At 38.4% G+C, this 143,156-nt stretch overlaps 8 protein-coding genes across 13 annotated transcripts; 6 read left to right on the top strand and 2 right to left on the bottom strand.

The window, feature by feature from the left end:
- Window positions 1-648: 648 nt before the first annotated feature.
- On the top strand, window positions 649-11,209 carry LOC106945033 (germ cell-specific gene 1-like protein). The gene is made up of 7 exons (XM_015028432.1): window positions 649-1,613; window positions 4,196-5,238; window positions 6,967-7,152; window positions 7,829-7,888; window positions 7,975-8,133; window positions 8,325-8,436; window positions 8,739-11,209. Exons 2-7 carry the CDS (start codon window positions 5,043-5,045, stop codon window positions 9,325-9,327), a joined length of 1,302 nt encoding a protein of 433 aa, XP_014883918.1. The 5' UTR covers window positions 649-1,613; window positions 4,196-5,042; the 3' UTR covers window positions 9,328-11,209.
- Window positions 11,210-11,902: 693 nt separating this feature from the next.
- Window positions 11,903-16,992, bottom strand: LOC106945034 (recoverin-like). The gene is made up of 4 exons (XM_015028433.1): window positions 16,888-16,992; window positions 14,325-14,903; window positions 12,505-12,616; window positions 11,903-12,113 (listed from the first exon to the last, which is right to left on the bottom strand). Exons 2-4 carry the CDS (start codon window positions 14,703-14,705, stop codon window positions 12,028-12,030), a joined length of 579 nt encoding a protein of 192 aa, XP_014883919.1. The 5' UTR covers window positions 14,706-14,903; window positions 16,888-16,992; the 3' UTR covers window positions 11,903-12,027.
- A 5,472-nt stretch (window positions 16,993-22,464) lies between these two features.
- On the bottom strand, window positions 22,465-25,276 carry tmem238a (transmembrane protein 238a). The gene is made up of 3 exons (XM_015028431.1): window positions 25,024-25,276; window positions 24,160-24,317; window positions 22,465-23,217 (listed from the first exon to the last, which is right to left on the bottom strand). Exons 2-3 carry the CDS (start codon window positions 24,308-24,310, stop codon window positions 23,030-23,032), a joined length of 339 nt encoding a protein of 112 aa, XP_014883917.1. The 5' UTR covers window positions 24,311-24,317; window positions 25,024-25,276; the 3' UTR covers window positions 22,465-23,029.
- Window positions 25,277-25,524: 248 nt separating this feature from the next.
- On the top strand, window positions 25,525-29,674 carry LOC106945031 (coiled-coil domain-containing protein 106-like). The gene is made up of 7 exons (XM_015028430.1): window positions 25,525-26,020; window positions 26,872-27,033; window positions 27,429-27,620; window positions 27,702-27,854; window positions 27,946-28,152; window positions 28,429-28,589; window positions 29,039-29,674. Exons 1-7 carry the CDS (start codon window positions 25,981-25,983, stop codon window positions 29,192-29,194), a joined length of 1,071 nt encoding a protein of 356 aa, XP_014883916.1. The 5' UTR covers window positions 25,525-25,980; the 3' UTR covers window positions 29,195-29,674.
- Window positions 29,675-31,719: 2,045 nt separating this feature from the next.
- LOC106945030 (CCR4-NOT transcription complex subunit 3-like) lies at window positions 31,720-60,564 on the top strand. The gene is made up of 19 exons (XM_015028429.1): window positions 31,720-32,292; window positions 35,366-35,428; window positions 39,983-40,050; window positions 40,931-41,005; window positions 43,061-43,150; window positions 44,990-45,118; window positions 45,920-46,015; window positions 48,154-48,282; window positions 48,366-48,456; window positions 48,804-48,937; window positions 50,338-50,394; window positions 50,649-51,567; window positions 52,416-52,521; window positions 52,718-52,865; window positions 54,666-54,756; window positions 55,010-55,211; window positions 57,383-57,515; window positions 57,656-57,781; window positions 58,146-60,564. The coding sequence occupies exons 2-19, from the start codon at window positions 35,404-35,406 to the stop codon at window positions 58,242-58,244; spliced, it is 2,718 nt and encodes a 905-aa protein (XP_014883915.1). The 5' UTR covers window positions 31,720-32,292; window positions 35,366-35,403; the 3' UTR covers window positions 58,245-60,564.
- Window positions 60,565-73,799: 13,235 nt separating this feature from the next.
- LOC106945029 (protein shisa-7-like) lies at window positions 73,800-111,913 on the top strand. Of its 2 annotated transcripts, XM_015028426.1 has the most exons (9): window positions 73,800-74,173; window positions 89,197-92,139; window positions 93,721-93,963; window positions 94,792-94,908; window positions 95,695-95,840; window positions 96,889-96,957; window positions 100,503-100,730; window positions 106,096-106,477; window positions 107,246-111,913. In XM_015028426.1, exons 2-9 carry the CDS (start codon window positions 91,742-91,744, stop codon window positions 107,700-107,702), a joined length of 2,040 nt encoding a protein of 679 aa, XP_014883912.1. In that variant the 5' UTR covers window positions 73,800-74,173; window positions 89,197-91,741; the 3' UTR covers window positions 107,703-111,913. The 2 variants fall into 2 exon arrangements, with proteins under 2 accessions (XP_014883912.1, XP_014883914.1); XM_015028428.1 differs by lacking the exon at window positions 96,889-96,957 and having other exon boundaries at window positions 73,801-74,173.
- Window positions 111,914-113,045: 1,132 nt separating this feature from the next.
- On the top strand, window positions 113,046-122,887 carry LOC106945027 (uncharacterized). 5 transcript variants are annotated; one of them, XM_015028424.1, is made up of 6 exons: window positions 113,046-113,655; window positions 114,000-114,102; window positions 114,294-114,408; window positions 114,500-114,600; window positions 115,833-115,926; window positions 117,162-122,887. In XM_015028424.1, exon 6 carries the CDS (start codon window positions 117,590-117,592, stop codon window positions 121,751-121,753), a length of 4,164 nt encoding a protein of 1,387 aa, XP_014883910.1. In that variant the 5' UTR covers window positions 113,046-113,655; window positions 114,000-114,102; window positions 114,294-114,408; window positions 114,500-114,600; window positions 115,833-115,926; window positions 117,162-117,589; the 3' UTR covers window positions 121,754-122,887. The 5 variants fall into 5 exon arrangements, with proteins under 5 accessions (XP_014883910.1, XP_014883908.1, XP_014883909.1 ...); XM_015028422.1 differs by having other exon boundaries at window positions 114,294-114,600; XM_015028423.1 differs by lacking the exons at window positions 114,294-114,408; window positions 114,500-114,600.
- Window positions 122,888-126,418: 3,531 nt separating this feature from the next.
- On the top strand, window positions 126,419-136,649 carry LOC106945026 (hepatic leukemia factor-like). Its single transcript, XM_015028420.1, has 3 exons — window positions 126,419-127,477; window positions 133,793-134,061; window positions 136,422-136,649. The coding sequence occupies exons 1-3, from the start codon at window positions 127,282-127,284 to the stop codon at window positions 136,626-136,628; spliced, it is 672 nt and encodes a 223-aa protein (XP_014883906.1). The 5' UTR covers window positions 126,419-127,281; the 3' UTR covers window positions 136,629-136,649.
- Window positions 136,650-143,156: the final 6,507 nt, after the last annotated feature.

The following is a 143,156-nucleotide window of genomic DNA, read 5'->3' as shown; positions in this document are numbered from 1 at the left end:
TAGAGTCTAAAAGCACAGAGATGTGTCACATCAGGATAAAATGGGTCGGTCAAGTCGATGTGTTACCTATTTTTACTCAAGCAACTTAAATAACATAATCCACAGGAAAAGCTCCCCTTTTTTTAGCAACCCAGATCCATAATAATTATAATTATGGAAACATAATGAGTATTTTCCATCCTGATGACAAACCATTTAATTAATTAAGCATCAGTAAGATTAAACTGAAAATGTGTTATAAGGCGTTAACAGTCTTGTTTCGAAATCAAATCTGTGTGATAAACCTTCATTGTTCTCAATTTTGTCATTTAAAATTTATCATCTTTGGATGGCCTATTACAACTTGAATCTGAAATCCTATTTGCTTACATGGACTCTTTGGCAAGTAATAGAGGAGATAAAATGAGTGTAACTTTACCAACCTGTGGAGTTTAAGCTGTGCTACGTCAAAATGTTTCTTTCCTCTAGATTTCATGGTTAATGTTTTGGTGTGACTGGTTTTCTGTAGTGGCTCTGAACTCTGTTTGTGGGTCAAAATTATTTAAATTTTCATGCATTTCTGCTATAGCAAAACCACAACCTTTAGGTTTATGTGAGTGAAATTTTGAATTCCTTGTTTCTATCATAACTCAGAAACAGCTTCGATTTAAGGTGCATTTTGAAAACGCTTTCATCTGTAAATTAAGAAATATCAGCAACTTCTGAGTTGGATAAATGACATAAAGTTAGATGTGTGTAATGTTTCACACCTGAAACATGATAATGCTTGGACAGTTTGTGGTTTAGCAGTAGCATGGCTCCCCCATTTCTGGAGGCTACTGGTCCTTGAGGTAGCTGTTCGTGGATCCTCTACCCTTTTACTGTCTGAATACTGTAAATATCACACAAAAGCTTTTTAACATAATACAATATAGAATGTGTTTTAATTTCCCCCACTAGCCTGCAAAATGGGACATTGTCTTTTCGATACCTTCTCAAAATTTGACTTAAAGCTTCATTTTGTTGACAGAGGAAACTTTGTCTTGTGGTTTGAACTTTTTTTATTGTTTGAATTCATAATCTTCCCTTATTCTGCTAATGAATTGCCCAAAGACCCGCATCTTTCCTCACTGAAACAAATGCGCAAAGTGTATTATAACCTAACAACGTGGAAAAAAAAGTTCAATAATACCGTGACAATCAGATCCCTGACTAGTGTGTGTAAACATCTGGCCACAACTGTGCAGCTGCACTGAATTGTGTTGAAGGGTCAAAGCTTAAGAAGCAGCACGGACCATCAGAGTTTATCACTAACGCCCTCATCCAGCTCCCAGCTGTTCCATACCACGCCGTTAAATGAGTCATATTGGGTCAGGTTGGATGAGAGAGACAAGAAATGAAGTCAACAAGAGAAAGGAAAAAGCTGTGATGATGGAGGGATGGATGCAGTACGAAGAGCGAAGGGGTGGGAAAGTAACAGATGGACTTGGGCGGATTAGAGCGAATCTGGGTGGGTTTCTACTGGAAACCAGGAGCGATGCAGGAATCAAGAGAACAATTCAGGAAACCTGAATCTATTATTCAAGAAGGTAGAGGCAAACACAAAGTGAACGTTGTCTAGCCTACAGGCATTGGTAAGTGACACTTCATTCCTAATTTGTTGCGATGATTTCTTGCTGTGTGAGATTTTTTGTTGATCAAAAAAGTTGAGCTCTTCCAGCTGCAGCTGGATTTTCTAATCCCACCCCTAAGGGAAAAGATTTCAGCTCATTCTGATGAGATGCTTACAGAAGAGATCAACCAACACATTACTGCATGTTATTTCATGTGAACATTGGTGTTATTTATTCAAAAATGCATCGCAAAGTCACATCAAATGTGTGAAAAAGCCCAAAGGAAAACCTGAATGATGAGCCAGCAAACTGTTGGGCTTCTGGGAAAAAATGTTTTGCTCATATCAACTTGGAACAATTGATCGTTTAATTTAAAACAAATGAAATTACCAGGTGTCTTGTTGCACATGTAGATTTTTAGTAGCCAAGATTGTTAATTAAAAAATTTAGCAGAACCTCCTTAAGTAAAAGTATAAATTAGATTTGTTTGAACAAGAGAGTGGTTAGAGAGTGGAGTTCACTTATTGCCTAAATTAAACAACATAATTGTTTAATTGATAATTGTTTGCATGTTCTCTACAAAGTCTATTGTTTTGCTCAATATGTCTCAAAAACATATTTGTTCAGATTACAGTTTCTGTGCAACAGAAATGAATGCCTCTGCACCAACTTCTGCAAAGTTATTAAACAATCTTACGGTTGATAGAAGCTACACAATAATTACCGTAGTTAGGTTGAGGAATGAATCTTATTGGTTTGCGATTCTAATTCATTGTAAAAACAGGAAAAATAAATGATGTTAGCATCCAAAATTTGTTATCTTTTCATTGTGGATTTAAACAGTTTGGTTTAAAATCATTCCTCTTGATAGCTGTTTGCATGTCCTCTACAAAGTTTAATGTTATTATTTTTGTTGACTGATTTAGGCTCATTTAGGATTATTAGCAGAGCTGTACATAAATGTATTTTTAATTTGTTTAAAGGAGCAAGGTTGTCTTGAAGAAGTCTTGACTAATAAGTCATGGTTTCTGATGTCCATATTAACTTTGTTTTAAACTTTGGCTGATCTTTCAATCAATTCCTGTCCATATGAATGCCTTACTTTAGCAACGTGAGATGTGGTCCACTTCAGATGAGCAGAGTTAGGAATTGGGGAATAAAAACCAAAGTGTGAAACCTAACAGAACCTTAACACCTACAAAAAAAAAAAAAAAACCCACAGTGTCAGGCACAGGACCTGAGAGATGCATCATCCAGTGATCAGAGCTGTCAACATTTTTATTGATTATCTTTAACCATTGACCATCAGATCACTTTTTGCTTTCTTTTTACTGTTTCTATTCTTTAAAAAAAAAGTTAACTTCATGGTAACAACATAAATCTTTTTTGAAATATTTTATCGTCGAGTAAGAGAACCAGATAAAGGTTAGGATTTGATGCATAAAGGGGTAAAATTGTGGGATTTTCAGTTGGATTCAAAGTTCGAATAAAATCTGAAATTAAGAAAATCCAATCAGTGCATCTCTAAAATTTAGACATTTTTATAGATTGAGCAAGAGAAATTATAAAATTTTTTGATAAGCTGCTTTGTTGAGATAACACTGCTTCATCTTTTGAGTTGAGGAGCTTTTACTGTAACTCACAATTCATAAGATTGTTCAAACTAAATCATCTAAAACTAGTCTTCTCTTCTAGGTGGTCAGCTGAAACTAGACTTATGAAGCGGTCGAAGTCCAGAGAAAAACTTTTAAAGGCCTTTGGAAATATTGGACAGCTATTGATCAAGGATACTTTAGAGAAGAAAAAGATGAATGATCAGTTTTCACTGATAATTCAGTGAAAAGTTTGGTAACACTTTATTTGAATGGACTGACATGACACTGTCATAAACATGAAATAACATTTGTCATGAACATGAAGGAGTCTTTATGAATGTTGTCATGAAGTGTCATTCGGTAAATAATGACACTTTTAATGCAAAGTTGCTTTAAAAGTTGCCTCGAAAGTCCATTAAAAGTGCCAACTTTGCATTAAAGTGTCATTATTTTCCGAATGACACTTCATGACAACATTCATAAAGACTTCTTCAGGTGTTATTTCATGTTTATGTCAGTGTCATGTCAGTCTTATACACACCCATCAAATAAAGTGTTACCAAAAGTTTTTTTCACTGAATTAACTTTTCAGTAAAAAAAAAAAAAACAAGTCATTGCAACAATGAGTTGTTTCTCTATGAGTCATCATGTGAAGGCTGATGAAGCTTTGCATTAAGGAGCAAAGCTTCGTTTTATCGCACCAAAATCTGTTTTCACAAGACTACATTTTCAATCTAGTCGTTCCACCATAGACAGATGGATAAATAGGTCAACAGCACAACAGCTCCTAAGGTACCGATGAGCCAACATGAACTTTGCTTCCCTTAGAGCTTTGCAGATAAGAGGTGAAATATCTTCAAGAACCAAAGATTAATCCCAGTAGACTTCGGGTTAATCTGCCATGCCTACATTGACGTTACAGACTTATAATCTTTCAGGATATGCTTCAAGTTTTCTTGATGATTTTGGCCAGATGTCAACCTTCTTCTTCTCTTGTTCTCATGATAGGTACAGCATGAGAGTCACCGGGCATTAATCTCCTCCACCTTACCCAAGATTAAAACAGATTTACCGGACCCAGAGGCAGGCCTGAGATCCTGGACTAATCACTCCTTCTTTAACCAAATCCCTCTCGGAGAGGTGAGGGAACAGGTTGAGAAGAGGGATGTACCATGAGGCTGGACCTGATTAGATGTAAAATCCGGATTCTAAGATTTAAATCTGCCTTGGAGCGGGAAGAAGAACTCATCAGGAAGACGGATATGTGAGGAGCCTCGAGGCAACATGAAACACAGCTAGACAGGCGGCTGGTGCTGTAATACTCTCAAGAAACAAAGATCTTAAATTTAAATCTGATAACCTGCTTTGTTCGCCTGCTAAATCCCAAGTTTCTGTAACAGACACTACAGCTGGGATCCTCCAGCTTCGATAAGGACGCAACAGCTGGAGCTCCTCATGCAACCTCCAGTCGTCGGCACATCTGCCGCAACTTGATTAAAACTCAACACTTTCTTTCCCTCTCTGTCCTCTGACCTCTCATCAGATATCTTTCCTCAGATCCCGCCCTCCTTCCAACTCTTCACCACTGCTCATCTTCCTCACTTTTGTTTCTCTTCTGAAACATCCTTAATCTCCTTATTTTCTCCTCTTCTGCCCTCCATGAGTCACTCTCAAACTTCTAATCAACCTTCCATGCTTCTTACTTTTCACAAATAGTCCTAATCTTGATCTTGAGGATGCTTCAGCCTGCTGACCTTCATCCCAATAGGTCACCAAAACCGGTTGCCATCGAGGTAAAACCGACCCGCCGCCTGCCACGTTTCTCCTCTGGCTTCAGTCCGGTTGAGCAGTAACAATGCTGGAGAAAATGTCCAGACGTAACCGGACCCTGCTGTCCCTGGGTCTCACCTCTCTGGCCCTGACGATGTCCGTGTCAGCCTTCTGCAGTTCCTACTGGTGTGTAGGGACACACAAAGTGGTGAAGCCGATCTGCCTGTCACCGGTCAAGATGAAGAACTGTGGAAAGAACAACAGCCAGCCGTACACAACAGGTGAGGCTGCGAGGGCTGGGGATGATCAAAAGACCAGCTGCAAGTAATCTTTCAAAGATTTTCTTTGACATTTAAAGATGTTTTATTGCTCATTTTGAGTTGGGAGTCAATTTTCAGAGTCAGCTTTCTAACTCTGACATTTGAATATTTCCATCATAAAAAACCCTCCTAAATTTCAAACACCTAACCAGCAAACCAGCGCTGTCTCAACACAAAACCCACCTTTTAACTATGATGATCACCCAGTGTTGTCGTGGCCCTGTTGACTGTTAGCATTTTGAGAATCATAGTTCATGGAAACTTTGTTACAAGAAACCAAAATAGAAAAAACAATCATTGGAAAAACAGAAAATTACAGAAACATTCAACTTTCATATCTGGGAAATAAACACATGGACAGCATTTCATTAAAACAGGAAAGGGTTAAGTATCATTAAAGCACTCCAAAACCTCTAAACACTGAATAAATTTTATAAAAGTTTTATTATTAATGATATTTAATTAATGTATCATGTTCTCAAATACCAAGTCAAATATTTTCTACCCTCAAAGTCTAATGCGTCTTAGAATATTTTTACTAAATAATATACAGTGAATCTCAAACATTTTTCCTTCCTCGTTAAATTGACAGGTTCTTGTGATGTAATCTAGAAATCATGATTAATACTTTTGTAATTATTCATAAACTCACACATCTTGACAAAAACTTAAATTAAACCTAATGAAATGTAACACCAGACCATGATAGGGCCACCGCCATGCTTTATATTTCTTTGTTGATGCTCAGATTGCTTTCAACGTCCAGGCTTTAGGATATCTTAGCCTTGATTGGATGTTTTATTTGTCAGAAACCGTTTTTGTTTAGATTTGTTCACTAAATTACAAAAATGAGCAAATGGCAGGATATCCCTACTAGAATTTTATTTCTGAATAATCATATTCATTTTAATTGATGGTCGATTAAAACCCAGGTTAATCAAATTGTGAAAATGAATCAAAAGATATTTCTAAAAAGTATTATCCTATGGTTGTGCACATATGCAGCCAGTTTGCATATATTTTTTTTTAACTCAGATTAATTTGTTGGTTGTTGTTTTGTAAAAAGAAAAATATTACATTCAATGTGGGCAATGTTTTGAATTTATTTTTCATGGTTTAATCAATTTCTTACAAGAACCTATTTTAACTGGTGCACAAATTTACACCTTTCTCAGCCATTTGGCTCAAAATATTTGGATATTCTGTGCATAATTAAGACCCGTCTTTAACATGTTAACTTATGTAAACATGTAGCATTCTGTGACAAATATCACACAGGCTCTGTGGTATCTCTTAGCTGTGCACAACACATTATATGCAGCAGCATAATGTGAAACTGCAGGGCGTTCTCTGTGGAAAAATAATCCCCAAGCCAGTCATTTAATAAACAGGTTAAATTGGTAACCTGAGAGCTCAGTGGCAAAGCTTTGAATGTAGACATTTTCATACATAATTCACATAATCCCATGTATGCTCTAATCTCAGTATGTTGCAAAGTAATAAAAAACACCACAGCTGACTTTAAGAACAGGGTTTGAGAGCTTTACATGATGTCATTCAATGGATCATCACTTCATACAATTTTCTCAAACTCCTGTAGTTACTGTACAGGAATACTTAAAACAACCAAAAGCCACGTTTCTAGATCATTTTAGATCATATAATCTGGATTTGTTCCTTCTCAAACAGAGGCTCCCACCCCGAACCCGGAGTCCAACGTGACGCTGTCTCCCCAGCAGAAGGAGGAACTGGCCCTGATAAGGAAAAAGCAGTTGGCCAATGCCGTGCAGTATCTGTGGGAAACGGGCGAGGACAAGTACATGCTGAGATATTTTCACACGGGTTTCTGGCTTTCCTGTGAAAAACACAATGAAGGTTGGTGAGGCAGACAGCCAAGAGGCTGAAAACAGGTTTAGATGATTACTTAATGTGTAAACTCATCTGTATTTAAACTGAAAAAGACAAGCAGTAATAACCTGAAATCTTGTGGGAATTTGTTCTAAGAATCTGGGTTCTAAAAACAGTTTCTAAGAACCAACTGAATAATTTCTTTCCAATGCAGCTTTGTATGTTATTTATGGGACTGCAAAGCACATAACTGATCAGAAGAAATGTGTTTTCGAAGGATGCATATTATAATGATTTTTTAAAAAGTAACGTTTGTTTATCATAAACATGAAAATAAAGTTGATGACAAACTTGGAACCCGTATACTTTTCTTCGTCTGTAAGTTTCATTTATATAAACTGAAATGTATGCAGCTATGTAGTCAAAATGAAGACGAAGGTGTCTGATGTTCAGAAACAACTGTGTGGTTAGTGCAACTGATAGCATGTACAGACCTGCAGAACCCAAGTAGAAATCACTCAACTTAGATCAGAATAAAATATTACAGGTTTCCAGAATTAATGTGTAAAACTGACAGAAGGTGAAGTGATTGCACTGCATGTGCTCTGTCTATTTTAAAACTGTTTACAGTATCTAAATCTGTTCATTAAATTAGTTTTTGGAATCAGATGACTTAAGGTTGTAATTAACATCTTGTTTTTAGGAGATGATCAGGAAGAAAAGTGCCGCAGCTTCATTGAACTCACCCCAGGAGAGACACAAGGTTTTTACAAAAACAGTTTTTGGCTATATCAAATATTATAGAAAATAAACAATAATAGACATATTATTTCTTGTTGACACTTGCAGGTGTGCTGTGGCTGTCTGTGATCAGTGAGTTCATGTACATCAGTCTTCTGGCGATGGGTTTCCTCCTGATGTGTGTCGAAGCGATGTGCCTCTGTGCCAAGAAGGAGATGAGCTCCCTGAAGATCAACGCCTTCGCTGCAATGTGCACCGTCCTTTCAGGTCAGCGGTGAAAAAGATTGTAAACATTTTTTGATTGTATTTTTCTGGTCAGTTGTGGTTCAGTAGACGCACTGGAGTCCAAACCAAAAGATTTAAATAAGTTCAAAAGTTTCTCTCTGTTTTTATACACTATGCTAGGTCATTTTTTTCTTTCCTCATCTCTTTTTTAAAATGATTCCCATGTTTGTCAGGTATGATGGGGATGGTAGCCCATATGATGTACACCACAGTGTTTCAGATGACAGTGAGCATCGGACCAAAAGACTGGAGGCCACAGTCTTGGGACTATGGATGGTCTTTTGCGTGAGTTAGTTTTTCTGATCTCCTTGCATTGGATATTGTCCAAGGCTTTTAGAAGAACTACTCTGACTCTCACTGGTTTTTGAGAGCTATTAAAAAAACATCCTGTGTCTCTTTCTGTAAAATGAAGGCAGTAACCAATCAGTGTCCTAACTCATAAGAAACCAACTTTAAATAATTTCCAGAGGAGTCCCTTAAAGTCCAGGTCTATCTCTGGGCATTGCTGTTTTTATAACACCGTATCACGTTGTATTGGGAAATTAAATAAAAGCAATGCTCAGTGTTGTTTTCTTTTCATGTCTCAGGTTAGCATGGCTTTCCTTCAGCTGTTGCATGGCAGCGGCTGTGGCAACACTCAACTCGTACACCAAGACCATCATTGAGATGAAGCACAGAGCCAGGTTGAGGCTGGAGGAAGCCCGAGCTGCTACCATCGCCCCGTCCTATGAGGAGGTTGTTCGAGCCGGAGGCGGAGGGCTTTACTCAGTCAGCCAGCTGCTTCATCTCGGCCAGCAGGGGGCCCTCATGGATCCACTGTGGCCAAGAGGAGTGGGACCGGCGGTTGGACCTTTGGCATGCGGTGCTGGTGGGGCCCTGCTGGTTGGAGGTGGAGTCGGGGGCATCGGCATGGGAACAGGAGGAGTTGTAGCTGGAGGAAGCACAGCCATAGGAGGAGCAGGTGTTGGAGGAAGTGGAGTTGGGATGGGAATGGGAAGCACTGGTGGGACAATGGGGGCGATGGGAGGAGGTGGAATGGGAACAGGAAGAATGGTGGACGCTCACGGGGTCGTAGTTGTGGAGGGATGCGCCACAGAAGGATGTGAGGAGTGTGAGCGAGAGATGGATGAGATAGATTACACTCTGCAGGAGGAAAGAGAGGACTCCATCTGCTAGGACTTACAGGGCTAAAGACTGGAAAACAACACAAGACTTGAAGAATCACCTGTACTAGGTTTTTTGTACATAAACTGTCTTCGAGTTTTTAGATGTTAGCTGTGTCAGTTTCATGATCACTAGACTAAGATTTCCAAACATAAATGGCTTGACTAAAGTTTTTTTTTTTATCATGTTTTGTCATGCCTCTGAAGTTTGAAGTTTGGATTTATTCGTATTGCAGTCACATAATAAATATCTCTCAAGTCTTCTTGAAGAGCTGGTGAGTATTGTCACAGTAAACCTACAGCAAAGATAATAAAATATCTTCAAAGTGGTACAGAAAAAAAGACAAAAAGAAAAAGTCACGTGGGGCGAACTATCGGTGACATCAACACAAGCACAGCTCTGAAGTCAAACTCATCTATTACTTAGAGTCATGGTGAAATGGAAGTGCCCTCTTTCTGGTTTCAGTCAATAAATGATCTGGCTTTATACCATAATTTATTTAACTATAGCCTCAAGTATACAAAACCAAACACCAAAGATTTCATATATTTTAAGAGAATTGTCTGTAATGCTTTAGATTTAGCCTAATCTTGCTCATACTCATATAAGGACATTTGCTGGTAATTAATCTAAGACTGGTAAATCCAAGAGATTTTGTGAATACATGTGACAAGCTGGTCATAGTGGACATTTCACAGCAGCGTCTTTAAGTTTACTCATCATTATCAACTGAACCAGGTTACTTGTGTAAAACTAGCCTTACACTGACTTTTTATGTGAATGAATGTGTTTTATCAGTGATTTAGATAATCAGAATTCAAAATTACATCTTCTCAGGGCAATTGATTTTAGTCATGTACTTTTTAGCCACAACTGTTCAGAAACACTTATGGAGATGACAGCAGTTGCAAATATACACATTTAGTTATGACAAAGTGACAAGAGACGTTTTGAATTTAGCGTGGCATGGATGCCCTGCTGCCTCCTGTTGCAACAAGTGCAGGTCTGAAAAATAAAAAAAACTAAATTGTTCTGATTTAATTTTTATTAGAGTTCTGCAAAAAATGTGGGTAAAATGGTATTATTTCTTTTATTTAGAGGGGTGGGGGTTGGGTTGGGTGTTGGAGCCTGGGAGTACAGTGACTCAGTTGAGGCGCTTTGGACATCTGGTCAGGCTGACCCCTGGGTGCCCCCCTCTCAGGGCATTTTAGGGCAGACCCAGAGTCAGATAGATGGACTCTATAAAAGCTTGGGAAAAGCTTTGTGTCCCACAGAATAAGAGTTTCATTGTTTTTTCTCCTAGACCGGAGACCCTGACGATCCAATCTCAAATAAACTGACGACACAGGATGCATGTTTTGGTCAAATATTCTCAATCAACACAGATTTTTCAAAAAACACAAACTGCTAAGCAGTGTCAAGAACTTTCTGGGAAAATTATAGAGTGTGATTGCTGCTGTATGGTTTGGTTTCTGCTTCTGAGAACGTGAAAAAGTCTGTCTAGGAATACTGAAAAAAGTGAGATGTCTGTGGCAGAGAGGTCTGGATTTTGAGACAGATGTTTTTAGATGTTGGACAGAAGATTATGTCAGTAATCTCTACCAGTGATGGAAATAAGACAGCAAGAGAGAGAGGGATTGATTTAATTCAGGCAGTGAGGCGGAGATAAAGTCAACTCTAAAGTTATCGAATGGCACTGTATGAGGACAGTAATTAAAAATGTAATTTAGGAGGTTAGATAATGCAGCAGTTATGCAACCTCAACCATATGGGCAGTAACCAGCTCCTGTAACAATAATTAGCAGCAGAATAATGTTGACCACAGCATTTTGCTTTTCTAATAAATATTTATGATTTTTCATAAACTGAAACACAAATCAGTTCCTCTGACTGAGGAATTGAGTCAGAGGAACTGATTTGGAACAAACATTTGTTTGTTGTCTTCTAACAATGACAACAAACAGAATACTTGTGAACCTTTTTTCAAATATGTCTTTGCATTTTATTTGACATTAAAGCAAACAAATTCTAAAACCTCGTTTTATCAGAATTTTATTGTTTCCATTTATTGAATATATTACAAAGGAACATGCAGGACCAACGCTAATTTTCATATTCACCACATAAACAGCAAACATGTAAAATTGTGCCCCGGGGTTAAGATAAAAATGGTAAAAGACTAATTAAGCTAAAGTAATGAAGCAATATTGTATGTCGGTCAGGGTTCATAAACGATAATAATTATTATAATTAACTACTGAATTGAATACATCTTCATAGCAAAACAAACCTTCATTATATCCCTTTTTATTTGCACTAAACACTGGCTGCATCAGAAATTCATCATATATAAATGTATGTGTTTAAGTGTCAGATGGGTCCAGAAAGGTTTCTGTCCACTAAGCAGCAGAACCGACAGACAGCAGTTTACAGATACTTGTAAAGCATATTACATACTGATTTTTACAGCTATCTGTTTGCACTACTTCACTTTTTCCCAGGTTTTATTGTATCCTTCATATTTCAAACTACAAACAACGTGGACAGCACACGGAGACAGGCAACAAAACCAAGCAGGGGGTTACACTTCAGCATTTTTCAAGGGGCATTATGTACAGTCATGTGTTCACATTGTGTGAGGATACCGTCAGGTGTCACTGCATTTACAGAAAGACTAGGACCAGAGGGAAATGGATCAGTCAGATAAAAAAGTTATTTTAAAGGCTCATACTGAATCAAACGGAGGGCGTCTTCATTTTCCAACAATCCTTTGATGAACTCTCCCTCTGCAACTCGGTCTAGAGAAAACAAAATAAATAGCAAAACATAAAGTTACACCATGATAAATGCATACTTATACATTTAATAATACAGAGTCTAAATGTATTTCCTAAGAAATAAAAGATTTAAAATGACAGTGAGTAAAATTGTTCTGGTCAAACTGGAACAGAGATTTCACAGATATTGAAAACAATTTGAAATGTCAGCAGTTTTAAAAATCATTTTGCATTCGTGACCTTAATTAAAAGCAAAGAAATTCCTGGCTCCACTTATAGACAATTGAAAAAGAACAAAAAAAATAAAAAATAAAAAATAAAAGATTTGAAGCAAAAACTTATTCACTACTTTTGCTCTTGAGACATTTTACTACATTTTCTATTTACTGCTATCAATACCACTTCCTCTTACCATTGTCACCCTTATCGAAGACTTTCCAGAGTTTGTCTGCCCTCTTTTCAGGTGTGTTTTCATCGTCAGGTAGATCGCCCACTTCATCTGACGGTATCAGCTTGAAAATTGACTGTAAGAGAGGAAGGAGAGTAAATAAATTGTTCAAGTCAAAATAACGAGTTCTTCTGTGGAGTTTCATACAACGTTGTCTCCAGTCTCAACTCATTTCTCTGTAATTGAATGTACCCAATGCAACAAAGAATGAAGTAAGCATCTACATTTATTTACAACAAAAGTAACATCCTTCCATAAAGCCATGTTTTTGCTGAGCACCTCTGGTTTTATCTAATTATATTTTCTCTTATCTTTCACATTTATATTTGGCAACAAAACATGCTTACATGAAAAGTGGACAATCTTATGTAGTTGGCTGAGAGTATATTCATATGAAACTACATTCATAGATTTCAAGAAAATATAGAAGTATTTGTTTTAATGAAATTGTTTTATCCTCAAAAGGACATATTACATGAACTTTTATTTCAATTCTTGCATGTCTTGTTTTTGTCACCATTTTGGATAAATTAAATAGGACATAACTTCCCTACATAGAGTTTTTTTCTAATGTTTGAATGTTCAGAATGATTGAAGTCACAAAGTCTCAAGAGCTGCTTTATAGCATCCATTCATTCGCACTGTCGCACATTGATAATGGAAGGTACATGGTCAGTCTGACAGAAGTGAGGCTACCATGTACCGGTACCACCGGGCCCCCTGACCACCACCAGGCCCCTGCACCACAAATAGCAAACAAGGTGAGTGAAGTACTTTGTCCAAAGACACAACGACTAAGACAGACAGAGCATGGGTTTGAATCAGAAACCCACTACAGGACAAACTCTTCCCTCCATCTTTTTACATTATCTAATTGCAATATCACTTTATCAAAATTTAAAATAAAAGAAAAATTGTGCCTTCTCAGCAATTACTTTCAATATTTTGGCGTTTTTTATATTAGCTGCTTTATTGCTGTTGTAAATTTATCCTGAAAAGTGCATCCATGCAGTCAGTGTCACTAAGCTGTCTTCTGACTCCAGCATAAGCTTAAACTGTTTATCACCGTGAATGAAAGTCTAATCCTGAAAATATGTTACCTAACCACTGGAAGGGCCTGACCTTTTGGCTAAAAATAAATTAGGGAACTGACTTCAGACCAGACATGGACAAGAAACAAGTTCACAATGTGGTCACAAAACAATAATTACTTTAACAAAAGCAGGTTGGGAAATTTAACAAAATATACATTTTTGACAAGTTACATTGCAGATTGATGTCCAAAAATGTCGGTCCATCCAATGATTAAAATCTGCCATTAAGAATCAAATTGCTGAGCTTAGAAAGTCAAAATCATTGGAAACCGGTCAGTACTTGCTTGTGTGTATAAATCTACATCAACGCAGTGGCTCTATTCTAAGAAAAGAAATGTCATGGTGAGAAACCTGGGAAGAATTGCAGGCTTTGTGAACTAACTCCTTCAATACAGATCACAGTCAGGAATGGACTCTGCCATGGAATACCAATAAAGATCTGCAACTTTCCAATCATGTCAAAAACTGACATGTAAAATGTAAGGCAGATGTTTCTGATAGTCATTATCCAGTTATCAATTGATCTACTCCAGTTGTTTATACTATGCTATGCTCTGAAAATATTGGAAAATAATATAATAATAGTAAAAATATTTACAGTTTCACAGCCTGAAAATATGTATAGGCGATTCTATTGTCAAACTCTATGCTGATGACACAGTTTTCTCCAGCTACGTATCCAAAACTCACTGTGCAGATTTCTGTGACCTCTGCCTTGGTGATGTATCCGTTCTTGTCCACATCAAACAGCGAAAACGCCCATTCAAGTTTGCTCGTGGTCTTCCCCGTTGCGGTCATGTGGAGGGCGATGATGTACTCCTTGAAGTCCAGAGTGCCGTCGTCATTGGTGTCGAAGGAGCGGAAGACGTGCTGGGCGTAAGTGTTTGCATCGCTGTCCGGGAAGAACTTGCGGTAGATATTCTGAAATTCGTCTTTCGAGATGCGGCCCGATGGACACTGCTTTTTGAAGTTCTCATACCACTGGACAATCTCAGTCTCTGAGAACTTGGTGTTGAGTTTAAGGTCCTCAAGGATCTCCTTGGACACAGCTCCGCTCTTGCTGTTACCCATTACTGCTGGTGTTGGAAATCTGTTTATAGGTTTAACTTGCCGGCCCTTGGTTTTTCAATGGCACTTGTAGCACAACTTCAGCCTCTGAACTTTCCTACTCTATTTTGTGAATTAGTAAAAGTTAGACTATTTATGAGACACAGCTAAAATGTTCTTGATGCTGGTGTTTGCCTGGTGTACAACTCGTAGACGCAAATGCTGTGAAAAGAGCAGAAGGCACTTGGTAAGCTCATTAGGCCTACGAGTAGATCCGGTAAGAGGTGTCAAGGACATGTTTTATCTTAGGTCAAATCTCAAATGCTTGTTTTTCATTCAGTATGAAGAGGGTTCTCTGACAGGGTTTAGAATCAAATCAAGTTAAAAAGTATTAAAATGCTGTGAGATGAGACAGGAGTGGGTGTGAATGCTGAACATGTTTCATGTTATCCCAATAGCGTCCCATGTGGACAGCTATAAAATGCATCTGATAGCTTTTAATATCTACACAACATAAATATATAAGAAAAATGAACAGCTGAAATAATTATTTAGTAATTTTCATCTTTTGTACACACATTTCATCACTTACTGCTAATTAGCCCGGATGATTGTAAAGTATAATCACTTTCCTGCTGACATATTTCTGCAATTATAAAGTTGTGTTGAACTACATTTGTAAACTACTATTATTCTAAAGTGTGTGGAGGTTTTAGAAATCACTCTTCTAAATGGTCATTAAATGGGCTGAGGAAGAAATTTAATGAAACAAATAAAAAAAGAAAACAACCAGAAAGAGACTTGAAATCTCTAGATACTGGTAATCCTCTATTGCTGCTGTAATCCAGAGTGACAAACAACTTGAAGTGACCTCAGATATAAACTGTAAAGCTGTGAGAGACACGGCAGAGGTAAGGGAGGCTGAAACTATAAGCTGTACAGGCAAAAACACCAGGGCAGAGATGATAAATGGGAGAAAACTGATTTCTATGGTACTTTGGTGGTAGGGGTGACCTAGCTTAGCATATGCTGGTTTGAGAGCAAATCTAAAACTTGATTGTTTTTTTTTTAGTTCTTCAAATACTTGCATCATAATGTTTTGCAGTATTCAAGAATGTAATATGTAATAGTTATATTTGCATAGGATGCTCAGTCACAGTAAACTAAGTGGGAGGGAAACATCTGTCTGGCGATGTGTCCAGGGTGAACCTGCCTCTCACCCACTGCTGGAGAAAAGCAAGGATGGAGACGTTTGACAGGTAACAGAATAATGACCCTCCAGACTTCCTTCCAGATGTTTAAATTTTTGATTTTGTGATCTGGAAGGTCGTGCCATTTTTCTACTAGTCAATGGAGAGCTCCGAATTTCCACCGGGTTTAGGAAAATTTTACTAATTTGATTCTGAACACTGTGAGGAGCTCTCAAGTTATCAAATGGTTCAAACTGTTAGTGGTTTGATAAAAGTCCTTACACTAACACCTCTTAGAGTGGTATTTTGGACTGACTGATTACAAATATAATATGCCTTCTTAACAATGGTTTTTGTTGGGGGTTTTCAGTTATGTATTGACTTGAATTAGTTGAACAAAATTAATTCACATTGACAAGTATTTTGTATATTTTAAGCAAAATCTGAAACTGGCTGTTTCTGAATTGTGGCACAGTCTATAATAACATTAACATAAACATTCGTTTGAATAAATAGAAGTATACTAAATAGGTTTTTCTTCAAAATTCTTCAAAATTTCAAACATCTATAGTTCTATACCTGAAAACAATGTCACAGTGTCATAATGTAGCGTCCATGTCCAACTCAGCTTACTGGGATTTCAAAGTCACACTAAACATTTTAGAAATTCCTCAGTCAAACAAAAGTGATTATTGTCTCATTATTCTGTGTCATCAAAGGAAACAATACTATTCCAAGATTTTCTCTCCATCATTTTTTTTTCATTAAGTAAATGTCAATATTTCTTCAAATTAATCTTCTCAATCAGGACATTTCAAACCCAGTTATCATCCCAGAATCTCACAGTAAGCACATGCTAAAGAATCTACTTCCACACCAGCTCAGTTTCAGGTACCTCAGATAAACACACAGAAGGTCCAGAACAAAATGAATAAAGCAGAAATCACACTTATTCAATGGCAGCATAAAGCGACAGCAATGTGAACAAACAGCTTCCAGTTCGGTTTGTGTCCTACCTGTGTGATCAGTGGAGCGGTTTGGCGCTAACAGTGATGCTCTGACTGTGATCAGCAGAGGAAACCAGGTTCCACCTGCTGAGATAAGTCAATTGGACCGGCTTCCCCCTTAGAGGCGGAGCCACACTAACATCCATCAGAACTCTGACAGCTTCAGGAAAATTAATTTTCCTTTCTTTGTTGTAAAATTTGACAATGACTACCTCACAAGTAGCTGCTTTGGATTTCTAGACCACCAGTTAGTTAATGTCTTTTTTTCTTTTTAAATTTACGCTTTTTCCCCAAATCATATAACAATAGTGAGGAACATTTTTATAAACCTGAGATAAAACACATGAAGTTGAAATGCTGCATAGTCAAAACTGAAGACATAGATGCAAATCAAGTACAATAAGAAATTTACTTGATTTATTTTTATTTAACTTTTGGTGGGCTCAGGAAAAATGCCTCACTCAGGGTTTTGTTGGTGGCAAAACCACAACTGATGAAGTTGACAGACTTTCTTGAGTCAGTGGTGTCCAGGATCTTTGCCACGCTGGTGGAAATTGTAGGGCAGAAAGCCATAATCAGCCACAAAAACTTGATTTTTGAATAAAAAAACATTCTGTGAATACTTCTACATGCTCAACTACAAACAAAACAAGGAATATTTTATTGAAAGAAGGGAGCTGTATGAAGTCATCCCGTGGCACACCAACAGCCCCTGGGCCGCACTTTGGACATCCCTGCCACAAAGGGCTCAAACTTTGAACAACGACTAAAGTCTAACACCAATCACTAAGTATGGAAACAATTACTATGACCTAAACTTAGTTGAGTTTTAAAACTTATGTTTTAAAACTTATGTTTTAAAACTCAACTAACTTATTTATTTCAAACAAAAGATTCATGGCCACCTCTGGATCAGCGATGTGCGGTCAGGGGAGAACTCTCCTGTAATCCTGAAAAGTAAAATAGATGCTAATAATGATGAGAGAACATCAAATTTTTTGTATAAATTAGTTTTTTTTTTATTTGTAATGTCAAGAACATCGATTTTTTTTATGGCTCATGTACACAACCTCAGGATTTTTTTATGTCAGCTTCTGACAATGTCAGCCATGTTGAATAAATAAAATAATGTGCAGAATCCTGAGCCAAATAACCTTATTGTGGTTTGTAGCAGCAGTGTTTCAGAAAATCACTGATGTGTGTATTTGTGTGTGAAATGCTGCTATATCACTTTAGGTAACATTGGTTCTAAATCTCCAGTCTATCTGGTAGATTTCCAAGAGACCTCGCGAGCTAATGGTGCTAATGTGGAGCCAGAATTCCAAAGTCGATGAGTTATGTTGTTGTTTACTATAGAAAAGAGATTGTTATTGATTTGTTTAAAAACCAATAAAGATAACCATAGTGCTCAAACTACACAAATAGGACATCATCAGGTCTGATCAGTTGGATGTTGCATGACTTGCCTAAAATTTCTGAATAAACGTGACAGAATTTAGTTTATCTTCACAGAGTGTAGGAAATACTTTTCATAATGTATCAGTTAGATTTCATAATAATATGCACCTACAAAACCTTATTTAATAAAACAAATGTGTGTTTTTGACAGTCAAATTGAAACTACACGAAAAATGTTCCTAAACGGATCGGAGATAATTTGTGTTCTCCGAGCCGCCTTCACACCTGCTCAGAGCGAGGTGTGGGTTTTCTTATGTACAGATCTGCAGTTACAGCAAAGCAGATGGAGGATTCAGCAGTCAACACTTAGTTAATTAAGCACATTTAAATCCTGTACCGACTGCAGCAGAGCCACCCTCCACCCACCGGATTTAAGCCATTAAGTCCTGACCTGATCAAAGGTTCACAGTAGTTTTGGAAACAACTCTGCTTTATTTTTGCCGCTGTTAAGTCCTACAGAGTAATTGTGGTTCGGTCAACCGGCTTATTTTAAGCTGAAGTTCAATGCAAGTCAAAGCGCTGCAGGATATTTACTACCTGCTTGTTTGCACAAATCTTCCCTCCCAAAAAGTCTCAAAGTATGTCTGTCCACTGGACAGACATTCTGTTATCAATGATGCTTTTTCACAGATATGGTTAAAAGTAGAAAAGATATTTCATCTTAGCTCAACTGGACCAGTGCTGGTCTAAAAATGTGTAAAATAAAATTGGCTCTTGTCAAAGGAAAATCAATTAAAGATAATTAGAAAGCCCATAAAACAGTCCAAATCCTTTTGAGGGAGGGTGGAGTTAGGGAATCCTTCAACCAATTTCCTTTATTATAAGCCGATACTAGGTTTTCAAATACACTGGATAAAACACAATTCTTTCTCACTGTCTGACATTATGTTTAACAAAATGCCAAAATAAAGAGAAAATATTCAAATATTAATTCGAGGAAATATCTATATAAATACAAATCTTTATACTCGGATATTTTGACCAGGTCAAATCTTTTTTCTCTCTCTGTCTTTCCCACTTCATTTGTTATCCATATTTTTGTACCACTTTTTCTGCTCTGGGTCATGTTTGAACTCTGCTTAAGCTCTATTCTTAATCCATTCTACAATTTCTCTGTACATACAGAAATGCAAACGTGTTGTAATGTTGCTTTGACAAAATGTTTTACATTTCATAATTTACTTCCACAACAAAAGATATTGGTGTGGAATATATTTCTAAACAAAAAAAACATGTTTGCATCCAGCCAGGGAATGGTTTGTTCATTGCTCTGTACATTATTTGTTCTGGCAAAAGGTGGAGGAGATAAGATGGAAAACCTCCTTTATAGGAGGTTTTCCATCTTGTTTTGTTACTTTATTTCATCCTATTAGTGCTCAGTCCATCTACATGCAGTTAAACTTAAATAACAACTTTATATTTACCAAAATAATAAGATTTTTTTTAATGTTATGCATTTCATACCAATTTGTTGACATTGACATATAGTTACTTTTTATTTTGCCCATTTCTGAGGTTGTTGTTTCAAGGAATGCCTTTAATTTTTCATCAGCAGATATTATACATCAAAAGAATAATTGATTTTTGCATTTTTTTTTTACTTTTTTTTTACCCTTTTTGTATTTCCAAAGGAAAGTAAATGATCTGCGATCAATACAAGGTCGTGAAGAACACCATCATTATCTTTTAGTTACCAACAGACAATTTATGTATAAGTTAGCATCGAATTATGTTATGACTTTTAGGAAAGGAAAATATTAAATATATTTCTCAGGTAAACCGGCCTTAATGCCATTAAAAATAATTTAATATTGTTGATGTAAAATGGTGGTAAAAGAGGAGATATGCTCAAATATTAGGAATAATGTTTTTTAGAAATGAGGAAAAACTACAAACAATGACTTTGAGTTTGTTGAGAGCAGTGATGGTTATAAAGTCTAAGAGCTGCTTGGAGGAAGGATCTGTGACGACTCTCCTTTGTGGACCTGTCACTGAATGAGCTTCAGCAACAGCTTGATGCATGGAGAGGAGAACATTGTCTGGATATGATCTTATCCAGAGTTCTTCTGCCTCCCACCACCTCCACCCAGTGGAGGGGGGCATCCGACCTAGACGGAGCTGGCCTTCCTAATGAGCTTATCTAAATGCTGCCTTTCAGCAGTAGATAAGCTGCTGCTCCAACACAAAACACTATAAAAGATGTCTGACGTCACTGCAGAGTCAAAAAAATAATATGGCTTCAGTAGCGCCTCATGCACTTCAACAGATCTCCTCAGGTGGAATCTGACTTTTCTTGAGATGAGAATCAGCGAAGCGACTCCAGTTCAGGTTAAGGTGAAGACCCAAGCAACTATTTCTATGTATGTTTTCTGGATATTCACTGGTTCGAAGATATGATGGAGTATCAGGGCAAGACTAAGAAAAAATATGAATTAAAGTATAAATTATGAGAATGAAGTCACAGTAATATCAGAATAAACTCACAATATTTCAAGAATGAAGTTGTCGTATCACCATAAAGTCATTTCATAACAAGAATGAGTTGTACTAGAATAAAGTCAAAATAATAGGAGATAAAGTTGCAGTAGTGTGAAAATAACGTAATAATAAAGAATAAAGCTGTGTTATTAACCTAAATGTGACCAATACTTCTTGGTATTGTATTGCTTTTTCTTATTAATACTCCATTTTCTCTGGTGTACCTCTGACTCGCTCCCTTGTTGTTGCTTCTCACTCGGTATCCATCATCCTTCCTCTTCCCGTCAGGATCCCCCTACAGGCCTCACGCTGTAAAGAATCTGTATTTATAAGATAAGCAGGTTTTTTTTGTTGTGTGGCTTTGTGGACCAGCCTTTACCTCACACAATCCACAGTCTGACCTTTGACCCTTAACTTGGTTTGGATTAAATTCCAAGAAAGGGAATCCTTTAACTCAGAGAAGCCACGGATTAAAGTTGAAGCAGAGAGACTCAAAAAGCAAAGGTGGTGACGCAGTGCACTGTAAGGAGGATTTGGCACCAAGCAGAGAGCCGTAGAAACCTGGTGACTGGAATAAAGTTGAGCTGAAAGTTTTCTAAAAGCTCTTTGGCCAGACCTCAAGGTGTCTATTTCCAGAAAAAGAAAGTTTAATCTAGAAACACTTAGAGTCACATGACCAGGTCAGGTCCAGGACACAGTGGAGCAAATAAGGGATGGCTGCAGGTCTGTTTTTATTTATAGCAAAGTCTGGTTCCTATAGGAAGCCATCCTAAATTCAAAGCTCCTGTCACAATTGCTGACAAATAAATCAAATTGCTGGTCTAGATATGGCCAACATTTTTATGAACAATGTACAACTTAAGCTAGAGAGGCTGTCACAGTTGTCTCAAAGATGTTTGGGGTGTATCATTTGCTTACTAAGTTTTAGTAAGAGTCTACATTTTGTCAAAAACTCCCATCTTCTACGGTAATCAGCTTGCACTTGGAGTGTGCAAGAAGCTTAAGTGTTTAACCTGCACCACATTTTATGTGAAACCGGTCAAAGGTGTGTCAGTCTGAGGTGGAAGCAGAGGTGAAGGATTAAGGAGGAGTTAGGATCCAAGCAAGAAGAAGACAAGAAATATAAATCATAAATGTAACCGATAAAACCCCATTACTAAGCAAGTTTATTCAATGAGAACAAAATGTCAAGAAATAGAATAACCTTTCACAAGATTAGAAGATAAAGATTCAGGGGTCTTCTTTGCACAATCTCTCTTTCATTCATTTCACAGCCTATCAATATTACACCGAAGAAATAAGACTTTACATCTGGACTAGGTCTCATGTCTGAGACGGCTACAGAACAAAGAGCATGTTGTGTCTACAGAATCCTTCTTGTGTTGATGTCGCCATTTGTTTGGATCACTGTCCTGTTGAAGAACCTAACGATGAAACATTTTCAGTTTTCTGGAAATTAAATTAGACTTTATTGTCCATTCACGTGAAAATTTATTTTTGATTTTTTTGCCCAACTACACCACACAAACAAATGTGTTGTACTCTTAATGCATTTGTCATGCTGTGTTTTCCAACATGTTTTAAGGACAGTTTGTAATTCATTGAATATTTTTTGACTGAAAAAAAAAAAAAATCACAGAAAAGGATAAAAACATTTCCACCAACCTTTTATTTGCAAATCCTGGAATAATTTTGGTTGCTGAAAAAAATGTATCAAACTTACATATGAAGACACTCATTAAAGATATAAATTTGACTGCTATTGGAAATATGTTTTTGTTTTGGTGACCATAATTTCTTAAGAACCAGAAGAACAACACAGAGTTGACGTTCCAGAGCCATTTCTTCATAGTTCCCTACATTTTCACAACAGAAGTGAGTTATTGATCAGGGATCACATACTGACTCACCTCGCATCAAAGAGCCTCTGGTTTTAATCCTGATCAAATGCTGCTTTTTGTAGTATATGTTTCCCTCTACAGGACAAACCAGGAAGATGTAATGAAACTACCCCTCTATAGGCAGCACTTTGTAAAAAAAAAAAGCAATTAACACTAAAATACCACTTTATAAAATGATAGCTAAAAAATACAAACACTGGTTAATAGTAAACATTTGAGTAAATACTTTGCAAGTAAAGGTGTACATTTGCTGAAATGATGAATACATATCTGTAACACTTGTTTTGATTCAGTAACTTTTTCTGAAAATACTGTCAGACACGACTGGACTTTGAATAATATTTGCTTCTCCGATGGGAGAAGAACTTCTGGCTGACTCGGCGGGCGAGCCGGTCCACAGTGGAGTTGTGATGTCCGACCTCCTTCTTGGGGGGCAGGCCCTCGATGTTCCCGCTGTACCACAGCACCCATCCAGCCAGAGACGCAACTATGAAGAGGACTCCTGCACAAATGTTGTACAGAACCATGTGTTATGTCTTTAAAATACCTAACAGCACAACAAGTCAATTGGCAAAATGAGCTTTTGATCAGATTTTAGCACAACTTCCAAACTAAAAAAGGAACAAGAAAAAAAATGGGTTCAGAGGAAAATACTTCCTAGTTTTGTACCAAAGACATTACATCCTAAAGATTCAGACTATATATATATTTTAAAGCACAGTTCTCATGCAGTCACAGTAAAAAGAAATTACAATGTCAATTGTTGGGCTTTGCAAATCCAGAAATAATCAAACTTAAAACCTAAATAAATACTGTTAAAAAGCATAAACACAGCAAGTATGTGGAAAATTTAGGTTCAACATTCATATGACTATAGGGGGCAGCAGCAGCCAAATGATGCTTAACAATTGCATCTGATTAACTGATCTGACCACTGATTAAAAAAAAAAGCAAGAGTTTTGTCAGGCTGTTACTCTGGATCTTAACACACTTGTGTTAAAAAGAAAAATAATCAGCATTGGCCTTGGAAAAGCCATTGTTCAGCCCATCAAACTAGGAAGGGTTATAAGGTTATTTCCAAACTATTTCAAGTCTTTCATCCTGCAGAGTGAGAAAATTATTTACAACTGTCAAACATTTTAGACAGATCCTCATCTTCCCAAATGTAAATTTAGCTTAAGGCCAGACTGCACTTTAAGCTAAGGTTCAGTCTGACACAGTTTTCCTCATCATCTAAGACTGGTTTACCTATTTTGTTTATGAATTGTTTACATGCAATGACAATGAAACTGCTTTCTGTGTTTATTAAGGTTCTCTTTTTCCAATAATTTCTTGATAGTTTTTTGGTAATTTGATTACATTAAATTGCCATAAAATAGTATGACAACATCAGCTTCAGCAAAAACATGTCAGCATTAAAATAAAAACAAATTTAGATAAATACCGCTATAAACCAGGATTTCTCCATATTCTTCTCCATTTAACTTCAAAGTGGCAAAGACTCCCACCATCAGAGAAACTCCTCCCAGGAGATCCATCACCACAGCAAACATCAGCGCCATCTTACAGCGAGACAGGTCATCACACAGACCCATGGTGAGGCTGCAAAAGAGGGAAAGGATGTAACATTTTATTAGAGAGAAATATTAACATTATCACAACTAATTAGAGCTTCAAAAACGCATTAAATCCATCACACTTACATTTCTTTTTGAGTGGAAATATCCCACTATAGTTGTAATCATGTGTATAATGGTGAGATGTATGATGGAATTACTTTCTTCTGTTAAGACTATTTTACCTTCTAGATTCTGATGTAATTGTTATTTTCTCCCATAATAAATCAGCTGTATTCACATCCTCTTTAACTGTCACATACATAATCTGAATGTAAACAGTTTTTAGATTATTTTTATCCTACTCACTTTTATAACCTCTTTAATTTCATAATTTGCGGTCATGCAAATATTTATCCAAGACTCGCTGAGAACAAGCTGATGCATCCCGACTGGTAAAGACATGTGCATATGTGTAATATAAAAACTTTGTTAAATGCGTTAATATAAGATAATACCCACTGGATAGCTGATTAAATGGCTAACTGTAGCATGAGTAGATAATGTACCATAGCAACATATTTGAGATAACAGTTCAGATTTTCAGTCTTTCAGACAAGACTGTTACTTGAGAGAAGAATTCAACTTTTCTCACGTTGACATCTTAAAAATCACAGAAAGCAGAGATTTTTAAGTTCAAGTAAGTGAACTCGCTCTGGATGAATTCAATACAAATATTTAAACGGCCTTACTTGTTCTTTCGACTCGTGCCGATGAAAACGGCTCGCTCAGAGTTTAGTTTGAACTTTTCTCTTCAGTTTCTGTACTTCCGTGTTTACTGGCTTCAATTGTCTCTGCTACCTGGGCCCCTCCCTCAGGTGAGACGTTTCCTCGGGTGGGTTTGCCGCGTTCACTGATAAACTCGGAATTTTGGCCTTTCAAATTTGGAAAAGGCTACACAAACTTTACCATAAGCTAAAATACAAAGGATTGTCGCCAAAAACTCATTTTGCATAGTTAACTAAATTAAAAAAGACGACTTTCATTTTTTCGAGCTCAATTTTAAACTTGCAAACTCCATTTTGGGACATTTTTCAAATAATTTATTTATTTAATAAAGAGAGAAGCACACTGTTTTCTTAATCCAAACAAATCAGAAAACCATCAAAACAAATGTTTTCTTGTAACTTTTGTATAATATTGCTATATTTGTACACAGATGATTATGTATTATGATGTACACAGATTTTTTTTATCTGCCATGCACATCCACTACATGTTCTTTTTTAGTTCGTTCAGTAATTATCATTCTTTCAGTAATAAAGCAATTAATAAAATGGGTATTTTTTGGTTAAAAATTGCAACAATTCGACGGAAGTTTATTTTTGGAAAAATGTTGCAAAAGGAACTTCATCTATTTAACATGCAGGGTTTTTTATGTGTGTAATGTAACTGGAAAGTGCTCTGCGCATGTGTGAGCTGATCCAAACTGAGCGCGGTCCACCTGTGGAGGCTGAGTATAATCAGGTAATTGCAGCTGCAGGTCGGGTTTCCGCTCTGCGGCGAAGCGGCTGATGTGACACCGTTTCAGGCTGTATTACAGAAGTATAACCGCGAACAAGACGCCTGGAAATAAATTACAACAAGTTACTGCGGACATCTGCCTTATTACTGAGTCACTTCATCATTATCTGTCAAGCTCAGCTGTCATGAATCCCGCAACCAGCAGACACGAAACAAACACGCCAGGTAACAGCAACTCTTGGACGCATCCACCCGAACGTTTAAATCTCCCGACTCCTTTGTTATGAACGGTTTTGACCTCTCTTTGCCAGTTAATATCCATTTCGTTGTCTAATACGGTTCCTTTATTGTGATAAATCATGTTTTCTATGTAATAACTGTTTTAATTGACTATTTTTCAGCTACTCTCGCGTGATTTCGTTTGTCTTGTCCTCCTAAACTCGCTCTTAGTGATAAGTTCTCCAATTCTGCAGAGAAACAGCAGCTAACAGTTTTCAAGCTGCGACACTTCTATAGTAAACTGTGTATTTATATTCAAATCTGATTTTATCCAACCATGTGAACTACTGGTCCTGGAGACTCTGCCTGTTTTATTGAATCTCAGATTTTGATTTATTTGTGTCCTTTGAAAAGTAAAAGAGCTACAGTTTTAATACTTGTACAATTTTAGGGGAAGAACCAGCAAAGAGTTTAAGACAGTGTTGAAGTCTGACCTGGACTTTTCCAGTGTCTCATAGAAAGACAAACTAACAGAAAGATTCAAATAGGAAAATAAAAGTTTCTCACTGACCCTAACCCCAGAATCCAGGATGGCCACCATGCTAATAAAACAGTGATAACTGGATTTATACAGCTGAAGGACTATTTAATAAGATGATTTTAAAGGAAAATCTGGCTGGTTTCAACAAAATTCTACAAAAATGAGGGAAATTTTGTGACATTTTCACTGATTTGTTTTAGCAAACACCTGAAGCACTTATTTCATCTTTTCCACTTTACCAATGATGTGTTTTTCCACTTCTCCAACCAAAAATTATTTCACCCATTTTGCCAAATGTGACTTTCCCATACATCAGAGCGGTACGCCTCCCAGGCTTCGTCTTCTTCATCAGGAGCGGGAGGAAGTGGACAAACGGGAGGTTTGTATCTAAATGCCTATGAGGTTTCGTTTCCCTTCGAAGAGAGTGTGGAGCGCCCAGCTGCCTACCACCTGAACCACGGCCAGCAGATGATTGAAGGTAAGTCACATTATGAGAACTACATTTATTATGTATCGAAAAAAAACAACTTTCAACTCTGAAAACAAACTGTAGAAACCTTACAAAAGTATAGAATATTTATCAATTTACCAGGTTACAACCAGAAACTTCAATGGATTTTATGTGATACACAAATTAGTGTACAAGTGTGAAGTAAAACAAAATTGATTCCCCTACATCAGTGCTCTGTAGAAAGCAATAAAACCTGACCAGTTCTGTTGAAGTGCAGGAACTCTGACTTCTTGTCTGTTATGATTAAAATGATAAATTGGTACTGTTAAATAACGACACCAAACCAAGTATACATTTTTCAGTCCCCTGTAGTTCCCCTGCTCGTTGTGTTTATATATTTATTTCCTCTGCTTTGAAATCAGAGCCAGTGGTGCAGGAATCTCTTCACGCCCAGTACAGCCCTTTCATCCTGATTTCTAACCTGCGGGCTCACCTCTACGTCTCCCTGGAGAAGAATGCCTGGCTGCAGAAACGCATCGAGGAGCTGGAAGAGGAGCGAAACTTCCTGCGCTGTCAGCTGGACCGCTTCATCGTCAGCATGAGGAGTCCAGACGGTGAGGGTGGCTGATTTACACACAAAAAAAAGTTATATGTTTCAGTTGATTTTTCTGTGTTACAGTTGTTTTTGAATTCAGTGGCAGACTGGTGTGGAGACCCCCAGCGTACTGTGAAAGTCCAGCCTGCCAGCTCTCCATCTCCTCCTTCCCCGATGACCACCAGGTCGGGGATGGCCCTCAAACGCCTCCAGGGCCCCGGAACTCGCATCCGCCGCAACATCACTGTCCCCGGTGAAGAACATCACAAAAAGCAGTTGTAAAGTCCAAGGAAAGGCGCTTTATTTTCTATTTTTATTATGTATTGCAACTTTTGTGTTCGCAGTCAAGCAGGAGTTTCATCTTGAAGAAGACAAATATTACACAGAGGAAGAGTTTGTTGAGGAAGAGGAGGAGGAAGAGATGGAGGATGATGCAGACTCGCCTGTGGAGAGCGGGTCAAAGAAGAAGAGCCGAGGACGTGGCAGCGGAGAGCCGAAGATGAAGATGAGGAGGATCTTCAGGATCACGCATGGGAGGGAGAGGCAAAGAGGTAAAAACAGATCAAACAGAACTGATAGTAGAAAGAAACATAAAACTGATGTCGAGTTAATGAGTAATCTCTCCATTCTTTAAAAAAGTTGGTGTAGTTTATACTTTTTCAATGCTCTTCAAACTTAGCCCTCATTTGTGTTTCACTCCTAAAATCAATACCTGCCTTTTTAACTCAGTTATTTGACCCATTATAAAAATGCACATGTAATATATTCTAACCACTGTTAGATATTTATCTCACATTCCACCTGCTTTCTACCTCTCTGCTGTCCAGTTAAGGACCCAGATGGGGTTCTGATTCGTTATAAGAAGATCCTGTCCACATACCAGCGGGTGAGGAGCATGTCCAGAGCCTTCCAGATCCACGGAGTCGACCGAAACACGATGGCCTCCACCTCCCCGATCGCAGAGCTCCTGCTTGTGGCCCCAGAAAAGGTGTTAACGTCACTTTTATGACTAGAGCAGCAGGCAGATCTAAATATTTTATATTAATCAAAAATTCTCTGGGCTCTCTGAAGGCTTTTTCTTGGATTTTGGCTGCTTTACATTTTCAGTATTTGAGTGGAATTTTTTTTTCGGTTTTAAAGCTTTTAATATTGTTTAAATTTGATGAAGAAAATAACCTATAACATTGACAAATTCAGGAATAACAGCGCCACCAATTCACATGAAATAAAATGTTTTTATGGGTTGTACTTCAGCTCTTCAGAAACTGTAATATTATGTTTGTGCAAGATACAAACATTGAAGCCACATGGACTCTGTGCTTTCAACAGGTCATTGATTTAGGACACCGATTGTCCTGGTTTGGTAATTTTCCTGCTGAATTTCTACAACTGCCTTAGATTTCCACTTTTGTGAAGAATTAAGTTTTTCTCCTGCAGGTGACTGATGTAGGAGAGTTTGAGGCCTCCAAGGAGAAGCTTCTGGATTACGCCAGGCGATGCTACAAGACCATGGATGAGGAGACGCACGCTAAGGTCCAGAGCATGAAGAAGACCAACAAGCTGCTCCCAATCTCCTACAGGTTCAGGAACTGAGGAAGTGAAGTCCTGTTGGAAATCTAAATCTTCTTTGCCTTAAAAATAAAGTTATGTAAAGGTCAAGTGCTGCCAGCCAGTATACAATATTTTGTCTAAATATAAGAGATCCATGTGATGAGTTTTGTTTCTTTTTCACATGTTGGGCAGATTTTACTTTGAGTGGATCCTTTTTTTCTTTTTTGCCTGCAGTAATTTAAACATAAGACACAGTGATCTTCACTGTCTGAGCTGTTTTGTTCTTGTATTATTGTTTTTGTTTGTACATCAACTGAAAATTTGTATTAACTTAATAGAATGTAACAGAATGCCGCTGAATATATTTTGTTTTGTAAGGGGAAAAATATTTTTTTACTCAATGGTTACTGCACAACGTCTACATACCAAGCTCAGGAATTTTGATTTCTATTAGACAAACTTTTTTTTTTTCCCTTTGTGGTTTAGCCTTTTGCACACTGAAAAATAAATGTCCAATTGCATAATTTGTTTGTTTTCTTGTCTTAATTTAAAAGAAGTGGACGGTTTTTATGTTTGACATTTTTTCACTTTTTTTGTCAGGCTAAAAAATTGGTAAATATCAGGCAATTTTTACATACAGCAGACATTTGTCTGAATGCCCCCCTGAATAAAGGTGAACATTATAATATGAATCTGTTTTACTAGCGGTCAGTAAACAGAAAAACAATGGTTGGCTTTTAGAATTAAAGCAACTGAGAAACATCAGCGCCCTCTAGTGTATTACAGGAGTACTGCTTAATAGGAGAGCCAAAAATGACTCTTGAAATTAATCACAGCAGACATATTGTTTATAAAATAACAAATTTGAACTCAATTTGTAATTTATTGCATTTTAACACAGTTTAAATCTCTATCAACCCTATGAAGCATACTCTAAACTATTTATGCTGAATTTTACAATCTAATTTTGCAGAACTTCCATGAAAGAAGGAATTCTGTAATGAATAGGACATGTAGTTTTGTAGCAGGAAATTGGATTTACAATCAGAAAAGTAAAATCAAAATGAACAAAGAAAGAGGGGGAAAAATGTTCCAGCAGACTGGAAAAAAAGCAGCTATGAACAGTGGTGATAGAATGATATTGATGAATCCTCAGTCTGTCCAGGGAAGTGATGCCAGAACGTTTCTTTGATGGCATTTCAAAAAAGAACAGTGAAAAATTTTAACATTTTTTTCTCTTTTTTCTACTGTGTTCTGTACTTAATTTGAACATTTTTTGCCTTTATTTTACATTTTGTTTTATTAAAATAATGATCACAAGTCAAACATCTTTTTCCTTTGTTTTGTTTTGTTTCCAAGATTATATTCTCAATGAAGATGTGTTCAGATGGTTTTGACTCACGGAAATTAGCTCAGCAAATTTTTAAGACCAATCTATGCTGCAATAACCAAAGTTGGTGTCAGTGTCACTAATGAGTTTAAAATTATTCTCTCTCTTTTTTTTTTATCCAATTGTGTTTTTAATAAAACAAAATTGGGACAAACCTTGCATTTCCATGGATAATTCTGCCAGTTTATCAAATATTTCTGATTTGATAAGTTGGCAGTTGCTTTTCAATTTTTGCAGACGTTTTTATAATAAAGCATATCCCAAAGTTTTCATTAGCACAGCTATGAAAGACACCAACTTCATAATTTCATACCTGAAGCATAAAAATTGTCAAGGAATCTGAAAATTGGTTGTTCTTTCACATAGCTGTCCTCCTTGTGTTGTGTGAACTTGCAAACTAACCATTTTAAAGCAGGACATTGTAAATATGTAAAATGTCAAATCACATTTTCACATTGTGGAAGTGCATATATAACATGGTGCAGCATGGACAGCGTCAGCTTCCACAAACAAAGGACATCAGCAGCACAGTAGCCTGCAGCCTATTGAAGCTTTTAAAGTCTAATCAATAAATGGCTTTTTTTCATTGATCACAATAAAATCCAGCCATCAGAAGGAGAAAGCATGCCAACTTTGATGTTTGAATTATTAGGAATCAGGAGCTGATTTTAAGGGTAAGAGAATTTATGTCCACATTTTTAAAACTAAATCTAAAACCTCATTTTGCAAGTTATCAAAATATGTTATCAAGAGGAAGTCGCAACTGATATTGACTAACTTACTTTTTCCTCAGTATTCAAAGTTAAAGGTGACTTTACACTGAATAATACAACTTGCCCCAACCCATTTTGTACAGTGGAAATATGATTGATATTCATAGATTAAATGGTAAAAGCTGAAAAAATTATAATTTAAAAATTACAATTATACAAAAATATAACAATATTTACAAACTTCATTGGTGCTTTTAAAATAAAAGAACATATAGAGAATGTTAATAGATGGCTCTCTAAAGCAACTTAAACTTTTTTTTATATAGAAATTGTTGCTTAATAAAAAAGAACCAAACAAGGCAAGGCCTTCAAAAATAAAAAGTAAACAATAAACAAAGCATAAAACATACATAAAGCTTTTATTAGAACTTTATGTAGCCATACATTTATCCCAACTTTATATGATTTGTCAGCATTTATCATAGTTAACAGTAGCTATTTAACTTGTAAAAAAATGTAGGTTGCTCATTTCTTAGTTGTATGAAGATTACAATAATGACTACCAAGTCACCGGAGTTCACTGACAAGTTTTCATAATAAAATTGAATGTGGTCCAACATAAATGTGGTTTTTTCCAAGATTACTGACAGGTGAAAATAACACCATAACAAAACTCAATTTCCCATGTAAACCTACGGCTTGGTTACCCTTTAACCTCTCCAAACGATCCAATCATAGCCCAAGTCAGCCTGGAAGTAGTTAAAGCACACTGCCCCGACAGACGGCTATGTTGAACCAATAGAAGCAGAGAGTCAGTGGATGTTGCCCAATCACAGTTGAAAGGGGCGGGACTCGTGGCCGCCAGGGCATCCGAGGAGGAGGAGGTGTTCCTGGTAGCCATCTTGGATGTGCGGGGTGATTGTTTAGCGAGAAGAATTGACAAATTTATTTTAAAAACTAAGCCTTAATATTGAAGTGCTGAGGATTTGTTGGAGCTTACCGACAGAGGAACTCAATCTCAACACGGAAAAACGCAGGTAAATTAAAAGCAGAAGTTGAGGAATATGGATTTAGGTGCCTTCTCTGCTCCTCTTTCCCGTTTCCAAACTGAGTCTCCCACATCAAACAGCGCAGCCGGTGGGAAGCTGCTGGTCTCACTGACTAACAACAACTTAGACTCAGTGTTGTTGCTTTTAAAGCAGAAAACTTAAACTTATTCCGGAAATGCGCGGGTGAAATAAGAACTTGAGTTTGTTTTGGAAGTGTGTTCGCCTGGATGATGTCGCTCCGAAGCTGCTGTTTGCGCTGGTGATGCCCGCATTGTTTATAAACATCCCGGGCTAGCAAACGCTCTTCCCCCCCCGCTCGTGAAATCAGGCGATGCACTTTTTGGTTGTGCAAGTCCGCAGAGACGTGCAGCTTTTTAATACCTGAATAGTTATTAAATATGGAGTCAGGTCGTGTTTAGACTCAGCAGGTGAGTGAATGTGTGTTTCCAGGACAGCGGTTTGCACCTGCTTGAAAAAAGTTAACTCAAAGTCAACACGATGTGTTTCAGGCTGATGTTGATGTTGTTCAAAAACTAAAGCGAGCTGCGAATCGGGTTGTTTATGAAAACAACTTCAATGTAGACAACAATCTCTATGTCGATTGTGTAGAAATACAAATGCATATTCCATAGAAACTTTAGTTCACACTGAAACTGTTAATCATCTGTATTGGGAACCATGCTACTTTAGGTAATACAAAAACTCTAGTTCAGAAATGTATTTGTAAATCCCACTTTAACCCCTCTTTATGCAAAACATAATTTATAAAGAAGTAATTTTTCCAGACTGGAAAATTTCTTCCGATGACATTTACAAAAAGTGGTGTATTGGTTGCTTTTTCTCAGACTCATAAATCCAGCAGCTGTGTTTCTGCTGAACAACATTCATGCATAGTTCAGTATGATATCTTAGAATAAAAATTTGAAATACTCCCAAAAAATTGAATTTATAAAAGAAATTCAACCATAGGTGTGGTTTAGCAAAAGTTTTCTTTGTTTGGAAGCTTTGGCATACTTCATTTGGAGATTTTTTGATAATTACCAAAGCATGTGTTTATTCTTTAGATTTATTTATTTTTTTTTGTTATGTAGGGAAACCGATTAATGCATTAAACTAACTTCCAAATATTTTATTACATTAATCAAATAAAAAGCTCTCTAAATCGCTATTCATACATCCTCTGTTTGTCTCCTTGACTCCCCATATCTCACTGTCTCCTATCAGATGTGAGAACAGAGTAGAAAAGGACAAACACTTCACATTCTGAGAAGTTTTTGTAAGCGGCTCCCGTCGTCGTCCACTGCAGCTCCTCCAGCAAGCCGTCGCTTCTCTCCCCAGATGCCAATTAGACATTAAGGAATGCTTTTGTAATATTTAGCTGAGATTGATGATACATTTTTACAGAATATGAAGAAACGCTCATGGTGTAATTGTAAAAATATCTGTAACATTCCTCCAAACTCATGTCCACTTCAAAGCTGATGGTTGCAGCTCTGGCTGTTTGTTTAGATTAGTCATGTGTGTTTTGCTTCTGTCAAGCAGATTTTCTTCTAGGACTGACTTCCATCCTTCCATTACCTCTGACCAATTTTCCCCACAGCATGATGCTTCCACAGGGATTACGTGTTCAGGGTTATGTGCCGTGTCAGTTTTCCTCCAAACATATTGTTTTGCATCTAAGGCAAAACATTTAATCATTATCTCATGTGAACAGAGCACCGTTTTTCACACATCAACTGGTTCCACTAAGCTGCAAACAGGACTGCTTATGGCTTTCCCTTAAAATGGCTTCTTCTTCTTTGTCTTTCCTATTTTTTTTAAATTATAATTTATACTGGATTGTATTTAGAAGTATCTAAATGGTGCTGAAAACACGCTTGCAAGACTTTTCAGATGTTGAATTGCAAAATAAATTGAAAACTGCATTATTTTTAGAACCTTTTATAATTAAGGTGTTTATGCTATTTGTACTTCATGATGGGTGACCAAAATAAGCTGTGGGAAAACAAGAGTGTCAGATTGTGTTATTCTGATGCTAATCTGACATTTTATTATTGTTGGAACAGAATGTTTTTACTTTTCATTTGTTTTAAATTGGGTGGATCAGACATTTAGATTTTCTGCTGCTCCCAATGACGAAAGCGGATCAGAACTGGTGTGAGGTTACTTTGGTAGGAACATGGGGAATGCACTCTTTGACTCTTGAAAGGCTTCCTAGGCTCCATTAAGTGCTGGTTAGGCCTGAAAGAAAAGCTGATCCTTCAGCATCCACACTGTGTGTCTGTATTAAGTATTTTGCCTTGTCATCTGATTACTTTCTTTAGGAAATTATTATGGTGTTAATTTATTTTTGCTTGTCCAACATCCAGTCCATTTCAGATGGGGCAGATAAATTAAAAAAAACCTAGTTGAAACGACTAATTTACTGGTCAACACAGTAAATCTATTGAGACAGATTTTAAGAAGCTGCTTAATATTAATATTTTTACTATACATATTGTCAGCATCAATGTAGACCAGGTTGAGAAAGTCTTTGAAGGTTTTCATAAATGTTCTGTGCAAATCTCAACCAAATCTGGTGTCAAATGTGCAATAATGATGCACATAATAAAATATGTGAAGGACTAGATTTCAAAATATTGAAATATTAATATGCACCTTCAGTTCTATAGTTTTAAAAGCTGCATGGGTGCTAGAAACAAAAAATTTCTAACACCCATCCAGGAGATAAACCAGGAGCGCTGATGATTTGACCAGAAACGAACCACCAGCCATCAGATCCAACTGGTTTCCAGAGGCCTTTCTGGTGCCTGAAAGTCCTCTGGTACCACAGTTTGAATGCGTCTGATCTGAGCCCAAAGGGCAACTGAAACGTGTCAAAGTGAACCATCAGAATCCATTCGTGTCGTGTGCTGACTTGTTCTAGTCATCCCTTTTAGTTTCTGCTCAGCTTATGTTTTTCATTTTTACTTTCATCACAATATAGTTATTGGTGATTAAAAAAACAACTTCTTTCTCAAAACTGTTTCTCTTAGTAACTTGTGTTTCTTTTTTCCTGCAGTGAAAGAAGGCATGAAGACATCATCTTAGTCATCAGTCATGGCCGATAAAAGGAAACTTCAAGGTGAGGCCTTCAGACTGAGCTCTGCTGTGTGTTTGTGCGCCCTTCCAAACACCCGAGTTGGCTCGGATAAGCGATTTGTTGTGGTGCCATCAAGTGTCCGCTGGGTGAGGTATACCACAAATTATACCACCATAATCATTATGGTCTCCCTGCAGCACTTTCCAGGCGGCGTGGTTGTAATTTATTATGATTTGATGGCACCTTTCGGTGTACTTCTGTGAGAATGTTGAAGCCAGTGTTCAACATCGCGTGTGGATGTTTTTCCGGTGTGATCACACCTACTGCTGCTCGGTCCGGCTGTTTTCTGTAACTGTTTTATTTTTAAAAGAGTCGCAGGCCTTGCAAACAAAAATCACATGCACTCACAAGTAAGTTGTTTGCTGGGTTGTGTAAGATTGCTTTACTGCCAGGTTGGAGGTTCTTGGCTGGAGCGAAGCTCAGTGTGGCACATCAGGAATCATGAACTTTTTTCCTGACAAAACAAAACAGAGATTCACTGACCAGGGTTTTCCCAGCCAGTACCAATTTTGATTTTATTTCTTCTTCTGACCCGACAATTTCACATTTCTATAGCACAGAAAATGACAAACTTGAAACATCTGTGTTTGTGCATAAAAACATGTCTCTAAGCTTTAAATTTTCATTAAACTTAAGCATAGATGTGTCAAGCTACAGGCTGGTGATGGATCTATTCATAGAGAATGATCCAATATTTGACTTGTGGATTGTTGATAAGAACAGATCAGTAGAAAATTTTAATTCTATTTGCCTCTAATATCAATACAGCACAATTTTTTTTCACATGGAAAAGAAACTAAACAAAAAACATTTCTACTTAAAAAAATACATAATTGGAAGGAACTCAACAAAAGTCTTATTAACTATTTCAGTATTTTAAACAGATTGCAGTAATAAATGCCTTTGGCTTTTTTGGTTTATGTGCCTTAAGTTTCCGTTTTACAGTGAAAACTCTATGTTAGCAATTGTTTATACAGTTTTTTTTTGTCAAAGTCACTAAATATACTGACAAAGCCATTAAGTTGGCAACGTTGGGGTCTCTCATGGCAGAACGAAAGGAGACAGTGGATAATTTTCAGACATAGCAGATCTGTGGATAAGATTGGTTTCTCATGTAAATATCGGCCTTTTGCAGATCTCCCAAAATGAAGGAAATTAGGGCTGATTTATTGTACCCCTAAATTACAATATTAACTAATATCAGTAAATATTGGATATTGACCCAGATTTACAATTCTGTGCATCCTTAGCCACTTCTGAGTAAAATATCAGTCAATTAGTATAAAGTATTTATCATAAATTCTACATTTTTGGACACAAAATCCATATTAATGTCTGTTAGATAGAAATTATCATGTTTTTAGAATAAAGTCATTCCAAAATCCACTAACAACCTCATATTAAAAAAAAATAAATGAGCATCACAAAAAAAGTAAAATAAAAAAAGTAAAATACTTTAACTTTTGTGTTAAAGTATGTTATGTAGCATCTCATTCATTTTATGTAGATTTCCTTTCGAAATTCTGGGATATTACTATTATTGCCATCTACTGGCATGTTTGTTTAGCCTTCAAACTGCCGCCCTCGTGAGTTTGAAGTGTTAGCTTGTGATCCTCGGCAGGCGCAGCTGTTAGGTGTGTTATCCTCAGTCTTTCGGTCGCGAAACAAAAATCTGATGAAACCGGTCTGTCAGTGTGAACTCCTAGTCTTTTCAAAATCTGTGAAGACTGAATGTTGGATAATGTTTTCCTCAGTTCTTTGCTGTACTAAGTTACTATGATGTAACAGACAATTTGAAGCGGCTAAAGTTTTGTGTGAACAGCTGTTGCCTTCAAAGGGAAACGCATGCTGCTTTTAGTGTGGATATGAACCTCACTGTGTGAAAGACAAAGGTTGTTCAGTGTTTTGTTTTTTTCCCCCTCGGGACTTTTCCATCAAGCAAAACTCTGAGTCGCTCTCTGACATCTTCATTGTGTTCTGTGACTTGATACAGGACATAACTCGCTGCTAGCATACTAGCTAGCTAGCAAGATAGCTTTTTTGCGTCTATCACGGTCAAGGTTTAATTTCTCACCAGATGATTGGATGAAGCTTGTACATTTCTGTGGAGATATAGGCCTTAAATGTCATTCGTAATGGTCTTCTCACTGCTTCTCCCCTTATTCTCAGCACTTACATTTTAAAAAAGATTGAAACACTGAAACAGTACAGATGAAGTTGATGTCAGCTGAGGAGGTTTGCAGCACATAGATGGCTATGCATCTGAAGCTACAGGTGTTGTAAACCTACTCAAACCTTTTCTAAGGAAGACAGTAGAACGAGAGGCTTCACTACGGCCTACAGAAACATTCTTTGCTGTAATCAATAGTTGTCACTTCAGGCTAAAAGTTCATTTTTGACAGGGATCAACGTCTTTCTCTGTTTCACGTTTGTCACAGTGGCTTTCCCCAAAGAGCAGCTGTCATATTAAAAACAAAACAGAAATGTGGACATTTGCTAAAATGTCCTCCTGAAGGAGAGATGATCTAGCAGCAGTGCTGCTCTGGCCTTCTCGGATTGTAATGTATTATTACAGAGGAGGCTGCCTTTCATCTAAAAATAACCCCCCCTCTGAAGTATCTGAACATCAAGACAGTTTAAACCCCGACCTTAGCTGGAGTTTATTCAGACAAATTGTTTCAAGCTGTCTTTACTTCATTTGCCTGTTTTTAGTTGTAAGAAATACCAAATACATATCATGAAATTATATAAAAGCTATAAATTCATGTTAGAGACACTGTTTAAAAAGGTGGAGTGAATTTTCTTTGTGCTGCAGATTCCTAGAACTTGTCTTTTCCATCTCACTTTAATGTTTTTTATGTTATCATTTGTTTTTGATATAATATTGGAGATTTGTGTGTTTAGATCTGAGTTTGTAAGCTACAGACTATTCTCTATTTATATTAGTGGAATTTACAAATGGAATTTATATTTTATATTCATTATGCATATTATAAATTGTTACATTGTTTTTGTCTCTTTCTTTACTCGCATTAATCTTTTTGTGTTTCAATAATGAGGCTTTAATGTTTTGAACTTTTCACCTTTTCACAAACGGTTGCTGACAAAAGCAACGTGACAGATGTGAGAAATCTGCTGGTGCAGTGGGAAGAATAAATGTCATGCTTAGGCCTGACATGATTTTAATCAAACAACTAAAAACAGCAAATGAATAAAACATTAAAAATAATTAAACAAAAGATTTGCACTTTAAGTATAAACTAAATGCACAAATTACTAGTTTACAAAAATCTATAAAATTATCCCTTATTATTTGTATTTACAAATGAAAAAGCCTGAGGAATCAGAATGTCAAATATAATGAGATTAATCTAGAAATAAACATGAATAGGCTCAGTCATGAGGAAAACTCCAGAGGAAAATAACCATCATGCCATTTACTGATTTTTAAAAAAATAATGAATAACAGAGAAATAGCTAACATTCACTGACTGTGAATTTATGAGTTTGTTGTTATTGATTTAAATTTGATTTGTTTACCTTTACTGTTAACCACATCAGTGGTACCCAAAAAATATTCTGATCCCCCAAAAAATACAGAAAGATTTGTGACATAACATTCTTCTAAACTTGTGAATATTACAGGTTATTATGCCACAACTATAGCAGTGCAGTTGTTCCACGAGGAAAGTGACAAAAAAAAGTTTGCATCTTATGGCTGATGTAACTCTTTTTTGTCGTGTTTTTTTTTTACTGGTTTGTAGCTTTTCATATTGATAGTCATTTCAGTAAAAATTTAATTAAATAAGTTGATGGAGAACAGAGTGGAATTTCCACTGCTTGTATAAAAAAAAAAAAAATCCTTTGCATGTAAAAGGGTTCTGCTGTCACAAATGATGCATAGTTAAGTTAATCTGAGCTCCTTCCTGTTTGTTTTATTGTGAGTGAATTATCAGATCCACATGACAAAAGTTGACATAAGTCATCTGGGACATGTTGCCCCAAAAGAAGCCTAATGTAAACTTATTTGTCTCAAAATGACAGTTTTTAATCCGTTTTTCTGTCTGTCATAAACACTCATATTTAACATAGCAATATATACTTGTGTATGATTGGGGGATGTGTGTCACCTTTAGTACTCAAGCACTGTGGACCCTTTTATGACTTGCATATTTCATGAGATGTCAGCTATAATTTGTAAGCGTATTGCTTTTATGTGTTGCAGTTGTTTTTTTTTTTTTTTTTTTTTTTAAATACCCCTTTTAAAAAAGAGAAACTCTGCTGGGGAAAACCTGCCCGACAGGGAGCGTCTCATTTATTCAATGCAGAAAAATTGTTTTATTCACTTTTTATGCAATTTGACTGTAGGGTAAATAAACAGTATCGGTTCTGAAGAACCAAATAATTTACCAGATAAAAACAGTTTCACTTTGCACACACATTAGCATCAGTTTTTATGCAGATAAGAAGGAATTCATATTCTTTAAACTCAACCTTGTTGTGTTTTTATGGTTTGTTTTTTATTTTCTCTTTCAGGGGAAATAGATCGATGTCTGAAAAAAGTAGCGGAAGGAGTGGAGCAGTTTGAAGACATTTGGCAAAAGGTAAGACATTTTTAGCACAGCAACAAATGAATCAATTATTTGGTTTAGAAATATAGAAAATGGCCGGAAATGCACAAATCTGACTGTTTTTAGTTTAATAAAGCTTTTAAATAGTCAGAAAAATCTTCAACGTATTCCTACTTATTCTGATAATAAACATTTTTATGATTCATCTACGAATAAAACTGGCAAACATCTTCATGTGAGAATTGTTCAAAGAAAATAATTAAAATACTTCCCTTTTATTCTCTGCCAACAAAGTGATAGATTTACCTACAGTTTTTTAACCTTTGTAGTTTGAGCTTTGACTTGACAGTAAATATGAGAAAGAAAAAAAAAAAAAAACTTTTAAACTTTCATCAGGAGCTGCTGCCTTTGTAGTTTAACAAAGGCTACCATTCCCTGAAAAAGATTCACATGCTGCCTACAGGAGTAATAAAAATGTGCAGAGACTTAAATAGCAAATGTAGTAAGATGGCAGAAAGTCATTAATTGGGTTTGTTTGGCAAAAGAAATCCCAGTTTATTTTTTTGACTTAATTACGTCCTGGAATTATTTTTGCTGTAGTTGGTCGTTGGCGGTTTTGCTACTGAAAAACTATTTTTCCCTTTTAATAACATTTAAGTAATTCATTATTTTTGTCTTTCTAACAGAACCATGCTGAAAATAAGATTTTGAAGCTAAAAATAAGATTTCCTCCAAAAGCAGGATTCTAAATCAAAATCCCGTAACTTTGGAGTAATCAGTAACTAAAGTGGTTATTTAGTTCTCTGCAGCGTTTTACTGACTTGCTGATAAAAGTGTATTGCCATTATTTATTGCATTTCTGATTTGTGTTAGCCAGTACTTGCTTGAACTTTCATCTTTTGTTTCTTTGCAGCTTCACAATGCAGCCAATACAAACCAGAAGGAGAAATATGAAGCGGACCTCAAGAAAGAGATTAAAAAGCTGCAGGTATGATAAAGCAATCATTAGAAACACTTAAACTAAGTTGCTATTAAAGGTAATTAAATACTTGAGTGAGTCAACCAAAAAACACTTTTAAGAAGTTATGGTTGCAGAAATTACTTTTCGTCCTGGTGTAAGATCTTTTTGATTAAAACATTGAGCCATTTTCTCTCCAGCCAAGACCTTTAATCCCCTTGAAGAGTAAAGTTCACATGAGTGGAAACTTTAAGAACATGTTTCTGGGCCATTAATCTTCCCAACTTTCTTCTAATAAACTAGTTTGGTAATTTAAGGATACCAGAAAAGCAGAAACATAAAACATGGTGTCGAAGAACAGCCAATTTCGGTAAACTTGTGCTCCAACGTTTTTGTTTCCAAATGTTGTGTGAGCTGCACAGGCCGGCGTACGGAAACTGCAGCACCTCTCTACTTTCACAGACGCCCACATGTTGTCATAAGCTTGGTCATCACTAATCCAAAAGGTCCAGGGCGGTCATATGTACAAACAAACAATGTTAGTCAGCGATAATATCACCTCACAAGCTCCTGGATTAAATAATTAAGGCTCTTAAAAAAAAAAAAAATAAAAAAAAAATAAATATATATATATATATATATATTACTTTTTTTATTAGTCTCACAGCCTTATTTCTTTTTGTATTTTTCCTCATCATGTCTGTGAAACAGTGAGAGGAGAGAGTGCTAATGTGAGGCTGTCATGTTAACAATGAGAGACGGAAACTGTTCTGGACACCTGTGTCAATACATGAGCCGCTGTTTCTCTTTCTCTGTTTTTGTTATTTTGTATTCATTTTTCCACTATCAGCAAGGAATACAAACAGCATGTCTGGCAATAGTCAGCAGCTTCTGATAGGTGTTGTTACATGACACACAGCGCATCCGGAAACTATTCACAGTGCTGCACCTTTTTCACAGTTTATGTTACGACCTTATTCCAACTTGTATTAAATGAAACCCTTTCTTCCAAACCCTGCACATTAATACCCCATTATAACAGTGTGGGAAAAACATTGAGTTTTTGAAAAATTTCTTAAAAATAGAAAACCGGGACCTGCAAAGAACGGACCAAACTGCCTGGTGATGTGAGCTAAGCTTGTAGCATCACATTCAAAAAGGCTACAGGCTGCAATTTCTGCCACAGGTGGATCAACAGTGTGTTGTAAATACTTGAGTAAATGTGATTTCTTGGTTTCCTCTTTCTAAGAAATGTGCAGAAATCTTAAACAAAAAAAAAACAAAAAATTACTTTCTCCTAATGGGGTATTTCTGCGTAGAACTTTGAGTTAACTTTGAAAAAAGAATGTAACATATTAAAAGGTAGAAAATAATGAAGGGTTGTGAAAGGAGTAGCTGTGGTCGGATGAGTTAAAGTATACTTAAGTGATACAAAGTCCTAATCAAAGTCTGCACTTTAATCTGATAACTTGTGGAGAAACTTCAGAGCACCTTTTACCAGATGCACTCTGTTGAATTTCACTGAACTGGAGATATTTTACAAACCAGATTGTTCAAAAAACTCACTGCAAACTTTTAGATTTTAGTGAAATCCGTTTTAAAAATTGTGTATCTTTTTGTTCCTCAGTCAAAATGTCAATAGAATACAAAGATATTCAATTGATTTGAAGCTACAAATTATTTACTATAAAATAAAATGTTTACCTTTTTTGATTAAAATCCTCTTTTATCAGCCTTTTTTAATCTTTTCTGAGTGAACTTGTATAAATGTGTCTTAATTTGACTTCAGGCAGCAAGTAGAGAGAAAAACTGATTAACGTGACTCTGTGAACACCAGACTGAGAGTTTACTGACGCTCACAGTGTGTTGAATTTCATCTCCTTCAGCTTAATTTATATGTGTGTCCCCTGCTTTGTTGCTGTTGTCATGAGGACCAAACTCCAAGCGAAGCCTGCATCAGCTTCACCATCTGACTGTTTAAGACAAGTCTCTGCATGCATTAATAAGTTCTCTAATGTTTTTGTATCCTACTCTTCCTCCCTCCACTGTTCCTCTGTATCATCTTCTTCCTTTATGATCCCGCAGCGCCTTCGAGACCAGATTAAGACGTGGGTGGCATCCAACGAGATCAAAGACAAAAGGCAGCTAATAGAGAACCGCAAACTCATAGAAACGGTGAGTAGGAACCCCAAGAGGGAGCATGAAAACTCTCTGTTGTTGCAGTGAAAAATAAAATTGTAATTGACTGACAGTTTTTTACTATGTGAACATATGAGATGGAAATGATGTAGCTTATCAGCTAATTAAATTAGTATTTTTCATGTATTTATTTTAATATGTTAGCTTAATGTAATATTATGCTTATATAAAAATTCTTGATTTTTAAGTAAAATACAAAGAGAAAGAAATTAAATACATTTCTAGTAATGAGGAAAACTTTATCAAATGTATCAAATGTTTGTTTCTTTAAAACAAAAAGAAACATTATTTAACAAACTGTGTTTAATACCATAATGTATTTAACCAGGAAAAAAACTGATTAAGAACAGATTTCTTATTTACAGTGGCAGCCTTTCAAAAGGCAAAGTCTTTGGAGGGAAAACATATAATTATCTGTTACCACATTTTATCTTTATGTGAAGAGTGCAGAGTTTGTATAAGTTTTTTTTTTTTTACAGCTGGAAGCTTCACATCCTACATGCTTAAATCCCTCTATGATTAAAAAATTCTCCATTTTCTCATGTTGTACAAGTAGCTGTGTTTATTTCTGATGGCCACATCCTCAGCTTCTGTTTTCTGCTTCAGCTCAAACCAAAGTCTTGTAAAGCTCATCTCCAGGACACATGTGGCTGCTGTGTATTACACCTAAAACCTGGACTGGAATATTGTGATATTGTAATACTTCAGTTAGTTTGACCTGAAATGTCTCGTCCATCTCATTCAAATGGAAGCTTTATGAACTAATGGTAAACTAACTTTGCATAGAAGAAAAGACCAATGTGTTTCTTTTTAATCATGTGGCAGTAAAAGTAGAGCTAATATTGACTTAAATTATCAGCTTGGCTTTATTTTAAAATCTGTAAATCTCCAACTTTGTAAACTATCATTTGTGGTCTCATGGACTTTTTCCGCTGCCCTCAAGTGGCATAAAAATTAATTACTTCTGGTTTGAGATGTTAGATTTGCATGAGAAGACAAATGAAGCATTTGCACATGGATTAAAAGATCTGTTCCCAAAATATGTTCATTATTGCACAAGATAGTTTGTTAGATAACTAACACTGTGCCTTCAGTGTTGCTGCTTTGCCTGTCGGGCCTCAGAGCCTCATTTACCTTTCAATGATAACTATTCAGATGGATTACATGCGAGACAACTCGCCAGAGCTCCATCTGTCACACTCGAGTTTTGGTTTTTATTCTAACCCCACACTGATAATTTATTTTTCATATGGTTTTCTCGGCTGATATAAAAATACAGTGTAGTGGACAGAATATATTATCGTCGTCTTTGGTCTACTGCAGGATCACACGAAAATATGAGGCACTGATAAAGTTATAGCTGAGAGGGCTCACAGGCTAAATCAACAAGTTTATAGCTAATAACTCTTTAGATTTGTACAAAAATATTGTTAGTGCGCCTGTCAAGTTTTGCTTAAATGCAACTGCAAAGGGGCAGCAACATAGGGTTTTTGTGACAGTCTCTTAATAAGGTATCAACAAATCCAAATGTGAATAGTTTTTTTGATAAGTTGTGCAGTGACATGTTGCTTCTCCTGTGGTTTAAGAAAGACATTCCCCATATTTAAGTTGAACAATTAGACCCTAGAAATGTTGAAAAACGCATTAAAACCATTTAGTGTTGATATAAAATCAGTATTAGCTCAAGAAATTCAAGAATGCAACATCATTGAAAACAAGCTTTATTAAATTTCCAGAGGTCTAATATTGTGGGGAGGGGGGGCTTTCTTCAGGAATTATCTCTTCATCCATTTTCTGTGTTTTATCTTCTTGCAGCAAATGGAGCGTTTTAAAATAGTTGAAAGAGAAACCAAGACAAAAGCGTACTCAAAAGAAGGACTCGGCCTTATCCAGAAGGTGGACCCGGCGCAGAAGGAGAAGGAAGAGGTCGGCACCTGGCTGACGGTGAGCGTCTGGTCAACCGGACCGCTGGGCTTTACCCTTCAGAGAAAAACTGTTTCACTCGTTCAAACTGCTGAGTCCTAATTTTTCCTCATTTCCCCCAGTATGTGATAAGTGAGGAACAAGACATAAAGCCGCATAAATGTAATTGGATAGGTGGAGTCACATTTTGCTCACAATGGAACGTTTTTCCCCTAAAAGATTCTTAAAAGTGATTAAAACATGGAAGTGAAAATGATAAATAGAGGAACCAAAACTACATGAAATAAAAATGAAGAGTTTCTAGTTTGCTGGGCAGAACTAATAATTACAGAGCAGCTTATTTATGAAATAGACATTGACTGGATTACCTGATAATTTACTCTTTACATTTTAATTGTTATTAATGAAAAGCTCTAATTGGATTTTCAGTAAATAAGCTGATTCTCAGGCGTTATGCTTCTCAGCTCCATAAAATGCCTTTAGATAGTATTTTTTGTGAATGCCCTTAATGAATAAATTGAATCTATAATAGAAGTAAATGCTCATTATGTATTTATTCAGTTTTTTCATGAGTTTATAATTATAGTTTATCATTTTCCCAGATCTTTCCCTCATTGTCATCAACACCTAACAGTGTAGTTAGATTTGTTTTAAATAATTGTATAGAACATTTTAAAACTGTGTTGTGCGATCAAAGAAAAGCAATCATTTCCATTGAACAATGAAATCATGCCAAGAGAATCCCAGAATTAAGAAATAAATCTGCTATTTTTAAAAATATTTGATGCTGTTGTTTGACCTTTTCCTCTTCTTTCATCTCAGAACACGATAGACACGTTGAACATGCAGGTGGACCAGTTCGAGAGCGAAGTGGAGTCTCTTTCAGTCCAGACGAGAAAAAAGAAAGGAGACAAGGAGGTCAGTCTGCTCTCCTTTCTGAATCATTCATTTTTTCCCCTTTCATTGCTCTCCCACTGCTGCTTCCAGATCGGTTGGCTTGTCATCCCCACAGCTCTCCTCCTTTTATCTCGCCGTCTCTTTTTTGGCGGAGAGGTCAGATATTGAACCCTGCTTTCATCTTCTGTCTCTGGCCAACGACGATAACCTCACTGACCGAGTCTCTCTGACTCCAACTTTCCCTTTAAAGTCCTCCCCAGGGACTTCATTTATCGGAAACTTACTGATGTGGCAGTGCAGTCTTTTCAGAGAACCTACAAGTTCTGAATTAAGAATGAATACTTCATATTCATATGTCACAGGAGCTTATTTGTAATGACAGTGAAATGAAAGTGTGCAGCAGACGTTACTTTCCCTGAAAGTCCCTCCTGTTTGTTTCTGTGCAGAAAGTTTCAGATTGAGAAGCAGGAAGATTTATTTTGTGTTTCTTGTGCAGTTAGCAAAGCTGGGCAAAACGCAAGGATCAAATAGGTGAAAGGATCAAATCAGTGAGTTCTTGAATGCTGATGGAAGTTTGTCCTTAAGTGACAAAAATATCAAGAACAAAAACAAGAACAATATTTATAGCAAATGTTTGACTCCTGATGATTTTGGTTGAAGACACACGTTGGAAATAAACATCGACGCTGATCAAATGTATCACTTCAAACTTACATTTCCTCTGCTTTTGTTAAAAGATTTACAGAATAAAACAGAGAATAATGTTAGAAAAGTGTAAAAAAAAAAAGTTACTTAAACATGCATTAAAGCACTCTTCAGCCAAAAAATATCCTTTCGATTTTGAGGACTTTTTAATGTTGTGTCTCATTTTTTTTGTAGGATTATGAGCCTATTTTTAGAGGTTAGAAGGTCCACCTCCCTCACTGTGTGTAAATTATTAGCCTTCGGCTGTCTTCAAGTATTTCAGAAAGGTTATTTTGTTTGTTAGAAGTGACCTTTAAGACTACACGTACACCTTGCTGAAACATATGTAGTTTGAGTCTAAATTTGATTTCCCTTTGACTTCTACGGTTCCTGTTCATTTTCAGAGTCTGGAAGTTATCCAGGGTGGAATTGGTAAGGGGAAAAAAAAAGAATATGGAAAAATATATTTATTTCAAGACTTGATGCAGTGTCCACTTGCCTAAATTTTGCATCTGTCCATTTGTTTTAGTTTGTTATATAGATTTTGACCTAGATTTAGAATAATAAATCAAATTAGTAATGGATTTTTGAATTCATTCTCAAATATTGGTTTAAAAAATAAACGATTTCTGTGCCATTTTCATGCTTAGATGAAATGTGTTAGGAAGTTTGGTTTTGCTTACCTCCTCCGTGCAGCCTAATAACAAACACCCCTTAGTGTTTTTTAAGAGCTTTTGTGTTTTAATAATATCCATTTAGCCGGTTTGTTATTTGCACACAGAGCCCACGTGTTGCGTTCTGTCCAAATAGACACTGGGGGCAAATTAGGACAATTAAACATTTGAGTGTTCTCCAACCTTCAGAGGATGTGTGAATTAACAGTGAAGCACTTGGAGAATGAAATATTGAAATCAGAAAGTGGCACTCTGCCTGCATGCTTTGTGATGCATTAGGCTGGAAAGTGCACATGGCGGCCACTAATGCTCTCACCGCTTTAAATCACTCGTGATCTCCTTTCTGCACATTTCGCTCGTTAAACTTTAAACACGCTTTTATTTTTTGTTTTAGAAGTTGTTAATATTCTCAAATGCTTTCTTGTTCCCCCTGTTGGAGTTAAATTATTAATAAAGCTTTGCATTGTGTGGAAGAATATATATATTTTAAAATAAATCACCTTGCAGCAAAGAGTTTAAACATATGGAGCCTCTTAATGGGGGAAATTTTTCTTTTACCTTGCAATAAATATGAAAAAAAACAACAAAAAACCTTATATTGTAGCAAAAAGACTTTCAATATTCAAGATGCCGCATGAACAGACTAGTAAAAAATACATTATTGTAAGGAAACACAAAGGTATTTCATGGGAATGCAAAACTTATTGCACAGGAATGTAAAACCTTCATAAGGTAATGTTAAAAAACCTTTGTGCCTGGATAAAAAACAGCTGATTAAGTTGACCTGTTGTTGTCCTACAGAAGCAGGACCGGATCGAGGAGCTGAAAAAGTTCATTGAGAAGCATCGGTATCACATCCAAATGCTGGAGACGATACTGAGAATGCTGGACAATGACTCACTGCAGGTCGAAGCCATCAGGAAGATCAAGGTTTGTCAAAAAACTGCAGAGACACACAGCTTTAATATGTGATATTTAACTAAGATTGAAGTATTTGTGCTTTCTCTCCAAAGGATGATGTTGAGTACTACAGAGAGTCATCGCAGGATCCAGACTTTGAGGAGAACGATTATATATATGACGATCTCGACCTGGATGAATACCGTACGTATAGAAAATAGTTTTTTGGTACAAGCATTGTGACTTCCCTTGGGGGAAACATCTTGATTACACATCAAAACAAGTACAGAAGAACCTGGTTGTATTGTATTCCAATGGACGTCTTGCAAAAAAATCACTTTAAAGAATCCCATAAATATTTTTTTGGTCATTTAAGCATAAGAATGTGTATAAATCTTTTAATTACTTGAACTCTACAATAAATAATAAATATTTAACCGTGAGCTCAACAAGTTGAATTGGTCTAGATCAAACCTTGACCTACAATAATAAACAAAAGACTAAAAATTCACAATAGAGGCTGAAACCTTTTGTGTCTTTTCTGTTTCCAGCTCAACAATTACTCGCCACCTCCCCTCCAGGACCCTCACACTTGGAGGACGAGATCTTCCAGAACTCCAGCAGCACACCGACCTCCACCACCTCATCCTCACCAATCCCTCCTTCGCCTGCCACTTGCACTACGGTGAGAAAAACGATCCTTTTCATTTCACGCACATCAATTGTTTGCCCTTTCTGTTTGTTTTTACTTCTGTTCTTCCTGGTTTTTGATCCTCTAGCAATATGAGGTTAAAAAAACTGTAATCCATTCATTTGTATAAAGAAAGAATGGCTTAGATTGTTTCATCATTGACCTGAAAGATGTTTTAATCTAACAATGGTAATCATGAACAATTAAGTCAGTTATTACCTCTAGCTCAAATCAAGGCACATCAGTATCTAAAATATGTGCGGAAGATAATTGCACCTTTGTAGAGCCTTGCCATCTGCTCTTTATATTCTCTTCTATTGGTTTCATATCATCTCTTCTGCTTCTACACTCTCATTCAGTGGGTAAAAGTAGTTATTATAAGTCTGATATGCAAGTGGGAGTTATGGTATTTTGCAGTGCTGATCAAGAGAGGTTTTTTTTTCTGGGATTAAAGGAAATGTGAAAGATGTGTGCAGGATGCTACCATTACTCATTGAAAATGTAAACTTAATCTCAAAAGTTTCTCTTTCACATACTAACATTGACTTATAAGGGAAGCAGAGTGCTTGCTTCATTCTAAATTACACTAATCAGAAGTGGTTTTTACTTTTTTTGGTCATGTAAACACTAAAGCATTGCACTTTAGTGTTTGCATAGCATTTAGTAAATGTAAAAAGATGTTTAGAAAAAAAAAACTGAACTGGTTTCGACAGGTATAGTACTGGCCTCAAAACTGGGAAGTGTGTAAAAATCCTGCAACAAAAAAATCCCCTATCTCTCCCAGAGAGGCCCCAAGGCTTAAAGCTCGGACCACTTCTTTTTGTTTTATGTACTTATTCCACAGGTTCAGCTATGTAGACTCCAGTATCAGTGCTTCACAGTCGATTCTCACAATATAGCATCTTCATTTATTTATTCATACTTAGTGCTTTGTAGATAAATAAAAAAATATATTCTTATAGTTTTTCTTCAATGAAGGTAAGAAAAAAGTATTAATTCTCCTCTGAATCTGCAAGTGTAAATGTTTGCCTTCTAAGTAAATTAATATTTTTGGTCTCTTGTCAAATTAATGCATCTTTGAAAATATTCCCTATTTTAAAAGATTATCACAATTTGGCAAATCATTTTTCAAATTTTAGGAAAATTGTTCAATATTTATTAGAACTGAGACTGTATGTTCATAAAAATGAATGAGTATTTTTTCAATTTTATCAGAAATAATTTTGATTTGCAATCATATGCACTCTTTAAAACATGCAATTCAACTTAGAAAGATGTTGACTGTTCTGAGAAATGTCATCTTGAAAATGACTGGTGTTTACTTGTTTGATGTAATCTGACATTGTTTCTGATGTCAGTCCTTTTCTGAAACCTGTCTGTGATTCAATTTCCAGGAGAACTCAGAAGATGACAAGAAGAGGGGACGTTCGACGGACAGTGAAGTCAGTCAGGTTGGTATAAACGCTAATGTAGACTTAATGATGAAATGTTGTTTTTGAGGTTTTAAATGTAAATAGTTAAAATAAATTGACATCTCAGATTTCAACTCATTCATACAATTTTAACATGTTTTTATGATGACTTATGTTCTTGAGCTGTGGATACAATGCACAGTTTTTATTGAAGCATTTATTAATTGCCAGTCTTATCTTGAAATCTGTGCAGCCGAATTTAACAAACAAAATCCTTTGCGTTTCTGTTCCAGTCACCAGTGAAGAATGGAAATCCCTCCTCGTCATTATCTTCGTCCTCCTCTTCCTCCTCTTCGTCTTCTTCTGCCTCGGGGCTCACCTCATCCTCTCTGGTTTCTGTTGCTGGCGGAGGCATCGGTGGCTCTGGAAGCAGTCATCTTAGCGCAGTGGGGGGTCCTTTCTCCAACACTTTAGCCGGTAGCTACAGCAACGCCACGCAGCAGCCGCCTCACCCGTCGGTGCAGCAGCAGCAGGCCAAAAACTCGCCGATCTCTTCGGCTCCCATCAACTCCAGCACCTCCACCAACAGCCACAGCGCCTCGTCAGCGTCCTCGCCACCCAGCACACAGGGGCTCCTGACTTCGAACTCCCTGCCCCAGGCGCCTTCGGGTCCCACGGCGACCTCCAACAGCCTTGGCCTCAGTCTGGGGCCCTCTCTGGGGAAAAGCTCCATCTCCACCAGCCCCGGCCTGTCAGGGATGCCGGCGTCCCTAAGCAATATGGTGGGTCTTCTCTCAAGCTCCACCCCAACCCCCTACGCTCAGGCGGCCGCCTCGGGCACGGCCAGCTCAGGGTTACCGGGCTCTCTCGGCGGCGTCAGCAGCACAACGACCAACAGCGGGGTGGGCGCCATCGGTAGCGGCAGCATCGCGGTCGGCGGGCCGACGTCCTCGCAGGGAGGCATGCTCGGCACGGCTTCTATAGTGGGGAGTGTCGGCTCGGGGATTCTGGGCTTGGGTTCAGGTCAATCGGGGGTGCAGGGGTCTTCCCTGGGGCCGCAGAGCCCCATCGGGAGCTTAGCTCCTGGAAGCGGAATAGGAGTTATCGGAAGCAACGGCGGCAGCTCAGGATCCGCAGGGAGCGGAGTCGGAGGAGGAAGCTCATCCCTGTCCGGTCGACCGCCGAGCAGACAGAAGCAGAACGGTAGCACCAGTGAGTATCTGACCTCCACCCGAGTCCGTTCATCTAAATATAAATCACGCCTGTTCTTCTGGCATTTGGGTATATGTAAATTAGAAAATAGAAACTAAACCAATATATTAAGGGCATTTTTATGAAATATAAAACAACAAAACAAGACTTTTGACCTGACATTGTTGTTGTTTGTATTGATTGGTTGGTAAATGCTTTCCTTAAACTATCACCACAATTTACTATCTTACCATGTATATTGGAAAATTTGGAAAAAAAAAAAAAAATTACATGAGTGTAAATGAAAGTCGTCTAGATGTTAGAAAGTGAAGGACATCTTGTTAAAGATTCAACCCAGTCATGTTTTTGAAACACGGTTTTTGATACTTTCCTGATTTGCATAGTGTATGGTTATCGGGTTTAATCTGCTGCAGGATGGAACAACAAAACTCTTATTTTTATTTATTTGCCATTTTCAAAGCATCCATTAAAATACTGGGGTAAAGATTCAGGACTCTGAATTCCCCCTAAGTAGCAAAAATGTTTTAGGCCTGTTATCATCTACAACAGCTTAGCTACTCAAAATCTCCACACGAACACTCACTAGTGCTAATCAGCCAAATGTTTGAATAAGAGTTAAACATAGACAATTTATCTAACCTCAGAGTGCATTCAGCTGTTAAAAAGCTCACTAATAAACCCAAACTCCCAAAAATATTTTTCATTTTTAACACAGGCTCTTGAACTCTGGTATTCTGAAACATTTAGGATTATTTTTGTTGTCTCTAAACGATAATTTGTGAAGAGTCAGACATTTTATTTATTGAGCTACAGAGTTCATTTTGATGGTTTGCTCTCTCTCTCTACAGGTCACAGTGCTGTGGTAGCAGATAGCACAACAGACTCCGCCCTCAACAGTGCCACCCAATCACAAAGCAGCCAATCCTCATCTCTGACCTCCACAGCCAATCAGCTGTAAGTTTAAAGTACAAGAAGAACTTCTGAAGTAAATTTATTTTCATCAGCCTGACCGATCTTCAATATTTGTTTATTTATTTAGAAATTTTTACATTTGCTTTTTATTTTTATTGTTATATTGCTGATTGGCTGAGCAATATGTCATGTGAAATATATAAATTTGATTGCTTGCACCACTGTTCCTCCTTCCCAGTAAGGACACTGGTCCCAGTTTACTTGGCTCCATGGGTTTGTTGTCCACCTCCCCATCGCCGGCGTCGTACAGTGAGGCTAAAACAACGAGTGGTGGAAGCCTTCAGAACGGGCCGCTGTCCTACTCACAGCCACCTGAAAGCATCAAGGTGAGGAGAATACAGCGTTGTCTCCTGATCTTCATCGTACCTTTTGTTCACTGATGTTCTCTAAATGTATCACTAATTAGCTGACATTTGGTGGTTTTTGTTTGCACAAGCTTTTATTCAGGGATAAAAGAGTAAAGAGGGTGTGAAAACAAATGCAAACTAAACTTCCCATATTCATTGTAAAAACAAGAAATTAAAACAGAATATAATTTTCCTTCCATTTAACAATTATGCATCACTTTATGATGGTCTCTGGAAGGTTTGAGGCTGTAATGTGATAAAATGTGAAAAGGCGGCGGATATGAGTAATTTAGCAGAGTTGTCTCCTGGTTTTCTAAAAGTCTTAAGGTTTTTCTCTGCCTTTTGGCTGCCTTTCCAATCATGTCCAAGGTTTCTTAATTTAAGAAATGACCAGTGTTTTGATTCAACTATAACAGACAACAAACATGCCTTAATAACTGACTTGAAATGGGATTTTTGGGCACTTTTTGCAAGCAGGTTGCGACAAACTGTTCTTATAAACCCACCAGACACCATTCTAATCCAGATTTATCTCTCTTTGGGGAGAACTTCTTGGATGCAAACGTAGAGTTTTGTTCCCATCAAGCTGTTATCTATAGTTGTATTTGTGGATATAATTTGAAAAGCTGGAATAGCCTTTTTGTAGCCAAATGCAAATCAAAAATGGTTCCTTAAATGCATTACGTGTTTGTGTAGCACTGATTCACATACATTTTCACAGTTGTGTGTTCATCTGCAAAATCTAGTAAAATTCTGGGAAATGTCAAATTTACCAGCTTTTAAATGGATGTAAATTTAACACCAGTTGCACAAAAAACATCTACAATTTTCACTGTTATTGTTTTTTAAGTAACTTCAAGCCAAAATGGCAATATCATGTTTGAAAAAGGAAGTACGCCCTTACATCAACGGGGAACATGTCAAGAGAGAAAGGAGCAGACGGGTAACGCAGATTGTTAATTGATCACCATCATTGTTTCCACCTCTAACTGCACAAGTTTTCAGTTTACTGGTATAGCACAATGTCAACTAAGAAGAATCTCAGCAATGACCCATCAATAAGCAAAGGGTGGTTTGTTGAATTTGTCCTTTGTTGAATTTTCTGCACAGAGAAAAACAACCAGTTGCCAATCTTCTCAGGAGTTAAAATCTAAAAAAAATTCAATGAAAGATCAGAACGCACAATACTCTGAGAAATTGTGAAAGACCCCAAATTTCAATTTCAGATTCCACACGCCTCAGTTAGCATGTAAAGTCAATAAAATTGATAAAGACAGAAAGATACAAATGTTGCGAGGAGAGAGCTTTGTTATATAGAAATAATGACAGAACAACTTCACGTTTTATGCAAATGAACTTTTGGGAATTTTGGAACAAACTGTGAAGTAGGGAAGAGAGGAGCTGATGATAAGTGCATGTTTTATGATCATAGCCTGTTGCTACTGTGGGTGCAATTTTTAATTTCTAATTTGGTTTAAAAAAAAAAGCAATGCTTTGGAATATTACAGATTTCTGAAGGACAAATAAAAACGTCCTCAAAATCTATGTCACACTTATTTTGTAGTGTTGAAATAATATCCTGAACCCAGGGGAGTGAAAGAAGGAGAGTTAAAAAACAAAAACACAAAACAGTCCAAGAAGTAAAATCTAACATATTTCCTTGGCAACTTGATCAGTGAAGCGGAACTGGCGTTCCTCCGCCCAGAACGATACAACAACTCTACACACACATCCAGGAGAATCTGTTTTCCCATGAGTGTCCTTGTCTGTCCTCATCAGCCCCAGGAGCCTCTGAGCAGGTCCATGGCCGAGCGAGCAGCACCCAGCTCAGGGATTGAGGGAGATGTGTCCTCCCTGCACCTTACTTCAGGTAGGATTCACACCAACATGTGCTCCAACGGGAGGACCGAGGGGTTACCACCGAGCAGAAATAGAAACGCAGCAGATTTAATGGAACTAAATGTCATCTCCCTTCCCACTCTCAGCCGCTTCTGAACAAAGGCTGCAGCTGATATAATCATCCCTGACTCAACTTTATTTCTTGTTGTCTCTCCTCCCGCTGCATCATCTTTTCCCTCCCCCTCCTCCACTTCTGTTCCCTCATTTTTCCTGTGTCCTCTCAGACATCTTCCCAAGCAGCACTACGGCCCCCTCGGGGGCCCCGTCAGCACCTCAGTCCTCCCTGTCAGAGGTCAGCATCCTCCCGTCACTGGGCGTCTGTCCACTGGGGCCAGTTCCCTTTTCCAAAGACCAGCTCTACCAACAGGCCATGCAGGAGGCGGCGTGGACGCACATGCCCCACCCGTCCGACTCGGAGAGAATCAGGTGCAGTAAACTTGTCACACTTCCTTTTATTGAAATAATTACAGGTAAAAGGGATCAAATGTTTGGATACAGGATGGAGACTCTAACTGTGGGACTCGTTGCCCTCAGCACTCAGTGCACCTCCATTTTGGACCCACTCTGAGAGCTGATGATTTAAAGTAATTTCCTCTGATCTGTTCATACTGTAAAATGTGACTCTAATAAATGTTATCTACAGGCACTCTTTGGCATTTTATTGTTCAACCCACGGCTTTTTGAGCTTCTAAAAGCATCCTTTAAGTGTTTTTTTTAAATTGATTTTGTTTTTTATGAAAACAATTGATGTTATTGCATCTAGATGTTCAAAATAAACTATTAATATATCATATTATGTAAGATATAACTGGTCTGAATGAGAATCAAGATAATAATAATAATAAATGGAAATGGGCTCTTACCAAGTATTTTTGGTTTAGTGCAAATATCTTTGGTACCCTTGAGATGAGATAAAACCCAGTTCTGGATTAACAACAAGATTTCTTTTATGTTTATTTTAAAGGCGTGTGAAAGTTTCTGAAAATCTGTTAGAAAAGTTGTCATGGATCTTAAATATTTTAAAGATACAGATACTTTTTTAATTATTTATACAGTGAAAGCACAAGTCAAGACCAAGTAAACAAATAAATTTTGCTTCACTTGCTTTCTTAACAATAAACCAAACCTAAAGGTAAACAGACATCACTCAATAATTTATTAGGCTTGAATGAAAAATACAAATCAACACACTTGTACCCTTTTAAATACAGCGACAATAAACATTTATTGATATTTTTATATGTCTATGTCATGCATTTGTTTTCTTGGGTTTTTTGCATTTTCTGACAGAAAATTTTAAGAATTGTTCAAATTCATTGTTAACTGGCATTCTACATGTGCACATATTGGTCTTTAATCTCCCTTAAGAAAATGAAAAATCTTTTTTTTTTTAAGTATTTCTCTTTACACTTGTAATGCCAAAAAGATTCAGCCGATTTCTAAGCAAAGGAAGCAGCTTAGAGACTCTTTTTTGCGTTTCATATTTTCTGAAGCTCAGATGTTCTCTGCACACCTGCACACAGATTCACAGTCAGAACCCGGTTTGCTGCTGCTGCATCTGCAGCCCACACATCTACAATTGACATTTAAATCCAAACACTCGACAGCTCTCTTCCAACGCTACCTGTTTGTGTTTTACAGTCGCAGCAGAAAAACGCTTCTGTCTGTTTCTGTTTCTTGAGTCTGGTTCACTTCTAATCTCTCATGCCGTTATTTTTCTGCTCACAGCCATAATTTCTGCTGCTTGAGTTGAAGAGCTCACATTAGTCAGATATTCCGAGCTACCACTCCATAAAGATTATGATGTGGTGATTGTTATTTTTCACGCCACACGGGATCTAAAAATACAGAAGTTGGCTGAAAATGCAGTTTGCTCAGCAGCTTAAAATGAATCAGCGAGGGCAAACTTTGGGGTTGTAGAATCCGTGTTCAGATTTGATCTGAACTCAGTTGTGTTTATCTTAAAAATGTATATATATTATCCTAAAACAACACCCACATTATCCCACTGCTGTTCTACAACAAAAAAAATTGGATTAGTTATATTCTTATTAATTATATCCCTTCAAATTAATTTCTGTTGGAATTGGTCCATTATTTTCTTTTAATTAGAGTTAATTAACCAGCAAGAAACAAAGCCAAACTACAGCATTAGTCTGAAAATAAAGAAGATTAAGAAAAACACAGAAAAAATTTCAACGGTGTGAAATCATTAAATAAGAAGAAAAGATGTTCTGAAACAGTTCAACGGTTAAAATCTGTGTTCAAAGCCGTGCTGCAGTTCACTGCCTGTTAGAACGCCTTTAAAAATGCATGAATGCTTTATGTGGGCCAGCAGCGCTACACTTAGAAAATGTAATGGGTTTGTTTTTAAATATTGTATATGTGATTATTTTAAATAATAATAAAAATCAATAGTATGCTATTGGAATACATGTAAATGTTTTTTTGTGGTGTGAGAAAGTATTTTTGTATTGAATGAATAAATTCCCTTATTTCAGTGTTTCAGTAATTATTTCATGAACACGTGTTATATGTCTGGTCAACACTGTTACAGAGGAGCTGATTGTTGCTAAGTCTCTGTGTCGCCGCTGCAGGCAGTACCTGATGAGGAACCCCTGCCCCACCCCACCCTTCCACCACCAGATGCCACCACCTCATTCCGACACTGTAGAGTTTTACCAGAGGCTTTCCACGGAAACGTTGTTCTTCATCTTTTACTACCTGGAGGTAATTCTGTGTTCATGTAACACGGTTCTAATGAGGAGTTTTTAATTCTAATTTAACTGGGTTATCTGATGATAAATGCTATGAACACTGCAGCCGTTCCTGATTTACTTCATGTCCCCTCTGCTCCCCGCTGTGTGCAGGGCACTAAGGCCCAGTATCTGGCAGCCAAGGCCCTGAAGAAGCAGTCATGGAGGTTCCACACAAAGTACATGATGTGGTTTCAGAGGCACGAAGAGCCCAAGACCATCACTGATGAGTATGAGCAGGTCAGTTTGGATTTATGCTCACCTGCTAATCAAATCCAGTTGCTGCAGTTGTTGTCCTTGGCGCTGATTGTCTGAAACCTGAAGAGCAGAAGTAAGGAAGGCTGACTGTAGAAATGACCTTCTGGTTGTCCTAAAATGTTCTCCACTCTGTGCATTAATGCATATTAATGTATATTTCATGTTGAAACTGTTAAAATAGGCACTTAAAAGCATTTTTAGAGAGAGTCTGAAGTATTTTAATTAATTGTGTGTGACTGTGACGCCTAACCCCCACAGATACTGGGGGCAACTTGGAAGTGGGCTGAGGACCACACCCTGGGGAACGCCAGATAATAATATTTTCCCAATCTTTCCTTTTTTTTAGGGAACATACATTTATTTCGACTATGAGAAGTGGGGCCAGCGGAAAAAAGAGGGGTTCACCTTTGAGTACCGGTACCTAGAGGACCGAGACCTCCAGTGACACGCACAGATACCGATGAACGGACAGCTGAGAAAGTAAGAGGAGGACAGACGGATGCACAGACAGACAAACGAATGAAGACGGGTGATCCACCTGCTGACATTCCTGGATTTGACCTCAGCTCTCTGGGGGGAAAGGAGACTGGAGGGTCAGCTTAGGGGTGGGGAAGGGGGGGTGGCCAGGTTTGCAAATGCACATTTGAAGCCCCCTTCCTCCCACCTGACCCTCCAAACCCGCCTTACTATCCTCACACTGACAGAGACAATTCCTCACACCCTGTCATCTCCTTCCTCCTTCTCTTCTCCTCCATCCCTCCATCATATTATTTTTATTTGCATCCTTTTTTAGCAGCCAGACATAAAATCAGTCTAGGTTGTCAGAGAATTATGTTATTATCATGCTCTTACGCTGGCTTTACGTTCTCTCGGTCCCATCAGGACCAAAGAGATTTTATACACACAATTATTCAAGAAATTGGGGAAGTCGCCTTCAAATGCTGCAGCAAGAAACAATTTCTGGCTCTTTTTCCACAAACAATTTAAACAAACATGATTTTAAGCCCTGAAAACTTCTTCAGATGATTGAAGAGGTTCATAATTGTTAAATTTGGACCCAAAATGTTAGATCCTGTCATTCCACCCTGCTGCTCCCTCGAGTGTTTGTTCTCGCCTCAACAACCTGACTTCACCTTTGCGTTAACACCGGCACCAGTGGCTGTTTGTCGTAGGTGGCACCACGGGCCTCGCTCAACTCTGTTGTGTTCCTTTATAAAAGCCCAAAGAGGATTTTTGTGAGGTCCAAAATTATCCTGCACTGTTTTTACTTCCGTCAGGCCTGTGGTGGAGGAGGGTGACAAACAGCCGGAGAGGTGCTGGTAGTAACCGACTCTTACCTGGTGGGCAGCGTTATGTCACGCTCTGCAAACAGATGCACAGAAATAGAATCCAACTTCAGGTCTCTTTCCTCCAGCGGTATCTGTTTACATGGATTGTTTTTCACACCAACAAGGAGAAGGTGAACCAAAACAGCGAGACAAAAATGTCCTGGATACACTTTTTTCATTGACTGCGACCTTTAAAGGAAATGAATTCCTAAAAACAAATAGCATTTCGAGGAACAGAGGTTGAGAGCAACTAAAAGCATGGGCAAAAAGATAAAATTCAAGTAAATAAAGAAAAGATAGTTCATCAAATCTACAACAGTGCTTCAAATAAAACACAACTGAATAGTTTTACTTCTTGAGAATCTCACAGTTAAATCAAATCAAAGTGTCTAAGAACATAAACTAATAGACCAGAACTGTAAAGGCAAGTTTTTATCTTTTGAAACAAAAGCTAAGATGTAATATTGTTTTTTTACGCATTTTTTATGAACTTGCATTTGTTGTGAGATTATATAACGCAGGTCTTATTCAATTCTGTTGTATTTGCAGAGCACTCCTTTTCCTGTTTTGGCCATGAACATGAAGCTCTTGATGTTTTATGAAGATTGGATTAGCACTTACAACACAATATTTAAGTTACTGCAGAGAAATCAGGGCATATTCTCCTACAGCAGCAATTTGAGTAAAAGACAGCATCATATTTGGATTTTCTGATGAATTGGGAGAAATTTGAGCGATTTCTAATTAATCCTAATTGGAAAATTTGTGAGTGAAGAGCCCAACGACACCTATCATCGCCGCGGAAACACTCACAAGCTTGTTTCCTGCTTTCTGATGATTTCAAACAGCGAAAATAAAAACTGCCAGCGCGACTAGATTTAGCCAGATTACAAGAGAGGATCCTTGAACATAAAAAGCTGCAGGTGTGATGAGAGTTGCAGGTGTTGGATGCTTCCAGCAGCCAGGTTTGTTTTGCTCATTCAGGCCCAGCTTCCTCCTTTCCTTCCTCCTCCTCCTCTATGTGCCAAAGAGCACAAACACCAGCACTGCTGCCCACTTCTCCTCTGTCCTGCAGGTCTCTGCTTCATGTTTACACTCTCATGGATCCAATTAAATTCACAATGAACTCACACATACATAACAGCCCATGTACCATCCTGGACACCCGGACCACTTCCTCGTTTTGTCCCTCTTCCTTTGTTTCTCTCTCGGCCAGACTCCTGCCTTCCTCTTTGTCTTCTTCTTCATGCCAGGTAGATATTTCCTTTTTTTCTCAGGAAGTATTCAATTGACCATTTTATGAGGAAATGTATCAGCCAGCACAACAACAAGCGAGCAACCTTTCAGCAGCAATTCGTACTTTTAATTTTGGCCTCATTTGGGAAGTGTTTGCCTGTATTCGTACTCTACAGTGGCCCTTTTCATTTCACAAAAAAACAAACAAAAAGCATTTTTTCTTTTTTAATAAAATAAACAAATATTCTCCAATGTTTGGAGCAGCTGCTGAAAGAGAAACCATCTTTATATTTTGTATTTGTTGTGGTAGATTGTATATTACTTTTTTTCTTTTTCAGAAGTGAGGAAAATCATTTTAAAGAAAACACAAGGACGGAGCTCTGCGTCCTTTTTAAAGATCAGTTACTTCTGGACAGGAGTTTGAGTTGTTGTTTTTTTTCTTGTTGTTGTTTTTTTAAAGCCGAACACAAAGACGAGACACAAAACCCGACACGTATTCACTTGACTGACAGTCCTGCTTTTAACCTTTTTTGTTTACTGATTTTTGACAAGCGGGCGGGACGAGAGGTCGAACCCAAATGTGAATCTCTTTCTGCTCCTTGTCAAAAGTGTTGAATAGACTCTCATTCTTTAAACCTCTCCTTTATGTTTCGTTCATTTTTTTCCGTTTGTTGTTGTCGTCAGACAGCATGGAATAATGACACTTGCAAAGTGGCGCTGAAAAAGTAAATAATGACATAACCATGATAAAAGGATTGTAAAATATTAATAAAGAATTACTTTTCAGAAATCTGTGCTTGTTCTTTTTTCCCCACATGGTTTATGCTTGAGTTGAAAGTGGAAAAAATACAGCTGCAGGTTCCCATGGTGACCAGGAAAAAGTGGTTGGCAGGAAGAAAGTTACAGGCATTTTTTAAATAGATTTTTAATATAGATGTGTAGGCAAACTGAAAAATATACATGACTACTTTTGCATGAATCACTGTGCTACAAATTAAAAAAAAACTTTACATGGCTGAATTAAAAAGTTTTTCAGAAAAAAGTTATAATTTTTGTTGCTGGGAATAAACCATAAAAGGAAAAAATTCACAATACATTTTTTTTACATTTTACGTGGGGGGGGAAAAAAAGGAAAAACATTCCATGTGTGCTTTTATTTTGGCAATTTTGATTTTTGGTAAAATAAATTGTTTCCCCTCCTCCAACATCTCTATGACCTAACAGTCAGACAAATTTAAAAACAAAAACAAAGGAGCTGGATTAGCAATGTTTGTCAACAACTGGTGGTGTAATCCAGAACATATTACTGTGGAATATCATCTCTGCTGCTGTTAGCATGTCATAGCAGTCGGTAAACTGTCAAACAGGAACAGTCTTTAGTCAGAGGCCTCTTCAGATTTGTTGCGAGACTGACTGCTACTGGATATCCTGACTGGTCACTGCAATACTTTGATCATGTGAGTTACAACATTCAATTTCCTTTTGGATAAACAGTGTTTTGTAATTGAAACTTAAATGTTAACTTTTTTTATGCCTCGAAATGTTTTTTATTCTGTATTGGTGGATTTTCATACGTACGGGACTTTAACAGGACCGCTTGGATAACCCTAACAGCAGATGTTCTCTCTTCATCTGCCAGATTTTTATAGATGAGTCGATAAAAAGCCTAAAAGATGACGGGGAGTTAAATATTTCTCTCGTTCTGCGTTCACCAAACACACCTGGGTGTTTTTCACATGGTTACATACATTAACACCAGCAGCTGCCTCTGCTGCCCACTGAGCGGCTCCCTCACAGGCAAATCAGCTTCACTCCGCCGCTATAACGTACCTCTGCAGTGTGTGTGTGTGTGTGTACCCCACTCCCCCCACATCCTGTCCTTCACCTCTGGGCTACCGCCGCCCCACTTATTTACACTCGGCCTGCTTTCATGTGCGTGTTCTGCAGTGATGTTTGTTTACTCTTCTCGCGGTTTTCACTCAGTTGTTTGCCACAGTCAGACATATGGAGACGTGCGGCCATATGGCCGTGTTTTGCAGTTCTCCAGAGTCAGGCTGCAGCAAACCGCTCTGTCATGCTGCTTTTTGGATGACTGTCTGCATGCTCCGACCATCACAGCTCCTCATCCAGGACTGCTGCCTGCAGATGTGACGTTTATTCAGTTTAAATTGTTCTCTGAAGCTTTCATGAATACAGAGTTTGAATGTGCGAGCTGCATTGTGTGGAACCCTGGGAAATTAGTGTGGTGTTTAGGTAACTGCGCCAGGTTCAGGACAAAAGGACGTCTAACCTTCCCAGCATAAAACACATCGAGATGTTGAATGTAAATAAAACCTATTCAGTTTTCAGTTGTAAGGAAAGGATCCTGATCCTCAGACAACAAAACTGCAAAGATTATATGGACACAATTTCTGGATCTCAACATCCAAAGTCAGACAGTCCAATTACGATATTTGGCACTGGAAAAAATCTGTTTTCAGTTTGACTTTAACGGGGCTTTTTGGTAACTTTCTGTCAAAAAAAAAAAATACACGTTTTGTTAATCATGGTGGATTTGTAAACAGAACAGGGCTAAGATGTCCAACAGAGTGAATACATTTTATATGCACTGTACGTGTTCATCCATCCTTCATCCAAAGCCAGGCAATTTGTTCTTGTTTTGTTTTTGTTTTTTTTTTGCAAATTCCCTAGAAATTACTAACCCAACTAGTAGCTCTCTGGATATCTCGTTATCACAGATTAAATCAAACTTAAAACAGTCAAACTTTGTGTTATTTTAATTTTTCAATGAAGGTATTCACTAAAAATTGAACAAATTTTTGCTTAGTACAATCAACCAGATGCTGATAACCAAAAAACCTCAAAGATTAAAGTTAAGACCAGGATCTGCTAAAATTTCTGTTGTCTCTCAATGCATCACTGTTTCATACCTACCAATCTGTCGGGCTTCCTCTGAAACTTTTTAGTCAACTTTGAATAATCAATTGATCATACTGTACTGTTTGATCACTATGATCAGATGGAATGTATGTGATTGAATTGAAATGATTTTTTGTAAAGTACCTTGACACAAGATTTGTTGTAAATAAACTGAATTGAATTGAGTTTAGGAGCCTTTTCATTCCTGAATGATTTTCAGATTACAGTTACATGAAAATCTGAAGAACGATGACTGAAAATGAGTAAAAATGCAAAAAGAAAAAAGAAAAGAAAAGAAAAAGTCCAAAGAAAATGTTTATTTCAAACCTTGAGGGATTTTCAGCTCAGGTCACATGGAGAAGCTCCTCATTTCAAACCCTTAGAAGTTTCCATTTCAGCAAGCATCCATACTTAGCATGACATATGCATGTTGGTGTGTGTTTGTATGTGTCCTTCGTTCATGTATGTGGTATGAGTGACGCACTCTCTGCTAGCCAGAGGACGTTTTGAGTCATCCCTGTGTGTTGACTGTACTGAAGTCTGGCAGGGCGACCACTGAGAGCGGCGCTGCGACGACTGCAGCGTCAAACCCGCGCCCCTCCCTCGCCCCCCTCCTGCCCCGGAGATAATGAATTAAAGGCAACACATGATGAAAATGAGAGCAAAACCAGAGATTTTCGCTCATTCTGTGTGAATTTTGTAAATATGAACTAGTTTACTTCCATACTACTGAGTATGATGCATTTCTGAGCTTTTCCCACATCTGAATAATGTAAATATTTATCACATGTACATGTTTAAAAAGCCAAGCGTTCCCCTCGTGTTCCTACATGAATACCTTGCAGCAAACCAGAACTCGAGAAGACGCCATTTTTGCTTTGACCTACATTCTACTGTCTTATCCTTTCAAATGTGCTACTACAAAGATGCACGATGGAGGTAGTGATGCAGACACTGAGGGAGAGAAAAAAAAAAGAAAAAGCATGACCTGAGAAAGTTTCTCAGCAGCACTATCAAAGTCTGCAGCGCCGCAGGCTGTGGAGCAGCTGCTCGCCACAGCAGCTTCAGAAACTCCTCAGCATCATCACAGAAACACTTCACAGAGATTCCCAGCCTGCGGAGTCGGGTCGGTAGATGGTCGACAGTCTGCTCCACATTATCCCGGTGTCCGGCCTCTGACCACACAGTGACATGTAAACAGCCTGCAGGGTCAGCTAAACTATGACTTAATCAAAGAACAACAAGCTGTCCCTTCGTCAAGTCAAACAAGATTCCAGCAGAATCAAAGGGAAATCAGTAACTCAGGAAAATGCACATTGTTCATAATGACTGGATCATCTGAAAATAATATGCAGACACCTGCTGTGAGCTGATGAGATGGAAAAGGAAAGAAAACATCTGTGTCATTTTCTCAATGTGGCTGAAAAGTCTGTTTCAGTGTTTTGACATTTTGTATGAGAAAGTCTTGATTTATTCCAGCATTCAAAAGTTTCAGCATTCCTGAAGGACACTGAACTGATGCCTGCAGCAAGTCAGGAAAAGCATCTAAAGCTGTGACCTTCATCGTCACACAGCTGAAAAAATAGATGTAAATATAGATATGGAGCTGAAAGAGCCAATCCCAAAGAAATTAAAGTCGGATGGTAAACAATATTCCTGATCCCTTTACGTCCACATCAGAATTAGTCAATGTTGAGCAGAAAACATTTGTTAGGCTTCTCTGCAGTGACTAGATGTATTGAAGCATTTTTGGTGGAACATGAAGCTGATAATTGTTTTTCATTAGTTAGGCAAAAATGGATAACCCCATTGCAGATTTTTTATTTTTTTTATTATTTTTTTTGCCACATTTCAATATTTCAGATTATCAAACATTTTTCAAATGTCAAAGATTAAATTCATCAGAATCATAGAATTGTTCTTATTCAGCTACATCAAAAGGTTTTAAAATATAGAGAATTATAAACTGGTCCAGTTTAAGAACCCATTTTCTTGACTCCAGTCACTCAACAAAGGAGTCACTGGAACTGACTGCCTTTGTTGCATAAAGCAGTGCTGTGTGCTTACCGGAGTCCCAAACCTTCACAAATGTTTCAGACAGGACTAGATTGTTTCAGACATAATAAAGTCCACAAACTGCATTATAAATTAACTCCTGTCATCTTTGCTTTACATAAATATTTGTTTGATCATCTAAAATACGGAAAAAAGAAAAACAAAAGTGAAGGAAATCTGTAAGGGGCCTTATAAATTTTACATATGTGTATATCTTTATGCTGGTAGCCATGGCAACTGATAATGTAAAATCCAACATTTTTTGGATGTTGTGTTTTTAGACACATAAATCAGAAAGATCTATTGCCACTTCTGTTTTCACATGCAGGGATTTGTTTTGGCATCTGGTGCAAACATATAAAAAAACTAGAAAAAAATGTAAAAAACTTAAACAAATAAGTATAACCAGTCCAACCCCAACAGGAGACCTGAAGGCATCCTATTCACAAATGGCTGGAACTGACTCCCCTTGTTGCATAAAACAGCTCCAAATATTGTTCTATTTCAGCCCAATTGTTTTTGATCCGGTCTAGTCCAATCCAAGCGTAAAGCTCATGGCTCTGCATGCACAGAAACACTGGGAGCGTCCATGCATGCTCCCAGCTGGACCAGATGCACAAAAACTCTTCACTCTTTGGCGACAGTTTTACAGTTTTCAACTATAATGCATCGATTTAGCAACTGTTTGTTGAGAAGAAAACATGTTTCAGTCATTTTGCGTCAGGAATACAAGATATTTTTCTGCCTTTTTATTCCTTTTGTCCAAATGCGGCCAAAAGTTTCTGTTTAATGTTTTCATCAAAGCGATTCCATAAAGAATCATAAAATTTGTTTTGATGTTCGCCTGCAAGCCAATCCCAATCGCTTTTCCATTGTTATATTTTCTCTAATATGTTTTCATCAGTAAACCTTTTAATGTCACAAATCCTGACAAATGAATCGATCTGATTTCCCTGTGAATGGCTGTAGACTCATGAACTGTTTAATTAAAGCATATGAATCGATAGTTTGCTCTGTTCTCTGAAAGCCAGCGACTTATAAACCAGATCAAATCGTTGGGTCTTAAGTCTTGTAGATGATTCTTCACCCACACTGCCAGCCATGTAGCCGTATTGACTGCAGAGGGCCTCTGGGGAATGTTACTGATTTCCTGTCCAGAGGAGACAGTTAGGGGCTGACGGGGGATTTGGGGGGGAGGGGCGGTTCAGGAAAGCCAGAGGAAAACAGTCGAGCCGTTTCCTGATACTACATTGTTGGCTGGATGAATCCTGCGAGTTTGAACTTTCTTGTTGAAGCAGAACAACAGAATGGTTCCTCGTCTCCCTCTGTCAGCCGGACTGGATCCCCGGGGGGATCATTAAAGGTTCATTTCTCCTCGATGTGCCTCCCATCACGCTGCCCCCTCTGAATCATATCTGCTCTGCAACGTTGTCCTCCTCCACACGCTCTAATTTTGCTCTTGGAGAAAAAAAAAAAGAATCTCTCTCTTGACCTTTTTGCTTTCTCTTTCCAGCTTTCTCTTGTTGCAGTTTCAACCGAAGCTCTGAAATATCGCAAGTGTGACAAGTTACAGACACTAATCTATTCTGCTTCAATCTTGGAAACAATCTGAGCTGTTTGTCAGCGATGAGAGAAGATTCTGATGTGAATTTGACTTTCCTTTGATCAGATAAAAAACCCATTTATCTGCTAAATTTGACATAAAACTATATTCTTGTTAGTTTCAATACATTTTATATTCATTTTGTTCCAAGTCTTTTTGGAATAAGAAAGACAAACTAAGTAAAATAAATCACCATCTACCCTAAAGACCCAGATCTGTTATTATTGTATTGATGGACAAGGAAATCAGCATTTAATAATATCTCTGTAAATGTAAATTTAAAATTAAGATTGTTTTCCTTGCTATGTATCCAAGTAGCTCATTCATAAATGTATCTTGTGTAAATTTAAATCCTTGAATGGATCAGACCAGCTAGGTTATAAAGTTGAAAAGTTTGTGTATAATTTGAGATGGATACGTTTAAGAACAACACCAATCCTTTCAGAGTTATACAGTAATTACCTCCACATTACCAGAGGGTGAAATAAACACAGTCCAGATTCTGCAGTCATAACACAGGAGTTCATTCATCTTCAAGTCTTTTCACAAGAGGTTTGGACATTTAAAAACTCTAAACCTGTGATGAGAAATGATAATTTATTAAAGTAAACAAGGTTATTAATGATTATTTTTAAGCATTTAGCATGGGGATGTATAGAAAAGGTCATTAGGAAGTAAACAGTTGGTCAGACAGTGTTTAAAATTAACCAGCATGCAAACTGGTTTTAGGTTTCACATCATGGTTGAGTGTAAATTTGTTTCTACAACAAGCAGTGGATTTTCTAATGTGATTAGGAAATATTTTACATTTATTATTTATGAATGCTGTAAATGATTAATTATGACACATGACAGCAAATGAGTGTTGAGTCAAAACCTCCTTATGAGTGCTGGGTTCTGGCGGATGCAGATGAACTCTCAAATGTCATCTTTAATTCAGTTTGTTGAACAGAAATGATTCCTTACCGAGAAAATCCTGAGTTTAATGCGACTCTTCATTCATTGATGCTATAGGATGGCTTTAAAATTCACAGCATGCATGGTAAACATGAGCGACTGCCACTTCTGATCACCATGGAGCTGCCACTTCAATAATATCTTCATCTGCCCATGTGTAGTTTTCATTTGCGAGCTGTGATATGTGCTGCGAAGGTCTAAATTAGAAGATCATCAGAGCTGCCTTTGGTGAGGGAACAGCTGGCAAAGCGTCGGGTCGATACGCGCCAACTCCTCTGGCTGTTTCCTGCAGAGACCATCATGCAGCCCGTCCATCTGCGGTTCCTCCGCTGCCTCCTCTCTGCTGACCCGAGTTCAGCGGCGCGCTTTCCTCTCAAACCTACAGCCGCACAGATAAAATATTAATCTGCATGAAAACGGAAGATGCACTTGAAAGCAGCTGGCAGGAGTCTATCTGAGGACAAAACAGCAGATTGGAGGAACATGATTTCATCTTGTGAGGATGCTGAGATTTAAACAGTGTAAATGAGGTCGCTCGCTTCTCAGCTCATGGTTTCTGAAGTTAATGGTATGTTATAAATATTGAAGAGCCACATTAGTAGTGGTAATATATAATATATTATGTTAACATTAAAATTTAAATGCCAAAAAAAATCACAAGTTGTTGAAGAAAAACCTCTCCAGAGATACATCAGGTTATGAGAAGCATCCAGGGTGATGATATGTTATGAAAATCATCTTGACTGCATGTATTTTGAGGGATGTACAATCCGGTCTCAAAGCAAAATGATGAAAAAACATAAATCTTGACCACTTCTTTTTGTGCTAACGAGTAGAGATTTAAAGTCCCAGAGGAAAACATTCCTGAAACCATGTTTCATCAAATGTTGCATGTTATGTAACAGCTTAAAAATGTTAACGTTTGTACAAAATTACACATATTTTGTGGGTACATATTTTTTTTTATTAATTACTTGCACACAATTAGCTGATCATGTAAGGTCGCTATCCATTTACACAAAAAAACAGTAACTGGTAAGTGGAAGGCAACAAAATCTAAAAAGTGTGGCATGCATTTGGATTGAGCCCATTTTACTGTTACTCTTGAATAAAATCGGCTGCCTCCAGAAGTGAGCCAACTTGTAAACAAAGTCCATTTGAATTTAATTTAATTAGCAGGATACTTTTTTGTCTTTTGTACAGTTTCAATGAATACATAGCCACCTGTGACAAGGTAGGTATTTGATTTTTGAAAACAGTAATAACCATTCAGCTTTATAATAAAATCCATCTTAAATAGTTTATTTCTAAATATTTACGAGATATGAATGGTAAAAAATTACATATTTAAATTGTAATGTGTGACTTGAGGTAGAATATGTTAATTTTAAGTAGCCAGCCTTATAAACTCAAAAGTATAAAAGAAGGAAGTTTCTTTAAATGGATGACTCGTATAAATATCAAATTATGGACAGAAATACAGCTGTCTAAAACTTTAACAAAGCAAATGTACTCAAGTGTTCATTACTAAAATATTCATTACGTTCCGACTTCTTCCTTGGCTGCACTCACACAACCTGAGGAGAAGCTCTGAGGGACACGTTATGGTTTGCCTTTAAATAATTATTCATTTGCATAAACATGAATAAATAACAACATATTTTAAAAAGATCCTCCGTGGTTCTAATTTAATGCAGTTTAAAGATTTAAAACGAACAGCACAGCCAGCCGGTAAGACCATCAAAATGCAATTAGATTAGATGAAATCATTGTTATGTGTGATGATGTGTGTTATATCTAAAGGAAATGTCATTCTAATAAATGCCACGACTCGATCTTACAAAATAGATTCTTCTATTTGCATGTGAAGCAGGACACAGGCCTGATGTATGTGTTTATATGATATAATGAGGGAAATTTGTTTGCAAAGGGCAACTCATTCACTCCAAGCCTTGAAAGCCCAGAAACCCACTTAACACTGACATCTGAACGCTGAAAAGGTTGACACGTTAACAGCCACCAACATAAAACACTCTGCTGCTTTGTTCACTGCCTGCTGACCTGCGGGTCACTTATTCAATCAGTAATTTTCCATCATCACGCCTGTGAGCTGGTTGCAAAACTGACCTACCTGCTGCTGCAAAGATTTAAAAAGATCTGCGGCTTCTTTCATTCATACAAAATCGGCTCAAACCAATTAAGTAGAAATATGCAAATGAAAAAAAGATTTATTTGTTTTTGTCTTTGGAAAAGATGTTCTTTTTTCATGCTGTTTTCAGCGTTTGCATCCGGATTACTTCTCTTTGCCGAGGACTATAAGCCAGTGCTTGAGGCAGAGTGCTGTAGAGATTTGCATATTGTATCTCCTCTCTTGTTGTTGAAGTCAGCAGAGAGCAAATAAATAAATAAAGTCCTGAGCTAGAAAGGCCGGGCAGAGAACAGGGAACAAGACTTTTGCTAATTTCCTCAACCAAAAATTCATAATTAACATGTTCGACGCAGAGGCTGCAGTTGTCAAGGTAACTGATGACACCGCATTATCACTTGGCACTGCTGCACTCTCCATCCTCCCTGTTTCCTCCCATTCATCAAGCTGCCATTGAACAGATCGTAGCAGGGAGGAAAAGGGGGAGGGAGACCCTTCCCTAAAGAGCTCCTGCTTACTCAGAAAGACACGTTTGCATCGTTTTAATCTGGTATTAACCTTATAAAGTTGATTACTGCAACATATTATTATAGACAACAGGGAGCCCAGAATTATAACAAGGAATTATAATAATATGTATATGCTTTTGAAATGTATATAAGTATATCAGTAAAAACATTATGCAGTCTCACCCTAGCATGTTATTCTAAAGGAGCAGTATTAGGTACAATTGACTTTTTGGAGCTTTACATCATGTTATAATTTTATTCCCTCATCAAAAACATACCTCTTTCATTAATTGTTGAAAAATCCTTTAATCTCCCATGGCAACCATTCAGCTGTGCAAACCGCCTGGGTGGCCATAGCCCCGCCTTCAAAATACAGCTCCTCCTTTATTACTCATGGTATCTGAGAATGTCCACTTCAAATTTAATTCTTTCAATTGATTGTGAAATTGTCAATCACAGCACAGAATCGGTTTAATGCATACCTTGCTTTGTTTTCCTGATGATAGTAGCATAACCCACATTTTATAGAAGTGGTGTCATTAGGAACAGCTAAAACTATCAGTTCGTAACACAAGCCTGATACGAAATATAAAAAATAAGGACAAAAAGAAGCGAACAATCACACAAAAGCAAATAGTATTTTAATTTTTAGGAAACTGACTTATTTTTGAACCCATGAGCCACCTGCTGGTGACTAATTTAGATATGAGGGCTGATGATTTCTTTTCATTTTGTTTTTCAAGATGCAAAGTCAAATCTAACACTTTTCATACAGTTAGAAAAAAATCAAAGGCCTGTATTTTAAGTCCTGGTTCCTCCTGCCAGAATGGTCTGGTCTGCTCTGATTTGACAAAGATGGTGTGAGACAAACGCTCATATGAGCGTGTGCAACTAAAAAGTCCCAAACAGAACAATGTGTTTCATGGCAATGCTGCCAAGTCCAGGAGGAAAAGCTTGGACTACAAATGAGACACTGCAGGCAGTACAGAGGCAGACTGCTCTGTGGGAGATAACTCCTTTGTTTATCCGGGCTTTGATTCATTCTGAAATATCCACACAAATTAAAGTCTGCTGTACTGTGGAAAAGTCCCGTCTAATTTCTTTATATTTTGCTTCAAAGGAGCCAGCCACCCGGCGTTCCTTCAGTACCCAAGTACCTCTTTAAAACAGCTTCCTAAATTTTTAAAAGTTTGCAAAAGGAAAATTGCAGACTTCTAAAATGTTAGATTTGATGTCATTGATGTACGCAGTTGCATTGAAGGTACACCTACTGACTTGTTTTGAGTCAAGCCGAGCAATAAAGGTTTGACGAGGATGTTTAATTACTCCCCTGGAATGAATCATCACTCTTTCAAAAGCTGCATCCAAATCACAAGGAACTTCCTGCTCCGCTTTCATGTTGGTATTCAGCAGGGACTGTCATCAATGCAGCTGTGAGTGAAACCCCAAACCTCTATGGGCGGCGTTATTTTTGAGAGACTGCCTTCAGTGGGTCTAATTTCAGACATTTAGTGCAAAGTCTTTATGGATGGTTCTAGATTTAAAGCAAAAACAAAAAGAAAGACAAAGATTAAATGTGTTGTAATTTAGAAGGCAAGTAAGATGTTTCGTATATAAATTCTTGTGCCTCAAGTGAGAAACTTTAAAAAATTACAGATTAAGTTTAGTGGTTCCAGTTGAAAGCAAAAATAATTACTATTAAAGAAGTCAGTACATTTTCTCAAGTTAAATACGTCAGACAACGCACAAATATATTAACTGGAGGAAAAGTCACTGCTCACACTGAACATTTTCATTGGAAATATTATTAAAAGGAATGGTACATAATGTCAAAAACCTCAATACTCTCTTTCTTTGTACTACAAGGCCACAGTTTATGCAAAGTCAAAGGAAACTGTTGATACAAATGAAACAGGCTGACCGTGAGCAATACGAAAATAAACTATGATAGGTCTGCTGAATACCTGGAAATAAAGCTCCACTTTGCTGAATAAAAAGCAGCTTCAGTGTTAATGGAAGGCAACACTACAGGATGATAACAGAGTCTTTGAAGAACTTTTTACAAGCCGTCCTCTCTTAAAAAACCGGATTTTAACTTGACTGTATCTGAAATACAAATGTAAGTGAGAGTCGAGTGGATGATGGAAATGAAACAGGCTGGCCATGAGCAATATAAAATAAAATTGGGTACATTCCTGGAAGTAAAACTCCAGTCAGTGAATGGATGCATTGCTTCATTAACAGCAAGTACATCATGTTATGTTCCATTTGCCTGAGAATTACCAGTTTCACTAGCAAGACAGAAACCATGGCGTTTGCTAACTGTTGTGCAAACTACTACAAAAGGAGTGTATTCATGCACAAATATGTGACCAGTATACTACAGTTTCAAATAAACTGTTAATATTTTATACATGTAATGGCCATATTTTATATTGAGAATGGGAAAGGTGAAGAATGTGGAGCTTCTACGTGATGTTCCAACTTAAGGGAATGTTCCACTTGATTCCTCCACCTTGGAATACACTCCTCCTTCCACATATAAAACCAAAAGTAATCCAATATCTGTGTGCAGCAGCTGTTTGGACATCTGGCCTATTAATGAAAACTATGCATACAAGAACAGTTGCCTTGCAGTTCTTGGGTCTTTCTGCACATTCTCCCTGTTCATGCTTGGGTTCTCTCTGGGTACTCTGGCTTCTTGCCACAGTTCAAAAACATGACAATTAGGTTAATTGGTCTCTCTAAGTTGGTGTGTGAGTGTGTGTGTACATGTTCTGAGTATCTTTGTGTTTCCGTGATGGACGACTGAACATCTGTTCACTTTGTACCCTGCTTCTCACCCAGTGACCACTGGAGATGCATCAACATCCCCGAAGTGGATGGCTGACAGTCATTAACTGTAAGTAGAGGCTGTCCATGCAGTTTGTACCGGGATTTGCAATTATTTCCCGAAATTCAACCACTGAGAACTTGTTTATCCAACACTGGCTGTTTAGTATGGAAGTACAGTCAATTAATGACTCATGAATGTTTTGCTTAGTCCATAAGTTAATGAATACGGCTGAGCATTTCCGATCAGCACATTAATATTTACATGACCTGTCACAAGCGTGACTTTGCCGGGAACTTACGCTTTCAAATCTGACAGCCAATCAGATCTGACCATCGGAAATGCCCGCTTTAGGATTGGTCATCCATTCCCAGCAGTTTGGGAATGCGAACGTAGGCAAACGCCACATTAACCAATCAATGAGTTGGCCACGGAGCGCAGCAGCGTTCAGACAGAGTAACACGTTCCAGTGAGGCAGGCGGAGAAGCGGCAGCAGCCACGTACGCGGAGCCTCGGTGCGGGTCAGACGTTCACCGCAGCGCCCGCACTCAACTAACGAGACAGGATTACTGCGCAGACACGTCCGTCCTCCCCGCTGATGTTATGCGCTTCTAACTCTGCTTTGTTTTTGTTTTCCTTGATTTCTGTTTATGCTGGAGGAGAAACGTCACTGCGGCTAACCAATTCCCCCTGCTCCAGAACTGGGAATTTACAATGAAACATGTAAGGTGACACGTTTTATTTCACCACGCTGGGATCACAGAGGGAACCGAGCGAAGATAACAAAGGTAAAAAAACAAATTCCCTGTTTGTCTTGTTAGTTTAAGGGAATGTTGAATTTGAGAAGACGTCGGAGTGGAAAGTCTTAAATGTTGACTGCTTTTCAGGTGGCAAATGTCATTAAAACACTGCAGGGATAACATAGTTTATTCACGGGCAAATGAATCGTAGAGGTTTTAAGTGACGGCACATTTAAACCTGTTAAGGCGCATGTGTGGCACTGCAATGTCTGTGCGCTTCACTGCTGAGCTTCTGTTTATTAACTAAGACGATTAAAAAAAAAAATAAAAAATCCCCTCCGCATTGTGGATCAGTTCTTGCGAGCTATTGTCTCCCACTCCGCCTCTTTAAAGGGGGAAAATGGTGACTGGTGCCGCATCTCTGGGATCAGCATCCTCTCTGCGTAAAACGGCGGGGAGGGGGGTAGGGGGAAAGAAGCATTTCATTGCTTTCATTGTATCGATGTTGTTTGTGCTGCAGTGTGGTAGACCGTGTTTATCACGGGGGTGTTCGCTCTCATCTGCTGCCATGCATGCATACAATACAACACTGTAACGCCTCAACATAATGCAACAAAAACCCTCCCATTTCATGTCTTCTGTGATGCTCTGAATGCAGCAGCAGCTTCCATACATTGACTCATCTGGCTGCTTAAAATTAGGAGGTTGCGTTTTCCTTCCCCTAAAAGTGTGTTTTCTGCAATGTAGTGGAGTTTTAAGGAAATAAAGATTGATGGAATATTTGCAGAAACACTGGCACACACACACACACTCATGACTTGCTCTTAGGGGAGCATAATTGCCTCATGAATGTTAATGCATCGTCCTGATGCAGAAACACTGCAAACTAACCGCCTCCCGCCCCCTACTTTACTCTCTCATGGGCCTCACAGGAGCTGGCTAGCCTTACCTGACTTATTCTGTGCCTGTGTGAATTTGTAGGTGTGCGAATGTGTGTTTGGGTATTCATCCGTGTAGGTGTGTGTGTGTAGGTGCATGTTTATGGATGATATCACCCTGCATATTGTTGCAGGGCCATGTGTGGTTGCGGATGTGTTTTAACTAGGATCATTAGAGCAGCACACCTACACCTGTCTCATCCAGTCCCTGAAGTGAGGGTGCATTAGGGAACTGCTTCCCATCCTCTGTAATTTAGGCTCTGAAGGGTTCACTTTAGGCTGCATAAAGTAGTTGGTGTGAAAACTGCAGAACAGTAACAAATGGAAAATTTGTTGAAATTCACCTGTTTGTGATCTCCTTTTTAAAAACACACTTTCATATTTCTTTTTTATAATGAAGTTAGTTTTAATAAAATCATCCACCAGTATTTGCTGAATCCTGTTTAGCGTTCCTGTTCAGGAATACACAAAAACAGGCATAAAAGTCTATTAAAGGGCCGACACACAGACACATGAAACAAACAACCATGAACAAAAGTTCATGGTCAGCAGTTGGTCTAACATGCTTTGGATGATGGGAGAAAGATAGAGAACATCCAAACTCCACCGTTTGATTTGAATCCAGGACCTCATTGTAATGCGGGAAGCAGGCTGACTTCTACATTATTGTGCAGTCTCCAATCACAACATTACGGAAAAAATAAAAATAGAAGTCCCAAAAGCCAAATTGATAGTTACAAATTGCTCATTTTGTCCTGACAGCTGCCTTGGCAAAACTTCATTTTTTTTAATTGTAGCAAAACCAAACAGAAAACTAAATGAGTATTTTGGATGACATGTGAAAGTATTGATCGCATCAGTAATTAAACACAGCTGGCAGCGAGTATAAACAGGCCGCGGGTCGATTTGCACCTTTACTAATTTGCAGCCCCATTTACCCATCCCGACCCCGTTTCATTTCGCACATGCAAACTAATCATTTTGTGCCCTGAATATTATTTTATTTATCTTGGTAATTAAATATTTGATAAAAAAAAATATGGTCATGAAATATTTTATTTCGAAGTAGTTTTTCTTTTAAGATTGCCAGACTGAAACCTCTTTTAGATAGACATTGAATATTAGAGATGATCAGCTAAGAATTATGTTTGTAAAATTCTGATCTGTCAACACTAATTTGAACTAATTCTGATTCCTCTTTAAGAACTGTTAGTAGGTAAAGGAACAGCATTCAGAGTATTTCTTCCATCCTTCATTCTTTTAGTGGTCACATTTTAAGCTGTCTAATCTGGTAACTGTTGTACATCTGCCTTAATAAACGAAGACATGCCATTTGGTTGGATTTTTTCTACATAATTATTTTCTGAATTTAGCTGGGATTAATGGATAGGTGTACCAAAGCTGGCTCTTGAGTAAAATACTTTATGTTGTGTCTGACATCTCTATTTAAAAAAAAAAAAAAAAAAAAAAAAATTGTTTGTGATAATCTGAATAGAAAAAACTAAGTTTGTACCATATTTAGGTTTGCCAGGGTTTTCACAAAATCATTTAGCTGACGGAGCACCTTTGGTAAACTTTGTTCAGCCTTCCTGTTTTCTGCTGGAAGTCTCGCTCTCTCACACAGACATGCTCAATATGTTGCAGACAATACATTTCACTTTTATATCATTTCTTATTTCTCTGTGCTTCTGCTGACTTCAGTTCTCAACACCTCACTGATGAGGAAAATGATTAAATCTGAGTCTTCTTCACTCATTAACAGGTTCCACTCTAAAGAGTGTTGCTCTCTGGCTTGAAATGTGGTATGCCACCACATTATAGTAAAAGTTCCCAGGCTGTTGCAATAACTCCACTGTTCAAGGCTTTTATCAACACATTCATTGAGTAAATGCTGATATTGATGGCAGATCTTGAGCCAAGAATATCTCAGTAAGGAAAATATTCTTGATGACTTTTTTTTCTGACCAACAGATGTTTCTTTTCCTTCAAACAAAGTCAAATGAATAAAACTTGACATAAGAAAGCAAACAATAATGGCCATGAAAAAGGTCCTCTTTGTCTCCTAGAGGACTCACCCTGCATATAACATTAGTTGTAAAGGTCAACTATTGACATTTTTACTGCCCTATTAAGAAATGTTAATGTAGTGAAACCTTCAATTAAAAAAAAATAAATCCGGCGTCTCATTCATAACATCACAATTTGCTGCCAGTTGGTAAGATGAAACAAATTAATAACTCACTTTGTGAACTGATAAATCAGTTGTTTTGTTTCTTGATTGATCCTTAAGAGATATAATAAAAACATCCATCAAATGCTCTTTCTGAGAGCCGCTGAGTCACACCAGCGTCCCGAATGAGGCCAGAGCGAAAAGCCCTGCTGGACCCAGGTGCCGCCAGAGGACATGTTCTGTTTGAGTGAGGGGTGTAGCTGCACGCGATTATGCGATTTGTGCAGCACTACAGCTGAATGATCATACTTTCAAGCTGTTTGTAAGCCTCTAGACGCCCACCTTTGGGTGAAATCAGCAAGTTCTCACCCACTCTGTGCAGGCTGCTTGGAAGGCATCCTTGGAAATGCAGGGAATCACTGACAGGAGAGTGAGCAGGTCAGAGAGTTTGTGTAGCCTCCTGACGATACGCTCTGCAGCTTATAAATTGGTGATATAACTATCAGACTATCAAAGTGAGATGTGCTTTAAAATGCAGTTAGTTCTGGGTTCCATTTTTCAGTTGCATTCTTTAATTTCCTAAAAAGCAGACTTGTCAGGGGTTTTAAATGGCCGTGCTTTCTTTTATGATGGGTGACTCCAGCTCTCCTATAGATTGTTTGGCCTGCGAGCTGGAGGAGGTGGATCGTCTGCAGCTTTCACCATTCATCATGGCTGTTTTGTGAGTCAGTGGTGATTAATCTGATTGGTGGTGTTCAGGCTCCGTGTGCCGCAGAGAGTACGCCGGGAACGGGCTTATGTGCCGAGCTAAATGGCCTCGACTGCGTTTATGCTTTGGACTTTCGGAGCGTCTCAGGTGTGCACGTCACAGCCGGACATGTGGGAACATGGCTGGTGGTGTAGTCAGCGCAGGGCCTCCTTCAGGAACAAACATTACCATGTTGGTCAGTGACTATACCACCTGATTCAACATCTGTGGGTGTAAGCTTCAGACTATGAATTTTAAAACAGGCAGTCTTAACCCATCACTGTTAAACAGCAGAAGAATTTCCGGTAAAAAAAAAGGGATAAGATGTGACTGTGTAAAACTCCACTCTGGATCTTTATATGGACAAATTATTGTCATAGGCATTTTTTTCCTTAAGCTAAACCAGGATACGTTTTACCCAAAAATGGTTAACATCAGAGTTTTTAATGGTTTTTAAAACAATTGGAATAGATTCAAATAGAAATGTTGACTATTGGGTGTCAGTCACTGAGTTTTCATTATGAATATTAGAGCACACTATTTATAAATTATAAAATGTTATTTTCAAGCAGTTAGAATGTTTTAGCAACATAACAGGTAATGGTTTTATCTTGTTGGAACATTTTAGGTCTGACTCTGACTAAATACTGGCAGTTACTGGTACCAGCCGTCATTTTGGTGGCCGCCTGCACTGCCTGGGTTTTCCAGGAATTTCTGGCAGGAGCTTTCAATATTTTGACTGATGTTTGAGTATTTGTGAAATCTGTTTGGGGCTCTATTGACTTCCTTTGGGTTAAAGCTATTAGTTTTCTTATGATGAATAACAACTAGCTGAGAATAAATCTGTACTGAATGGGTTTTATGTTCTGCTGTAGAACATAAACCATCAATGTGGGCAGCATTTTTTTTACCTATAGGTGATGTTGGATGATGCTATTTTCTCAGGATTCACTATTCATAGTTGAGCTCCCCTATAATAACAAAAAAAAATCAAATCATGACAAAATTTAAACTTCAGTGTTAAGGGAATCAAAATAATGCATCAGGTGTGAAGATCTGCTGCAGAGAAACTTCAGACAGGCTAAATATCTTATTGGCATCCAAAGTGTGAATTCCTTATGCCTAAAATATAACAGGCATATAATATTGCTCCTTTGTGATAAATAATATTGGTTATTTGGGAAAATTAAAGTATTTTTGAATTTGAATTTAGATTTGAAATAAAACTTCACACAATGATGCTGTGATGATATTGAGAGCATATGATGCAGTTTTAACCTAAAGACTTGCATGTTAGGGTAAGTGCTCACTGTAAGCCAGTGTTTCTCAACCCTGGTCCTCACCGCCCCCCTGTTCTGCATGTTTTAGGTATTTCCCTTCTGCTACACACCTGAATTGTATCTCTGGGTGATTAACAGGCTTCTGCAGTACTTGATGGTCATGCAATCATTTGAATCAGCTGTTCTGGAACAGAGGCACATCTAAAACATGCAGAGCAGGGGGGCGGTGAGGACCAGGGTTGAGAAACACTGCTGTAAGCCATTCCTTTATTGCTAATTTTTCTTTGGCTTCCAATATTTGAAATTAAAAATTATTAATTTCCTAAAACAATAATTTTTCATCAAACATTGCATCCCATAAGAAAAAATGAAATAATTTCAAGAAAAAATAAATCATTTTAAACTGGTTTAAAAATGAAGACAGCCCAAAGATAAAAGGTAATAAAATGACCCGACTCAATAATGCTGAGTTGTTCCAATTTCTTTTCTTGGTTGTATAATAGAGTGAATAAGTTCTTGTTTGCTTTTTGGCCACACTTAAATGTTTCAGAGCCTCAAACACATTTAGCAACCACAGTTTGACTGTTGATTTGATGATCATTTTCTGACATGATTTATTATAGACCAGAGGTATTCAAAAGGACTCCACTTTAGTCACAGTGACTTTGTTTCTCATCTGTTCTTAAATGTCTGATGTTTGGGATAAAAACTTTTTTTTCTGCTTTTAGAGATTGTTTGGCCTACTTCATGAATAGATTTTTTCCCCCCCAAAATAACACAAGTACAGACTATCCTCGTCTATTACCATAATTTTTCCGATCTGAAACACAAAGAAACAAGAAGAGAATAAATGTGATTTTTTTGTGTGTCTTTTATTAATGAATGCCACAACAGAAGTTGTAACAACAACCACTAATTGAACAATTTTTTATGAATCCCCAACTGCTTTTTCAAAGTTTTCCCAGCATCCTGCATGACTCTTTCTGGCCGAGACAGTTCTATGAAAGAAAATGGAGGTCAGCATCTGATGCGTAAGGGCAAATAAATCATCCAAAAGACCATCTAATTAAAAATAGCTTCAGCAGCTCATGTCATGTAACCAGAAATTCACATCAGTTGTAAATAAGGATGGAAAGCGTATAAACACACTGGAAGTGATTTTCATGCCTTGATGCATTAGATGTAATTGGCAATAGTAAACCTTGCATGGCTGCACAGAAGTGACTCCAGTCACAAGGTTACTGTGTAAACTCTTCCACTTTTGACTGGTCTTTAATTTTGCAAGACGAACGTCCCTTTCTGTACACAATTAAACCCTTACATATTTCCAGAATATAAACGTACATGAATGTTGACAGAAAAAGTGGGGTTTACATTCGCACTGAGGAAAAGGATTATTTTTATGTACCTAACGCCCTAAAACTGTAAAGCACTTGAAATAAAAACAAAAACCTGGTGAAGTAGGAAAGAGGTTGAGTAAAGCAGGAGCGCAGCAAATGCTGCGAGGTGAATCCGTGTCAAGAGTAACTATGCAATATGCAAATGTTTTAATTAATTGCATCATTCCCGCTCAGCTTATTAATCCACATGCTCTCTTCATAACTGTGAAGCAGATCTTGACAGCCACTGTGAATGAGGACAATTGTGAGACATCTCACACACTGATTTTTTTTTTTTCACTCTTTGCTGTAAAGTCCCAAAGCTGCCGCCCTGCAAAGCCACTATTTCTTTGAAAAGACCATCGACTGAAAAATTAGTCAAACTAATCCATGTGATAATTATTCCACTTTCCTAGGGAAAAAAAAAGAAGTGCCATTTTTTTTTTTTTTTTGGAGACAGCTTTGGAGGGTGAAAATGAAACATCCTGTTTTGCAGTCATGTATGTGCAGCAGTGGGATGTTTGCCACACAATCCAATCTGTTGAAGATGGTGGATGAGTTTGGCAGAAAGACTGGCCTCACACATCTGCTCCTCCCTCACAGCCAACTGGGAGGCGCCGGTCCAGCGAGGAGCGTTTTCATTTTCTCATTCTGTTAGCAGTCCACAACTTCAGGCCTGAGTGCCATGACTAACCTCTTGGTAAATAATTAGAGTTGGAGCAGCGGCACTTGGTGGCCACTCAGCTTTGCTCGAGCTGCAGCACCAACAAGACAAGTCAATAAACGCTCTTAGCAGGAGCAGAGAAAGCTGCAAAGTCAGAATCTACAGCTCAGTAACAAAACATTGACATTGTGAAAACATTGAAGGTTTTTACTGTGTATAGGAAGGGTTGTTTATTTTGCTAAATTAAATCCAGTCAAAGAGGGAATGAGAGTAAAGATCATGATGCTGCCACCGCCCTGCTTCATAGTTGATATGATGTTCTCAAGTTTTTTAGCTTCCTGAAATGTTAAGAGCAAACGCTTCAGAAGCTTTAGGGTTCCCATATGTGAACTTCTACATTTGACTAAGGCAATAAATGCAATTTTCTACTACTTTATTGTTTTTGTTATATTGGCGTTTAGGGAATATAAATAATTTTGACACATCTTGATGACAATAAGCAGGAAATGCTTTTTATACAGTATAAAAACTTCTGATTTCAACTGTATGTTTTATAATTAAAAAATTTATATCCTATTTTAAATCCTTTTATAAATGCAGAGGTTCAGAGATTTGCTTGATCCAGATTTGTCTTCTGAAGCTCTGACCTGCTCATGACATTCAATATGTTCCTCCTTTGTAACTAGTCATTCATTTTAGATTCAGTTTTTTTAGATTCAAAACCACATTCAGATTGTATCCTTGCATATTATTAATGTCATATATTTGACATTCAATTGCTGAAGTTTGAAGTGAATGAAATCATAAACTGTTTTCAGCTGCTGAGTGAGATTTCTGCAGTATCAGTTTAAGTTTATCCAAGGATCATGCTCAAAATACCAACAGTACATTCATATTTCTTTATATTTATTGCATTTGGGCATAACTTAAACTAGGTATTCTTTGTTTAGTTATCATTTATCTGGCATGTACTTCAGTTTTGTACATTTGGTCAGATAACAACTTCAAGCTTTAAGCTATTTTATTGGAATTTTTTAAATTCCAATAAACACAAAGGCAGGCATTTTGAATGGAGATTTTTTTTACAAATAAAAATGTAAAATGTTTGTGTAGATATGTATTTAGTTCGTAGAAACATTTCTACCTGCAGTTACAGGTGCATGTCTTTTGGCAAATGTCTGCACTTGTAGGCTCGTTCTCATGTAGAAATTAAAAATTGTGCCTTTTTTTCTATCCATTCTTTCTAAATAGCTCAGGCTCAGATTGGATGTTGAGCTCCAGTGAACAGCGTTTTTTTTTTTCTTAAACCTCCCAATAAGATTAACATCTAGGTCTTTTACGTGAACATTTTTTGATATCCTGCAGTGGTTATCACATTATCACTGTGTACAATATAAATATTAGAATATGACTGTACATAAAGTTAGAATCCTTTTGTTTCATCCTTTGTATGAGTGGGTTTCCAAAGTAGGTTAACAGGCACCAAATACTTCTGGTATAGTGTGTCGTTACTGTATTTAATATGTGTACATTCATTCATTCATTCATTCAATGCAATGCCACCAGTCTTATGTTTTGTTTATTTCTGTTTGAAGATTGGCCATGTTCAATTTGTTCTGATTTGAACATAAACTGACTTCAGCTCAGGGCTGCATGGTGCAACAGTTTGTAGTGCTGAAGGTTCTGGGTTCACATCTGTCTGCAGAAAGTTTGACTTTTCTCCTTGTGCATGTGTGAGTTCTCTCCAGGTACTCTGGTTTCCTCCGACAGTCCAGAAACATGACTGTAATGTCGGGTTATTCGTAAGAACAAGCAGGCACCGACTATGGATGGACGGATGAGTTCAGCTCCATCATGACTCAAACATGCAGTGAAAGTATGATGGAAAGTAACAAGTTACTTTTACTCATGTAACTAATTAAATAAAAATGTTGCACATTTTAAAGACATTTTTAAAGTCTGAACTTTAGCTTTTACTTGACTATATTATGTGTTCGATATTGCAGTCAGTGAGGTTTGGAATCTCATCCATGGCTAAAAATGTTTCTATTGATGGAAATAAGTGATGGATGTCACTTATTTCCATCCATCTGATATATTCAGTCTGTAGTTGGTTTTGGACAATTATGCAAAATAATGTTCCAATTGAATTATTGCCTGTTTAAAAGAATATGAAAATGTGCAGTAGTTTAATAAATAGTCACATTGTAGCAACAGTAAGTAGCTATACAGATGATAAGACATTTTGAATCGTGGCTCTATGAGGTGCATCTGTTGATCTAATTGTACAAATTCCAGTTTACAGGATGGAAACTCAGTGCAGGAATAGAAACAGAAACGTCTAAATGTGTGACTGAGAATCAGTTAGGATTCCTAGAATGTGTTTGTTTCTGTCCTCAGCAGCACTTTAACCACACGCTTTTATTGTGTTTTAAAGTGCCTTTTCATTATTCTTCTAATTAAATGTAGATGGTGTTTAATTAAACTTTACTCCTTTAGCTACTGCTAACTCACTAGCTAAGCATCGTTCCAGTATCTCACACAGATTAAAACAAAAACTACTGAATTATGACGGCAAGAAGGAACTGTAGTTAAACTGAGAGAAAAGCCAATTTAATGGTTTTCATATCCGCAGCCATGTTTTGTCATGTTGGAGATTGGCAACAGACCCCCACCCCTGCAGGCAAACTGGATGAATCCATGTTTTGTTACTGGACAAGTTTTAGGGTTTGGATTTCAATGTTGTGAGTGAAATCACTTCCACTCTAGCTCTAGTTTTACGCTCTTTCTATCCCTGTATTTTGATATATTGGACAAATATAATGCTTAGTGCACAATATGTACATTAATACAAGCCCAAACAGTCAGTCTGAACAGTGCGCACACAGTTCAGGTTTGCAACAAGCAGATCGCCCTCCATGAAAAGCCGTTTTACAACACTGTGTGCAATAACAGACAGTTAATGGAGGCCTGGACCTCGTGGAATACTTCACTCTTTATGTAGTCATCTGAAAACCAGGGTACATTTATGGATTTTTATTTTGAAGCTCGTTTTGTTTCATCGCTGCATCAGTGGAGAACACAAGGGCAGTGCATTGACCTTTATGGACAGAGTTCACTGCGCTGAAGGCTCTGCAAGCTTCGCCCCACTCCATGTTGGAATACAGAGCCAGGCTGTTGCAAGTCCTGCTGCTGCTGCTGCTGCTGCTGCTGCTGCTGCTGCTGCTGCTGCTGCTGCTGCTGCTGCATGCCCTTATGTACTGGCTCTCTTCCCAGCATGCTTCATAGAAGGGAGTTATTAGGAGGAGGGGGTGAATAGAGATGAGAGGAGGCAGAGAAAGGTTGAGATTGTGGGTAAAAACAAGCGGTCAGAGGAGGTGGATGAAAGAAAGAGGTGTTGGAGGAGGAACTGAGTGGATGAGGACGAGTAAACTGAGAGCAGATTCTTTAAAACATGCTAGTTTCTGAGACGATGGCTGACTGAACAGTGTTGATATGTTGGGCAGCACAACCACCACTTTTTTTTTTTTTTTTTTTTTTTTTTTTTTTTTTCTTCTTCAGGTTTGTTGCACATTTGCAAATATCCTAAACATGAAATGAGTAAATTCTTTCAACGTTACATTTTTCTGTCCTCTGTTGTTGTTTTACATTATCTCTTTTCAGTGGTGCTAAGCTATTCCTAGTGAAACACTCCAACCCACGCACCGCCAGGGAGGGAGGGAAGGAGTGAATGGATGGATGGAGTGAGGAAAGATAGTGTTTGTGCCATGACGGAGGGGGTCACCGCCTGTCAGGGAGCTTTTGTGTCTTTAAAACTCATGTGCTGTTGCCAGTGAAAGTCAGTCATGCATACAACATGGAGACAGACTTACAGTGTACCGTAAACATGACCACAGATGAACATCTATGCTTTAGTGCTTAAGCTGTCCCCTAATGCACACACTCTGTTTTCTATTCTGGTTAATTAATGTTCCACTCATTATTGATTGGCTGAATTCTGGGTCTGCATTTTTATTTAATAAAAATGTCGGAGCAGTAAAACTGATTTGTACAGTAATTGTTGCAATGCATTGCAAAATTATTGATGTTGAAATTTTTTGAGTTCTGCCACATTGCACTTATAATGCGACTAAACACTGTTAGTATGGTGACACATGGTGGTGGCAGCATCATGGTGTGGGATTGTTTTTTTTTTCTCTGAATGGTGTTTGGAGGATGAATGGAGCTAAATACAGATCCTGGAAGAAAACTTGAGAGGCTGCAGAGCTAGGGGCGTTTATTGCATCGTTTATCATTGTCGTAAAAATGCCTAAAAATGCCATCATGAGACTTTTGATTAACTCTCACAGCACTTAATTCCAATTAACGATGTTTGAAAACTGTTTAAATGTAATTATCCATTTTTTCTCATTTGTTCCATGAGTAATATATTTCAGTAAACTCAGAAATATGATTAAATGCAGCTACTACATGCAGTTTAATGATAAAAAGCAAACTTCTTTATATGGCTGGTGGCCTGAAGAAGCCTGTTTCACGTTCTTGTCAAGATCAGTGTTTGTAGGGCTATAGTTTTCTTTTAGCTTCATAGTTGTCCACTGCTGTTTGTTGGTCTATCACTTAAATTAATAATAAATAAAATGCCTCGCATTTTGTGGCTTTATGTAAAGAAAAGAAATGGGGTCCTGTTTTACAAAAATTGCCTGTGTTTACTTTAGCAACCAAAAGCCTTAACAGAAACTTATGTCACTGACAGTAGCCATGTCCATATGCTTCGCAATCTACAAGTTGTCATCCCTGTAAGTGAAGCACAACATTACAGAGTCGCCAAACTCTAAAAGCTTGCATCGCTCAGGGAAGGATTACTCATACATTTAGGTTTTATAACACTCGGCGCTTAAAATAACTGCATTTTCAACCAGACCATTACTGCAGTTTAGATAAATGAATAGAAAAATATTGACATTTTGTTTGCTGATACATTAAATTGTTCATCCAATGAACAATTTCAGAAAAATACCAAGACATAGTGTTTTTCAGAGATTTATTCTCTTAAATCAGCCACACAGAGTTGCAGCTTTGGCCACAAAAGAGGAATTCATTTATCTGAACAAGGTTATTACTGTTCAAAGTAGTGTAACAAAAGCATGTGTAAAATGATTTATGATGTAAAGGTGTTAGTGATTCCTAGTACACACTGCTAAGAGGGCGTCAGCAGGACAAATTCATGCATGTGTGTCACAAACACAGCAAGGCGAATGACCGAGATCAGCAGGGAGACGGGAGAAGCAGGAAGACAGAGGGAAAACAGCGGGGATTTACATGCAGCCACACTGGCAGGTTCACCAGAAAATGGTGCAGGCAGACAGCGTGTTGGACAGACAGACTGCCAGATGAGCTGGGGGACAGAAGACGGGGTGTAAATTCATCCATGACATGGTTGTGGTGCTTAATTTTTCTTTTCTGTGCTCTTTCTGTGTTAGTTTTATTACATCTAATACCATACACTTCTTTACAGATTCACCTGGTATAATGAAGAGAAAGAAATGGTACTTCAGCTCCATGCAGAGCATTAAAGTGTTAACTTCAATGTGTTAAATCCACACTTTTATCCATGCGCTCACATATTCCCGGTTTTTATTGAATCATTACACTTGCCGCCTAGAAAGCCAGTGGAAGTTTGGCTATTTGTCAGCGGGGGCTTCTTAATTACGACATCTGAGGAAGCGGGTCGGAAAAGCCCCTGGAGGGTCGAGACACACTGATGTGAAGCCAAGCTGTCAGGGCAGCAGAGCGCCCAGAACTTTCCAGCAGAGAGGAGGACCGGCCTATTTAGGTTATTGTGATTCAGGATATAGTTCAGCTCCGACCCTAACCCCAGAACATGCTGTTCTTATATTTTTCCCCTTCACTTATATTTTACAACCGATCGTTTATTTTCTACGCTCTCCTTCTCTGCCGTCTTGTTGAGGTTTCTCAGTTTTTGGCGCAGCCGCTCTGACTGCTACAGTATCAGCTGGAGGTATTGTTGTTGCTCCAGGAGATGAGTCTTGTCCTGATGGTGATCTCATTTCTGTTTGCTCTGAAATGTAACAGAAGGATCCAAGAGTCTTGGGCAAAAGTGAAGAAAAAAAAATACAATAAATTCTATCTGCAATTAGCAGATGACTGATACCACAAATTAAAGCTGCTTTTTTTGTAACTGTAACCTGAAAATGAATCATAAGTGAGTTAAAATTAACAGCACGCACTGCTGGGGTATGTTTTCATTTTGAGGCGGTGTATTATTCTGACTCCGGATCCAAGTATTTGGGCCCTGAATTCTGTATTGGCTCTATCTGAGTTCATTAAGCTTCACAAAGTGTCATTTTTGTTTAGAGGCAAAAATCCAGTCCAATGACAGACTTAAGAGTGGCGTTAATGAGAAATGTCTTTGCAGTTACAATCAGTAATTAGCAGAACCTGACACAAAAAATATGCTTTAAACATATTAGCAATATTTATATAGTTTATATAGTCAATATTAAAAAAAGTATTTTTCCAAATTATCCACATTCTGAAAATATCAAATTCTATATATCCTTAATAACTTTGTGGCAATGAAACTAAAGTGTCATTGCTACAAAGTTTCATCTGCTGGAAAAACTAAAGTTTCATTTCTAATACAGCAGCTGTAGTCAGGTGCAAGTTTTTCAAGAGAGTTGTTGAAATAGAAAGTTTAATTTCTTTAATTTTATCTATTTATTTATGTCACCATAGCAACATTTAACTATGTTTTCACATCTCACATGTTTTTCTGCATCCCTACTTTACAGAAAGAGATTATTTTCTTTCATAAACAGACTAATTTTAGTCAGTGTCACACTTGATGAATGTAATATTCTGACTCATTTCATACATTTTGTAGTCGCATCAATAGTATTATAAAATAATGAGATCTTTACAGCAGTGTGATGCTGGACCACTCCCAGCGACGAAGGCCTCATTCTGTAAACAGAACACATTCACACATCTGTGATCCATTTCTTCCTCTGTCCCTCTGTCAGATGGGTCCATATGGCATCTCTCGCGTCCCCTGCTACCTCTATCAAAGTCACATCTCTGCTGTCAGCTCCTGTTTTATGTGTGATGGTATGCTGCATTCTGAAAAGCAGGCTACATTTTGTATGAAGCATGCACTTCAATTATACATCCGATGGTACCATTATAGCTGTGTAGTGATGTCATTGCTTACTGTTTAATGGTGGACTACCATGTTTACAGCCCACTGCTGACATTATTGCATATATATGAGTGTACTCTGTTAAACCTGTTTAAATAATCTGCTAAATTTAGAAAAGACAAGTTCTGATTGGTGCTTTTGATAAAATGGGTTTGACGGAGGTGATGGGTCACAGTATGGAAAAACAAGCAGAAGCAGAGCTGACTGTTTAGACAGAAGCATATATGTGGAGATGATGAGCAAAGCCTACAATCCATCTTTGGATCTGACTTTCCGCAGAAAAATATGTAATTATAATGGGAAAATTATGTAAGCCCATTCCTTAGTTTGTTCACAAAAAGCACACAATGTGTTTTAAAGAATCTGTGATGATTGTAGGATAATTTAATTCATGTTTGACAGTCTATAAGTAGAAAAGTATTAAATGCTTCCCCGTTTTGTTTTTGCAAAAATCAAACATTTTCCTGTGTTTGGATCTTCATGTTTTAGTGTTGATTCATGTAAACAACTACACAGTAGAGCTTCAGGGATCCTGTATTGTAGCTGTGTAGCTAAACATACAAGTGATGCGAACAATTTTCAGGTTTCTCTGCTGAATTTGGGGATGTCATTAAAATAACATGTACAAATATAGATTTTTAAGTGTTCCCTTTTATGTTTTCTTGTCTTGCAGAGTGAAAACTGTGGGACCTGTGAACGACCAGATCGGGAACATCTCATTATCAAGTGGGGGAATTTTCCCAGCTCCCCTTCTTTCAACTTTCAAACTCCTGTTGTACATTTCACTTTATTTTTTTCTCTTTCCCCTCTTTTTTCATGGCCTGGATGAAGGATTCAGAGCTTTTTCTTTATTTTCTTCTTTTTCTTTTCCAACGAGACCAAAAGCAGATGCCAAACTGACTGTGTCAAAAAAAAGAAGCAAAAAAACAATATTTAATGAAACTACATTTCTCTACATAATCATACAGTATTTTGTCAAACCAGCCTCAGAACCTGATTTATTTGCCAATGTGACCCTTTAAGTCCACCATCATATTAACAACTTATTTACTCCTGACTACTTAATCTTTCAGTGTTTGCTGCTCTTAATGCGAAAACTGCGTGATTTTCCTGCCAAGACCATAATCAGTGCATTATTGGTTCAAAGTGCTTTATAAACAGTTTGCGGAGTGACAGAGGAAGCATGTGGTGAGAAGTGATAATTCTCTGATGGCGTCTGAAGGTTTTATTTTAAATCGGAGCGCCGTTTTGACTGACGGGTAACACAAGCCACGTTTGACCAGATAAATCCAAGCCCGCCATCATCACCGCCGCCGCTGCTATCTCAAAGGCTTAGACGTATACTGTCCTCTCAGTCTGCGCTGTGAAACACTGTTGACACTTTGCCTATCTCCTGCTTCCAGTTGCTTACATTAGAAAGGCTTCTCAGTCATTGTCGTCTCGTTTCTTCCATTTGTTGAGCTTGATTACTGACGTGAAATCCCCCTTTATCAAGTCCCAGTGAGCTCTTCAGCATTCTTCTTTTTACTCCTGAAAAAACATGCAATTTAAAACCTTTCACTGTACTCATGTTTGTACGTGAAAGAAAAAAAAAATTATAAGAAGGAAAAATAAAAAAGATCATAACCTGAAGCCATACCGAACACCAGCCATACAAATTAACTTTTACATTTGCAAAGCTTCTCACAGTGTTTTAGAGTTTTGTTTTCTAACAAAGTGATCTTCGTCATATTGGTGCACACACACATTCAGGGAACCCATGAGGCAACTGCTCATGAAAAACCCCCAAATTCTTATGTTTGGAGGAAAGAGGATCTTGTAAGTTTGTAGTTTTTCTAACTGCTTTTTCCAGAATTGTGCAGTCGGATCGTCCGCGGCGTCAAATTGTGGCAGCCACAGCGACCACGCCGAGTTCCCCGTCTGCGTCCTGTTTTCCTCTGTGTTGACGGATGAATCCAGACAGTTTCATGTCTGTTCTGTGGGCAGAACCTCGCTGCCCTGCTAGAACCGGGCCCAAGCCCTCCTTTGTTCTCTTCTGTTGGGCCAAGCTAAACTCAGAGCAGAGACACTCGAGCAAGGGTACCGATCGCACATAAATCTGCGGCTTTTTTGTTTGTTTGTTTTTTAAAAGAAAAGTCTTCAGTTTTTAAGTTCTTGCCAGCTTCCATTGACATTCCAGGTTAATGGACTGACCATTTCATTCCAGTAGCTGCTGGAAACACTTTTTTTCTTAAGTCCTGATGCTGCTCAATGCTGTTCATCTGCAGTAAATTCATTGAACATCATAGCTCAGAGTTTTTAAATCCCAGTATTTAGACCAAACTCATAAGCATACAGACCTTTACTGATTCATCCAAGTTACTTAGTGGAGCTACTTATGGGAATTGATGGTGTCCTGTAGAAGATGTACAAACTGAAGAAGCTTGTGCCAAATTCAAACTGATTTTCTTTCAGCTTGTTAAACAAAGAACTCTGAAGCTGCCATCACTGTTGTTTACAGACACATAGCCTGGAATAAAATTATTTTCTTTCCATGTCAGATTATTATTATTATTATTATTATTATTATTTATTTACAACGGACAACAGAAGTGCCAAACTCCCAGAAGAATAGATCCAACATCGGTTCAAGCGATCTGAAGTTTACATACAGCGCTAAATGTTTACAATCCACCGTTTCCATAGCAATTTGTTACGTGCCAAGCCGAGCGTTCCCGTTGGTCATTTTGTTAAGAGTTTACAGTTTTCCTCAAACTCTTTTCTTTTGTTTACAGTAAATGTGTAAATACTGCCATTTTGAAAAGTTTTGAGTTTTGGCCAAGGGGAAAAAATGCCACTCTGTCAGCTGACAGACCTCTACTAATTATTCAGAACCCAGTGCCATTCAACAGTCATATTGTGAAGTTAATGTTGGCTGGTTTATTAAACTGTTTTACAGGCAGTTTGAACAGGGCCTAAAATCTCTGAAAACCTCAATGTTTACACAAGCTGCTTTTGGGAGGGATTTCTATCCAGAGAAATGTTTACATTCAGATGAACGAGTGAAATGCCAAACACATTCATAAAACAGCTGCTGAACCGCATCTGAACTAAAAACTGAAGTTAGAACATTTTCATCACAAAGGTTTTTATATTTCAGCCAGACGCCATCTTGGAGTTGAACTCTGACAGTTGATTTCCTTTTCTAAATCCCGGCTGAAGAACTTTACCCCAGAACAATGAAGCCCACGCTTTCAAAGAGGATGATTTCCCTTTTTGTCATGCTGTTGCTTTTCTCCTGCCTCCCCGTCTCCTCCCTGACCGTTACCGTGGAGCGGCGAGATGCCGACGGCAACGCCAGAACGCTTGACGGCAGCAGTGGCACCTCTGCTGGAAAAACGGGCAGCGCCTTGTTCCTCCTGACCGGCTACAAGTCAAACCCCCGTGGCGGATCCAAAGTGCCACCGAAAGCGGCTGAGATGAAGGACGATGACGATCCGGCGGCGATGGCTGAGCTCCCCCCGAAGCCTCTTCCACAGAGGATGTTTCCACGGAACACGACGGAAAACCCACTGAAGCCTCCGCTCAGCTGGGCCCAGGTGGCCCCGCCGCTGGTGGATAATGGAGAAGTTTGCAGGTATGAATGTCCTGTGATGCAGTTATTTTCGCTAAAGTCAAATTGTACTTGTGAAAGTAAATTATAGCAATCCAAAAAGTATTCTGCCAAGCAAATGTAAAAGGAAAAAAAAAAAGCACTACAAAGGTAGTAAAATAACTACAGAATAAAAGTTGTTCCACATTTTGAGGCTTGTATACCTGTAATTGAAAAGTCAATTGGTATCAAAATAAACAAAAAAAAAAACTATAATCCCTACTTCTATTAAAATAACATTATACTTTACAGTTATGTTAATAATGTCACATTTGAGTCTTATTATTTCAATTCTGATACATAAAATTAGGCAGAATTGTAGAATAAACACTTGCTGAAGTTAGCAGTAGTTTCCAGTTAGCCCCAGCTTCAGTCCGCTGCTTTACATTCATGCTTCCTGTTACGTGGTAACAGTTAAAAATGAAATTGCAGTGTTACTTTAATAAAAGGGATGGGTGATGCTCCTTTGGAATCTACATGACAAAAGTTTTTCACAATTGGAAATGCATCCAAACATCTTTTGTAAGCATGAAACAATTGGTTTAGGAATCTTTTAGCCAGCTGGCCAACAGTGCACAGGTGTAGGTGGACTAGCACTATGTTACTTAATGCTCCACAAAAGCCAAACTAAGCTCTGGTCACTGTGACTCTTTGCCTGGTATTTATTTAAAATGACTTTAAAGTTTAAGCTGTCTATTAAACTATGTTTTTTAAAAAACCTTGAAGTACCTTGGTTCCCTAGATTCACCTGTTAAGACATGTAACAAACCTCTAAACATGGTAATCTCCAGATATTAGAAAAAGTTCCACATGAATGGAAATACAGCCAGAGAGACTAAAAGCATGTTAGAAACAGACAACGGATAAAAAGCTGGGCTTTTTGCATGAAACATGTTCATGTTGTCCAGCCAAATCTGCAGGTTGAGCTCATCCCTGTTTACCAAGGTCAAAAAGGGAAAATAAAATACAATGAGAAAAATTGACGGGAGTAAGAAAAACAAACGGAGGCTGAAAATTAAAATCTGAAAAGTGCATTTATTACTTTGGGTTAAGTTTAAGAAAAAGGATTATAATGTATTGCCTTTTGCAGAAGTGAGGCTTCTGTTTGAGTGACTGCAGCTTCCACCGGCTCGTTTAATGTGTTGATCTTACTGAATGCCATAAAAGCAAGGAACATCATGATTCTCCTGCAGCTCTCATCTTGATCCCACCAAAGCTCATGTTCTGCACTGAGAGGCGTCTTGCTGTTGCTAGGCAACAGATAATCAGCTCTAAATCAGTTGTCTGTTGGCAAGCCACACACTGCGACCACATTCAGGCAGCCAGAAGCAGAACAAGCAGGGAAATATAAGACAAGATCCAAAACGTACATAAGCTTTCAACTTTCTGTCTGTTTTAATTTCTTATTCATGACTTCTGTTAATTTCTATCTTGCCTTTTGTACTAGTGTTGGTTTTTATTTTATTTTTATACACTCCAGATTTTAAGACTTAGTGGAACGTGTCTCTGTGATGAAACACATTCATCACAGAAGTTCAGATTTATGTTTTATGCTTTGCTCCCCAGGGGTTACTATGACGTCATGGGGCACTTCGACAACACGTTCAACTGCTCCAAGGGCACGTATCGCTACTGCTGTGGTACCTGCCAATACCGGTTCTGCTGCGAGCACCGGAGGAACCGACTGGACCAGGAGTCCTGCAAAAACTACATTTCCCCTGTGTGGGCTGACCCGCAGGCCCCCGTCAGCGTGCCTGCTGCCAACAAGCCCGACCCCGACTTCGAGACGCTGCAGCAGCAGAGCAGCAGGTCAGGGTTGAAAAAAATCACATGATGCATATAAATAATTAGTTTAGATCAATGTACACCAAATGTATTACCAAATCGTCAACCTTAATGAGAACCAAATATAAATATAATTTCATATTAGGATTTCAACTTTAGGGAATATCATTGTAAAGTTTTGGTAATGGGTGAGAAAGTAAATAATTTGAGTCCCAAGGAGTGGACAGGCCTGAAGCTTTGTTCACACAGCAGGTCTTGATGCTCAATTTTGATATTTCTGCTGAAATCTGTTCTTTTTTTTTTTTTGCATGGTCCTACACACCGACTAAAACCCAACCACAATGACACTTAAGTGTGAACCATTTACAAACCTAAATCGACAGGAAAAGATCGTTGACATCACACTACAGCACACTCTTCATGGGAGTAATAAAGGATAGAAATGTGTTTGGATTGTTCAGCAATGAGAACCGACAGTTTTGTCTCAAGATCAGAGTCTGATCTTGAGTCTGTTTTGGATGTGCAGTCAGAGCCAGGACTGGTATTATAATCAGATGTGTTTCTAAATTTTAGTACCACATTCAAAGTGGAACAGATCTGATTTTTTGGGTTTGGTTTGTTATTACAATGTGAAAACAAATTATAGCAATCCAAAATATGAAGTTGAATTGAGACCTCTGCTCCCTGGTCTAAGCTCTTATTGTTTATGAATGCAGAGGTTCAAACCTACTGAAATACTTAACTGAACCTTTTTGGGGTCAAACTGCGATTGAGAGCAGAACACTAGAAATCATACATTTTTCTCTTTTTCTGCCTGTGTCTGCGTGACTTTGTTTGTTTGTTTTTCTCCAGTACGGGTTACGTGATCGGAGGGGTGATATCCTTCACGCTGGTGGTGGCTGTGGGCGTCAGGGTCGCCTTCAGCAAGGTGGCGCGTCGACCCCGCAACAGAGATGTCAACATGCCCAGGTGAGACCGACTGAAGAGCTGTCTCATAGAGCCCGAAATAAAATGTGTTTCATTATTTTCCACTGAGAGAACTTAAAGTAAACAGTTTAAAAAAAAAACTGATGATTTGAATTTCCGTCTCGTTCTGGGCTCACTTTGCTCTTCGACACCCACCAGAGTTAAAACAGGCTGGGTGATTTGTGGTAGCAATTACTGAGGCGATGGATCAGGGAATTGTTGTTTACTATTATCACGTTTCATTTAATTAAAGTCTGCCCTAAAGGAAAGTTAACAGTGAGGAAGAAATGCCTATGAATTACTATGGGAAAAAAATGCACTGCGTTTATCAAGCTACTGACCTCCAGCAGTCGGGGGGGAAGAGGGGGTTTCTCGTTATAGTTTTCATTCAGGTTTCTGGGACTGGGTCATGTGTTGCTGCTCTCTCAATTTTACCATCAAGTATTCACTTGGGGGTCTTTAAGGTTTATTTTTGAGCTTCTTCATCAGCATCTCCAGACAGGAATACTGCTCCGTACATATAGGGTTTAAATGATTTAAGTTTATGTTTAATATCTCAACTTTTGACTTAATTTCAATATTAATGTACAAAGTGAAAGATAACTGACACTTTTACTCCCATAATTTAAATGGAAGGAAACGTTTTTTTCAAAGTGATTCAAAATGATGTTTGACATCATTAAAAAAAACAGAACAAGACATTAAAGATAAAAAATGCATTTTTTTGAATGATTCTCTCCTTTCACGTTTCTCTGCTCTGATCCACTCATCTTCCCTGCACTGACTCAGATCCCTGGTGGACATTTTGCGTCACCAATCGAGCCCCGTGCAGCAGGGAGACAGGAACAACGCCGCCGTGCTGACCGCCACCACATCCGACGGCCGCACATCCAAAAACCTGTACACCCCCGTCCTGCAGTTGAAAGACAACCGCAGTAAGTGACAGAGCGGCGCGAGTCGAAGCCAACGCGTTCGCATGCTTGCGGAGGTGAAAACATAAAGCGACAGTGTCACATTCAGGTTACACGAGCCTTCGGATCCGGCTTGCTCACTGCGTCCCGAGTGATAGGGAGGGTAATTATCACTGCTGTTCTCCTGGTTTTCAGATCTCACTTCAAACTCAGTAGCAGTAACACAATTCGCACTTGAGGTGGAAAACATTTTGCTGGGACTGAGATGCTGTCAGACGCTGCAGTTTTACAGGAAAGTAAAGGAATAAACTGGCTTTTAAGCTGAAAACACACAGATAAGGAAGTTACTAAAATATTTAACTACAAATCGTTTTTAATTATCTTCCTCTTTTACTATTATACAATATATGCAATTACGAGAACTTTGCAAAGAACCGTATACATTTCTGAGCCACATATTTCATACAGGAAACATCGACAGATTATTTGAAATATAACCATGAAAATCCTATCTAATTCACATTTTGACCTTTCATTTTGACTCATTGTCATTTTTTGTGACGATTAATGAAATGTTGAGAAAAATGCAAAGCTTATAGAATTTAATAAAGTGGGACATTGAATATTTTTGTTACGATGGGGATTAGTGGAGGTGAGAAAGCTCAAAGTTGCAGTGAAAATAAATGAATTAACCAATATTCTCCCTTTGCTTTTCATTCTCTTTCTCTTCCTCTGATTTTCTTTCATTCTCTCCACGATTTGGATTGTTCTGCAGAAAATACTGATGAGATAATTGTCAAACCTTCTGTTAGAGAAGCTCCTAAGTCATTTTGTATGTACATTTTGCTGAATTAAGCTTGGTGCAAAATTCAGACCTTAAAACAAATGAAACAGACAGAAATATAATTCCTGGAGGGAATGCTGTTTTCTCCTTCCTGTCCATTTCTCCTCTCTCTGCTGTCTCTGCCGCTGTCCCTCTCTGTCTCTTTACTGACACAAATGCTTACGCGACACACGCTCTCTGTCTCTCGAGTGGTCGTCCATCAGTTTGTTGGCTCTGCTCTCTCTGCAGCTGGGAACTTGCACCACCCTTTTAACCAGCAGGGGTCTGCCTCCAGCCCCAAACACTCTGCTACCATCGGTAAGCCACGTGGTTAGCAGCGCGAGTCCAGCGCGGGCGGCGGCGCGCTGCCGGCCGGACCCACGGCCTCCCCACCACCCTGTTCGTCTGTCTCTGTTGGCCTGCCGGATCGCGCTCTTAAAACAGCTGCGCCAGTCTCAACACTGTGTCTGTGTGTTGCTTCTCTGTGTGGAAGCTGTGTTGAAATTGGCACGTTGTTCATAAGAGCGTGAGCTGAAAGTTGTCTGGCCTGCCCTGGCTTTACTGCAAGTCTGTCTGCCCACCTCTCGTCACCCACTACCACCACAAGCCTGCTTCCAAATGTGCTTGTTCTTCTCTCTTTTCTTTTTTTTTAAATCTCTCTGTGCCACAGTGACGTGCGAGTGCGCTTACAGCTGACACCGAACATGAGAGGAGGGTTTGCTGCGAACAGAGCGCCTCTCTGTTTCTCCCAGCTTTGCACCAAGAAAACAAAAAGCAATGCTAGTCGTTTATCTTAAAAAAAATAAATAAAACTGATGTAAGTTACGTCCATGAAAGGAAATGAGCTGCTCCTGAATGCAAAGTAATGCTGATGAAGGTTCTGTAGGATGTGGTTACCATGGCGATCTGATGGTAAAGAGATCGGTGTGATTTCCACTGAACTTTTTAAGTTTTAGTGCGAGTTATTCTGAGCGTCTACACCTACATGCGTTTCCTCTGGAATGAATTACACAAGAAGGCATCTGCAGTGATTAGAGCCAGCTCTGCCTACAGATGTTACACTGATGGCGTTCATTAGTAAAAGAAAACTAAAAGTAATTGATGTGTTCGGTTACATTTAGAATCGAAGCCTGGGAACGTCTTCCATTTGTTGTGCTGGCTTTAATTTGGGTTAATGGATATCAGGAAGAGAAAAATCTTTCAAACACCTTCTGGATTTTAGCTCATTAATGTCCTCTAATGAACAGGCAGTTGTGGTTTTAGAGCTTTTAAACCTTTATTGGATCGTTTGTCCTCTTTTAGTCATGTTCCATTACATGACCTCTTCTCTCTTTGGCTTGTTTCTTTTTTTTTGATGGATTCTTCTTGTTTTTCCATTTTAACAGCCACTTTATTAGAGTCACATATTGAACTTTATCCCAATTTTCAGTCAACAAATTTAAACCGGCAAAATCAATTCTTGTTAATAAAACTAGGTAAGGTGTTATGTTTGATCATTATAATGTTTTAGAATTTTCCCCAGAATTAATGACATTTATTCCCATGATGACAAATGTAAACTTTGATGGCAATTCTAGATTTGCTTAGAAGAACTTCAATAAATAAACAATAACTTGGCTAATAAATCATAAACTAGAAGGGATTTATTTTTCAGACAACTGAAATTTAGAAAAAAAAACATTTTGGCTTACTTAAAAAGATGTGTTGTAATTGTTAAAAATGAAAATGGCTCATTTCCCATCCACAGATGTTTTTTTTTTTTTTTCTCTCACCCTACAGTGGTTAATCTAGTGGATAGGCGGCAGTGCAGGGAGGAGCTCAGTGAAGTGATTCCCTGCATCACATAAAATGAACAAATCTGAGAAGATTTCCTTAAAGATTCTCTGTACATATGCAAACACACATGAACACACACGGTCACCTTTGCATTAAGTTGTATGCTGGTACATAAACAGTGTGTTATGTTCAGTCCTTGATGCTTTCTGCTTGTTTTCTCTGTCAGCCTTCATCATGTTCACTTCCAGCTTTAAACTAAAACTATCGCAGAACTAGCATTGCTTTTTTACACAATGTATGTGCGTGTGTATGTGTGTAACAAGTACAGAGGTCGATGTGGTGTGTGTTCCCTGGGTGGCACTTAACAGAGACATCATTGGCCATTACAGCCCATTACTGTCAATGGTCAATGACCAGTATATGTCCTGCAGTTATCTTAACAAGATCGCAGCCCATAACCGTTCCCACCCTGAATGAACTCTGCTAGTGTCTGTATTGAAGACAGGAAACGGTAAATGGCCACGTTATGCAACCTTTAATTGTTGTTCTCCAGTTTTTCCCGCTCTCACTCCCAGAGGTGTAGTTTCTCTTTGTCTCTCCTCATAGATCCAACATTTCTGATCCCCGTTTGGATGATCATGACTGATCGGCATGTTTCTGATTGAAGATCTGAGCGTTTGATTCCACATGTGAGGTCCCTGCTGAGTGCACCCACATGTTGGCTCATTTACAGCTCCGTCTCTCTGCTGTTTGCAGCATATATGAATGTGTTTGTATACTTTATGACGTAACTGATATCAGTGTACATGCTGCAAAGCAGGCATCTATGCCCCCCTCTCCTCCTCCTCCATGTTGCTAACCTCACATAAGACAAGTCATTTCTGTGTTTACTGATCTATGTGCTGCTTTTGCACTTTGCATAAATGTGACTGTATGTGCACTAAGATTCCTCCTGAAGCCATCAGTGTGTTTCTGTGTATTTATATGTGGCTGATATGTTGGTGTTGCAATCTTAGATGAGCAGTACAGAGTTGTATTTATAGATGGTCGCCATGGAGCTAAGAGACACTTCCTGTGTTCACTGATAGTTACCCAGCTTGTAGATTCTTCCTTTGTTCAATCTTCCCTTTCCTTTCTACATTTACTTTTTTTGCTTCTTGTTTATATTATATTTTTTTTCCATTTTTTTTCTTTTCTCTACCTTTTAAACATGTTACATTTCCTTTCATTTCCTCTTAGAGTTCCTTTTAAAAGTCTTTACCCCTTGGTTATTTAAAAATTTAATTATGTTGCAACCAAAATCTTGAATTAATTTTATTGGGGTTTTGCAACAGACTCAAAGTAGCAACAGTGAAAAAGAGAAAAAAAAATGTTAAAAGTGTGTTTCTGTGTATCTCTGAGTCCTTTGTGACGTGTCTGTACCAGCTTTGCATGTCTTGCGATTGAAATTAAAATATTTTGGTCCGTTTTTCTTTGTAGCTCAATCTCAGTCAGATTGAATAGAGAGCATTTGTTGGCATCAATGTCATATTTAGGTCTGGACTTTGACTGGGCCATTATAACACGTTGTACATTTAGAAGCTTTGTCCTCCAGGTATTTCACGCTGCGTAGATCTGTCCCTCTCCCACATCATGATGCTGCCACCATGTTTCTGGTTGTGGAAGGTGTTTTTGTTCCACAAAAAGTTTAGAAGAGCACTTTCTTTCACATATTTACTGGCATCCATAAATGTTTTTTTCATCCTTTTTTTCTTTCTCTAAGGATGGCCATGTCTTTAGATAAAATTTCTTGATGTTTTAGGATTTTTTAATAACTTAAATGTTGAAAATCGTGTATAATTCTCCTTTTGCCTCATAGTTATGGACTACTTTGTGTTTCTGTCATGTAAAAACCCAATAAATTACAATGATGTTTCTATTTGTAACATGATAAAAGTCTAAGGGGTTTTACTCTTCCTGAACTCTCACCTCATTGTTTTCCTTCTACTCTCCTTCCATCCATTATATTTTTCATATTCATATCCAATCTATTTTCATCTCTAACTTTTGTTTCTTCCTCCTGTCCATCTCTTCCTGTCGTTCCTCAGAGCGCGGGCCTCGTTTGAACAACACCTCCCAGCTGTCGTCTGGGCCCAGCCTGATTTCAGGAAGCGGTAAAGGTTCGGGAGGGGTCGGCATCCTCACCGGGAGCATGAGACACAACAGCAGCCACCCGTCTTTCTCCCACTCCTTCCACAACCTGGCGCAGCTGCCCCCGTCCTACGAGGCGGTGATGAAACCAGAACTCAGCCGGTACAGCTCCCTGAAAAAACTGGGTGAGTTATTACTTGTTTCTCATACGAAATGCTAATTAAAAGTGCTACTTCTGGTTTGGCCATTTCACACACTTGCAGTAAGTGTTTCAGATAATCATTCTAGCATTAACATCTGATAAGGAAAAGAGGTTCTAGTTAATTCTACGCGGACAGAATTTACACAAAACATTCTTTTCCTGGTTCATAAACTTGGTGCTTTGCTGTGAACGGCATAAAATTTAATGAGCAATGCTTCAGCTGCTTTCTGTGCACCTCTCGAACTTCCCTTAAAATGTAGTTTTTTGCTCGTGTTGCACCACCTGTTGGTTAAACAGTTTGAAATGTTTATTCAGACGAAGCTCACATTATATTATGTTTCTTCATATGCATCTTGTATTGCAGACTTCTGCCCAGGTCCCTCTTGGCAATGAGATCTGGATCTCAACGGAGTTTACCTGGTTAAATAAAGGAAATAAAAAAAATAAAATAATAATAATAATAAAATCAATTTCAGCAGATTAGCCAATTAGGAATTTAAAAAATTGGGAAAATGACTATGGTTCTGTGACATAAAATGTATTTGATGTAAACAAAAACTTCTAACAAAGCTACTGTATTTATTTTCAAGATTTCTCTGAAGCAATGATGGAATTGATAAATTCATGATGCTTTATGTGATTCATCAATTGGGACAAAATGAAAACGGTTGTCTACTCTAGGGGGGATTTTTGATTCGCTAAAACCATTGATTTAAAATTTATGAAAAATAAAAATAAAACAAGTGGCTGTTATTTGTGGTCACCAGAGTATATAAGTGTGTTTGTTTTTTGTTTTTTTGAAGGAAAAATGCCTTCCTCCTTTTCTTTCCCATCATCATTATTCACTACGCTGCAAGATTAGTGACAAAAAGTGCAAAGTCGTAGAATCTCCTCCTGGATTTCAGCAAAAATGTACACGAAGGTTGTTCTCTGAGATTTTTGAGACATGCAGAGGATTTGAATGTGGGAGCACAAATGTCAGAATCAGTCAAACCGAGCGTAATGCTGAGTTTAACCTGTCAGAACAAGTGGAAAAGAGCAACGTGGGCGCTTTTGCTTCGTTTTACTCGTTTTTGCTTGCTGGTATAATGCTCTTCATTATTTGCCAGTGTTGGGAGTACATCCCAGCGTACTATAAATGTACTGATTTATGGATGCAAAACAGGTTATATAAAAGTCCCATTTACTGTAGGTCAGCAGCTTTGTTGATCATCCTGCTATGAAATCTGCTGCATTCTTTGTGGGTCATTCCAGGAAGACTTATGTCAAGAAATGACAGAAAGCTTGATTGAAAGTGGTAAAGAAAAGCTGCAGTATAAATCAAACAGGAAATGGCACAGATGAGAAGGACGGAAGTGAAAAGGATGAACGAGTGAATTTAGAGAGAAGGGCTGATCAGAAGACGGAGAGCAGAGGGGAATTTTAAAGGCACTGACAGGGTGAGTGACGATACGGCATGAAGGTAGAAGATAAAGGAAGATGCTGATGCAGAGGTCATTCGGGGGAAAAGAAGGGAAGTGGAAGAAGGCACTTGTGGAAAGAGATGGGGGAGGGGGCATCTGCAGAGGTCTGGCTGCTTTCGATGAGGAGGAAACGATTTTCGAGGCAGTTGCTTCCTTTACTTCACTCACTCTGTGATGGCCGAGGACTGCAGGGGGAGGGGAGTCGCCCTGCAGGCCTGTGACGGATGGTTACTTCATGAGGGACGACCCTTATGAGTCTGTGTTCAACGAGCATGGCGCTACATGGATGGAATGATGTGAAGGCGTAATCGAGAGGAGGCTCTTTATTATTTCGATTCAGTCAAAAGGGGAAACGCTCCATAAATACAGAAGGGGAAAAAAGGTCTCTTCGTATTCAACAACCGATGATCTGACTTCTGGCAAAAATAAGACTCCAGTCAGTGATTCGCATCTTAGTTTTTTTCTTCTTTTTTCCTCTCCACCAATCCTCTCCCATTTTTAGTTTAATAGTTATACGGCTTATGCCGACCTGTAGGCAGTTTCAGTGTAGTTCAGATTTGTTTACAATTAAAAATAATGTTTCAAATATATAGCATATTTATACATACAAAACAGAGGTTTGTGTGGAGTAGTTATTAGTAGTCAGCATCTTTCCTGTAATTAACCGTTAGATAGGCTCCATATTTTCCCTTTGGCAACTGCAGATAGTTGAAAAAAAAATTAACAGCATGTTAAATGTTGCCACAAAGCTTAATGGAGGGAGGATCAAATTGTGGACACATTTAAATTTAAATGTACCTGTATGCTTTATATAAATATTATTCGTCTACCTGGTGGGTAAAAGCTGTAATTTCAGAGTTTAGTCATGGAACTGGCTTCACCTAAAACAAAACTGTACTTATCCAAAACAGTGTTGTTCTTAGAAGTGAATTTTTATAAACAAATTACTAAAAATGCACTGCATGCAGAGCTCAGGGACTGTAAATCACACAAAATTGCTAAATTATACCAGGCAGGGTTCTGAGAGGTATTTTTGTTGTTTGAACTCCATGTAATGAGTCTATAACAGCTCTGCTTCATAGCTACAGTCACACAGTGGTTAATATGTGTGTACATTTAGATTTTATGAGCACATAGGAACAAACAATGAAGATATTTGTTGCAAAAAAATCTGATTATATTCCCTGATTGTGTGATTTTAAGTTATAAACTCTTTAAAGGATTAGTTAAGAATTTGTCAGATTTTGCACTGGGCATATTATCCACTTCTGTTTACATCATTTCTTTCAACAGGTGAATCTTGGGGGAGAAACAGGTTTTATCTTTCAAAATCTTCATAAAGTGTCAGTGTGCTGTTGTGCCTGCTTAGTTCTGTTGGACATGAGGTATGAAATTTGAGCAATTTTGAGTTTTACTCCCTGCATGATTATTTTCCATTTATTAGGGCCAAACATGGACATCAAAATCCAGTTTTAGACATCTGGAGATAAAAAAAAACAAAAAAACATTTATATATTCACCCAAATGTGAAAATGTAGCTGTCCTATCAGTCCCATAAAGCTAAATGTTTTGAAAATAATATATTATTAAATATTTTTAATCTTTAATTAGTGCTTGAGAAGTGTTTTTATGCTACTATAGATCAAGATGGATTTCATCTATTATAATAGATGAGAATCATATCCCCTACTCCAACATCCTTCTGCTCATCTTTCTAAGCTTATGAATAGACAGAGATGTAAAATGGAGAGATAAAAATAAATGAGGTGCACTAGCAGTGCTAGCTAACAACTGATTGTGTCATCCAAGACATGCTACTGTGAAATATTTGAAGATACTTATTATTATTACAGTGTTTGATTTATTGTGAGTGAATTGCGAGTAAAGATCTCATGAACTGACTGATCTATATTGTTAGCTGGCATAGCACCTCTTCAGACAGTGTGAGTCATTGTCACATTGAATTAAAGCGCTGCTTTTGGTTTTCTGCAAAACAACCTCCATATTTTCATCAAACAGTTTTTGTGGAACAATTTTTTTTCAGGATGGGAGTGAAATGTCAGAATGACACAGAGAGTGGATGAAAAACGGCCTCTCAGCTACTGCTGAATGAAACCTGCTGCTTTTGATGTGCTTCCCTGCAGAAATGACATCGATAAAGGCTTCTTTGTCCACGGCCAGGCATAAAAAAAAACCCTCGAGATAATTTGGCCTTAAACAGAGCGAGCAAAGAGAGAAGAGGGAGGGCAGGGTGAGGACATGAGATCATCAGGGAGAATAGAAAAAAGGGAAATGAGGCAAAAGAAAGGTAGACAGAAAACCTCCACATTTGGCGGAAATTAAGGGGAGATGGAGGCAGAGGAACAAATAGAAAGAAAGGAAGAGACCTGAGAAGGTGAGAGAAAAAAAGACAAGAGGAGAGGAAGAGGTAGAGAGCTAGCTGGTTAAAGGTCAGGTTTTAAATTGGCTCTTGTAGAGCTGCTTCCATGGAAATACTTTGAAGATTAAAGCGGACTCGGTGTATGGAGCAGAAAGCACAGAAACACTGTTATTTCTCTATTAATGAACACTTTCGTCTCTGTTGACTTTGTTTCTCTATCCTTTCTCATTCAGCCTCTGTTACTTTGTGTTTTTTTTCCACTGTCCTTTCTCATGTTTTATTCTCTTATGCCTCATTCTAATTTATTTTATCTACGTTTCATCTCCTCGTTTGCTGCCCATACTCCTCTCTCAAAGAATTTCACCTCCCCTCTGTTGCAACACTCCATGCATTTCTTTTCCCATTGTTTTTACATCATATTCTTTGTTCTGAACATTTGCCACTTTTGTCTCTTATTTCTTTTTTTTTTGCTTTTTTTTCCCCCTGCAATTCCTTTTTCAACTTTCTGTTTTTTCTGTCTTGTCAGTGTCACTGGAGACCAAAATGGTTGTAAAGGGAAGATCCCTTTAGTTATTTTCCATGGTGTTAAGTTTTTGTCACTTTTGCATATTTCAGACCATCAAGACACATTAGAAGATTTGAGGATAAAGTCTAACTTTATGCTTAAGGCAAAGCTAAAGGATTTCAATCATGTTTTTTTGTGGATGTGATGTTTAAATTGAGATGCATCCGAATGCTCACCTTTAGGAAAGTTTTACTTTTGTCCTGCCAGTCGATGGAATACTTTCCTGAAAGTCTCAAGATGTTTTTCCAGGCTACTGACTTCAACCTAGGGGGGCGATAACCTTTCAAATTTTTATTTCCAGTTTCTTTAGATTGGGACACAATGTGTTACTTTTTGAGAAGTTTTAGTTGGCTTCATGTTGCCAGATGTTTCTACGGATCAGGAACCAGTCAGGCCTAGATCTGGCTAGTGAAACTCAACCACATTTAATTCATGATTTAACGAGAGGATAAGTATGTCATGTTGGTTATTTTGGTTTAGATTGCTTGTTTTTCCTTTAAAAATTGTATCCTGTTAATAAAACCACACTTTGAATTTACTCAGGTTGATTTTTGTTATGAAAATGTGTTTAGTGATTTCAAAACAAGTAACAAAACATCAAAAACTTTAGAAATCTTTTAACATCAGTGTTGTTTTTAATCAGATCAACTTGCTTGTTAAACCTTTTCCAGGCTTTAAATTGGAAAAGTTGCACAGATGCCATAGATGCCAAGCCTAAACCTTTAAAATAACAGGCAGCTGTAAAAAAAAACAAAACAAAACAAAAAAAAAACTACAACGCATTTAGATGCTGGGCTGTTAATGTTTACTTAACATCATTAATAAAACGAGTCACTCGGTTTAAAGATAATCAACTGATGTCACCAACTTATCTATCATTGGAGAGAATGGTTTGTTTACGTTTAACAGATTCTGTTTCTTTCCCTTTTTTATGCAACAGAGAAAGAACTTGATGAATACTCGGGTTATTACACCTCCAAACGTCGCTCCAACAACGCTCCGCCCTCCTTCCACTCCTCGCAGCACCACCTGCCCTGGGGGGGCGACTACACACTGGGCTCCAGGGGCACCCTGCCCCTCCATGGGTCCCGTCCACACCTCCACATCCCCTCCTCCACCCCGAACCCGTACCCGCTTCCCTCCCAGACGCCCCACACCAGCTCCACCTTCGACAGGCCGCCTCGCCGCGTCCGCTCCCAGGACCAGCTGCTGGCCTTCGGGGAGGGAAACACCCTGTCCCGCCTGAACAAGAACCAGCAGCACCAGTACTACAAAGCCATGATGAGTACCAGCAGGAGCTCCACGTCACAGATGCTCCGCAGGTGAGCTTAGAGCCAGGAGACGGGAGATGATCGGTTCTGACAACCTGGAGAGAGAAAAGAGATCAGAGAAGATGGAAATGAAAACGGATCATAATGAGATGTGATCCAGAAAGGATGGAGAAAGGGAAGCAAAGGGAAGCAGACTGTAAGAAATATCATTTCATTAAAGTTTCAAAAGTCTGACAAGGTGAAGATGCACACCGGTGGACTTCCAAGACGGAGCATTTCTGGCCTGTCAGTTAAGATGATGAAATGAACAAATCTGTTTGAGGAAAAAAGAATTAAGATGAAATAATCTGGTTGCATAAGTGTGTTTACTCCTAAATCAATGCTTTCATAAAGAGCGTTTTAAAATGTAGTATTTTCTTTGTTTCTATACGACACTAGCCAGAGAAGTAAAATGCTGAAAGAAAAAATATGGAATAGAAATTATGTCTTATTCATCATCAGTTAGCCGTCTGATAACCGATATTAACCAATATTAAATATATAAAGGACAGGGTTGGAACTTTATGATGTTAATGCTGATTAATTTATTACATGTATTTTAACATGTACATTTTTACACAACAAACTCAATAATCCCGTTTTTGGGCCTATAAGATCTGATGCTTTTCATTTAATAAAAACATCCATGTGACCAAAAAAAAACCGATTCACTCTTCAAATTTCTAATTTCTTTCCTACGTGGAAAGAAATTAGAAAGACGTGGCACCGTACGTGTCCTGTCCGTGTTTACAGTCAAATTAAACGGCTTTCTGCTTTCAGGTCTCATGAGCGTCTCCTCGTCTCTCCGGACCGTCTGGAAGATCGCCTGATGACGATGGGTCTGCCGATGGGAACGATGGAGAGAGGTGGGGGGAGCGGGATGGTTCCCACCATGGGCCGACTGAGCCACCACCAAAAGGCCCAGTCGCAGCAGAACATCTGTGCCACGCCGTCCATGGACCGCCACCACATGATCAAGATGAACTCCCACCCGACATCAGGCCACGACCACGAGCGCGGCTCCACAGCTGTGCCCGTGATGGGGATGCACGGCGGCTGGGACTCCCACGGGGGCCACAGCGGAGGAGGAGCAGGGATAATCGGGGGCCAGCCCAGCGCGCGGCGCATGGCTTTCGCCAACAAAAGGCAGAACACCATCGAACAGCTGCACTTCATCCCCGGAGGCGGAGGAGGGCAGGGACTGCGGACTGGAAGTAAGAACGAGGTGACGGTGTGAGAGGAGGAGAAGGAGAGGAGGAGGACAGGTGAAGGATGAGGAGAGGAAACCAAGAATAACGAAGAGAGATGAAGAAGAAACAGAAATGAGTTTCACCCCAGCTGGCTGCTCAACCTTTAAAAAAAATTCTCCCCAAAAAAACAATGGTTGATGACATCACTCATGTTAGTAAAGCCAACCGATATTCCTCTTGTCACTTTATGTTTCGAAAAAGAGAATATTCAGCCATTCTTTGCAAAAGGAAGGAAAAAAAATCCTCATAAAAAGAGCAAAAAAAAATGCAGCTCAGAGGCTGCTGGGTATTCGCTGTGACTTTTATTGAAGGATATCCGCCGAGTTGTTGAGTCGTCCTTGAGTTTTATTGCTCTGTCCTCTGAGTCTTCGAGTGCTCTGACAGAAATTCATCTGTCGTTGAATCCACTGTGGATGGTGAAGAGCACTGAGCCTGGAGAGAGACAGGTTTGCTTGTTGTTGTATTTATAACAATATTTAGAACCAAACAAGTTACTTTTGTATGAAAATAACTCGATATTGATTACATTAACATGACTGAGCCCTGTAGGATTTTGTGTATACTTAGTTGAACACGTATTTATCCTCAAAACCAGCCGATTTGTAACTTAAAGGCTGGATTAGACGATCATCGCTTTCTGTAGTTGTGATTGGACTATTAATGTAAAACTGCTGAATCACTCGAGCCAAGTGCAGTTAACTGTCATCTGATGACTCTACAGCTTCAATAATTCAAGATTAGAAATTTAGGAATAAAAACAACACTGCTGCCACAAAGGCCCAGTCACACCAGCACTTCACAACAAAACAAAAGAATCAAGTCAAAAACAAAAATACCAGTTGGCTGACAAATTTTAATAAGTTTTTCTTCCATGTTTATTTTATGTTAGTTCAATTTTCTTCTCGTTTCCAGTAAATCTCAGTCACATGATTAAGATGCACAGACAATGCTTTGACCAGCTAGTGCCACTTCCAGTTCTTGTTTCATCCTGACCTGACAGTTTTCATGTTGAATTTCAGGACTTTAACACATTTCAGATAATTTTATGTCGACTTTTTATTTATTCATTTAACAATTACATGTAACAAACACTGATCATAAATAGAAAACATGTTACAGGCAGTAGTTTCTAATCCAACTGAGAAAGATGATCCTCAATTATACTTATCAAATCTTTCCCTAAATGTTAGCTAACGTTTGCATGTTGTATGTTGATGCATTCATGAGCCCAATTTCATAATTTTGCTGTATTTAATTGAACAGCATAAAAACATGTATTTTTAACTTTGATCACTGCTGAATTGACTCGTGACCAAGCCAAACTAGACAGGCTTGTATAATCTGAGAATATCTTTGTCTCTAATCTGTACCCCTGCTTTGAACTCATGTAATTAAAACTATGCATAAAACAACTGTTATTTGCATGTTGATAATTTATGGTGATACATAGCCCAAATTGTACTAAAAGACTCATGTATAATTAATTTTTTTGCACATTTTCAGATTATCAACAATTAATTACAAGATATTTCTATTGATTTTGATTCTGATCACCATTTAAGCCATTTGACTATGAAATATTTTTTTATTGTGATCCCTGATCAAATAAGAATTGCTGTGAGAAACCTCTGGTTGCTATTCAGAATATCATATAAAAACCCATTTTGTCTTTTAGACTATAAGTAAATTATAGAAAATTACTTTAAATCACGACTGGTCAAAGCAGGTATGCATCAACCCCAAAAAGAAGTTTAAATTCACACAAAAAATAAAAAAAATATATATATATTTGTTGGACATGTTTTCTTCTAATTGTGAAAAGTCAGGTGTAAAGTGAGCTGTAAAAGTTACATAAGTGTAAAATGACCAGTATCCATCTCGTATTGTTCTTCCTTTTGCATTATGTTTTTTAAAATGTAAACAATACTGGCACCTATTGGTCCATTGTGGAATTTTTTTTTTTTTTTTTTTTTTTTTTTTTTGATGAGGTAAATTTCTTATTTGGACTGAGATTTTTATTTTTTTAAAGCTCTTTAAAAACAGTTCTCCCCCCACCCCCTAACAAATCAAGTGAAATACTTGTAGCAGCATAGTTGGAGCCTGAAATTATTACAGGTACTTAAACAAATTCAGTGACGCCTGTGTGACTGGGCCCTAAAATTACCATTCAGTATGTAACCATGTTTTAAGCTAACTTAAAGCCTTGTACAGTGGATTCTAGTGAGTGTACGACATTTATGAAACGTAATAGTGAGAATGTTTTGAATTAGACCTCTCATTAAAAGGATCCGATCTGTGAATAAACATCCCCCGGCCATGTTTCAAACTTTTCACAAGTAACTTGTAAAGTCGAGGGCTTCTTTTTGCAGCGCACTGGCATAGAACAGACCCTCCCGTTCGTCCGAGACGCCACACGCTTCCTGCAAGTTCAGCTGCTCACCTCGCACCAAGGGAAGGAAGGCAGACGGGTTCGAGGCGGGGGAACAATGGACACTTCACACTAAGGGCTAAACTGAATTTATCTTTGTGTGTCTGTGCTCTAAACAGTGTCTGCTTCTCATTTTCATCTCTTGTATCTGTCGGGAGGCATGCTCGTGCTTATTTTCACAGATTCCTTCATGTGTAGAGAGAAAAGAAACATGCAGGGGATTTCTGCAAAAGAATCTTTGTGTAAAAATTTAATTTTGTTGAATATTGCTGTGGGGGAGGAAGCTTTCCATAAAGATGTCATATTTTTGGATTTTTGTTTGTTTCTCTGCCGATAAGATGGACCTTCTGGCCACACTGGCTGGGTTTCTTTTTCATAGTGAAGTTATACTTTGATAAAGACTGAAACCACTGATTGAGTGATGCTTCCTGCCAGCCATTTGTAGTTTTATATGTTATGTACTCATGTGTTAACGGTTTGATTTAAAAAAAAAAAAAAAGAAAAACCCGACCTCCCTAAATAAGAAAGTGAGCACTCTTATCATGATCTCTTCTTTTAAACATGTATTTATTTTTTTAATCTCTGTGAATTTTAATGTATATGCCTGAAATTTCAATTTTACAACTTTCTAGTGGAGTTGGAAAAAAATAAAAACAAAAGCAAAACCGTTGTAATCACAGGAACAAAAAAGAGCCGATGCAATCATGGAGAAAAGACGGACCGCATGATGATGTCAAAAGCCAGTTTTGGAGATGTCATACTGCTGACTTATGATGTCATGGCGTGTATGTATCTAATTGTACATGCATCTGTTTCAAATTTACGTACCCGTGTGTTAGAATCCCTGTCATTTTTGTTATCGGAATGCTGACACTCGTTTTGACTAAAATCGATCACGAAGATGATACTTCGATCCAAAATACAATTTGTTGTTCATATCAGCCTGTTTGTGCTTTTTTGGTCTTCCATTTTTGTCCCTTTTAATGTCACGTTTTTTTTTTTTTTAAGAGGGACATTGATCACTCCCACCCCTTCAATTTGAGCTGTGTTCACCAAAGCAAGGACTTTTTAAACATTTCAAAATGTACATTTTTAAAGACTTATATGGTGATAAGTTATAGCAGTTATAGGGACCTGTAATAGCTGAGTGCATTGATTTATCGCATGGTTCATCAGTTTGTGTCGCTGATGTTTGACAGATTAGGTTTTTAATGCAGCTTCTTCCTACGTGCTCATTTTTACAGAATTTTAAGGGCATAGAAGTTTGAAAAAAAAGTTGCAGTTCTTGCAGGGGGATCAAACCTAATTTAAAAGTTTTTAAGCAACAACTGCTGTCACTGAAAATAATATGTTGTGGCTTGCCTTAGTTGCTTTTAAAGAACCGAGGGTAAAAACCAATGAGAAAATGTTGAAATATGAATTCAATCTTTTGATGTCTCACTCATTTCTCCTCATAATTTCAGAGGTTGTTTACTGTTGTATTCCATGTTGAGTTAACGGTTCCCCTGATGAAGCTGTGTGCCTGTATTTATGTGTGAGTGTGTTAACCACATGGGTGGGGGGGAGGCATGGGCATATTTGTATTCTCATAGCTACTCTGCATACCTCAAACTGTATGATAAATTATTTATAACACTCCCTTATATGTCTATTTCCAAGAATATCCCAACAACGGTCTCACAGATGTGCAACCCTTTTGTTATTGGTGATCAATTCTTGCATTTGTAGAAATCATACTGTTTAAATAATAATAAAAAATATCCAACTGAATCTAATTTGTCTGTAATGATTCAAAGTATGTCTTACATTAGGAAAAAAAAATGTTTTACAGTTTTACAGCTGGGGAATGTAGGAAAGAGGAAGAATATTACACACTCAAAAAAAATAAATAAATAAAAGGTAACTAAGGCAAAGGTGTTTAAATGAAAATAAATTGAGAAATTGTGATTTTTATTTACTTTGGTTTAAAGCTCCATTTAAATTTGTTACTTTGAAAAAAGGCTTGCTCAACTAAGATAAAAAAAAAATTAAAGATTGACTTGCATATTTCTTTCAGAATTAAACAAAGTTGTTGCTCAACATGAAAAATTGAAAATTATGTTGGAATAGTAAGCTTCTTTCTTACTGCTGTTTCCCATCTTAACAGGGCTGAATTATATTGCATATTTAAAATATATATTTTTTTATTTCCTGCAAAATCCATATTGGATCCTGAACTCAGGACTGCTATGCAACCTCCAACTTTCATAGTCAGAATATCAGCATTTCTGTTGTATTCCTGAGTGAAAGAGTGGAAATCCTACATAGAAAGAGATCCAAGCTCTGACTTCCAGCAGAAATCTAACGCACTTCATACTGGGTTGCTCAATTCAGTTGAAGTTCTGTTTATTAATTAGCATAAAACATTAAAAAAAAATCAATGCACTTTATAGCAAACAAGTTAATTTATACACAGAAAATATGTTTCGAGTTAGATTCTGACTTTGTAGGCACTCTCTTTTTCTAAATGGGAAAGTAAAATTTTTTACAACAAAATAATCAAAGTGTTCGACTTTGATATTTTTTTCCTGACATTTAGAAAATCCCCACTTCTGAGAAAAAAAAAAATCGAAGGCACATTATAATAACAGCGGTGTAAAAATTCTCACATTTTTTAAATGTTCATTCAACAAGTTATTTTTCAATTAGAGGACACCTCATTGAAAAAGACACCAACCACACAAACCTGTTTGACACACACCAAACTATGCTCTTTGGCATGCGCCGTGATGGCATCTTCAATAGACTAATTAACATTTTACACTCTTGGTGTGAAAACACACACACACACACACACACACACACACACACACACACACACACACACACAGGAGCTTGATGACACAAAGTGTCAGAATGCACGCAATTATATTTTTTATTTTTATTGCATGATGCATGAACCCGCACAGCCTCTCTCTCACACAGAGCTTCATTAATTCATGAGCATCATGCTGGATCGGATCTGATAGCTGTGAGTACTCCAGCCGGACTTTCGCTTGGCTCTACCCGGAACCATTATGCAGACAGGAAACTACCATTTTACCGCTAGCAGCAGCAGCATCGGGGGAACCGTCGTCTACGGAGGGGGACACCTAAAGCAGCTGAGGCGGGGAGGGAAGCTGGAAGCCAGGGAGAAAAGCAGGAAAACCACAACCGAGACTAAATAAAGAGGACGAGTTGGTGATGAGCGCCAGTGAGCCAGTCGAGCTGTAGGACTTTGGACTCAAACAATGGCCAAAACGGGAGCAGGCCAGCGATTTTGTTAGCGAGAGAAAAGAAGCAGCAGCAGCAGCCCTCCTGGGCCGATGGAGATCCCGGGCCTTTCACGGTGCTTTTCCACGGATGGAGAAAAAGGCCCCAGTGACGAGCATTAGGGACCCCGCTTTCAGAGCGCACGTCCTCCCCCATGCCCTCTCACTTCTACCGCCGTGTTTCCCAGCGGCGTTTTCCAACCAGGATTCGTATTTTGGAAGGTAAAAACATAAACAAAAGCAGCTTCAAGCAGGACTGACATTAGCATAGAGAAGCTAACGGCTCTGCTAAGTTGGTAGCATGTAGCTTCTGACTATAGAACGTTTTCTTGCTCTGAATTGTTTTTGCTTCTTTGCTTTACATAGCGCTTAAATATAATTCAAAACAAAACAGAGTTGAGTGTTGCATTTCATAGAAAGGCACTACATTTTGATTTTATGTCTTTTTCGTGGTAGAGTAGCGTTTGTTACAGTCAACGTTAGCTAGCCGAGGTTATTGACAGATGCTAGCAGGGTTTGTTGACTTATTTGTCCTACCTAACGCCTGATATGCTTATTTTTTTAAGGTTGTCGAGCTGTGATATCCCGTTTGGACAGAGTGGGATGTGTTCTTTTTCTCCCACTCTCTTCTTAACACCCCGCTGGAGTTTCGGATCTGTGGATTAGCCGGTGAGATGCACACAACACACATGTAAACAGTCCCATTGCTGCAGATCTAGAGAGAAATTGTTGCATCTGTTATCAGTGTATCATTCACTGAAAAATTTGAGGCTTAATGTGTGAATGGACAGCAAATTCAGCACGTAAATCAATGCATGTTGCAAGTATCTGAACAGTTGTTGCATGTTTGTTTTGAAAAGAGTGGCGCTTAATCTGCAGCTCAGACAAGATGAAAACACCACAGAGAATGAGAGGCGGTGAAGGGAGTCTGGAATCTCTGACAAGACCCTAATTTCCTCTCTTAACACCCATCAGGTTCAGTTGTGCTTGCCTTTTTTGTTTTATCTTGCAGTGACATGAGTATAATTTGTTTTGACAAGAAATTAAATGAGTCATCTTTCTTTAGGTGATTCATATCCACTAAAATCTGTAGACAAAGTGAAACAATGTGGTCAGTCATTGTTGGCACAGTTTGAGTGATGCTATGAAACTGCATTGACTCTGCAGGTATGAATCAAAAGGTTTACTTGATAACATTTTGGGAAATTTTTGTTTTACATTAATGCATGAGCTGTTACTGTTACATGAAGATCACTGAGTCATATTCAACATACTACCATGTTAAACTGGAATCCAGTTTTTAAACTAACTACAAAATTAGCCACTTTTCTAGCTGCATCAAATGTTTTTGTATCTCAGCAAATGTTTTATCTTCTCTTTCTTCTGTTCTGAACTTCAGGGAGACCACTTGATTACACAAATTACATTATTAATCTCAATTTCCCTCAGGCATTTTTCATTGTTCACAGTTTTTAATTGTTTTTGGTGAGCACTGTTTACAGTCTAGAGTGGGCGCCTTCTGATTGGATTTCATAAGCAGCACTGCATATTGGAGATGTACATCCTGTCTTACTGTGGCCTCAGCTATACAGCTGACATTTGCAATTCATTGGTATTGTATAAAAATATGTTTTTGTGTAAAAAGCCTAATGTGATAATTAACATGACTCCATTAGCTTCTGTTGGATCAGCATGCTCTGCCTCATCTAGACCATTATTATCCATCTATCATCTGAAAACAGACCAGAACCAGACTGATTGTTTTTGTGTTTATATTTGAATTATGTTCTGTCGTCATATGTCCAATGACCTTTTAGCTTTAGCTGGACTTCTTATATTAAGTTGACCACACTAATTACATATGTAGGTAAAAAAATTTATTGAATGTATTTTAAACATTTTTTTTTTGTGGTTTTAGGATCTTAAAATCAGACAAAAAATCCTAATATCGGGATTTCACTTGCAGCTCAGTAAAATACAAGGATTAGCTCAGATTCCTCGATAGTAGCAGCATTTGCTCCATATTTTGTGACCCATCGTTTCTCTACTCCTACAGTTATTACTGCCCCCGTTTAATTTCAGATTTGTATGATTCCTCTTTTATGTTCCCGGTGGATTCTGGCTGCAGTTTTTTGTTTTTGCTGTTTCAGCACAGAGTTCATGCTGGATTGTCACAAAATTCTTCAGAGTAACTGTGCTGTGTGAGCCTCTGCTGTCATTCTGCCAAGCTTCAAAGCGAACACAGATGTGACAGCACGCAGAAGACTGTTTGGCCTCTGTGCTTTTTGTCTCAAGGGAGACGTTTCCATGCCGAGTGCTTTGCAGAAAGCTAGAGAAAGGTCAGAAATAAGCGCTGATTTAACCCTCACATGATGGATGGTTTTTTTGTGTGCATCTAGAGGAAAAGTCACGACTAATAGGCACGAGCAGATGACTTAAAAGATTTACATCAAAGACACTGCTGTGGTGGAAGAAGAAGAAGAAGAAGAAGGGGTATGATGGTGTGACGGTTACAATGAAAATAATAACTTTTTCTAACTTTCAGCCAGCTGTTATTTGAGAGTAATGTATTGCATTACAGTTATCACCATATCAAAGACACACAAAAATATTTTTAGCAAAGGATTCGGTCAACATTTGGTTACTGGGTGACTGTATATTGCTAGTGGCTCTTGGAGATAATTGCCATTCACTCTGTAAGTCATTTAAATGAGACTCAAACGTTTGGTTTTGATAGTTTAATTCATTTCTAGTTAGTTGGCAGAGAGATGCCATATCTAAAAAAAAAAACACTGGAGGTTTCATGTAATTTGTATCAAAAACATATCAAAGTGTGCATAAAATATTGGGCTGTTTATAAACATCAACACAGTGTCTGAATTTTTAGGGCGTCATTTTAACAGCAAAGTGTCTGATTAGAAACACAATTAGTTTTTTTTTTTTTGTCTATGATAAATCAGGGAATTTTGATTTATTATGAAATTAAACATTAATGATGTTTAAACCTCCCCCCCCAAAAAAAACTGAAGGTGTTGTCAGAATAGTTTTCTCTGTTGTTCCACAATAGCATCAATAAAAATAAATAAAAAAATATTAAATGCAGTTTTAGTGATAGTAATCTCTTTTCTTTAAGGTGTCCTAAAGAAGCCCATTTAAAAGTGGAAACACTTTTTTTATTCTCACAAAATTTCCACAAAATATTGTAATAATATAGAAAGTTCATATCACCCATCCCTTTTGTTGGGTCAAATTTCTTGCTTGTATATTTGTCATCAAGCCATGTCACAGTAGCAAAGAAAAAAAGTAGCATAGAAACTATGCCTTAAATTTAACTTTGATTAGAAAACACATAAAAATAAATGGACATGTGAACATGCTTTTTCAGGAATATTTTGTAAAATATCTTGCCTACTTGTGTAAAATCTAATCCATCTTGAAATATTTAAAGCTTTTAGATGTATAATGTGGTTTCACGAAGACAGAAACATTCTGGTATAAACTAGGTGTCAAAACTACACAGTAAGTTTATTATTGGTTTAATAAAATACCTGCAAAAATGCTTGTTTAAGTTGAAAGTGGTAGGATTCTATCTGTATTGACTTTCACTGATGTATTATGGATTCATTATGCTTCAAGCTTTAGTCACTAACTGCATTCTGTGTGTTGTTCATTTGATCAGAATCAAAGCACAGAATCACTAATGATTTCATGTTTTTTTTTTTCTTCAGGCTACCCAGAGGTTTTCATATGATGACAGGAAACTGTTGAAGAGATGATTAATCCTCCTCTAGAAAGATGAACACACTCCACTCTGTGGGACCGCCTGGCCTGACTTCAACTTAAAAAAATGGAACACTTTAAAGACACACTACAGACTTTAATGTAATTTAGTAAATTTTCTATTTATGACCTTTTATATAACCTCCCACCTGAAGCACTTGAAGGCTTCACTCCATAATAAAAATAAACTTAGTGAAACATTTATGAGAACTAATGAAGCATTAACTGTTGTTGGACTTAAGTGGCTCCTTCAAAGCTTGGGGCTGAAACAAAAGTTGGACTATCCCAGAGGTTACTGAGGGCTCTGCTGGTTTTATAGAATTGGTGCAAGGGATTGTTCTGGCCTCTGGACATTTTGTCACAGCCATATTTGGAGATGTTTCAGTTCAGCAAGTACCCCATGGACATCTTAGAGATGCTAAGTGGACACCAAGCCCACCAGTTTAAAGGGCTTGGGTTGGAACGACAACTGAGCCACCAGCAACAAGTCCAACTGCAGCATCAGCAGCAGCTCCAGCAGCAGCACCAACCCTCTGCTGATACCTCTGGAAGTCTGCTGTCCGGTCTTGGGCTGGGATCCCTCCAGAGCTCTCGAAGCAATGCCTTCGCTGACTCCTCGTCATTATTCGCCAAAATGAGCGCCCCTCCTCCATCTATCTCCCACCAAAGCCAGTCCTCCTCATCGTCCCACAGCTCCAGGAAGTCCAGTAAGATTAGCAGCAGTAGCAGTAGTGGCAGTGGGAGTTCCTCATCCGGGTATCCCCAGTTTCTGCGGCCTTTTCATCCAGCTGAGGCGGCTCTTGCTCAGGAGCAGCTCCACTCTGGGATGGGGCGTTTTGACTTCACTGGAAGCAGCAGTGGAGGAGCTGCCGGAGTTATTGGGGTCACGCCTGCACCGCCCCCTCCTCCACTGCATCCGGGTCTTTCTGTACCTCAACCCTCACCCGGTCCATCTTCGTCTTCACCTTCTCCCTCCACCTCTGCTTCAGCTTCTAATAACCCCTCTGGCAGCACTGCGGTCCCCCTGGTTGGCCAGTCCGATCCCCGCAGCCTCCACCAACAGTTCAGCTGCATGCTTGCTGCCAACCAATACTTTCTGTCTGGTGTCCCAACAAATAGTAGCCTTGAGCAGTTCCTCGTCCAGCAGGGAACTCACAACCACCTTAGTTTAGGTCTTGGCCAGGGAGCGACTGAATCCAACTCAGCCCTGGCCCCTCCTCCTGCCCTTCACTCCTCTCACAGCCACACTGCTCCCCAGACCCAACAGCAACAACAACAGCTGACCCCTCATGCCTTATCTCATCCACACAGCCACACTCACCACCCGCACCCCCTGCATCCAGCCCCTCAGCCTGCCCCACTGAGTGGCTTTGATTTCCAAAGCATTCCAGTACTTTCCTCAAACCAGATAGCATCATTAATGCAGCAGGAGGCGGGCCTTCCCCTCCCCCTGCCCTTGCACCTGTCCCTATCTAAAGAAGATACAACAAAATCAGGAGACAGCTCGTCTGCATCTGCTTCAAGTGGGGGTAGCAGGAGGAAAAAGGCAATGGCAGGTTACCTGCCCCAGAGAAAAGCTGAAAGTAGCAGCCACAGCCACACCAGCAGCAGTGTAACTACTTGCCATAACAACAGCTCAAGTGGGCACACTCAGAGCTCCTCTTCAGGCCTTGTGGGCGGGAGATCCGGGGGTGTTGGGCTAAGTGGCATTGGAAGTGAGACACAGCACTCCTCTCTCCTCTCGTCTTCCTCTCAGCAGCAGTCATCTTCCACTGTCTCATCATCCTCATCAGCCTCCACATCCTCTAGCTCCACTTCTGTGCTTGTAGCCAATGGCAACCAACAATTGTCCAAACCACAAGAACGTCATAGCAGCTCGTCTGGGCAGCCTGAACCAGAACCCCTGTACCACTGTGGTGAATGTGGTAAAACCTTCACTCACCTTTCTAGCCTTCGAAGGCATCTCCGAAGCCATGGCTTGACACCAGAAAGCCAAAGTAGGAAGTCAGACTGTAACTCTCCAAGCCCAGAGCGGATATTCTGCTGTGGTGAGTGTGGGAAGAGGTTCAAAAAGAGAGGTCACCTTATCCAGCACAGTGTCACCCACTCAGAAAACCGGCCTTTTGTATGCAGCATTTGCCAAAAGTCATTCAACCGCCGGGAGTCGCTCACAAGACACGAGAAGATCCATGATGAGAAGCCATTTCGTTGTCCGGCGTGCGGGCGTTGTTTCCGTGAGAGTACCTCTCTGCTCAACCACGCTGCTTCAGGTGCTTGTGGCAAACCTCCCCGCAGCTCAAAAAATCGGTCCAGCAGTGGGGGGAATACAGCATCCAACACAAGCAGCAGTAAAATAGGAAATAGTGCAGAAAGGGGGGTAGGAATTTCAACTGATGGGGCTGGTATGACAGATGACAAGTATGCAACAGATTATTCCAGAAATCGATACCAGAACCAGGCGCCTTACAACAGTGGGGTCGACAATTACAGGCGTCCACAGTCTTCCACGCTCTATTCCTCAGAGAATACATTAGGGAACGAAATGACTAGCCAAACTCTACGGAAAGCCCCGTTAGCTCCAACTCTTCATCCCCATCCTCAAAGCCAGCAGCAGCATCACCACCACCAACAGCAGCAACCCCACCTTCCCTTGTCCTCCTTGTTGGATGATTCAGAGGATGAGGTCACTAGCAGTGCAATGTCAGCCATTGCTGCTGCCGCTGCCGCCTCCTGCAACATCAACTCGGAAAGTCGAGAAGGAGAAAGGAGAGACATTATTGGAGGTCTGCTGGGGGGCTTGGGGTTTGGAAACATGGGCGGACCATCATCAACTAGCCTAAACGGTTCCACCATGCCTTTGACTCACCCCAGCCTGCCCCACACAAAGCCCCGGAGGCCTCGAAAGCCCAGAGAAAAAAGGGATCCAAACACAATTGTGAGGAGAAGGAGGAGTCCAGCACCTCCAGGGGACGGCTCAGAGAGACCGTATGGCTGTCAGATCTGTGGCAAACGCTTTAGAAGGGCGGAAACACTGAGGCGCCACAACCGGGTTCACACGGGAGAGAAACCTCATGCCTGTGAAGTGTGTGGAAAAATGTTCCGAGAACCTTTTCACCTCACTAAGCATCTGACTGTACACTCCGGTCAAAAGAACTACAAATGCAACCTTTGTGGGAAGTTGTTTGCCTATGCACAGAGCCTTGTTCGGCATGGAAAGCTTCACAGAAAAGGGGAAATTGACAACACGGGTCGAAGAATAAAAGGTGGAGCTGCTGCTGCTGCTGCAGCAGCAATCAGTCAAGTTGCCAACCCTGGAAACTCAGATTACTTTTCTTCATGCTCCCAAGAAGAGAAGTCTCCAACATCTGGCACTCCCTCTCAGCGGCTTTACACCTGCACAGTATGTTGGAAGTCTTTCCGACACTATTTCCACCTGACAGCACATCAACAGACTGTCCACGGCGGAGGGGTGGGCCTGGAGAAGTCCTTTCGCTGTGAAGTTTGTGGCAAAGCCTTTGCCTACTCCAACAGCCTGGTGCGGCACAAGTTGTCACAACATGGCATTGACCGCAACGGTCAACGTGTCAACCAGTCTCAACCCTCTGGATACTCTCCACTGTTTTATGACCCCAGCTCAGGTTCCAACTATCCTGGATCATCCCACATCCCACAGGGAGTTGCTGAGCAGCAGCAGCAGCAGCAGCAACAACAACAACAAAAACAACAACAACAACAACAACAACAGCAGCAGCAACAACAGCAGCAGCAGCAGCAACAACAACAACAGCAGCAACAACAACCACAACAACAGTTGCAGCACCCTTTTCACTACCGCTCAAAAAACTTCCAAAAGCGCCATGGACAGACAAGAAAGCACCGAAAGAAAAAACGGCGCATCGTAATCCACAGCATCATGAGAGACGGGAAGCTGGTGGGAGTCCCTTTGAGTAAAGACACTCGCAAGAAGTTGCTGATTCTGAGGAGGAAAAAGGGAAGACTGCAGGCACACATCAACAGGAAAAAGCTCTTGGCCCAGCTGAGGATGAAGGGGGGAGTGATGAAAGTAAAGTCATGGTGCGGGGGTGCGGTCAAAGTCACAGGGCTCACCTCTATGGATGTCCCCCTCAAACGCTTTCCTTGTCCCATCTGCCCTAGTGCCACATACACCAAACAGGGCTCCCTGCTGGTGCACCACGCCGTCAGACACCCACCGAGAAACTCAGGGCGTCACGCCCGTCTGCGGTGCCAGGTGTGTGGGCGACGCACCACTTCATTACACAAAGCCTTGAAACACAGGAGTCGCCATCTCAAGCAGGCAGCATTCCAGTGCCACAAATGCCAACATCGCTTCTGGAACCCATGTCTCCTGACCCGCCACAGGTTCTCCTGCCGGGGGGCGAGCACTGGCAGTGTTGCTGAAAACTGGGAGCTGACGAGGATGAAATCAGTGTCAGTTAGTGACCACTCTCCAGTCCCGCTGACAGTTCCGGGTCTGGCCCAACCTGAGAGATCAACAGTTCTGACTGAATACAGTCAGTAACATAAACTGTCTTTTTTTAGACTAGATTGTTTTTTGATGTTTATATTTTATTAAATAATCCAACATCTTAGCACGTTTTTAACAAAATAGGGTGGGGACTGAAAGGGGAAGATTTAGTTCAACTACCAGACTATCCCCACCCCTTTATCTGGACAAGCCTTTAAACAATCCCAGTACAACAGCAGAGGTGGTTGATAAAATCACTTGGACTTCTAAAGGCCTAAAATCAAAACCGCCCAAACTATCTGCCTCCTGTTCCTCAAAGGTAAAGGAACTAAAGATCATGTTTGTTTTTTTTTGTAGCATCTGTTTGAAAATTGTCAGTACTTTCCATCATGTTTGTCTTGTTCTAAATCCCTTTTGCCGTGTTTGTGCATCAACAAAAATCGGATGTTTATCATAGGGCTGATTGATGTACCAGTTTATTCTTTATCACATTATTCATAGTTATACTGTGTAGTCCTCATTTAATGCTCTGTTTATTACACTGAACAGATTCACTTTTTATGCTGAGATATTTCCCCTTAATATAAATTAATCTCTTTAGGATCTAATACCAAGTAGCTCACAAAAGTGGCACAGCTTGATGCTAGCTGATTTACTGAGAAGAAGCTGAAACACAAAAACTTAGTCGATCGTTTTTATACTGTACACTACTTTTGTTACTTTTTTTAAAAAAAAATGTGTGAATGAAACACAAACATGACTAAAGCTGTTAACTCTTTCAGGATATGAAAAGGACAACAGAAATAAGTGTACTGTACAATTAGTATTATATTTTATTATATATAAATATTATTTGCTGTTTTTTACTCCCAGTTTTCATTTATCTTATCGTTGCTATTCTAAGTGTGGGAGGGGACGAATTGAGACGTTGTTTGTAAAATCATAATTATATGTATCAATGTGATCATCCCTCCCTTCCTTTTACCTGAAACTCCGTTTACCTGCTCATACACAGTTTGGCTCCATTTTTGTAACAGAAGCATGTACACATAGTTCTTATTTAGGTCCTGTCCAGAAGTGCTTATCCCTTTTTTTTCTGTAAAACTAAACCATGTAATATGACTAAATTACTATCCTTTGCCTAAAAGTGAGTTGTTGAAAAACCTTGAATAAACACCTGAAATGTCTTTTCTTAAGTTTTATTCTGGTAAATCTAATTGTCTCTGTCAAAGAACAGTTGGTTTCATTTTTTTGTAGTATTTCTACATTTAGAATTTATACAGCGTATGAATTAAGTTGTTGCTTTATTTAGCATTTGCTAGTGTCATTTCTGAATGTCTTTGAATTGGTGTCCATTCCCAGTGGTCATTGGACACTTCACTAGTTTCACAGGATGACAAGGAGACACCAAGGTACAATTTAAAGAGAACAATTAATCTAAGGTTCATGTTTTCTGACTGTTTGGCGAAACCCAGAGCACCTGGAAAGAACCTATGCATGCATGGGGAGAACATACATACTCCAAAAGGTTAGAATTCAAATCCAGGACCTCCATCCTGATGAGCTATACCTATGCAAACGTCTGCACCATCATGCAGCCTAAAACAAGTTTTTTTGTGCTGCATTACCGGTAATGAGCCACTAGATGGTACTGTTTACAATGCTAGTACTGGCTCCACCGAAGAAATCCATAGAATTTTAATTTGAAACTTCTTGTCAAAGTACGATTAAACAAAGCTGTTGATGTAAAACACTTCAACGTACATACACTGGTGTTTGTGTAAAGCGAACTATTTCGGCCCTGGTAATCATTTTATGTTCCCTTATGCATACATCATGAAGCAGCAATATAATTTGACACCGAGACCCATAAAACAGGTGCAACAGCTGCTGAATTGGTCTGGAAATTCTTAGGGCTTCAGGTTTTCCAGTCACAAATGTTCTCCAGGACAACAAACGACGGTGTCTATAAACTTTGCCGTAAACGTTAAACATTATTTTGGCTCTTTAGAATAGAATTGAAATATCCTTTATTGTTTCACACAGGGTAAATTCAGGTGTAACAGCAGCATCTGACATATAGGTTCATACAAAAAGATCCAAAATTAATATGTAAAAACAAGATTAACAATAACAACAATGGTAATATACTGTATACATCATCAAATTATATGACTTGACAGCCAAAATGCAACAGGTAAATTATCAATTATAAATTATACACAAGACTTAAGTTTTTTTCTTTTTTTTTTCTTTATAGTATCATAAGAAACATCACATCACAATTGCAACTACTTTCTATTTTTCTGTAAAGTCTTATTTGAATGTTAAACCGTTGAGTTTGAGGAAGTCGACAAGCGTGTAAATGTGATCTTTAATTGAGCCTCCAAAGGAATAAAAAAAAACAACAAACAAACCTCACGTGGCTAGAGCAAGGGGGGACCTTTGGGCGGGGACTCTGACCTATTTTCAACCAATGGGAAGCTAAGAGCGGCTGCGAGTGACCCAGATTCAGCCAATGGCCGTTCGACGCTGTTGCCGATAGGCAATGCTGGGGCGCGTGCGAAGGACATGTGATCGTTCGGAGTTGAGAGCGCGAGGAGCACACAGACCGCCGCTCAAACGATCTTTTAAAATTAGATTAAAGGGTATATCACTAATTTTTATTCAGATGCTGTAAAACACAACCTTTAAAAAAACACATGGGAGTTTTTGTAGGTATCCTCGACAGCGTTAAATTTGCCAGATCATATTGTTGCACTTATGCGAAGTGGCTACATCTGTTTTCTTTGACTCGTTACTGTGGATACAGATATTCAGTTAAAGGCACCGATCAAAAGCAAACGTGAAAGAGTCGTCGTCGTGCGTCTGATTCATAATATATTCTCAGTCCGCGGTGTTTGCCTCGGCTTTGTGTTCTGCTGTTTACTTGACAGCGTGAGAAAAGAGTAGAGGGGTGGAGTGAAAAATCAGCTCAGAGGCCGATGTTTGGAGCACAACCGACCCAGCAAACACTCGCTATTGGCTGGATCTTCAAGGAGGCGCCATGTTTATGTTAATTATGTTGCATTCAAGGAAAACTGGAGAAGAAAATATTTGCTGTTAAAAAGAAACTGCTGAAAAAAACCCTGGAAAGATGACAGATTTTATAATATGTTGTATACTTAGTGTTCCTAAAGTTAATAATGAAGTCAGATATGTTAAAATGTTTTTCCTTTGTAAACGTTTTTTTTTCACCTTTTTTAGATTACTGTATATTCAGCTCATAATATCTAAAAATTTGGGCCAAATAAGTTACCTGGCAGAAAATTGTTATAAAAAGGGGCGTGCTCCACATGTATTTTTCAATATTTCCTGTATAAAGTACAGTGGACCCCAGATATTCACGAGGGATACGGACCACAACTGACCACAAATAGCTAAAAAGAAAAAAAAAAAAACATGTATAACTGCCTATTTTAATAGTTCATGTCCCAAAAAAATCTAAATGTATCCATGAATACTGAAACATAAATACATAGGAGTTTAGTGTTTGTAAATTGGTTTGAATTTTTCCCCCTAAATTAGTGGAGACTCTGGTTGTTGGTGATGCACAACTCTCTTTATTTTTCTTTCCAATAAAAAGTAATAATAATGTACTAAAAAATAAATAATTTACACCAGAGCATTTAATTATATTTTATATATAAATGCAGGACATTTTGTTTAATTAACTTTGGGCTGCTTGAAGACCTCTGACTTTCTGAGTTGAAATTCTGACCTCAGGTGTCATTCTTGCTCTTTTTCCAATTTGCAACCATAAATATCCAACTTCCAAGTATAAATGGAATGAAAACTCAGCTCAAATCGAATAGAGAGCTGCAGCTACCAAGAACTAATTCAATTCAGGTTTTTATTTTGTGTCTATTCACACAAAATTTTCAAATACAAACATGTCAAATCCTTATCCACTAATATAAAAATTCCTAATAAAATCAATTCAGTTCTTAATTGAATTGTCATTAAAATTATATATGATTCAAATGATATGGACATAATTAATTTAAATTGCATGCATTTCAATTCAGTTTGCAAACAAAGATTTGAAGCTACAGACATATAACTCTTGAAAAGTTTGACACATGCTATTGCTAAGATATAAGCACATCAACTTAACATTTTTGAAAAAAAAATTGTAAATGAAATATTAACACAGAAGAGAAATAAGACAATTACAAAACACCTGAAGACTAAACATTTATGAAGATATTTGTTATTGTCTTAGTTGACATACAAACATATTTTGACTCATTTAGTTGGCGTTCCGCTGCATGTTAACTGAGTTATAATTAAAAACTTTAAATTGCATAAAGAAAAAATATTCCAGCCAACTGAGTTGCATTAATTAATAAGTATGAACATGTAAGTTTCCACCTCACTTGCTGCTTTATAAACATTTTAGAAAAAAAGATCAATATGTAAAAATGTGGGGAAACGATTTAAAAGAAAGACTAAATGAATATTTGTTAAATGTAAATAAAATCTAAATACAATAATAAAAAAAAAAATGTTTCTTTTTACATGCTGGCAGGAAAAAACTCTTATTTACCACCTTATCCGTGTGCTTGAATGCACAAGGGTAGATTTTAAGTACGTCGGGGGGGGGGGTGTAGTTTTGGGGTTGTGGGCGTGGCCAACGTATGCAAACGATCCACGCCTCCGAGCGCCTTTCCCCCGTGAGCGGTGACGTGACGCGAGCAGCCCGTGTTGGTTCCAGCTGACAGGCGGAGGGAGAAAAGCGAAAACCGAGGAAAAAATGCGCGAGTGTGTGTGTGCGCGTGAAGGTGAGAGAGGGAGGGAGCGCGAGAGAGAGAGGAAAATAAGAGCCATCATCTAGCTGGCTCTCTCCACTACTGGATTTTATTATTTTTTCTTTCGGGGGGAATCTCTTTATTTCTCTTTATTTCTATCATCGCATCATTTCGATCATTTCACCTCAGATTTGATGGATTATTCCGCCCTGGAGACTTCCCACCGCCGATTCTTCATATTCTGCTGATTCTAATCATCTGTCTTCGCTCAGTGCACGGGACTACCTTCAGCCGCCTTCTTTCCTGCTTTTATTATTACTGTCACTGTTTGTTGCTTCCATCTGGAAGGGAATTTTTAGGGAACCTGTCAGGCTGACAGCCGAGCTGGACCGGTTTTGTTTCCACAAGCTCGAAGAGGACTTGGATCAGTCGTTTATAAGTGCGTCGGTGTTTGTTTCGAGAGGAACGCGGTTACAGCAACTCCAGAGGGATGAATTAAACCTGCTCAGCATGCTGCCATTTTGGAGATAGACCCCCTCCCGCCCCACCACCCTCAGTTTTTAAATTTTAATTTCTTTTTGCACATTTTACATGGGCCGAGGGGAAAGCGGGATATCAAGAGATCTCACGCACGCCTCACCTGTCTGCGCACCTTTTTTACGGCGCGCGCGTTAACTACAATCTCTGAGTGGATTATTTTGATCTTGAGCTCCAACTCTGCAGGTTGCTCCGCTCCATCTCCCTCCACCTACCCCCTCCTCCTCTTCCTCCTCCTTCTTTTCCCTAGAAGTTATGTCAAGGCCTCTCACGCAGCTCCTGCCGCCGGATCTCCCAGCAGGGGCCACCAGCCCGCAGTTTGGGGCCAGCAACCCTGCTGGAAGTGGCCCCCAAGGCGGTCACCTGACCTCCATGACCAACCTGAAGTCTCTACTCCAGCTGCCAATCAAGGCCGACCAGAGGGTCACCAAGGACTGCTGCGAGATGAAGGGTGAGTGAGTTCACGTGAGAGCAGAGGAGGGGTTCCTAAAAGCATGGGAAGTATTAAAGGGAAACACCTCAACCAGGGAGCCAGTGCTGGGATAGCACACAGAAATGAGCAGGAAACAGGAACAAGAAGTTCTCAAACACCTGTCAGTGATGCTTGGATGCGCCTTAAGGTGTTTATACGATGCATTAAATGGATCCAAAGCAAGCATGATAAAATCTAACAAGAACATTTGTAACGATTTGCATTTATTTTACTTATATTTCTGAATTCTGAATATTTAATCACTGAAAACCCCCATCTTATTGAATTATAATCAATTATAACTGAACTTGTGTTTAAAATAATTTCACCTAGCTGGTTTAACCTCCCATATTAAAAATTAAGATAAAAAACACAGTCTTAACACATTACTGAGACATTTGAATTTATTCTATGAAATATGTAAGCCTTTTTTCCTGACAACTATAAGTGTAATTTATTTTAAAGAGCAGGGATTCCTTGCAAGTGTGATTTCAGCAGTCATGCTGTCACTTAAATAGCCAGATATCAAGAGTCTCATTAATAGTCTGTTGTGATCAGGAGAAAATAAGCAGGTAACTTTAAATTTTTGGATAAATGATATATTTTGTCCCCTGCGAGTCACTGTAGTATATGAGAGACTTGTTATTGTAACATTATGCACAGCATATAACCGTTCTCCACATTGTTTCTTTACAATACATGCCAGTAAAAGGAGTTAACAGCAGTTTTCAAATTTGAATGTTTTTGTTCCTTTCATCAGGTAGAACTGAAGCCAAAGACCGCGATGTTTGTGCATATTAAGGGTGCGTTTGATTTATTAGTCAGGGACATTCCCCATTTTGGCTATTACTGCTTTATAATAATCTGAGATTTGTTATTAAAGACTTTGGGTTGTTTCAGAACAAAACAGACTTAGCATACCTCCAGCATTTTACACTCTCTCTGTTAAGCTCACACCTCTATAACAACGGTTTTCCGCTCTTGAAAACAAGCACTTCCTGTTTCATGTTGCCAAAACTTCAACGTTAATGGTGTTAAACCTTTTGAAACATTTTTCTTCCAACACCAGTTAGGGTAGGGTTAGGGTTTTTGGAGTTAAATCACCATTGAAAATTGTACTTGCAAGCTAACATGCTATATAAAAGTGTAAATAATTCAGCTGGCGGTAAATACTTCAACAAATTCAGTTTTATAGTGTACATTTTACTCTCCAGTGGAAAGCCTGGAGATTTGTAAAGAGCAGTAAAAAATGTTTTTGCATTTGCTCATGTTTTATTTGCCTAATTTAAAATCCACTCTCCTCTAATTTTCTACTTTTTAAATTGAGGCAAACACTATAATAACAAGGTTTGGATTTCGACATTTAACTTTTGCCATTCTTCTTTGCAGATTTGGAAAATAATTACCTGGTTGAGTCTTGTTCTGAAATGCAAACAAGCATTAATCATTATAGAGTCTCTCAGAGGAATATTCTGGGGGATTATTCATGGGTGTATGCATGTGTGTGTGCATGTGACTGTGTGGGTATGTGTGATTGTAAAATACAGAGGAGCTGCTTACTCAACACACTCACATGCACACTGGTTTCCCTTCAGCACTCTGTCTGCAGGCCTGCTGGATTTTTTTAGAGACTTTTGTTTTGCATTTGGTGGTGAAATGCACTGATCTGGAGGAGAATGAGGGGAAAAAAAGAGTGGTTGTTTCTGTTGAGTCTGATTCTCCTGACTGTTTAGAAAGAGGTTAGTGAGAGGAATTGAATTGTTTCCCATGCCCCAGCTGCCACGACAAAATATTAACCAGGCTGCTTCTTCTTTCTCTCTGGCTGTAGAGATGTCATCGCTGCTAAAACATACACATGCACACACACACACACACACCTGATAGGGTGGCTTTTTAAGTTTACATTGATCCTCCAGCTGATTACTCTTCTTTTGCAAACATCTCAACTCTTATCTTTTAAAACAGCAAAAATTGTGTCGCAAAACCAGCCGTCTTTGGACTAGTGGTGTCCTGCAAATCAAGTCCTTACTAAGAGTAGTGAAAAGTGAACACACACAGATGTAGGAAAACAACAGAGAAGTTGGCCAGCGCAATTTGGCGACCCCTGGTGGTTTGTTGGTGCAGCTGCCGCTCTTTCCTCTTGATTTTTTTTCCCCTCTGTGCATGAGGAGGAGGATGATGATGGTGAGCACAGCTGACAGGCTCTCCGAGGAGCCAGAAAGCATCTGAAAGGCTCCCACTACCCTCGCTGTCAGCGCGTGCTGCATTCTCTGCTGATAGGTGATGCATTCAGGGGCAAACCAAGGAAGGCTTTTCCTTTTCCAGTTTGCCTCTGGATCTTGTTGCCCTTCCCCTTCCTCTGTTCATAGTGGACTCTTCTGCTGTGTTTTTACCCCTCTGCCCCCTGGCTGGCTTTGTTTGACGCCTTCGCAAACACCCACTCCATCTCACACATTTCTCTCCCTCTCTCCCACATGTCTTTGAGTTTTTTCCTCTGTCTTGCTCTCTTCTCGCCTGATCCCTCTGTTTTTCACTCCCCAAGACTCCCTCTGCTCATTTACATCTTCTCAGGGTTTGTTTTCCTCTTTTCAGTCTCCTCACTGTGGCTCCTTCTCCAAAGTCATTCATCTCTTCTGTCTTTCTTGTTTTCTCACTCTTTTTTTTTCTTGAATGTCTTTCTTAGATTTATTCAAATCATCCATCTTTAGAGCTCTTGCCCATTCTTTCTGCTGTATTACATTCAGTTTAAGCCCTGGTGCACTTTAATGACTTGTCCACATTAGTTCAAAGTGTCACTATCGCTTAAATTAAAGGTGCCACTTTGCACGTATTCCTACCATCTACTTGCCCTCTGTAGCTGAAGTAGATGGTAGTCGATGGTAATGTAGCTGAAGTATTACAGCTGCCTTATAGAGAAGATCTTTGATGACTTTCTGTACAGTTGATTTTGGGTTATTTTCTTACTTTATTAGGTTTATGCTGCTGCTTGTTACGGGGTACTGTAAAAACACAAGCACTGATTGGCTGATTTATTTTGTTTTTCCAACCATTAAACTATCAAAATGTCCCTCACCTCCTATTGTTGTTGCACAGCTGCACTGCTGTGTCTTACATATTTCAAACTACAAAGTGTTCCAGCTTCTTCTGCAAACAACAATCTGCTTCATAAAGTGATGAACCCTGAAGGAAAATAATAAATGAAATGAATGCTGATGGTATTCAAGACAACAACAAAAAAAGAGGACTTTCCTCTTCATGTTCTCATTATTGAACTGCTCAGAGTTCCATGAAACGAAGTGTGAATCATTTCGGGGGACTTTAAATATTTCAGAGACACCACGCTAATTGGGCACTTTAATCGCTGCCTCTAATTTATTAGTAGTAAAGAAAACATTTCTGCTCAACTTAATAGAGCGAAGGAGTTCAGTAGGCTCAGCAGGTGCCTCTGGGTAACGTTTAGATCATCGTTCTGCACCTGTGACCTGGAGTTAGAGAAAAAACACCCTGCAGGGTTCCTCTGAAGACATCTGCTTCTATAAATACCTTCTTCTTATAAATAGTTAAACACATCTTTGATCGTGATGACATACAGGCTTTTATGCCTTCAATTGCAGCACTGTGCAAAAATATTAGACCAGCCTGCCGTTTCTGTGTCCTCATTCCAAGCTGTCAGAGTTAATTTGATTGTTTTGATCATTCCTCAAGGCTCTTTGATGACCTTTTAAAGCACCCTCTGAAACCACTCTCACTGGCCACTTTATTAGGTATACTTGCTTAGCAGACACTTAACTCAGATAGTAAACAACTTAACATTGAGCATTTCGGAAACTGCTTATCTACTCATATTTTTATGCAGTGCCATATCTCAGGTTTACTAGTACTAGTTTAAGTGACAAATTGTTTTGCATATAACAGAATATTTTCCCCATTTTATAATGAAAATAATCTGCCAGTGGAACTAGTACTTTTTCAGCAATTATAAGGAATTTCTTACTTAAAACAAAATATCTTGCTGAAAAATTACTTGTAAGTTAGCTTTGTCTTAATTCAAGTGCATGAAGATATTTGCACTGGAAACTAGAATAGAAATACTGGAAAAATCCAGTAAGTGCATATTAAATAACACTATAACTACACTTTGAGTTTGCAATAAAGTCACACTCCTTAGAAGCAAAATATCAAGAAAGGAGGAATTTCTCAATCAGTTGGTAGAGATATGAATCCAAACAAACAACAGACCAATCTTGAAAGCGACCGCTTAAACAAGAGCTAAAATGATCCCTTCTTCCTCTTGTTGTGACAGTTTGTTATCCTGCCATTGGTGGCATGTTTAATTTCCCCTCCTGGTGTTTCTCTCCACTCTGTGGAATAACTCAGAAAAATTTGGAGAAAGCTGCCAGGCAGGTGGTAAAGATGCTGCCGTGGAGAGATTAGAACGAACACAGTGGCCTGTGTCCTCTCCTCCCCGTCTCTCCGTTCCTCCGCAGCTGTTTTCCAGCTGTATTCACTCACGTGTTAAAGCTCTTCACTTCTTGGCTGCTGAGAGACTCTTCCACAGTCATTCTGTCCTGCTCCATTTTCTACCCCCTTCTTCCTTTCTAAATAAGCTCTTTTGGTATTTCATCACCTTTCTAATTTAGTGTGCCACTTATTTGCATACAGTGGTGACGTTGCCATTCTTTAGAGTAACACTAATAGAGAACCATTGCATGACATCATTGCTCCATGTATTTATTTACTGACTCATTTTCCTTGCCTTCCATGTATAATGTGAAGGATTTCCTTTTTTGTGGTGATGGTTTATTGATGCGGCAAGCCCGCATCTGTCTTTCCATCGGTCTCGCTGCCTCTCTGTGGGGTCAAAGTGTGAGGCTGGTCAACTTTATTTTTAGATGCCTTTTAATGATTACAGCTAAGTGCTTCTGGAGAGTGAGGGGGAAAAAACGAGAGAAAAAAGGAGAGGAAAAAATGAGTGGAAACAAATTTCTCAGCTGCTTGTAGAAGTGTTATATTTTCTTGTCTTAGTGTAGCACATTAGCTGTGGAAAGCCTCCACAAAAAATGAGACCATAATACAAAATTCATAACCTCATAATCTTTCCCACATATATTTTTACATTTATCCTGAACTATTGAGCTGAAGAACAGACATTATTTTGGAAGAAAAATAAAGAAAAAGATACATAAAAACGTCACAATAACCTAGTTGTTTAAAAGTGTGTGTTGAATCACGTTTCAGTTCGGTTTCAACACTCAGCAGCAGAATTTCAGATTTCTTTCATAGGAATATTTTAGCATCTTGACTTGACAGCATTTATGCCATTTAAATTCATATATTCCATATAATACATAATGTTTCAGGACCATGGACAGTGCACAAGAATGAGAACAACACAGAGACGCACAACCATGCCCACACGCACATGTTTATTGGAGAGACCAATAAACATAACGTTTATGTTTTTGGACTGTGGAAGGAAAGCCGGAGTGCCTGGGGAAAACCAATGCATGCACTTGAAGAACATGTGAACTACATGCAGACAGATGCTAGGAACATCCTACCTGCAAGGCAACACTGCTACCCACCTGTTTGAACAATTATGACTAAATTTCTTATTTGAATCTGACATAAAACCAGAAAATGCACTGAAAAAAATCAATAAGAAGAGCAAAATCTTGGTATGGTGATTTTTTTGCTGAGTGTAGAGTAGATTTAATCAGCGACTGAAAGGCTTGGCTGTGTGAGGTAATGTGTCATCGCTGTGTTCTGCCCACTAAAGATCAAACCTGTTGAGTGTTTTGTTTTCTCCTTTGCAAAATGCTGCCATTATCATCTTTTATTTGGAATTTTAAAGCATTCTTATTGCAACTCTGCAGCTGTTCTGTTGAGGGGAAGAACAGCTGTGAAATGAAGTGGCATTTTACTGCATTGTTTTGACAGGCCTTTGTTTAGTGTTTAATAGAAACATCAATAAATCATTGCACATCGTGGTTAGAGGGCAGTTTAAGAGGAACAAACTAATTAGATCTCAGTGGAGGAGATAATCAGGCCTCTGCCTTTGTAATTAGAGTCCCTGTTTAATGTATTCATTGTCTAATTGCTCTGTTTCCATTTTTCCAACATAATAGTTCCAACTTGTCTCACCTTGTCAGAATAGAGCTGATTTTGAGATTTTATTTGACCAAATAGATCCCAGCAACTCAGAGAATGGATCATTTTTCTGACCTTTACTTGTCAAACACAATCAGTTTCATTGGACTGTTTTCTGAAATGTCCTTCCTTGTCTTCCTCCAGACAAAGACAAGCCGCAGGACTCTGATGAAGACTCGCTGGGCATCAATAACGGGGGCCCCGGCGGGACGGGAGGGACCCCAGGCTCCGGCCCGCTGCGACCCAACTCCCAGTCGGCCTTCCTGGGGCCCCTGCTGTGGGAAAGGACCCTTCCATGCGACGGAGGCCTCTTCCAGCTGCAGTACATGGATCTGGAGGAGTTCCTGACTGAGAATGGGATGGGCATGCACAGTAATGGGCCCAGCTCAACCAGCGCCCAAATACCCTCCCAGGTAGGATTATGACACATGGAAACCACTGAAGGTGTGTCCGAACTGCTGACTCATTTCCACTGAGCAGTACGGCCGTTTGGTAGGCTGTTTTGTCTGTTCCTACTGTAAAAGCAGCCGGTATAACCGACCCATGCCGCACCGTTCTGCTCAGTGGAAACAAGGCGAAGGATTGCAGCTGCTTTTTGACATTAAAATGTATAAAAACAAAGGAAGCTTAAAAGAAATATTTATTTAGGCAAAATGTTATTCTTTCACTGAAAAACATAGCTAAAGCAGACCTTTAGTTTGAGTGTTTGTATTCAAAGAGAAAATTATTTTTTTTGTATCATGTATAAATTTATTTTATAAAAAGAGTAACTGAAGCTGATAATGTAATTCCTATCTCACTTTTTCAACATGAACCGAACAGAACATTCTATATGTAATCCATGACTTTTCTGTTTCTTTGTGGTATACATGGGGTCTAATGAAGAGGCTTGTTTCTCTTAGCAACACCTTATAATAGGAAAGACAAGAGAACATCCCATTCAAGTAAGATATATGTGTGTTGATCTCTAAACCTCACTAAAACAATTGCAGAAAATAGTGGCCAGATCTACATAGCAACCACACTCTACACGCCAATTGGTTGTGTGGGAGTCAGGTCTGGGAAAAACAATTTCTTCACAAGTGGAAATGTGTAAAGTTTTCTGCTACTACTGGAACCATGCATGACAGTCAGATTAGATTAATATGGAAATGGTAGCAAACACGGTGATGCTGTGGACCTGTTTCTCTACAACTGGCCTTAGTAAACGAGTGCCTGGTATTATGAACTCTTTGAATTACATTTTAAATGAAAATCTGCCATCCTCCTCCAGAAAGCTGAAAATGGGATTTCATTGTCTCTTTCAGCAGGATTACGATCCAAAACATGTGGCTAAATCATAACAAAAATAGTTCAGAAGACACTAAATGAACCCTCCATGGTGATGTTAGTTTATCGTCCTACGGAAAATCATAAGTGCCTATAAATTATTTACCCACTTGAATGTATTACCTTTTTCTTGCTTTTACAAATCAGTCATGGTCTACATGATCTGCCTTTTAGACAAAGAAAAATAATAATAAAAAAACATCTTTAAAGTCAAAGTAGAAACTGATTTCTACAAAATAATGATGAAAGGGCAGACAACATGGATGATCTTGAAACATTATTCATAGACATGCTGCACTGATGAACCCTGACACCAGGAATTCATCAAAAAGAGAAATATATATATATTTTTTTTAAAGAACTCAGTAATCGTGATGATAGTTTGGATACTTTACTGAATAATTGTTTGGAGTTTATCAAGTAAAATTTAAACTACCTGCTTTAAAATAAAGCTAAATATTTATTTTTAGTCCATCTATACATTCTCACTGGATGGCCAGATCTGTGTGGGACAGATCAAACATGAAACCGATCTAAACATTTCCATGAAGTTTTTACTCTGATTTTCACAGTTTGAAGTTTTCTGCTGCCTCTTCTGCATCCAGCGGAGCAGCTGCTACTCTTCCCTCTCTTTATTCCAACAAACCAGCTTCTAATGTTCACTGCTCAACGTTTGGTTTGATGTGTCGGGTTGGAAACTGTGCGCCGGATTCTCGCAGTGTGACAGTGACACTTCTGTCAAATCTAACGCGCTGCAGGTTCAACTCCCGAGCGGAATGAATAATGACGCTACAAAGGCTAATGTTTCTCTCGCACAGCTACAGCTTTCCTCATCACATGGAGGCAGAGCAGCTGTTCACAGCCGACATCCTCTGCAGTGTCAGATCTTCTCACTTATCTGTCAAATCTGCAAAGTGTTTCCCTAAGTCACAACGTGTCATAACAGGATCAGATGCAAGCATAGCTATTCTTGTCCAGAGTGAAAGTCTTAAGTCATTCCTGTTTTCTTCCTATGTCATTTAAGGAAAGTTTTCCAGGCTTCCTGTGGTTCTTTTATTGTGTTTCTTTGAACATTGGTTGCTTTTTTCCCAACATTGTTTTTGCTTCACTGTTTGGTCTCATTGATTTTCTTGCATATACCATAAATATTGTAGACAACGCAGTGTTTTGGACAGTTTGTCATTCGAAAACAAAATGATTCCCACTGAGCAATAGGCTGATAACCTGACATACAAACTTTACTAGAGCTTTTCTGTTAGGTAGGTTCATTTCAGTGTTAATGGATCCAGAATAAATGAACAGTTGGATATTGTAAGTCAGCTCCCTCCAATGTTCTCACTGTTTCTTCTGGTTTCCAGTGATCTAGAGAGTAATTTATAACTATTAGTTGTGTTTTTGGGAAAAAACGTTGTTTCCGAACTCTTCCTTTTTCGAATCTTCCCAGAGCTCCCAGTCTGCAGTGCCGAACCAAAGCTCCCAGTGTCCTCCCACATCTCCTCCGCCTTGTTCCTCCTCCTCCTCCTCAATGTCCTCTTCATCCTCCTCCTCCTCGCTCCTCGGATTGGAGACCGTTCAGCCACAGGTGCCGCTGCCGCCACCTCAACAGCAGCAAGGCATGATGGGAGGTCCGGAGTTACTAAACGGTGAGTGATGGTGAATTTCCTAACTCCAGAAGGGTTCGGTGATTTGATGGGAATTTGGTCAGTGGATCAATAATCTGTGAATATTTGAGCCACTTTTCGAGTGTTTAGGCCTGGTCTTTTGAATGCTTCATAGATAATTGTTGAATAATTGGGTTTTCTAGTTGTCTGAGGAAAAATTAAGGAAAGTTTCATCCAAAATATATATAAATAAAAACATATTATTCAGGGGGTGACTTGCAGAACTTATTGCTGCTCCCTGCAATTTGACCTGATTTGTGCCCAGTTTTGTGCCATTTTGACTGTTGGAACTATTGTTGTACATTTCCGTTCCCGTCTATTTGTTCATTGGAGCCTGTGATGTTATCTGGGACACTAATGAGGACTAATTTGTACAAACATCACATTAACTAATGTAAATTCAGCAGTCTGATGGCTTGAACAGTAACCAGAGAAGGATTTACTCTAATTATGGCTCTGTATGATAAATGGCTGTGGTCTCTGACCCTCCTTTCAAAAGCCTGTTTTCATCTTTTATAATACTCTGATTTATTGGTTCATCTGCGCAGAGTTTGATGTGAAGCAGAGATACCAGAAACCAGCTCTTCCTCTCTCTTTTCTATTTATTTCTTTTGGCTAAGAGGAGTTCACAACAGTTTCCAATTTTACTAATTCAATCCACAAAGTTCTTCTTCACAAAGCCAGCTTTTGTTAATTCCAGCGAGACCTAAAGATGATCTCTATCCCTTTCCCCGTGATGATTTTGAAATGACAGATAGCCACAGCTCTTTCTTAAATTTCCCCGGATGTATAGACATTTAGAAGAAGGAAGACAGAGTAAGGAGACAAATGTTTAAAAAACAGTTGAACAGAAACTGAGGGAAACCAAATCTCTTAGAGCGCTGAATGAGCATTGCTGTGACACATTCCAGGGATCGTACACCATCTGGAAAATTATGGAGAATTATGGAGAGGTATGGGATTCCATTTCAAACTCAGGTTAAGTTCAAAGAACAGAGCATGGTATGGAGAAATGTTCATCTTTTCAGACTTAATTCATTTTCCCATTCTCCTACATTTTTTATGTATTCATATGTCCATCTTTCCTTTGCTTGCACAGAATTTCCTTTTATTCCTCCATTTCCATTTCTTTTCTTAATTTAAAGTGTTTGAGTTTTATTGTATTTTATTGTATACTTAATTGCTGTTTTGTCTGACAACATGAGGCTCTAATTAAAATGAGAAACAATTGCACTTAGTTGGCTTCTTAAATCTCTGCCACGACCAGTAATTGAGAACAAAACTTTGCGATTTGTGGTGATCTTGTTAGATCTGGGTTCCCAATCTGTAGGGTTGAGACCCTGATGTGGTCCACGAAACATTAAGTTAGGAGGCTTGAAATGATCTTCATGGATCAAGTTAGATTTGGAAGGGACCTAGACCAGCATACTTGCCATTAAGTGTTCAAACAAACAGAAACCAGTGCTCATTAATGGATGAAAATAGCATTATATGAAGCTGTTTTCAGTTGGTTTGTTGGTTGTGTTTTAACTGGCTACAGAAAAGGCCAGAAGTCACTTTGGCTGTTAATGTTCCTTGTTAACCAGAAGCTGAAATGTTTGGCAACTTGTGGTACGAACCCAAACCAAAGCTGTTTCCTCAGCACTAAACAGAGTCAGCAGCAAGGAGATTTCAGTGGTATTGAGCAGAAATGTTTTAATCAGGTTGGAAAAGTCCAGAAAGAAAATGCAGCTGGAGGTGTAGGTGTAATGCTACTTGACACGCCAATGGCTGGCGTTTGCAAAGCAGCTAATCCCGTAGCACCAATCATTTTCCTAGGAACTGATAGGCTCTACACCCAAGAGCAAAAATAATGAAGACTGTAGATGTTAGCTTCTCCCGTAGTTTTAAGAAAGTTTCCACTGTGCATATTCTCACACATTAAGATATATTTAGTATTTTGACTATTAAAATAGGAAAATATAAGCCTTTTTAGTTGAGTCTCAAGTATTCACAAATTTCAGCTATTCACAGACAGCTGTGGTCCCTAAACTCCACAAATACCGGAGGATTCACTGGACGTGGTTTTACTCCTGCCGAGTTCTGCCTGTAGTGCTATTGATATTATTCAACTTAAAGTCCATTTTTAAGATGATGTTAAACTATTTGAATATTTAAATATAACTCATTAGTTTTGTTGCCTAAACCAAAGCAGCCAAGAACTAATTATTTAAATTTACGCACCAACAATTCCAGAATTTCTCCAGTTTGTACAACGGCCTGTCTTTACATTGAACCATCAGTAATAATCATTTCCCAGTATAGCTAAACTTTGTAATTTTATGACAGATTTGTTCTTTTGGATTACACATTTCTTCTACTAACCAGATGCTCTCTAATATATTAGTATAAGAATTTGAGATTGATGGCTCTTAAAGACACAGAATCAGTGACTGAGGAATAAAACAGTTAATAAAATAGTAAAGCTGTTCACTGGGGAACCAAACAAACACTGAAAGCAAAAAGATGGAACAGAAATGGGTTAGTCATCTGGTATTCATAAGTATGGATGGATAATTAAGGGAGATTCAGATAATTCAGAACAGTTTTCCCACATTTCAGTGATTATTTTGCAAAACAAATGTTGGAGTGAAATGTTGCATCCTTAAATCACCTTAGAAGTTGATAAAATCCAAAGATGTCCAACAAAACAAACGGTTTCTGCTGAGGTTTTAGGTAAACCACTCAGGATCTGTGAACCTGTTAGTCTTCCTTTGTTTGCATGGATTTCCCAAAATGCCCAGCTTCAATGCGAAATACAGGATCTTCAAAAATGTAATAAGTCGTGCAAGTTTTGAATCTGCCCCTTTCATCTTCTGCTTGTCCTGTTGCTATGATGTGAAGAAAATACCTGCCTGACCTCGTTACTTAAAAGGATGCTTGTTGCATAGTTTTCTTTGTGCTATATTCAAATTTCTTACAGAATAACTGCTTTGAATTTGTAGAATGAAAGTCTTGCTGCAAAGAAAAAAAGGGGAAAAAACAGATATGGAGCCCTGCAGGATCTGTTTCTGAGAATTCTTCCAGGGACCTTGCACTCGGATTTTTATTCCAAGTCATAAACAACAGAAATAAGCTTCAGAGATCTGTGAAAAAATATTCTTTTGATGAAATGAGATACAGAGAGAGAAACAAGAGAGAAAGCAGCAGAGGTTCAGTCAGGCTAGCGAGGCTGCTACAGAGAGAATACCACTGCTGCAATTCAAATGTGCCTCCAGTGATTGTGTGTCTTTGAACATAGTGTGTCAGTGTGTGTTTGTGTAAATGCATACCTTTTAGAAATGGGTTCAGTTTTGTGTGCAGAACTTTGTGCATTCGAGAGCACCTTTGTTTGTCTTTGTTTTGGCATTTGCATGCTGCTATTTTAGCTTTAATGGAAACACACATTCATCTTGGTGTGTGTGTATGTGTGTGTGTGTACGTGTGTGCTCTTTATTCTGAATTATAAACACGTGACTGGGTTGAGCTTGATGCATCCAGCCAGAAATCCCTCCGGTCGTTGTGGAGCTGAAGTGTTACTACAGAGCTGCAGAGAGAGCGAGAGAAAACCGGGAGAGAGAGTTAACCAGAGAGACTGATGGAAAATAGGCTGGAAATAATAATCTCATCCACATGCACATGTTTTACTTTGATTTTAATTTGTGCTCAACAGAAACGGAGAACAGCTCAGAGGGAGGCGACGCAGAAAAACATGGATGCAGCTGTGGTTTTGCAAAGCATCCTGGTGATAGTTTTCATCTGCTGCAAAGCATGAATTATCACCCTGCGTCTCTTTGTTGAAAGGAAGTAAAAAAAAAACGACAAATAGTCACATAATGTTGGAGGTTAAGTGATAGTGAAAGTTTTGACTTCCATATGAACATTAAAAAAAATCCAAAAGAGTCAGTGGAGCTTCAGGCAAAAAGTCTGAGCCCTGTTTTATAGGTGTAGATGAGTTTGAGAACGATGAAGGTGTCTGTCTCTTTAAATGGAGATTTTCCTAAAGGAGCTATCCTTTCAGATACAATAACTAAATACCCTGCCGTGTAAGGTGACTGTAACTTAAATCCTCATCAGCATTCTGCTGTTGGGTCTACACAATACTGACCATTTTACAGCTAAAACACATCAAATATAGTGCCTTTAATCAAAAACGAAGGTGCTACATACAACCACTAAACATGATTTTATCCAAAAATCTAGTACTTATTGTAATAAACTTATAAACCACACATAAAAATCTAGGCGGATCCTAAATGAGCTAAATGCTAAATGAGAGAATCAAAGTTTCTTACAGCAGTAGACTAAAGTGGTCAGTAAAGGAATAAAATTTGGTTGGACTTTGGGTTAAACTGAAAGTATTGGTTTTATTCCAAAGCCTTTGGCGTCTCCTGCTAAGCTGGGCATTTTCATACATCTTTCCCTGGTGCTTCATTCAATACCACAAAGAGAGGCTGGCAAAATGCATGGGCTGTAACACACTTTTAAGAAATGAATATGAATTCATCTGCTGCTAATTTATGATTTATGCGAAGCAAAGAAAAAATAATCTACTTTGTTATTGATATTTACTATTATTGTCTAATGGGTTTCAGGCTTTAATGATACATTTGAACCAGTTTTTCAGATAGTAATGATTAAAACAGAAAGATTTTCAAAACAAACATGGGATGCACAAGGTTTTCTCTAAAGTTTACCTACACCTTTAAGTAGTATCTGGTTATTGTTCCTTAAGTTTCAACTCCATCACATGCTTTTTGTTACCATCTGCAAGCCACTGCACCTTTTGCAGTCAGGTAGACGTTTTTAACTCTTAGAAATCTGTGATAACTTTCAAACACGTTTGTTTCTGTGGTGCTGGCGTTGTACAGAATGGATTCAATAATAAATTGTTTAAGCTTTCCTGAGATTAACAACTAGATAGTTCTGTCTATAGCTCCAAAAGGAAAGTGAACTGAACTGCTTTTACAGTGGAATTAATGATTGCACTGTATGTAAACATCTAATTTGAGCATGCATAAAAACTAACACTTATGTTAGTTTTTATCCATGTTTCGGGCAAGAGTATTCACTATAAAAAAAAAAAAAATCTGTGATAATGTATCAAAATGTATAAAACTTTTTTAAAAGTGTACGATTTTGCATTTGACATCCATATCTGTTTTTGGATTTGAAATAAGTAAATAAATATGATTTTCTGGCTGTTTTTGCATTTAAGATATACTTATAATGAATGGCAAGCTCTATTTATTGGCAGATACTTAAATAAGTCTACATCATAAAGTAAAACAGCATTCTCTGAGACAATGAGAAGCCTTATTTTAAAATTGAAATTGACCTGTAGCTAGTTTCTATTCATTGCTTTCTACTAAGAAAAATATTGATCCCAAAAGTTTATCGAAATTCATTACTTCATCGCGTCCAGGTCATCATATCCAACAAAAGAGAAAAAAAAAATTAAATTGCAAACAGATCGCTATCTTAACATTCCCTAGAGCCATTGCATGAACTCATTACTCGTGAAACGTGAAAACATGTGCCGCTCAGATTTTCCTCAGCTGTTACCCAGGCGTTCTTTAACAACGAGCAAATGTTACACCACAGATCCAAAGGATCAGAGTAGATGACATTTCTACGAATAACCGTAGAATCTGAAATCTTGTCTTGCTGTCAGCTCGTCACATCTGACTGTGTTTCAGGTGAAGTACGATATGAAAAAAGACAGGAAAAATATGGTAAAGTGAAAAAAAAAAAATCACAAGTCTGATCAGTTGTTCTTTTGCTCGAGGCTGATCTGTCCTCCCAACTCTGTGGGAATCCGGTGGAGAAACAGACGTGAGGAGACTGACAATAAAGGCAGAGGTGGATGAGCAGATAGAACATTTATGCTGAAATGCTTCGTATGGTCTTAGAATCACAAACAGGCCAGTCAAGTTTGAGATGTTATAAACAGATATGCATGTCTGATTTTGTTGTTTTTTAGACAGACTCGATAATATAAATACTAAATAATATTTTTGCATTATCTCATTGTCAATATTTAAAAGCAAAGCAGAATACTTTCTTTATCATTGAGTGATTTAGCTGTGAAGATGTTTGTATTCATATGTGCAACGTGTGAAAAATAGTTTAGGTTTGTTTAAGCTTGTTTTTATGTTTTAAGACAATTATGCAAATGAAGCCAACACGTTATACTGTAGTGAAAAAACAAATACGAGGTGTTGTTCCATGTTTACATGCTTCAGACTGAACTCTGCTGTTGCTTAGTGTAGCTTTGAATCAGTTAAAGGTAAAAATTTAAATGAGCAAACTAATTCTGGTTTGCAGATATTTAACAGGAAGGCGTTTCGTTTTCTCGTCATATTTAAGCTAAATCACTTCCTAATTGCAAACATGCTGCAACATTATTTTTGAATAGCTGTGACTTGTTCCTGGCAGGCATCCCAAGTACACCAGTGCTGATCTTTGTTCACTTGATGATAATTAATATTAACACTTCC

Source organism: Poecilia latipinna, unplaced genomic scaffold, assembly GCF_001443285.1.
Source record: "Poecilia latipinna isolate Pla-1442-1.1 unplaced genomic scaffold, P_latipinna-1.0 Scaffold124, whole genome shotgun sequence".
Taxonomy (NCBI): Eukaryota; Metazoa; Chordata; class Actinopteri; order Cyprinodontiformes; family Poeciliidae; genus Poecilia; species Poecilia latipinna.
Note: the sequence above shows the minus strand (reverse complement) of the source record. Positions and strands in the feature narration are given on the sequence as shown.

Excerpts from the sequence above, each read along its gene's own strand:
- LOC106945033 (XM_015028432.1), top strand. The coding sequence starts at position 5,043 with ATGCTGGAGAAAATGTCCAGACGTAACCGGACCCTGCTGTCCCTGGGT. Across the intron at positions 7,153-7,828 it reads CTGTGAAAAACACAATGAAG|GAGATGATCAGGAAGAAAAG; the intron begins GTTGGTGAGGCA and ends TCTTGTTTTTAG. Across the intron at positions 8,134-8,324 it reads AATGTGCACCGTCCTTTCAG|GTATGATGGGGATGGTAGCC; the intron begins GTCAGCGGTGAA and ends CATGTTTGTCAG.
- LOC106945034 (XM_015028433.1), bottom strand. The coding sequence starts at position 14,705 with ATGGGTAACAGCAAGAGCGGAGCTGTGTCCAAGGAGATCCTTGAGGAC. Across the intron at positions 12,617-14,324 it reads AGGTCACAGAAATCTGCACA|TCAATTTTCAAGCTGATACC; the intron begins GTGAGTTTTGGA and ends CCTCTCTTACAG. Across the intron at positions 12,114-12,504 it reads CTTCGATAAGGGTGACAATG|ACCGAGTTGCAGAGGGAGAG; the intron begins GTAAGAGGAAGT and ends TGTTTTCTCTAG.
- tmem238a (XM_015028431.1), bottom strand. The coding sequence starts at position 24,310 with ATGGGTCTGTGTGATGACCTGTCTCGCTGTAAGATGGCGCTGATGTTT. Across the intron at positions 23,218-24,159 it reads AGAAATCCTGGTTTATAGCG|GAGTCCTCTTCATAGTTGCG; the intron begins GTATTTATCTAA and ends ACATTTGTGCAG.
- LOC106945031 (XM_015028430.1), top strand. The coding sequence starts at position 25,981 with ATGAATCCCGCAACCAGCAGACACGAAACAAACACGCCAG. Across the intron at positions 27,621-27,701 it reads CAGCATGAGGAGTCCAGACG|TGGCAGACTGGTGTGGAGAC; the intron begins GTGAGGGTGGCT and ends TTTTGAATTCAG. Across the intron at positions 28,153-28,428 it reads TGGGAGGGAGAGGCAAAGAG|TTAAGGACCCAGATGGGGTT; the intron begins GTAAAAACAGAT and ends TCTGCTGTCCAG.
- LOC106945030 (XM_015028429.1), top strand. The coding sequence starts at position 35,404 with ATGGCCGATAAAAGGAAACTTCAAG. Across the intron at positions 48,283-48,365 it reads AAGCCATCAGGAAGATCAAG|GATGATGTTGAGTACTACAG; the intron begins GTTTGTCAAAAA and ends TTCTCTCCAAAG. Across the intron at positions 57,782-58,145 it reads TCACTGATGAGTATGAGCAG|GGAACATACATTTATTTCGA; the intron begins GTCAGTTTGGAT and ends CCTTTTTTTTAG.
- LOC106945029 (XM_015028426.1), top strand. The coding sequence starts at position 91,742 with ATGAAGCCCACGCTTTCAAAGAGGATGATTTCCCTTTTTGTCATGCTG. Across the intron at positions 93,964-94,791 it reads CTGCAGCAGCAGAGCAGCAG|TACGGGTTACGTGATCGGAG; the intron begins GTCAGGGTTGAA and ends GTTTTTCTCCAG. Across the intron at positions 96,958-100,502 it reads CAAACACTCTGCTACCATCG|AGCGCGGGCCTCGTTTGAAC; the intron begins GTAAGCCACGTG and ends GTCGTTCCTCAG.
- LOC106945027 (XM_015028421.1), top strand. The coding sequence starts at position 117,590 with ATGTTTCAGTTCAGCAAGTACCCCATGGACATCTTAGAGATGCTAAGT.
- LOC106945026 (XM_015028420.1), top strand. The coding sequence starts at position 127,282 with ATGTCAAGGCCTCTCACGCAGCTCCTGCCGCCGGATCTCCCAGCAGGG. Across the intron at positions 127,478-133,792 it reads GGACTGCTGCGAGATGAAGG|ACAAAGACAAGCCGCAGGAC; the intron begins GTGAGTGAGTTC and ends GTCTTCCTCCAG. Across the intron at positions 134,062-136,421 it reads GCGCCCAAATACCCTCCCAG|AGCTCCCAGTCTGCAGTGCC; the intron begins GTAGGATTATGA and ends GAATCTTCCCAG.